Source organism: Bos indicus x Bos taurus, chromosome 21, assembly GCF_003369695.1.
Source record: "Bos indicus x Bos taurus breed Angus x Brahman F1 hybrid chromosome 21, Bos_hybrid_MaternalHap_v2.0, whole genome shotgun sequence".
Classification (NCBI taxonomy): Eukaryota; Metazoa; Chordata; class Mammalia; order Artiodactyla; family Bovidae; genus Bos; species Bos indicus x Bos taurus.
Genome location: NC_040096.1, coordinates 27768401 through 27894650, shown reverse-complemented (window position 1 = coordinate 27894650; position 126250 = coordinate 27768401). Strand labels below are relative to the sequence as shown.

Sequence of the window (126250 nt, the reverse complement as noted above, 5' to 3'; positions counted from 1 at the left end):
GGGTGCCATCAGTTGCTCAGTCGTGTCCAACTCTTTGCGACCCCATGAACTGCAGCATGCCAGGCCTCCCTGTCCATCACCAGCTCCCAGAGTTCACTGAAACTCATGTCCGTCGAATCGGGGATGCCATCCAGCCATCTCATCCTGTCGTCCCCTTCTCCTCCTGCCCCCAATCCCTGCCAGCATCAGAGTCTTTTCCAATGAGTCAACTCTTCGCATGAGGTGGCCAAAGTACTGGAGTTTCAGCTTTAGCATCAGTCCTTCCAAGGAACACCCAGGACTGATCTCCTTTAGAATGGACTGGTTGGATCTCCTTGCAGTCCAAGGGACTCTCAAGAGTCTTCTCCAACACCACAGTTCAAAAGCATCAATTCTTCGGCGTTCAGCTTTCTTCACAGTCCAACTCTCACATCCATACACGACCACTGGAAAAACCACAGCCTTGACTAGACGGACCTTTGTTGGCCAAGTAATGTCTCTGCTTTTGAATATGCTATCTAGGTTGGTCATAACTTTCCTTCCAAGGAGTAAGCGTCTTTTAATTTCATGGTTGCAATTACCATCTGCAGTGATTTTGGAGCCCAAGAAAATAAAGTCTGACACTGTTTCCACTGTTTCCCCATCTATTTCCCATGAAGTGATGGGCCTGCAGGGCTGTAAGTAAAAAACACCTGCCCTCAAGAAATGTCCTAAGGGAGATTATCGGAAAAATTTCCAAACAGGGAAGACATTTTGAATATTCATTCAAGAAACTAACTTGAATAAGTAAGTTTAACTTACACTGCTTAAAAAAAACACATGAAAATATGTCAACATCACTAAATATGAGAGAAATGCAAATCAAAATTTCAATAAGGTATCACGTCACACTGATGAGAATGGCCACAGGCAGAAATTCTACAAACAATAAATGCTGGAGCGAGTGTAGGGCACAGGCAACCCTCCTACACTGATGCTGGGAATGGAAATTGGGAGCAGCCACTGTGGAGGACACGGGGCAGGTTCCTTAGCATGAAAATGAGAATGAAATTAGACTACTCCCTAAAACCATACACAAAATTAACTTCAAATAGATTAAATATCTAAATGAAAGATTTTATGAAAGTACTGAAGAAAAAAACAGAACACGCTTTGACATAAAACGCAGCATTTGTGGTCCACCTCTAATCATGAAAAATAAAACACAAACAAATGGGACCTAATAAGCATTAAAAGCAATTGCACAGAAAAGGAAATCACAAGTGAAAGAAAAAAGACAACCCTCATAATGGAAAAAATTCTTGCAAACGAAGATACAGGGAATTTATCTCCAACACATACAAACAACTTGTACAGCACAATATCAGAAAACAAACCATCCAATAAAAAAATCAAAGGTCTAAATGCACGTTTCTCCAAAGAAGGCATAGACATGGCTATAAAGCACATAAAAATATGCTCAGTCTCACGAGTTCTTCAGTTCAGTCACTCAGTCGTGTCCGACTCTTTACAACCCCATGGACTACAGCATGCCAGTTTCCCTGTCCATCACCAACTCCCAGAGCTTACTCAAACTCACATCCATCAAGTTGGTAATGCCATCCAATCATCTCATCCTCTCTTATCACCTTCTCCTCCCGCCTTCAATCCTTCCCAGTATCAGGGTCTTTTCCAAGGAGTCAGTTCTTCGCATCAGGTGGCCAAAGTATTGGAGTTTCAGCTTCAGCATCAGTCCTTCCAATGACTATTGAGGACTGATCTCCTTGAGGATGGACTGGTTGGATCTCCTTGCAGTCCAAGGGACTCTCAAGAGTCTTCTCCAACACCACAGTTCAAAGGCATCAATTTGGCAGATTCATTTTGATATATGGCAAAACCAATACAATATTGTAAAGTTAAATAAAATAAAATAAAACCATTTAGGAAAAAAAAAAAGCATCAGTTCTTCTGTGCTTAGCTTTCTTTATAGTCCAACTCTCACACCCATACATGACTACTGGAAAAACCGTAGCTTTGACTAGACGGATCTTTGTTTACAAAGTAATGTCTCTGCTTTATAATATGTTGTCTAGGTTGGTCATAACTTTTTTTCCAAGGAGTACACGTCTTTTAATTTCATGGCTGCAATCACCATCTGCAGTGATTTTGGAGCCCCCCAAAATAAAGTCTGACACTGTTTTCCCATCTATTTGCCATGAAGTGATGGGACCAGATGCCATGATCTTAGTTTTCTGAATGTTGAGCTTTAAGCCAACTTTTTCACTCTCCTCTTTCACTTTCATCAAGAGGCTCTTTAGTTCTTCTTCACTTTCTGCCCTAAGGGTGGTGTCATCTACATATCTGAGGTTATTGATATTTCTCCTAGCAAACTTGATTCCAGCTTGTGCTTCTTCCAGCCCCAGCATTTCTCATGATGTACTCTGCATATAAGTTAAATAAGCAGGGTGACAATATACAGCCTTGACGTACTCCTTTTCCTATTTGGAACCAATCTATTGCTCCATGTCCAGTTTAACTGTTGCTTTCTGACCTGCATACAGATTTCTCAAGAGGCAGGTCAGGTGGTCTGGTATTCCCATCTCTTTCAGAATTTTCCACAGTTTATTGTGATTCACACAGTCAAAGGCTTTGGCATAGTCAATAAAACAGAAATGGATGGTTTTTTTGGGAACTCTTGCTTTTTCGATGATCCAGCGAATGTTGGCAATTTGATCTCTGGTTCCTCTGCCTTTTCTAAAACCAGCTTGAACATCTGGAAGTTCACGGTTCACGTACTGCTAAAGCCTGGCTTGGAGAATTTTGAGCATTACTTTACTAGCATGTGAGATGAGTGCAATTGTGCAGTAATTTGAGCATTCTTTGGCATTACCTTTCTTTGTCATTGGAAAGGCAATATGGTTGATCTAAATGACCATATCAAAAAACCTACAACAGTAAATTCTCCAGAGGCGGTGGAGAGAAGGGAACCCTCTTACACTGTTGGTGGGAATGTAAATCGTACACCCACTATGGAGAACATTATGGAGGTTTATAGAAAACTAAAAATAGAAGTACCAAGTGATCCAGCAATACCATACCTAGGTGTAGATCCAGAGAAAACCAAAATATAAAGAGAAACCTGCACCCCAAAGGTCATAGCAGCCCTAGGTACAGTAGCAAAGATACAGAAGCAACTTAAGTGTACCAAGACAGATGAATGGATACAGAAGATGGGGTACATATACACAATGCAATATTACTCAGAAATAAAAAAGGATGAAACAATGACATTTCTAGTTACAGGGAAGAAACCAGAGGTGATTTACAGTAAGTGAAGAAAGTGAAACAGGGAGACAAGCATCATAGGATATCACTTCCGGCAGAATCTAAAAATGGATACAAATGAACTTCATTACAGAAGAGAAACAGATTCACAGACTTAGAAAAGAAGCTTGATGTTTACCAAAAAGAAATGTCAGGGGGCAGGGAGTAATTAGGGGGTTCAGATCAATATATACACATTAAAACAGCTGCTGTTTTGTTTAGTCACTCGTGTCCAGCTCTTTGGAACCCCATGGACTGTAGCCTGCCAGGCTCATCTGTCATGGGATTTCCCAGGCAAGAAGACTGGAGTGGGTTGCCTTTTCCTTCTCCAGGGGATCTTCCCAACCCAGGCATCAAAACTGTGTCTCCTCAAGTCTCTTGCATTGCAGGTGGATTTCTTACCGCTGATCCAACAGGGAAGCCATAAAACACGTGCTGAAGGGCTCTTAATAGTCAAAAGTCCAGCAGGACTTTAAATGACACCTGCACTCAAGGAATGTCCTGAGGTAAATCATCGCAAAAGAATTCCAAACAGGGTCAAGTTTCTAGAAGCCAGTTTCAAGAGGTAAACTGTACTCACAAGGTGTAAAATAATAAAAGCACATGGAAAGATACTCCACATCAATAATTATTAAATCAATGCCAATCAAAACTTCAATAAGGTATTGCCTTAGTCACAGTGGCCATCATCGAAAAGATCTACAAAGAACAAACACTGTAGAGAATGTACAGAAAAAGGAATCCTCCTACAATCCTGGTGGGAATGTAAATGGTGAAGCCACTATGGAAAACATCATGGACGTTCCTTGAAACACTAAACAGAGAGGTATCATATGATCCTGAAATCCCATTCCTGGACTCAGGTCCAGAAAAAAATCATCATTCAAAATGACACGTGCACCTCAACTTTCAGGGCAACACTATTTACAAAAGCCAAGATATAGAATCCACCAAAATGTCCAGTGACAGAAAGGTGAAGGCTATGAGGTACACCTATACACTGGAATACTACTCAGTCGTAAAACAAAATGAAATGATGACATTGGCAGCAGCATGGATGAACCAAGAAATTATATTCTATGTGAGGTAAGTCAGAGACAAATATGTGATACGTACGGGTGGAATCTATACATTCATACCAGTGAACTAATGTACCAGACAGACTCACAGCCTGAGAAAACCAAATTCCAATTATCAAAAGAAAGTTAGAAGAGAGGGATAAATTAATAGTTTGGGATGGAAATATATGCACTAATATATATCAAGTTGATAATATATTAAGTTTTCTGAATAGAACAGGAAACTGTACTGGAAAAAATGTAATAACCTATATGAGTAAAAAAGCAGAAAAAGAATAGATAAACATCTAGGTATAACTGCGGAGAAGGCAATGGCACCCCACTCCAGTACTCTTGCCTGGAAAATCCCATGGATGGAGGAGCCTGGTAGGCTGCAGTCCATGGGGTCGCTAGAGTCGGACACGTCTGAACAACTTAACTTTCACTTTTCACTTTCATGCATTGGAGAAGGAAATGGCAACCCACTCCAGTGTTCTTGCCTGGAGAATCCCAGGGACGGGAAGCCTGGTGGGCTGCTGTTTATGGGGTCGCACAGAGTCGGACATGACTAAAGCGAGGCGGCGGCAGCAGCAGCAGCAGCAGGTATAACTGAATCAAGTTCATATACACCTAAACAAACAAAACAACAGAAATCAACTGTGCTCCAATATAAAATAACAGTTAAATTACAAATTAAATTATCTGAGCTCAGTGTAGGGGACACCAGGCGGTGGTGACCCCTATGATTAGATAAGGGATATGCTATGATATTAATTTGACACCAAAGATTTTCACTCAGCAAAACACAGAGCAGCAATCCACTCAAAGGTGCCTGACCTCATGTGAATGCGACAAGGTGAAGAGAAGAAAAAGGACCACAGGTTAATCAGATCAACACCCTCAATTCAGACGTTGGGAATCTCCAAGGGTACAAAACACACTGCAGGTAAAGAACATATATGGTGTTTCCAGGTACAGGATCCTGACCCATGTGGATGGGGTGAGACCCACACAATCCCCAGACCCTATACCTGGGGTTGCACGACCTTTGGTTAGGACCCATGTCACTGCTGGTTGGGCCCCTAAAGTGAAACGAGTGAGTTTCTGTAAACTTCTGTGGTGGTAGAAAGAAGTGTATAGTCAGTCTTCTCTCCTCACAACTTTCCCAGAGAAGTCCTCCTCTTCTCCCTTTCGTTCTGTGTGACAGTAACTGTTTTTAGAGCCGTCGTGATAATGTTGAACACACTACCTTGGTTCTTGCAGGCTTGGTCCTTTCTTGTTCCACTGAAGTGTTGACAAAACACACACCAGGCGCAGGGCTGGGAGACGAGGGGCAGGTCTGGTCTCTGCTGAGGAGGGACGGTCGACTGGAAGGAGATCACAGCAGCAACTTCACTTGCTGCCCATTGGCTTTTCACCTGATCCGTGTGCCCTGCAATCAATTCACCAGGTGAACCTGCCTCCCTTCCCGCCATGCTCGTGCTGGTGAATTGGAATAATTACCAGGTAGCCACGGGAGGAGTCTCCAGGAGCCCCAGGGAAGGTGAACCTCACGGTGGTAAAGAATAAAACAGGCACAGGCCTGTATAAAGTGAATACCATAAAGCATTAATTCCTAAACACAAGTGAAACTCTCATGTAGTCTCCCCTTTTTCTTAGCTTTGTACGTATGGTCTCCCCACACACATGATCCTGACCCATGGAGATGGGGTGAGACTCACACAATCCCAAACCACCCACCTGGGGTCTGTCCCTGCAGTCAGGACACCATGGCTGTGGTCAGTGGGCCCCCAATGTAAACAAGCCTGGTCTGTGGGGCCTCTGGGACCCTAGAAAGAAGTGTAGGGACCATCTCCTCTCCCCACAATTGTCCCTGAGAAGTCAGGCCCCTCCTATTTTCACTTTGGTTCTGCGTGATTTTTTACTGGTTTGAAAGCTCATGCTAGAGGTGAACACACTACCTTGGTTCTGGCAGGCTCTGTCTTTCTTGTCCTGCTGAAGTGCTGAGAAAACAGGAGAGCTGGGCTGAAAGATGAGGGGAAGCTCTGTTCTCTTTGGAGGCGAGAGTCGACTGGAAGGAGGTCACAGCAGCACCCTCACCTGCTGCCCATTGACTTTTTGCCTGATCCCTGTGCCCTGGAATCAATTCGCCAGGTGAACCTGCCTCCCTATTAAACCTAAATGTGCTGGAACATTGGAATAAATTACTAGTCAGCCCACCTGAGGAGTCTCAAGGAGCCCCAGGGAAGGTGAATCTTGCAGGGAGAAAGACTACAAACCCTACCACAACACTGACCCCTGGGAGGGCCATGGAACCCCACTCAGAGAAGAGCACGGTTACCCAGAGAAGCCCATCTCAGCTCCAGACCCCTGAGCATTGACGTTCAGATGCAGGCATAGAGTTTTCCAGGACAGAGGCCAGGCCAGGTCTCTACGACCTAGTGCAGAGAGTACAAGGTCAGGCCTAAATGTCCTCACTGCAGAAAGCACACGCTCTCGTCTAAACATCAGTGTAGACAAGACTTGGAGAGGTCTAAATCTACCATATAGACAGAACTTGGTCAGGTTCAAACTAGTTTAGGGCTGGTCTCCCAGGAGGCACAGGTCACACACATGCAGGGTCTCTCACCGTTGGTAGGGGGCCCACCCTCCTAGGGGAGCAAGAATGTAGATTTCTTGAAGAAGAAATCATCACTGGGCTCCACACTTCACACACATCAGGAAACTGAAAGAATCCATGTCATTAAACATTTCAACAGGCAAAACAACAATGTTACCAATTTCTCTGGCCACATGATGGTCAGGTCCAGGGGAGATCCAGGAACTTCTCAGAGTGCAGCCCAGTGTCCTGTAAAGACAAACAGGAAGTGGCCTGATTCCAGCATCACAGGCTTCCAGCAGGAGGTGACCACACTGGAAATACTCTGGAAAAATACATTATCAGTATAAAAATATATTGTTGAAATTGCAAGCATATTAACTATTATTTGCAAACCTAAAATATTCTTAAAATCTTGATCTTTGTGCACCCTGATCTTTGCGGTTTCTATTGTTTCCTTTGGCTCATATTTTCTAGGTAGAAGCAAGCCATCATTTCAAACTACTTTCATCTAATTCTGTTATTTGTTATATGAATGAAGAATCACACTTAAAAATAAAATTCCTGCCAAAAATTAGTGACTCAAAGAGCACATGAGCTGCAGGAACTTTTTCTTCTAACAGTTTCATTTTTCTCCATAAAGAAAACAGAAAACATAGGCCCCCTGATTTTTTGCTTCTCTGTTCAAACTGAGCTAGAATGAAATTGATATTCGTATCAACAGGTAACATTTTGGAGGTTTGAAATGTCATATGAGGGTAACAGGGCCTGGAGAAAAGGGAATGCTCCTATGCTGCTGGAGGGAAAGCCTATCATAAAAATAAAGCTAAAACTCAAATTGGACTTAATTATGACAGTATGTGAAAAATATAGAGTATGAACCAAGGGTCTACATATAGCAGGCAATATGTGAAAACAAATCTGATATCTCAGATGTGAGAATAAAGGTTTTTTGTCAGATACGCAGCAAGGTATTCACAAATTCTTTTAGAATACTGCATGTATCTTTTCAAATTATAGCTTTGTCTGGATGTATGGCTAGGAGTGGGATTGTTGGATCATATGGTAACTGCAGTCATGAAATGAAAAGATGCTTGCTATGAAGAAAAGCTATGACCAACCTAGACAGCATACTAAACAGCAGAGACATTACCCTGCTGACAAAGGTCTATCTAGTCAAAGCTATGGTTTTTCCAGTAGTCATGTATGGATGTGAGACTATAAAGCTGAGCACTGAAGAATTGATGCTTTTGAACTGTGGTGTTGGAGAAGACTCTTGAGAGTCCCTTGGACTGCAAGGAGATCCAACCAGTCCATCCTAAAGGAAATCAGTCCTGAATATTCATTGGAAGGACTGATGCTGAAGCTGAAGCTCCAAAACTTTGACCACCTGATACAAAGAACTGACTTTAAAAAAGACCCTGATGATGGGAAAGATTGAGGGCAGGAGGAGAAGGGGTCAACAGAGTATGAGATGGTTGGATGGCATCACCGACTCAATGGACATGAGTTTGAGCAAGCTCTGGGAGTTGATGATGGACAGGGAAACCTGGCATGCTACAGTCCATGTGGTCACAAAGAGTCAGACACGACTGAGCAACTAACACACACACATGTGCATCTTTGAGCAGTTTTAGAGACGTGCATTGCTCCCTATAAAGGTCCCATTGTGTTGGGACCAAGGTCCACTTCCCAATAAAAGCTGTTCCTTGAGCAAATTCAGTCACTGACCAGGTGGCTCATGGTGAGACCACCATGTCAGCTGACATTTCCTACATCTCAGGCCTCAGATTGACCATTCCATTTGAGGTGTAACAGTTTGCCCTGCTGACACAGTTTCACCTCTTTCTGTATGACTAGATGAGTTGTTAATGATGTTGTTAGGATTCTGTAAGATTAACAGCCCTCTGATAGCAAGATATATGTCTTAAAGTTACACCAGGACACGGGGATTACACCATGAGCCTAAGGGAGTTTTTCACCAAAATTAGTTTCTTGATGGAATCTTCTATTTTTAAAAATTTCCCATTTTTATTTATTTATTTATTTATTTTGATTAGTTTGTTTTTGTAGAGAACCATCAACTTTTTTTTTTTTAATTGAAGTACAGTTTATTTCGGAGAAGGCAATGGCACCCCACTCCAGTACTCTTGCCTGGAAAATCCCATGGATGGAGGAGTCTGGTAGGCTATAGTCCATGGGGTCGCTAAGAGTCGGACACAACTGAGCGACTTCACTTTCACTTTTCACTTTCATGCACTGGAGAAGGAAATGGCAACCCACTCCAGCGTTCTTGCCTGGAGAATCCCAGGGACGGGGGAGCCTGGTGGGCTGCCGTCTATGGGGTCGCACAGAGTCGGACACGACTGAAGCGACTTCAGCACAGTTTATTTACAACACTATATTAGTTTGGGGTGTACAACAGAGTGAATCACTATTTTTATGGATTATACTCCATTTAAAGTTACTACAAATAGAGTCTATATTTCCTTGTGCTGTAGAATATATCCCTGTAGCTTATTGCCTGTATACCTAGCAGTTTCTGTCTCTGTCCCGACACCGGTCTTGCCCCTCCCACCTCCCTCTCCCCCCTGGCACCTCTAGTTCTCTGTATCTGTGAGTCTGTTTCTGTTTCATGGATAAGCTCACTGGTGTCATGTTTTAGGTTTCACATAGAAGTGATAACACATGGTATTTCTTTTTGTCTTTCTGACTTACATCACTTACTATGATAATGCCTAGGGTTATATTGCTGAAAACCCGTTATTTTAATCTTTTTTATAGCTGAGTAGTATTCAGTATGTATCTCATATATGAAAACCTAGGTATATATTTCATATATGAAAACTAGGTATATATTTCATATATGAAAATATGAGTATATATATTTGGAGTGTGGAATTTTACTATAACTTATAATGATAATAATTCTTACAACTTGGGCTTGGTAAAATGTGTTTCACTGGGACTTCTACAGCAGTAGTTTTTAAACTTCGGGGTGCTTCAGAATCAGTTTGAGGATTTATGAACCCAAATTGTCAGATTGCAGTTTCAGAGCTTCTGATTTAGTAGATTTGCAAATACCAGTCTGGTGATTATAATGAAAATCACTGTGTCTTTTGAGTAATGCTGTTAGAGACTGAAGATAACCCCTCTAATTCAAGTATACTGTCTTACATCTTAATACATACAAAACTTTTACTTTGAAACTAGCAGATTGCTAAGTGATTTCCATTTATAGGGCATTGCAAACTGAAATCAATATGTAGGTATCAAAAATAATGAAAATAAAATGTGTTTTCAGAGACACTGATAGAGGAACTTAAGTTTTAAAAAAACATATTTATCCTCTAATTAGATTCATTGGCTACACTTGACTGACAAATTCTTTGTAAAGCAAAAATTTTGATTTTTAAAAATTCTCATCAAAATTAGTTTCCTAATGGAATCTCCTATTTTAAAAAAATCTCCCGCTTTTATTTTGCTATTTGCTGAGTAATATCTATATATCTTTCATATATGAAAAGACACATATATTTCATATATAGCAATACAGATATGTATGTCTTATATGAAAATATAGGTATATATCTCTTATATGACAATATAGGAACATATCTCATATATGAAAATAGAGGTATGTATTTTTATATCATAAAATTAAAAACCTTCATAAATTAAAATTTTTCAAACAATTAAAGTCTGTCATTGCATGGTTCCCAACAAACTGTGGAAAATCCTTAAAGAGATGGGAATACTAGACCACCTTACCTGCCTCCTGAGAAACCTGGATGCAAGTCAAGAAGCAACAGTTAGAACCAGACATGGAACAATGGACCGGTTCCAACTGGGAAAGGAGTACGTCAACGCTGTATATTATTACCCTGCTTATTTAACTTATATGCAGTGTTGTTGTTGTTCAGTTGCCCAGTCGTGTCTGACTCTTTGCGACCCCATGGACTGCAGCACACCAGGCCTCCCTGTCCCTCACCATCTGCCAGAGTTTGCGCAAGTTCATTGCATTGGTGATGCCATCCAGCCATCTCATCCTCTGATGCCCTCTTCTCCTTTTACCCTCAGTCTTTCCCAGCATCAGGGGCTTTTCCAATGAGTCATTTGTTTGCATCAGATGACCAAAATCCTGGAGCTTCAGCTTCAGCATCAGTTCTTCCAGTGAATATTTAGGGCTGATCGCCCTTAAGATCAGAGAAGGTGATGGCACCCCACTCCAGTACTCTTGCCTGGAAAATCCCATGGGCGGAGGAGCCTGGTAGGCTGCAGTCCGTGGGGTCATGAAGAGTCGGACACAACTGAGCGACTTCACTTTCACTTTTCACTTTCATGCATTGGAGAAGGAAATGGCAACCTACTTTAGTGTTCTTGCCTGGAGAATCCCAGGGATGGGGGAGCCTAGTGAGCTGCTGTCTATGGGGTCGCACAGAGTTGGACACGACTGAAGGGACTTAGCAGCAGCAGCAGCCCTCAGGAAAGTCCTGTGGCAGGTATTAGAGATAAATTTCAAACACAACTGACTTTCATGAAACCAATGTCAAAGGTCAATTTTCCTCATACCCTTTAAGGAAATAAGAAAAGAGAAAAAAAGAACCCAAACAACCACAGGAAAAAATGCTCAGCATCCTGAATTATTACAGGAATGATGCCCATCAAAACGATAACAAGAAATCAAATCTCATTTGACAGAATGGCCATCCTAACAGTCTGCAAACAGTACATGGAGGAGAGAGCCGGGAGATAATGGAATCCCCCTTCAAGTTCCCTGTGAACATACATTGGCAACAACCCCTTGAAGGGATAGCCTGCATAGGGCAGAACAAAACAGTCGAGAGAGATAAAGCTAGGATTCTAATACCCACACCTGGCCTACATTACAAAACACCATCATTCAAAATGACACAACCACCCCAAACTTCGCTGGAGTTGTACTTCCAATTGCCAAGACAGACCCAAATAAAGGTCCACTGGCAGATAAAGTCTTAAAGAAATGTGGTACATATATACAAGGAGCTATTACTCAGATTTCAATTATCGCCACTGAAATTATGAAATGATGCCAATGGTTCCCACAAGGATGGACCTTAGAGGAAAATACACTAAGTAAAGTCAGCAACAGAAGAAGAAAATAGCAGATGATGTCCTTTGAGGACAAAATTGAAAAAAAAAAAAAAGAGATACAGAGGAAGTAATTTACAACCTAAAAAGAGACTCTAAGATCAAACACAAACAATTCCAAGGAAAAAGAAGGAAAGTGCCAGATACATACTAGGAGGTTGCTACTACCTTATACACAGAAATGTATATCTGTTATAGGTAATCCAGAAGGATTATCTCCTTTCACATATACAAAAATCTGTATCTCTAATAGATATTCCACAAGGACCTGATTTTCAGCACAAGGAATTCTACTCAACCTTGTTCAATAGCTTCTATGTCAAAAGAATTGATAAAAAGAACAGATATGCTGTGTGTGTGTGTGTGTGTATATATATATATATATATATGTCTTAACTGAATCAGCTGACTGTACACTGAGAATCACAAAACTGCAAATTGACTACAACATAGCATTGGTATGAGATTAAAGAAAAGAAAGAAAAGTAATGCCTATTATATCCCCTCTGACCTTGCTGACTTGCACTGCTATCCCATCCCTGGACTCTGAGTAGACTAGAGTTCCAGGACTGCACTGGGGTGGGGTCAAGACAGCCCAGTAGGGTGCCCTTCATAGAGACTCCTCTTAAACCTGTACTGTCTGGTTTGCCCTGGCTGGAACAGACTCCCTAGTGCACCCCAACGATGGTGGGTTGATCCTCTGGCCTCCAGGGCCAGGGTAAAGTTACCAAGTATCCAGGGCCCTGGTGCTGGGGTTCCCAACTGAAGCCTCCTTCCTGAGGGTGCAGCCTCCTGGGCACCTCAGCAGGGAGTGGTGCTCCAGGTAGGCATGAGTCTGGAGGGGAGGGGTAAAGCTTCAGGAGGAAGAAGTAGTGAGACTCAAGCGTTTGGGTGTTTTCTCAGGCACCTTCCACTCTAATTCACAGCCAGGAAGTCGCCATTCCCTAAGACTCTGGGTGTAGGGGGAACCAGAGTTAGGCATGAAGAAGTGCTGCCACCTTGTGGACATTTCTTGGAACTACACTTGTCCACCAGTGCTTACAGCTGCCCCCAGGAAACGTCATGCAGTGGGTATTGCAGAAATTAATTCCTAACACCACCGACTTTCAAGAAGCCAATTGTAACAGGTAAATTTCCTCACACCCTTTAGGGAGAAAAAAGGACCCAATCAGCCCAAGGACATGATACTCCGCATCCCTACTTATTACAGGAGGAATGCCAATCAACACAAGAACTCAATTCCCATCTGACAGAATGGCCATCCTGACTATCGGCAAACAATAAATATGAGAGAGACCATGGAGATGATCGAACCCTCCTTCATATTCCATGGGAATGGACAGTGACAACAGCCCCTAGAAATGACAGCCTCCACAGGCCAGAAAGAAAATTTCAATAGAGCTAAGCCCAGAATTTCAATACCCACACCTGGGCCTATATTACAAAAAACAGTCATTCAAAATGACCCATGCACCCCAACGTTCACTGCAGTGCTATTTACAATAACCAAGACACAGATCCAAGAAAATGTCCCTCAACAGGTTAAATCTTAAAGAAATGTGGTACATATATATACACATATACAATGGGCTTTACTCAGACATGAAAAACCGCCACTTAAATTATGAAATTCTGCCAATAGTCCCCACAAGGATGGACTTTGGAGGAGAGATCCAACCAGTCCATCCTAAAGGAAATCAGTCCTGGGTGTTCATCAGAAGGAATGATGCTGAAACTGAAACTCCAATACTTTGGCCACCTCATGCAAAGAGTTGACTCATTGGAAAAGACTCTGATGCTGGGAGGGACTGGGGGCAGGAGGAGAAGGGAACGACAGAGGATGAAATGGCTGGATGGCATCACCGACTCAATGGACATGAGTTTGGGTAAACTCCGGGAGTTGGTGATGGACAGGGAGGCCTGGCGTGCTGCGGTTCATGGGGTCGCAAAGAGTTGGACACGACTGAGCGACTGAACTGAACTGACTGACTGACACTAAGTGAAGTCAGCAACAGAGGAAGAAACTAGGCAAAATTTTGAAAAGAAATAAGGGGAAGTAATTTACAACACAAAAAGAGAGTCTGAGAATTGAAACACAAAGAATTTCAAAGGGGGGAAAAAAAAAGAAAACCTGGGGATGAATTAGGAGCTCAAGAAGAGAATGGCAACTCACTCCAGTATTCCTGTTAGGAGAATTCCATGGGCAGAAAAACCTGGTGGGCTACCATCCATGGGTTTGCAAAGAATCAGACATAACTGAGCAACTAACACTTAATACTAACATATACCCAAAAAGCTGTATCTGTAATATATAGTCCACAAGGATTATCTCCTTTCTTCATTCCTCCACATTTACACAGAAATCTGTGTATCTAACAGATAGTGCACAGACACCCAATGTTCAGCACAGGGAGTTCAATTCAGTTGCTCAGTCATGTCCGACTCTGCGACCCCATGACTGCAGCACCCCAGACCTCCCTGTCCATCACCAACTCCCGGAGCTTGTTCAAACTCATGTCCACTGAGTCAGTGATGCCATCCAACCATCTCATTCTCTGTCTTCCCCTTCTCCTCCTGCCTTCAATCTTTCCCAGCATCAGGGTCTTTTCAAATGAGTCAGTTCTTCGCATCAGGTGGCCAATGTATTGGAGTTTCAGCTTCAGCATCAGTCCTTCCAATGAATATTCAGGACTGATTTCCTTTAGGATGGACTGGTTTGATCTTCTTGCAGCCCAAGGGACACTCAAGAGTCTTCTCCAGCACCACAGTTCAAAAGCATCAACTCTTTGGCATTCAGCCTTTTTTATGGCATTCTTTATGGTTCAGCACAGGGAACTTTATTTGAAATTCTGCAATAACCTCTAGGGCAAAACAACCCCCAAAAAGAACAGTATGTTAATATGTGCTTAGTCACTTCAGTCATGTCTGACTCTTTGCAACCCCATGGACTGTAGCCCACCAGGCTCCTCTGTCCATGGGATTCTCCAAGCAAGAATACTGGACTGAGTTGCCATTGCCTTCTCCAGCGGATCTTCCTGCTGCTGCTGCTGCTAAGTCGCTTCAGTCGTGTCCGACTCTGTGCGACCCCATAGACGGCAGCCCACCAGGCTCCCCTGTCCCTGGGATTCTCCAGGTAAGAACACTGGAGTGGGTTGCCATTTCCTTCTCCAATGCATGAAAGTGAAAAGTGAAAGTGAAGTCGCTCAGTCGTGCCCGACTCTTAGCGATCCCATGGACTGCAGCCTACCAGGCTCCTCCACCCGTGGGATTTTCCAGGCAAGAGTACTGGAATGGGGTGCCATTGCCTTCTCCATGGATCTTCCTAGAGAATGTTAATATATGTCATTTTGAACCAGGTGCCTGTATACTGTAATACTGACGACAAGCACCAAATGGCAGATCAGCCATATTCCTGTATAGCATTGCCATTAAAGAAAATCAAAGCCTAGTTAATTTCCTCCCACCTCCCTGACTTGGGCTGCTATCCCAAGTCTGAGCAGCCTTGGCTGCTATGACTGGCCTGGAGTGGGACTGAACAGCTGGGCAGGTATCCTTAATTGAGCCCCCGCTTTAACCCATACTGTCTGGTTTGCTCTGGCTGTGACCAGACATCCTAGCTCAACCAACGGATGGTTGCCCGACCCCCTGGCCTTGAGCTTTGAAAAGTAACATAGTCCCCAAATCAATCCTCTTTCCTGAGAGTGCAGCCTCCTAGGCACCTCAGCAGGGTTCTGTGGGCAAGGCAGGGATGAGTTGAGATGTGAAGAGTGAAGTTTTAGGGGGAAGAAGAAGTGGGACACAAGCCCTTGGGTGTTTACTCAGGCACATTCCACTCTAATTCACAGCCCAGGAAGCAGGCATTCACTAAGGCCCTGGTTTCTCAAGAAACCAAAGTTGAGCATGAAGCTACAAGTTAACCAGCAGTGCTTACTCATACCTCCAGTTCACAAGGTCTCTGGAGCTGTTAATGAAAGCTGCCCTCAGGAAAGGATCTGGGGCTGGTACAGCAGAAGTAAATTCCAAACATAAACAGTTTTCAAGAAGTCAACTGCAAAAGGTAAATTTTCCTGACATCTTTAAAGAAAAGAAGAAAGGGAAACAAAAAACTCCCACCATGCAACAGGATAAGATGCTCAAGATTCCTAATCATAACAGGAGGATGCAGATCAAAATAACAATGACAAATCAAATCCCACCACTCAGAATGTCAATTCTTACATCACAAAAAGTAATGCTGGAGTGAGTCAGGAGGAGAGAGAACCCCCCTACACAGTACATGGGAATGGACATCAACAATATCTGCTAGAAAGGACAGCCTCCCCATGACAGAGAAAAACCTTTCTAGACAGCTAAGCCTAGGATCTGACATTCCCACATGTGGGCCTGTATCCCAAGAAAAACCATCATTCCAAAACACACATACACCCCAATGTTCACTGCAGCACTACTTATGGTAGCCAAAACACAGACCCAGGAAAATGTCTACTGACACATTAAAGCTTAAAGAAGGTGTGGTACACATATACAATGGATCATTACTCAGCCTTGAAAAACCACCACTGAAATTATGAAATTATTCCATTGGTCACCACAAGGATGGACCTTGGAGGATCATACACTAAATAAAGTCAGGCAGACAGAGTAAGAAAATAGCATATGCTGTGAATTCCAGGCAAAATTAAAAGAAAAAATAGAGGAACACAAAAAGAGACTCTCAGAATTCAAACACAGAGGATTCTAAAAAAGTTCAAAGACCAAGGATGAATTAGGAGGACGGGACTAACATATACACAGAAATCAGTATCTAAAATAGATAATCCAAAAGGATTCCCTCCTTTCTTCTTTCTTTGCCCCTTCCTCCCACAAATGGGTTTCCCAGTGGCTCAAACAGTGAAGAATATGCCTGCAATGCACGGGACCTGGGTTCAATCCCTGGGTCAGGAAGATACCCAGAGAAGGAAATGTCTACCCACTCCAGTATTCTTGCCTGGAGAATTCCATGGACAGGCAGAGAGTCAAACATGACTGAGTGACTAATACTTTCACCTTTTTTTTAACTTTCCTCCCACAAATACAGAAATATCGGAATCTCTGAAAAATACACAGAAATGTATATCACTAACATATACACAACTCCAATACTTTGGCCACCTCATGTGAAGAGCTGACTCATTGGAAAAGACCCTGATGCTGGGAGGGATTGGGGGCAGGAGGAGAAGGGGACGACAGAGAGGAAATCGCTGGATGGCATCACTAACTCGATGGACATGAGTTTGGGTAAACTCCAGGAGTTGGTGATGGACAGGGAGGCCTGGCATGCTGCGATTCATGGGGTTGCAAAGAGTCGGAGACGACTGAGCAACTGAACATACACACAGAAATCTACATCTGTAATAGATAATCTGCAAGGATTATCTTCTTCCTTGCTTCCTTCCTACACATATTAACAAAAATCTGTATGTCTAACATATATACCAAAATCTGTATCTTTAACATATACACAGAAATCTGTATCTCTAATAGATACTTCACAAAGACCTGATGTTCAGCCCAGCAAACTCTACTAGACCTTTGCCAATTACTCTGTGGTAAAAGAATCAAAAAAAAAAGAGAGATGCTATATGTATATGTCATATTAAATCAGGCAGCAATATACTGAGATAAGCAACAAACTGCATATCAACTATACTCCAACATAGCACTGGCATGAGATTAAAGAAAAAGAAAAAAAATTCAATGACTGATATACTCCCCCTGACGTCCCTGACTTAGGGTGCGGTCCCATTCCTGGAGCCTGAGCAGGCTTGGGTTCAATGACTGGCCTGGAGTTGGGTTGAGAGAGCTAGGCAGGGTGTCTTTCATTGAGTCCCCTCTTAAACCTGTACTGTCTAGTTTGCTCTGGCTGGGACCAGAGTCCCAAATGCACCCAAAGGATGGCGAGTACCTCTAGCCTCGAACCTTGGAAAAGTAACCTAGCCTTCAGGTATTGTGGTACTGGTATTCCCAGTTCAAGCCTCCTCCTTGAGAGTGCAGCCTCCTAGATAGCTCAACAGGGAGCAGGGACCCAGGGTAGGAGTCTGGAGGGCAGGGGTGGAGTTTTAGGGGTAATAAGTAGTGAGACACAAGTCCTTGGGTGTTTGTTCACATTTCACTCTAATCCACAGCCCAGGAAACCATCTTTCCCTAGGCTCTGGTTGCAGGTGGAACCAGAGTTGGGCACGGAGAAGTGCTGCCACCTTGTGGACATTTCCTGGAACTACAACTTGCTCACCAGTGCTTACTGGCACCTCCAATTCAAAAGGCCTGTGGGGCTGTAAATGACAGCTGCCCTCAGGAAAGGTCCTGCGGCAGGTACTGCAGAAATAAATTCCAAGCACAGTCAACTTTCAAGAAGCCAATTTCAAAAATGAATTTGCCTCACACCCTCTTAGGAAAGAAAAAAACAACCCAGACGACCACAGGACAAGATACTCAGCATCCCTAATTATTATAGGAGAAATGTGAATCAAAATGACAACAAGAAATCAAATCCAACCTATCAGAATGGCTGTCGTCACAAGTCTGCAAACATTAAATGTGGGAGCCAGATAGTGATGGAACTTACTGATATAGTCAGTGGGAATGGAGATTGCCAAAGCCCTGGAAAGTACAGCCTCCACATGCTAGAAAAAGATCTTCAAAAAAACTAAGCCTAGAATCTGACATACCCCCATCTAGGCCTACATCCAAGAAAACCATCATTAAAAAAAAACACGTGCACCCAGCGTTCACTGCAGCACTAGTTACAAGAGCTAAGACACAGAACCAGCAAAATGTCTTTTGACACATTAAAGGTTGAAGAAGATGTGGTACATATATACAATGGACTCTCATTCAGCCATGAAAAAAGGCTATTGAAATTATGAAACTAAGCCACTAAAAGTCACAAGGATGGACCTTGAAGTATTACAGACTAAGTGAAGTCAGCCAGGCAGAGAAAGAAAATAGCATATGCTCTCCCTTGTAGACAAAAAAAAAAAAAAGATACAAAGGAACAAATTTACAACACAAAAAGTGACTCTGAGAATTCAAACACAAACAGAAGTCTCCAAGAAAAAGTGAAAGAGCAAGGATGAATTATGAATCAGAGCTATCATAGACACAGAAATCTGGATCTGTAATAGATAATTCATAAGGATTATCTTTCTTTCCTTCCTTCCTTCAAATATACACAGAAATTTGTATCTCTAACATGTACAGAGAAATCTCTATCTGTAATAGATAATCCAAGATCATTATCTCCTTCCTCCCTTCCAGATATGCTCTGAAATCTGTACTTCTAACATACTCACAGAAATCTGTATCTGTATTAGGTAATCCACAAGGATTATCTCTTGCTTCCCTTCCTTTCTTTCAGCACAAGTACACAGAAATACTTATCTCTAACATATACATAGAAATTTGTCACTGTAATAAATAATCCACAAGGACTAAGCCTTAAGTAAACAATGTTTAAGACATAGAGGAAAACAATAGGAAAGATGAGACCTCTGCAAGAAAGTCAGAGATACCAAGGGAACATTTCATGCAAAGATGGGCACAATAAAGGACAGGAATGGTATGGACCTAACAGAGGCAGAAGATATTAAGAAGAAGTGGCAAGAATACACAGAAGAACTATACAAAGATGGTCTTTATGACCCAGATAGCCACGATGGTGTGATCACTCACCTAGAGCCAGACATCGTGGAGTGCAAAGTCAAGTGTGCCTTAGGAAGCATCAATACGAACAAAGCTAGTGGAGGTGACGGAATTCCAGATAAGCTATTTCAAATCCTAAAAAATAATGTGAAAGTGCTTCACTCAATATGCCAGCAAATTTGGAAAACTCAGCAGTGGCCACAGGACTGGAAAAGGTCAGTTTTCATTCCAGTGCAAAGAACGGCAATGCCAAAGAGTGTTCAAACTACCACACAGTTGCACTCATTTCACATGCTAGCAAGGTAATGCTCAAAATCCTCAAGCTAGGCTTCAATGATACGTGAACCAAGAACTTCCTGATGTACATGCTGGATTTAGAAAAGGCAGAGGAACCAGAGATCAAATTGTCAACATCCGATGGATCACAGGATAGGCAAGAGAATCCCAGAAAACCATCTAATTCTGCTTTATTGACTATGGTAAAGCCTTTGACTGTGTAGATCACAACAAACTGTGGAAAATTCTTAAAGTGATGGGAATACCAGACCACCTTACCTGCCTCCAACAGTTAGAGCCGGACATGGAACAACAGACTGACTGGTTCCAAATTGGGAAAGGATTATGTCAGCTGTATATAGTCACCCTGTTTCTTTAACTTATATGCACAGTACATCATGTGAAATGCCAGGCTGGATAAAGCACAAGCTGAAATCAAGATTGCTGGGACAAAAACAGAAATATAGACCAATGGAACAAGATAGAGAGCCCAGAGATAAACCCACTCACATGGGGTACCTTATTTTTGACAAAGGAGGCAAGAATACACAATGGGGCAAAGACAGCCTCTTCAATAGTGGTGCTGGGAGAACTGGACAGCTACGTGCAAAAGAATGAAATTAGAACACTTCCTAACATCATACACAAAGATAAACTCAAAATGGATTAAAGACCTAAATATAAGACCAGAAACTATAAAACTCTTAGAGGAAAACACAGGCAGAACACTGAATGACATAAATCAAAGCAAGATCTTCTATGACCCACCTCCTGGAGTAATGGAAATAAAAATAAGAATAAACAAGTGGGACCTAATTAAACTTAAAAGCTTTTGTACAGCAAAGGAAACCATAAACAAAGGAAAAGACAACTCTCAGAATGGGAGAAAATAATAGCAAATGAAACAACTGACAAAGAATTAAATTCCAAAATTATACAAGCAGCTCATACAATTCAATACCAGAAAAACAAACAACCCAATCAAAAAGTGGGGAAAAGACCTAAAAAGACATTTCTCTGAAGAAGACATACAGATGGCTAATAAACACATGAAACAATGCTCAACATCACTCATTATTTGAGAAATGCAAATCAAAACTTCAATAAGATATCACCTTATACAAGTCAGAAAGGCCATCATCAAAAAGTCTACAAACAATAAATGCTGGAGAGGGTGTGCAGGAAAGGGAACACTCTTGCGCTACTGGTGGGAATGTAAATTGATATAGCCACTATGGAAGACAGTATGGAGATTCTTTAAAAAGCTAGGAATATAACCACCATATGACTTAGCAATCCCACTCCTAGAAATATACCCTGAGGAAACCAAAACTGAAAAAGACACATGTACCCCAATGTTCACTGCACTATTTACAATAGTTAGAACATGGAAGTAACCTACATGTCCATTGACAAATGAATGGATAAAGAAGCTATGGTGTATATATATATAATGGAATACTACTCGGCCATAAAAAGGAATGAATTTGAGTCAGTTCTAATGAGGTGGATGAACGTAGAGCCTATTATGTAAAGTCAGTCAGAAAGAGAAATATAAATATCGTATACTGATGCATATATATGGAATCTAGAAAGATGGCACTGATGAATTTATTTTCAGGGCAGCAATGGAGAAACAGACACAGAGAACAGACCTATGGATATGGGGGGAGGGGAGGAGGGAGAGGGTGAGACGTATGGAGAGAGTAACATGGAAACTTACAATACCATACGTAAAATAGATAGCCAATGGGAATTGCTGTATGACTCAGGGAACTCAAACAGGGGCTCTGTGACAATCTAAAGGGGTGGGATAGAGAGGGAGGTTGAGGAGAGAGGGGACAGGGGTGTACCTATGGCTGATTCTTGTTGATATTTGACAGAAAACCACAAAATTCTGTAAAGCAATTATCCTTCAATTAAAAAAAATAAAGGCCAGGAGAAAATCAACAACCTCAGATATGCTGATGACACCACCCTTATGGCAGAAAGTGAAGAGGAACTAAAGAGCCTCTTGATGAAGGGGAAAGAGGAGAATGCAAAAGCTGGCTTAAAACTCAACACTGAAAAAACTAAGATCATGGCATCCGGTCCCGTCACCTCACGGCAAATAGATGAGGAAACAATGGAAACAGTGACAGACTTTATTTCTTTGGGCTCCAAAATCACTTCAGACAGTGACTGCAGCCATAAATTTCTTGCTCCTTGGAAGAAAATAAGTGACGAACCTACATAGCGTATTAAAAAGCAAAGACATTACTTTGTCAACAAAGGTCCATCTAGTCATAGCTATTGTTTTTCCAGTAGTCATGTATGGATGTGAGAGTTGGACCATGAAGAAGGCTGAGTGCCAAAGAACTGATGCCTTCAAACTGTGGTGCTGAAAAAGACTCTTGAAAGTCCCCAGACAGCAAGGAGATAAAACCACTCAATCCTAAAGGAAATCAACCCTGAAATTTCACTGGAAGGACTGGTATTGAAGCTGAAGCTCCAATACTTTTGTTAGGGGAAGCACACTGACTGAAACCACCTACCCTGGCCAGGCACCATAGTAACTATTCGCATGAGTTGTTTTATGACAGGAGGTCCTGGTAAAAAACATGGAACTAATAAGCCACCACCAACAGGGAGAGCTCAGGAAAGATCAAAAAGTGACATCACATGTTCAACCACCTCCCAGAATCCTTCTCACTGGCATCCATCTTGGCTGAACAAGGTGTGCACCACGAGGAAGGACTCTGAGTCAGAATAATTGGCTAAAGACAACCTGGAAACTAATCCCATCACCATAAAAACCGAGACTGTAAGCCACGTGGCAGAGCAGTTCTCCTGGGTTCCCTTATCCTACAGCTCTCCGCCGGGTGCCCCTTCCCAGTAAAATCTCTTGCTTTGTCATGTGTCTCCTCAGAAAATTCATTTCCGAGTGTTAGACAAGAGCCCATTTTCAGGCCCTGGAAGGGGTCCCCCTTCCTGCAACATTTTGGTCACCTGATGGGAAGACCCTGATGCTGGGAAAGATTGAAGGCAGGAGGAGAAGGGGACAGTAGAAGATGAGATAGTTGGATGACATCACTGACTCAACAGACATGAGTGTGAGCAAACTCCGGGAAACACTGAAGGACAGGCAAGCCTGCATGCTGCAGTCCATGGGGTCGCAGAGAGTCAGACACAACTGAGCGACTGAACAACAACTGTTGATAAAACAAGTGACCAGGACCCACTGTGTAACACAAGGAAACGTACTCCACACTCTGCAATAATCTATAAAGGAAAAAACCCCAACAAATCACATATACACCTACGTAGATGCAAAACAATTTGCAGTAGAAAGAAAAGGAAAAATCAAAACACCCACAAGGTTGTAATTCACTGTGCACTCCAGTTCAAAAGATGGGATGAAAACAGAAAAACCTAAAGGAAATTCTGATTCTATTCCCCTCAGGACCTACTGGTGTAACATCCCTGGAGCCTGACTGGTCTGGTTCCCAAGTGGTGGCTCAGATGGTAAAGTATCTGCCTACAATGCAGGAGACCTGGGTTTGATCCCTTGGTTGGGAAGATCCCTTGGAGAAGGAAATGACAACCCACTCCAGTACTCTTGAATGGAAAATTCCATGGATGGAGGAGCCTGGTAGCCTACAGTCCATGGAGTCACAAAGAGTTGGACACAACTGAGCGACTTCACTTTCTTTCTTTCTGGAGTGTCCTGGGGCTGAGGGAGCTGGGAGCATGCAGCAGGCAGTGTGTCTCCAAAACGGACCTGGAGTGCCTGTTGCCCTCTGGAGAGCCCCCAGCCTCCAGGTACAGGCAGGAGAAATTAAGAGATTGGAATTAACATATACATATTACTATGTATCAAATAGATGATAAAAGTACCTACCGGATAGTTTAGGAAAGTTTACTGAACACACCGTAATCACCTATATGCAAAAAAGAACCCAAAAGGAATAGATAAATGTCTATGTGTAACTGAATCAAGTTCCTGTACACCTGAAACAAACACAACATCAGAAATTCACTCTATTCTAACAGAAAATAACAAAGAATTTACAGGGAAAAAAAAAAAAGTGGCATGAAGTAATGCTGCCGCCTCATGAACATTGTCTGTAATAACACTATAAAGAGCTATGCTGCTGCGAATTTAACATTCACAATTTATTTACACCAGGGGCTGTAAGTAAAAAACACCTGCCTTCCAGAAATGTCCTAAGAGTGGTCATCGAAAAAGAATCCAAAACGAGGCAGGCATTAAAGAAGCCAATTTCAAGATGTAAGTTTAAGTCACACATTAAAAAAAATCACATGAAAAGATGTCAACATCACTAAACAGTAGAGAAATGCAATTCTAAAATACAATGAGGTATCACATCACACTGGTAGGAATGGCCATTGCCAAACACTCAACAAACAATAAATGCTGGAGAGGGTGTGCAGACAAGGGAACCCTCCTCTACTGATGCTTGGGATGTAAATGGGTTAACAGCCACTCTGGAGGAAACCGTGAGGATTCCTTCAACCATGAAAATGAGAATGAAATTAGAAAGCATCCTAACACCAAACACAAAATAAACCCCAGAGGGTATAAATATCTAAATGTAATGATGGATACTATGAAATTCTTGAGAAAATATAAACAGGACACAACTTGACATAAAATACAGCAAGTTCTTTATGGAATCACCTCTTAGAATAATGAGAAACCATAAATCACAAAGTGGGACTGAATTAACCTTAAAAGCATTTGCATGCCTAAAGCAAACCCTCAAGGAAAGACAAGGACAATTGTCAGAATAGGAAAAAATATTTGCCAAGATACCCACAAGGAATTCATCTCCAAAACATACAAACAGCTTGCACAACTTAATATCAACAATACATACAACCAAGAACAAAATGGGCCAAAGACTGAAATGGTTATTTCTCTGAGGAAGGTCTACAGATTCACTTAGGCACATGAAAATGTGATCAGCATCACTAATTATCAGAAAAACACAAATCAAAGTCCAATGCGCTAAGCACTCACATTGGTCAGAATGGTCGTCTTAAAACATTTTAAAGAATAAATGCTAGGACTTCCCTGGTGGTGCAGTGTTAAGAATGCGCCTGCAAATGCAGGAGACACGGGTTGGAACCATGGTCTCAGAAGATTCCACGTAAGTAGGGCCACAAAGCCCATGTGCCACAACTACTGAGCCTGTGCTCTAGAGCCCTTAAGGTACAACTACCGCAACTACTGAAGCCTGGTGCTCTAGAGCCTGCATTCTGCAACCAAAAGCCACCACAATGAGAAGCCTGGACAGTGAAACGAGAGAGTAGCCCCCACTCACTGCAGATAGAGAAAGCTAGATTTCTGCGATCAAGGCCCAGTGCAACCAAAGACAGATGATTAAAATTATTTAGAAAAGAATACATGCTGGAGAGGGTGTATAGACAAGGAAACCCTCCTGCACTGTTGATCACAATGTACATAGGTTCATCCAGTAGGGAGAACAGTATGGAGGGTCATTTGAAAAATAATACACAGAAAAAAAAAAGAAAGAAAAATAGTACACAGAAGTATCTTAGGACCCAACAATCCCACGCCTGGGCATAAATCCAGAGAACATTAAAAACGTAAAAGACACCCCTGCAATCTTGGCCCACAAGGTGCAACAGCCAAGTCTGGGAAGCAAGCTAATTGTATAAATTTCAGATAAAGGTACAGGTACAAATACACAATGCAATATTTCTCAACCATAAGGAAGTAGGAAATAATGCCAAGACCAGTCACAGAAAAGAAAGTTGAGATGATCATTCGAAGTAAAGTAACGGAGACAGAGACAGACAAGCATCATATGATATCACTTCTAGGTGTAATCTAACAATGGATGAAAATGAACTTTTTTCTTAAAGAGACACAGCCTCACAGACTTAGAAAAGTAACATCTGCTCACTGACATAGAAAACTATGGGTGAGGGAGAAACGAGCTGCTTCAGACTATATATACTACTACTCATAAAGTCACCAGGATCTACTGTATAACACAAGAAAACTTATGCAACACTGTAATTACCTGTACAAAAAAACCCACACATACACTCGAGCAATGTCTTAGGAGTGGTCATTGAAAAAGAATTCAAAACAAGACAGGTGTTCAATTTCACCTGTCAAATTGGTGGCCAATTTCAGGTGGTAGGTTTAACTCATACCCTTTAAAAAAATCACATTAAAAGATGTCACCATCGCTAAATATTAGAGAAATGGAAATAAAACTCCAATGAGGTATTTCCTCACATGATTCACAATCACCATTGTCCAAAAGTCAACAAACAGTAAGTGCTAGAAGGAGTGTGGGAAAAAGGAACCCTCCTACATTAGTGAAAAGGTGAATTAGTAACAGCCACTATGGAGAATAGTGTGCCGGTTTTTAAAGAAATGAGAATGAGAATGCAATTGGAATACTCCCTGATGCATACACAAAAATAAACTCCAAATAGATTAAAGACCTAAATAAAAGGATCAGTCAGTTCAGTTCAGTTGCTCAGTTGTATCCAGCTCTTTGCAACCCCATGGACTGAAGCACGCCAGGCCTCCCTGTCCATCACCAACTCCTGGAGTTTACTCAAACTCATGTCCATTGAGTTGGTGATGCCATGCAATCATTTCATCTTCTGTTGTCCCCTTCTCCTCCCACCTTCAATCTTTTCCAGCATGAGGGTCTTTTCAAATGAGTCAGTTCTTTGCATCAGGTGGCCAAAGTACTGGAGTTTCAGCTTCAACATCAGTCCTTCCAATGAATATTCAGGACTGATTTCCTTTAGGATGGACTGGTTGGATCTCCTTGCAGTCCAAGGGACTCTCAAGAGTCTTCTCCAACACCACAGTTCAAAAGCATCAATTCTTCAGCACTCAGCTTTCTTTATAGTCCAACTCTCACATCCATACATGACTACTGGAAAAACCATAGCTTTGACTAGATGGACCTTTGTTGGCAAAGTAATGTCTCTGCTTTTTAATATGCTGTCTAGGTTGGTCATAACTTTTTTTCTAGGAGTACACGTCTTTTAATTTCATGGTTGCAGTCAGCATCTGCAGTGATTTTGGAGCCCCCAAAAATAAAGTCTGTCACTGTTTCCCCTGTTTCCCCATCTATTTGCCATAGAGTGATGGGACCAGATGCTACGATCTTAGTTTTCTGAATCTTAGCTTTCTGAGCTTTAAGCGAACTTTTTCACTCTCCAAGAGGCTCTTTAGTTCTTCACTTTCTGCCGTAAGGACAGAAATCCATAAAAGTATGGATACAATGAAACTCCTGAGGAAAAGAGCAGAACACACTTTGACATAAAATGCAGCAAGCCCTTTTCTGACTCATCTCTTAGAATCATGAAAAATAAAATAAAAATAAATAAATGGGACCTAATTACCCTTAAAAGCATTGTAACAGCAGAGAAAACCATAAACACAACAAAAAGACAACCCTCATAATGAAAGTAATATTTGCAAAAGAAGACACCCTCAGGAATTTATCTCCAAGATGCACAAATAGCTTATGCACCTCAATAACAAAGAAACAAACCAATCAAACAGGGGCACAAGATTTAAATGGACTTTTCTCCAAAGAAGACATGGAGGTGGCCATGAAGGACATGAAAAGATGCTTAGCATCTGTAAGTATTAGAGAACTGTGGATCAGTTGTACAATGTGGTATCGCCTCACACAGGTCAGGATGGTCAGCATCAAAAAATCTACAACAATAAATTCTGGAGAGGGTGTGGAGAAAAAATAACCCTCCTCCCTGTTGGTGGGAATGAAAGTCAGTAAATCACAAAGGAGAACAGGACAAAGGTTCATTAAAAACTAAACAGAGAAGCACCATAGGACCAGCAATTCCATTACTGGGCACAGATCCAGAGAAAACCATAATTTTAAAGACAGGTGCTCCCCAACGTTCATGGCAGCACTATGTACAACAGTCAAGACATGGAAGCAACCTTAGTGGATAAGGACAGATGAATGGGTAAACAAGATGGGGTACACGCACACAGTGCATTATTACTCAGCCATAAAAGGATGACATCATACCACATCCAGCAATAAGGGAGTGGAGACGATCATATAAGTGAAGTGAGACAAAGACAAGTATCATATGATATCACTTAGTGGTGAATTCTAACAATGGATACAAATGAACTTCTTTGCCAAACAGAAATAGCCCCATGCATAGCAAAGCACCTATGGTTACCAAAAGGGAAAGGTGGTGGGCAATAAGAAATGAGCAGGTGTTGATGAACATACACAAACTACTCTTTATAAATAAACAAGGAGGACCCCTAATCAATACTGCGTAATAAACTAAATGGGAAAAGAAACCAAAAAAGGACATGTACACATCTATGCATAAGTGAATCATGTTGCTGTCCACCTAAAATAAAAACAAATAAACATACCCTACAACACCGTAAGTCACCTATACACCAATACAAAATACAAATTACAAAGAGTGAATGTCAACTCTATTCCCCTCAGGCCTTGGTGACCTGGGCTGCTGTCACATCCCTGAAGCCTGGGCAGGCTCGTTTCCCAAGGATGGACTGTCATGGGGCTGATGGGGCTGGGGAGTGTGTGCCAGCCAATGAGCCCTGCCACATGGCCCTGGTGAGCCTGTTCCCCTCTGCTGCAACCCACAACCTCCAGATCCAGGTGGGTTCTCCTGCACTAACACTACGCCTACTGCACCCAAAGGATGTGGAGCCTCTGGGCTGGAAGAGCTTTGAAAAGCCCCATGGGCTCCATGTCTCCTGGTGTTGGGGTTCCCACCTTCAGCCTCCTTCCTTAGGGTCACCCCACCTATGGATGAAAGCACCCTTCCCAGAGTGGTGTTGCAGGAATTGGGATTTGTCCAGGGGACAGGGGTAAGGAAGGAAGAAGGAATGGGACACAAGCATTAAGTGCTTCTTCTGGGACTTTCCACTCTGACAATCCAGGAACAAGACTTTACCCAAGGCTCTGGTTCCTTCGGGAGAAGGCGATGGCAACCCACTCCATTACTGTTGTCTGGAAAATCCCATGGACGGAGGAGCCTGGTAGGCTGCAGTCCACGGGGTCGCGAAGAGTCGAATACGACTGTGCGACTTCACTTTCACTTTTCACTTTCATGCACTGGAGAAGGAAATGGCAACCCACTCCAGTGTTCTTGCCCGGAGAATCCCAGGGACGGCGGAGTCTGGTGGGCTGCCGTCTATGGGGTCGCACAGAGTCTGACACGACTGAAGCGACTTAGCAGCAGCAACAGCTGGTTCCCTCAGCAACCAGAGTTGGGCATAAAGACATGCTGCCACCTTGTGGCCATTTCCCATAACAACAACTTGGAAATCAATGCTCCTGGGCACTTAACATTCACAAGGCCTGAGGGGCTTAAGGAAAAAAACACCTGCCCTTAAGAAATCTCCTAGGGAAGGTCATCGGAAAAATATTAAAACACGGAAGTCACTCAAGAAGCCAATTTGAATAAGTAAGTTTAACTCACACTGTTTTTTAAAAAAAAATTCATATGCAAAGATGTCAACATCACTAAATATGAGAGAAATGCAAATCAAAACTTCAACAAGGAATCACCTTACACCAGTCACAATGGCCATAGGCAGAAACTCTACAAACAATAAATACTTGAGAGGGTATAGAGCAAAGGGAACCCTCCTACAATGATGTTGGGGATGGAAACTGGGAGCAGCTACCGGGGAGGACGCCAGACAGATTCCTTAGCGATGAATATGAGAATGAAATTAGACTACTCACTAACACCATACACAAAAATAAACTGCAAATAGATTAAATGTCTAAATAAAAGAACAGATACAATGGAACTCTTGAGGAAAAAAAGCAGAGCACACTTTGACATAAAATGCAGCGAGATCTTTTTTGACCCACCTCTAAGAATCAGGACATAAAAAACAAAAACAAACAAATGGGACCTAATAGACATTAAAAGCATTTGCAAAACAAAGGACACCATCAGTGGGAAAAAAAGACAACCAAGAATGGAAAAAATTCATGCAAACAAAGCCACAGGGAATTTATCTCCACACATAAAAACAACTTGTAAAACTCAGTATCAAAAAGCAATCCCATAAAAAATTGGCCAAAGATCTAAATGCACTTTACTCCACAGAAGGCATAGAGATGGCCATAAAGTAGAGGAAAAGATTCTAAAATCACTCGTTCTTAGAGGAAGGGAAGTCAATTGTCCAGTGAGATATCACATCAATCAGAATGAGCATCTCAAAAAATCTACAACAATAAATTCTGCAGAAACTGTGGAGAGAAAAAAACCCTCCCACCATGGATGGGAATGTAAATGGGTACATTCACTACGGAGAACATTATGGAGGTTCTTTAAAAAACTAAACACAGAAGTACCAAGTGACCCAGCAATTCCATACCTAGGCACAGATCCAGAGAAGACCAAAATTGTAAAAAATACCTGCATCCCAACAATCATACCAGCACTAGGTACAATAGCAAAGACAGGGAGCAACTTAAATGTACAAGAACAGATGAATGGATACAGAAGATGTGATATATACACACACACACACACACACACACACACACACACACATACACAATGCAATATTACTCAGAAATAAATAGGGATGAGATAATGCCATTTCCAGTTACAGGGAAGAAACTAGAGATGATCATACTAAGTGAAGTGAGACAGGGAAAGACAGGTATCATAGGATATCATTTCTGGTGGAATCTAAAAATGGATACAAATGAACTTTTTACAAGAGAATTAGCCTCAGAGACTTAAAAAAGAAACTTATGGTTACCAAAGAAGAAAGTTGAAGGGGGCAGAGGGCAATTAGCTGGTTCAGATGAAAATAATACCATAATAGCCAGGGCATGGAAGCAACCTAGATGTCCATCAGCAGATGAATGGATAAGAAAGCTGTGGTACATATACACAATGGAGTATTACTCAGCCATTAAAAAGAATACACTTGAATCAGTTCTAATGAGGTGGATGAAACTGGAGCCTATTATACAGAGTGAAGTAAGCCAGAAAGAAAAACACCAATACAGCATACTAACGCATATATATGGAATTTAGAAAGATGGTAACGATAACCCTGTAAGTGAGACAGCAAAAGAGACATAGATGCATAGAACAGTCTTTTGGAGTCTGTGGGAGAGGGAGAGGGTGGGATGATTTGGGAGAATGGCATTGAAACATGTATAATATCATATATGAAACGAATCGCCAGTCCAACCTTCAATGCATGATACTGAATGCTTGGGGCTGGTGCACTGGGATGACCCAGAGGGATGGTACGGGGAGGGAGGAGGGAGGGGGGGTTCAGGATGGGGAACACGTGTACACCTGTGGCGGATTCATGTTGATGTATGGCAAAACCAATACAATATTGTAAAGTAATTAACCTCCAATTAAAATAAATAAATTTATATTAAAAATAAATAAATAAAATAATACCACAAAAAACGTGCTCAATAGCCCAAAGTCTGACAGGGCTGTAAATGATACCTGCCCTCAAGAAATGTCACAGGGTAAATCATCAGGAAAGAATTCCTAACTGGGCCAACTTTCAAGAAAACAGATCAAGTGATAAATTGTACTCACAAAGTGTAAAATAACAAAAGCACATGGGAAGATACTCCACATCAGTAATTATTAAATCAATATGAATCAAAATTACAATGAGGTATCACCTCACACTGGTCACAATGGCCATCATTGAAAAGCTCTACAAAGAATAAATACTGCAGAGAATGTACAGAAAAGGGAATCCTCCCACAATCTTGGTGGGAATGTAACTGGTGAAGCCACTATTGAAAACAGCATGGAGTTTCTTTGAACACTAAACATACAGGTATCATATGATCCTGCAATCCCACTCCCAGGTTTAGATCTGGAGAAATTCATCATTCGAAATGACATGTGCACCCCAATTTTCAGGCTAGCACTATTTACAACAGCCAAGACATAGAATCCACCAAAATGTCCATTGACAGAAAAATGAAGGCTATGTGGTATATCTATATACTGGAATACTACTCAGTCATTAAAGAGAATGAAATGATGATATTGGCAGCCCCATGGATGGACTGAGAAATTTTCATACCAAGTGGGGTAAGTCAGAGAGAAAAATACAAATATCCTAAGGTACCACGTACAGGTGGAATCTATAAATTCATACCACTGAACTAATATACAAAACAGAAACAGCCTGAGAAAACCAAATTCTGATTATCGTGAGAAAGTTAGAAGGGAGGGATAAATTAAGAGTTTGGGATGAAAATATACACACTAATATATATCAAGTTGATAATGAAAAAGGACCTACTGAATACAACAGGGAACTCTCCTGAACAAACTGTAATACCCTGTATGAGGAAAAAAAAAAACAACAACAAAACAGAAAAAGAATAGATGTCTATGTATAACTGAATCAAGTTCAGGTACACCTAAAACAAAACATCGGAAATCAACTCTACTCCAATATAAAATAACAATTCAATTACAAATTAAGTTACCTGAGCTTGGTCTAAGGGAAACCAGACAGCCATGACCCTATGAATTAGACATGTGATATGCTATGATATTAATATGACACCACCAAAGGTTTTCACTCAGCAGAACACAGAGCAGCAACCCACACAAAGGTGCCTGAACTCATGTGAATGCGACAAGCTGAAGAGAACAAAAAGGACCACAGTTTAAACAGGGCAACACCCTCAATTCAGATGTTGGAAATCTCCAAGGGGACAAGACACACGGCAGGCAAAGAATACACTGTCTCTGTGTACACAGGATTCTGACTCAGGCGGATGGGGTGAGACCCACACAATCCCCAGACTCTGCACCTGGGGTCCCATGACCCTTGGTTAGGACACCATGTCTCTGCTGGTTAGGCCCCCAAGGTGGAAATGGGTGCTTCCTGTAACCCCCTGGGATGATAGAAGTGTAGGATCAGTCTCCTCCCCGCTTACTGTCCCATAGAAGTCCTCTCCTCCCTTTGGTTCTGTGTGATAGTAACAGTTTTTACAGCTGTCATGATAATGTTGAACACACTACCTTAGTTCTGGCAGGCTCAGTCCTTTCTTGTTCCACTGAGGTGTTGAGAAAACACGCCAGAGGGCTGGGAGACGAAGGCCAGGTCTGGTCTCTGCTGAGGAGGGAGAGTCGACTGGAAGGAGAGCACAGCAGCAACCTCACCTGCTGCCCATTGGCCATTTGTCTGATCCATGTGCCCTGGAATCAATTCACCAGGTGAACCTGCCTCCCTTGCCGCAATGCTTGTCCTGGAAAATTGGAATAATTACCAGGTAGCCACCTGAGGCGGAAAAGGCAATGGCACCCCACTCCAGTACTCTTGCCTGGAAAATCCCATGGACGGAGGAGCCTGGTGGGCTGCAGTTCATGGGGTCGCTAAGAGTCGGACACGACTGGGCGACTTAACTTTCACTTTTCACTTTCATGCATTGGAGAAGGAAATGGCAACCCAATCCAGTGTTCTTGCCTGGAGAATCCCAGGGATGGGGAGAAGGTCCTGACCCCTTATTAACTAGCGGTCGAGGATGTGCTTGTATTTTTCCACAGGATGCAGATTCTCCAATTTAGATCCAAGACAGGTTGATTCGCCATGTTGCAGACCCCCAGACATCCAGTTCCCCCATTGCTTCTATCACAAAAGAGGAGCCCGCTGGAAGGGGAGGCAAGATAAACATCGAGATCCCGGCAAGACTGACGGGGCTGCTGCAGTGCGAACTCCAACCAGAAAATAATTCTACTTATTCTGTTTTGGCTCGTCTACCCTCTCCTTATGTTTTTCTCTTTACCAATGATTCTGGAAAACTTAATGTACGTGTGACTTTCACTGGTGGACCCAATGCAGTGACTTGTGAACAATGCATGCTCTCATGTTTAAATCCTCAATATAATGTTTGCTCTTTGGTAGTGTTACAATGTCCACCTTATCTTATGATGTAACCACTTATTCATATAACTATAGTCTTGCTGTGTTACAACAACTACAAGATTTAATGTGATCATGACAATTTGTGGGTACTTATTTTAGGAATATCAGCTTTAATAGCAGCAATTACTTTTGTTACTGTGGCAGCAATATCATTGACTCAACAAGTGCATACTGCCCAATATGTTGATGCTATGTCTAAAAATGTCTCTTTAAGTCTAGCAACACTGGAAGTTATAGATAGAAAATTGGAGATGAGAGTAGACGCCTTAGAAGAGGCAATAATGCATATTGGGGCTGAGTTACAGGCTTTAAAAGTGAAAATGGCTCTGTCTTGCCAAGCTGATTACCGGTGGATATGCGTGACATCTTTAAAGGTAAACGAGACAGATTATGAATGGGAAAAAATCAAAAAACATATCTCAGGTGTTTGCAACAGCTCTGACATTGGCCTGGACTTAGGGAAATTTCATAATCAAATACAGACCCTGGAACACTGTCGACTGGATTTTACCACCGCTGGAGCAGCTAATGACTTATTTCACACCTTCTCTAACTTTACTTCTGGAAAAAACATTCTGTCTAATATCTTTAGTTCTAATTTTGCTTCTCATAATCATTCTTCCTTGTATTGTCAGGATTCTTCGGCAGAACATTCAAAAGCTCGCGACTGAGCTGCATCTGGCTGTTTTAAGAAATAAAAAAGGGGGAGATGCGGGGAGCGAGCTCCGCCCCTGGCAAAGGTCATGAGGAAGGAGGCTTGGCATACGCAAAGGTGGGATCAAGCCTCAGGAGTCTCCCTGGAAATTCTCGAGCAATCTACCCCCAAAACCAGTCTGCCTACTTTCTGCTTTGTGCTTTCACCTATACCTCTGACTTTACGGGGGGCTGTCCCCCACTACCTCTCTGAAAAAAGAGTTAGCTTACAGCTCCAGTTAATAATTCCTGGGTGTGACAGTGTTTCAACCTACAAACTCCCTTGGAAGTCCTCTAGCCTGCCTGAATAGGTTTTTCCGGCCACATGTGATTGCTCAGAGCCTCCAAACTGTGAGAGGCATGAGATGTTCTAAACTGTCTAAATACAGATTCCTTTGAGCAGTTAAAAGATTGATTAGAAATTGTATTGGTGAAGGGATTTTCACTTGTTGGGCCAATGTTTGCTGCTAAGTCTCCATATCCCTTACCTGCTGTGTCCCTGGCAGTGTATTGATTAATATAATTGGTGTAAGTAGTAGCTTTAATGTTTGTAACCTGGGACCCTTGAGTTAGTTCTTTTTCTTGTTATAGCCCACCACACCTTTGCTCTGTAGGAATGCAACTTTATCTAATGCTTTTTGGAGGCTGGCGCCTGACTTTAGAATAATCACCTTTAGAGAAAAAGGCCTCTGGGCCAGAAGATGATGCAAATCACCTAAACTTTTGCATATGATAAGTTTGCAGGAAGAAAGCCTGGCTTACTGCATGACTCTACCCCTTCCCCCATTATCCTCTATGCATAACTTAAGGTATAAAAACTACTTTGGAAAATAAAGTGTGGGCCTTGTTCACCGAAACTTGGTCTCACCATGTCGTTCTTTCTCTTACCTTCTGGCTGAATTATTCAGCCTCTTTTCTCCACTGAATTTCCTCACTGAGCTATCCTTATTTCAGCCTCTTTTCTTCACTGAATTTTACAGAGCTATCCTCATTCTATTACTCTTTATATCCTTAATTAACATTTAATTAAGCAATTGTTTCCTGATCTTCACCTACGCCGTCTCTCCTTCGAATACCCTGGATCAGCCGGGGCTGGTCCCCGGCAGATGGGGGAGCCTGGTGGGCTGCCATCTCTGGGGTCGCACAGAGTCGGACACGACTGAAGCGACTTAGCAGCAGCAGCAGCCACCTGAGGAGTCTTTAGGAGCCCCAGGGAAGGTGAACCTCACAGGGATAAAGAAGCAAACAGGCACAGGCCTGTATAAAATGAATACTGTAAAGCATTAATTACTAAACACAAGTGAAGTTCTCATGTATTCATCCCTTTTTCTTAGTTGTGTATATGTGTGTGTGTGGTCTCCCATGATCCTGTCCCATGCAGATGGGGTGAGACTCACACAGTCCCCAGACCACCCACCTGGAGTCACATGTCCCCTTGATCAGGCACCATGGCTGTGGTCAGCAAGCCCCCAATGTGTAAACAAGCCAGGTCCCTGGGACCTGCTGGGACTCTAGAAAGAAATGTAGGGTCCATCTCCTCTCCCCACAATTGTCCCTGAGAAGTCAGGCCCCCTCCTGTTTTCACTCTGGTTCTGTGTGATTTTTTGCTGGTTTGAAAGCTCATGCTAGAGGTGAATACACTACCTTGGTTCTGGCAGGCTCTGTCTTTCTTGTCCTGCTGAGTTGCTGAGAAAACACAGAAGAGCTGGACTGAAAGACGAGGAGCAGCTCTGTTCTCTTCGGAGGAGAGAGTCGACCGGAAGGAGAGCACAGCAGCAACCTCACCTGCTGCCCATTGACTTTTTGCCTGATTCCTGTGCCCTGGAATCAATTCACCAGGTGCACCAGCTTCCCTACTCAACCTGAATGTGCTGGAAAATTGGAATGATTACCAGGTAGCCCACCTGAGGGGTCTCCAGGAGCCCCAGGAAGATGAACCTGGCGGGGGACAGACTAGGAGCACGACCGCAGCACTGACCCCCGGGAGGGACATGGAACCCCACTCAGAGGAGAGCACAGACACCCAGAGAAGCCCACCTCAGCCCCAGACCCCAGACATCTGAGCGCTGACGTTCAGACGCAGGCACGGAGTTTCCCAGACAGAGGCCAGGCCAGGCCTCCACCCGAGTCCCCATGTCCCAATGCACAGAGTACAAGGTCAGGCCTAAATGTCCTCACTGCAGAAAGCGCACAGTCTCAGAAACATAATCAGTGTAGACAGGACTTAGAGAGGTCTAAATCTACCATGTAGACAGAACTTGGTCAGGTTCAGATGAGTTTACGGCTGGTCTCCCAGGAGGCACAGGTCACACACATTCAGGGTCTCTCATCGTTGGACATGGGAACTAGGATGTATATTTCTTGAAGAAGAAATCATCACTGGGATCCACACTTCACCCACATCAGGAAAGTGAAAGGTGTGTGTCATTACATATTTCAAAACAACAATGTTACAAATTTCTCTGGGCACATGATGGTCAGGATCCAGGGGAGATCCAGGAATTTCTTAGTATGCAGGCCAGTGTCCTGTAAAGACAGACAGGAAGCAGCCTGATTTCAGCATCCCAGGCTTCCAGCATGAGACAACCACACTGGAAGCCTTCTGGAAAAGTATATACTTTATCAGAATAAAAATATATTGTTGAAATTGCAAGCATACTAGTTATTATTTGCAAACCTAAAATATTCTTAAAAGCTTGGCACCCTGATTGTTGCAGTTATCATTGGTTCCTTTGTATTCAGATTTTCTGGGTAGAAACAAGCCATCATTTCAAATTAGTTTGTTCTAATTATGTTATTTATTCTTACATGAATGAAAGGTCACAGATGAAAAAAAAGGAAGGATTTTTTTGTATTTTCAATACAAAAAAAGTATTGAATTTGCAAACACTAGTGACTCAAAGAGCCCATAAGCTTCATGTCCTTTGTCTTCTAATAGTCTCATTTTTTCCCTGAAGAAACCTGAACAAATAGGCCTCCTGATTTTTTTGCTTCTCTGTTCAAACTGAGCTAAAATGAAATTGATATTCATATCAAAAAGTAACAGTTTTTGAGTTTTGAGATGTCATACCAGCGTAACAGAGGCTGGAGAAAATGGAACGCTCCTATGCTACTGGTAGGCAAACCACATTTTAAAATAAAGCTTTGGATGTTGGTTCAAGTACGTGCCAGAATATTGTCTGAAGTGTTATTCATCCAGTCGTATCTCTGTGACCCCATGGACTGTAGCCCGCCAGGCTCCTCTGTCCATGGGCTTCTCCAGGCAAGAATACTGGCGTGGGTTGCCATTCCCTTCTCTAGGGGATCTTCCTGACTCAAGGATAGAGCCTGGGTCTCCTGCATTGCCAGCAGATTCTTTACTGTCTGAGCCACCAGAGAAGCCCAGAATATTGTACAGACCCAAATTAAAACTGTCTAAAGCTTTCTTTGGCAGGGTCACCACCTTTGGGCATGATGATGTACTGCAGTTGTCTGACAATTCCCCACAACAGCAACCTTAAAGGTTTCGCTTTTGAGTACTTAATATTCACCAAAATTGCTGGACACTAAATGACACTTGATGTCAAGAAGACTCCAGAGCTAAAGAATAAAAGATGCAAAAAGGGTCAAACTGTCAGAAGAAAATATCAGGAGGTAAATACAATCTATTAGATTTTCTTAAGAAAGCACAGGAAAAGGTTCTCAATTAGGTGAATAATTAGACACAGGACAATCAAAATGACAATGATGTATGGCCATAGAGAAGTCCAAAAGACCACTCTCAAAAAATCTAAGAACGCGAGAGTGGGTGAAAAAAAAAGACCCTTAGATAGTGCTGGTGAATATTTATTGGTAACTGTTGCTATGAGGACATACTTAGATGTGCATTTTAATGGTTGAGATAGACGAACCATATAATCTGGCTGAGAGTGTATGTGGAGAAAATCAGATTTTGGAAAACCCATGCACACAAATATGCACCACAGCAGATTGCAAAATAGCCCAGATGTGGAAGTAGGCAAACATACAGGGACAGATGAATGGATAAAGAAAAAGTAATACATGCAAAGAAATATGGCTCTGACTTTAAAAAATGAGATAATATCAACTGCAGGGACACAGACAAATCTAGAGGTAATATCATTAGGTAAAGTCAGTTAGATGGAGACAGAGTTATATGATATCATGTACAGGCAGGAAAGAGGTACTCATTGCATGCATGCATGCATGCTAAGTTGCTTCAGTACTATGAGCTTACTGATGTGAAATAAATAGTCTTAGGCAACAAAGTTATGGTCACCAAAGGGGAATGGTGGGAATAAGGCATAAATTAGGAGGAAGGAATTAACTCATACCCACAAATACATAAAAAATAAATGATCAGTATGGGCCTACTTGAGAAAGGGTGTTGGACTAAACACACTCTAATAATCTACATGTTAAAAAAAAAACCCAAAAGATGAATAGATATAGAAGTAAGTATAACTGAACAAGATTTTGTACACCTACAACAAACACAACCTGGTAAGTCATTTTTACTCCAATTAAAAAATACGTATTACTAGAAGAAACAAAAGTATTAAAGAGACACAAGCTTTGGGTGGCTTCTTCTCACATACTCCACTCTAGTTTACAACTGTGCTCTAAGGCTACAACCCAAGCCTTGGATATCATAGTAACAAGACTTGGGCATGGAGGCGTTCCTCTGCCTTGTGCCCATTTTTCAAAACAGCAGCCTAAAAATATTGCTCTAAGTTACTTCATATTCACAAGCAGTGCTGGGGTCTAAATGATACATGAACTTAAAAAACTTTCAAGGGAATCCCATCAAAACAAGTTAAACATTGGTAGACTCTCAAGAAAAATACTTTCAACCATAAATTCTCAACATGCTGTTTAAAAAAAAAATAGCCAACGTGCTGAACATCATGATTTATAAGAGGCATGAGAATCAAGAGCACAAAAAAAAAAAAAAAGAATCAAGAGCACAATGAGGGATCATTTTGCACCAGTGTGAAAGGCCATCCTGAACATTTTGCAGAAAGGAAACGGTGAAAATGCACAGAGAATAGGGAACCCATTTATGGTGCTCATAGCATGTAAAAGATAAAAACAGTATAGAGATGAAAATGGAACTGCCTTAAAGAAATAAGGGAGCTTCTCTGGCAGCTTAGACAGTAAAGAATCTACCCGCAGTGCAGGAGACCTGGGTTTGATCCCTGGGTCAGGAAGATCCCCTGGAGAAGAAAATGGCAATCCACTCCAGTATTTTACTGGAGAATTCCATGGACAGAGGAGCCTGGCTGGCTACAATCCATAGGTAGGGTCACAAAGAGTCAGACACAACTGAGTGACTAACACACTTAAAGATATAAGATTTTGCAGAATTACTCCAAGGAATAGTTGAGAAGACAACGTTTTGAAACCTGTGTGCAACCAAACATTCACTGGACGACACTTTGCAATAGCCCCGAAATGGAAATAAACATATTGTTTATGGGGAGATAGATGAATAAAGAAAAAGAGATCCATGAACATAATGGAACATGACTCTACCAGAAGAAAATGAAATAATGTGATTTTCAGGAGCACTGATAAAACTGGGGATGATCAAACAACGTGAAGAAATCCAGAAAAAGATATATATCTTTAGATATCATTTATGCTGGAATTGATAAACACACAACAATTTATTCACTGAGAAACATGAAGACTTGGCAACCTAGAAAACAATCTTCTGATTATTAAGGAGAAAGCAAGTGAAAAGGGATAAAATAAAAGGTTCAGTTCAGTTCACTCACTCAGTCATGTCCAACTCTTTGCGATCTCATGAATCGCAGCACGCCCGGCCTCCCTGAACATCACCAACTCCCGGAGTTCACCCAAACTCATATTAGAGTAAACAAATATAATCATTCCATGTAAAAAAGGTAATCATCAAAGACCTAGGTATAACAAAGGATTTCTGTGAACACATTGTAATGAACTGCACATGAAAAATGCAAATCTGAATACATGTATATATATATATACATATATACATATATGTATATGTAAAACTGAAAACACATTTGGTTCACCTGCCACACACAGCACATTTTGTATCAGTGTTACTACAATATGGAATAAAGATTAATTTTAAAAAGAAAGCTAGGGAAGAACATACAAGTTTTTGGGTGTTTGCTCAGGTACATTCCACATTAAATTACAGTCCTGAATGAAAACTCTTAAAGCTTTCATTTCCAGGGTAACCACAATTGAGCATTAGAAAATCCTGCAGCCTTGTGGCCATTCCCAGCAACAGCAACTGTAAGTTTTCCTTATGAGCACCTTGTTGTTGTTCAGTCGCTAACCTGTGTTCAACTCTTTGCAACCCCATAGCCAGGCATCCCTGTCCTTCACTATCTCCCAAAGTTTGCTCAGATTCATGTCCACTGTGTCAGTGATGCTATCTAACCATCTCTTCCACTGTCTCCCCCTTCTCCTTTTGCCTTCAATTTTTCCCAGCATCAGGGTCTTTTCCAATGAGTCAGCTCTTCACATCAGGTGACCAAAGTAATGGAGCTTCAGCTTCAACAACAGTCCTTTCAGTGAATATTCAGGGTTGATTTCCTTTAGGATTAATTGGTTTGATCTTCTTGCTGTCCAGGGGACTCTCAAGAGTCTTCTCCAGCACCACAGTTCGAAACCATCAATTCTTCAGTGCTCCGCCTTCTTTACTGTCCAGCTCTCACATCCATACATGACTACTGGAAAGACCATAGCTTTGACTATACAGACCTTTGTTGGCAAAGTGGTATCTTTGCTTTCTAACACACAGTCCAGGTTTGGTATAGCTTTCCTGCTAAGAAGCAATTGATTTCTAATTTTATAACTGCAGTCACCATCCACAGTGATTTTAGAGTCCAAGAAGAAATCTCACATCCATGCGTGACTACCGCAAAAAACCATAGCTTTGACTATATGGACCTTTGTCAGCAAAGTAATGTCTCTGCTTTTCAATACGCTGTCTAGGTTTGTCAGAGCTTTTCTTCCAAGGAGCAAGAGTCTTTTCATTTCACGCCTGCAGTCACCATGATCTTAGTATTTTTTAATATTGAGTTCTAAGCCGGCTGTTTCACTTTCCTCCTTCACCCTCATCAAGAGGCTCTTTAATTCCTTTTTGCTTTATGTCATTAGAATGGTATCATCTGCACATCTGTAGCTGTTGATATTTCTCCTGGCAATCTTGATTCCAGCTTGTAACTCATCCAGCCGGGCACTGCTCATGATTTGCTCAGCATATAGGTTAAAATAAACAGGGTGACAGCAGGCATTCCTGTGTACTCCTTTCTCAATTCTGAACCAATCACTTGTTCCATACAGGGTTCTAACTGTTGCTTCTTGACCTGCATACAGGCTTCTCAGGAGACAGGTAAGGTGTCTCATCTCTTTATGAATTTTCCATAGTTTGTTACAATGCACACAGTCAAAGGCTTTAGCGTAGTCAATGAAACAGAAATAGGTGTTTTTTTCTGGAGTTCCCTTGCTTTCTCTATGATCCAGCAAATGTTGGCAATTTGATCTCTTGTTCCTCTGCCTTTCCTAATTCCAGCTTGATTGTCTGGAAGTTCTTGGTTCACATACTGCTGAAGCCTAGCGGAGGATTTTGAACATAATCTTACTAGCATGGTATGTGACTGCAATTGTCCAGTGGATTTGAACATTCCTTAATACTGCCCTTCTTGGGGATTGGGATGAGGATTGATCTTATCCAGTCCTGTAGCCACTGCTGGATTTTCCAAATTTCCTGACATATTGAGTGCTGTACTTTAATAGCATCATCTTTCAGGATTTTAGATAACTGCTGGAATTCCATCCCCTCCACTAGCTTTATTGGCAGCATTGCTTCATAAGGCCCACTTGACTTCACACTCAAGGATGTCTGGCTCTGAATGAGAGACTACACCATCCCATCATGGTTATCCAGGTCACTGAGATATTTTTTTGTACAGTTCTTCAGTGTATTCTTTCTCTTTTCTTGATCTCTTCTGCTTCTATTAGGTCATTACCAATTCCATCCTTTATTGTGCCCATCTTTGGATGAAATGTTCCTTTGATATTTCTAATTTTCTATGTCTACCAACTTAAAAAAAAATCACTTATCTGTGTACTCACTAGATTAGGCACCAACTTTGCCAACTTCCTGTTCATACTCCAGCACTAGCCCCCAACATAAGGAAATCATGAACATGTGCAGAAGAACAGAAATTCTGAGGTCAAGAATCCTTATCCTTAAACAGTTTGCTCTAAAAAAATTCTCCATAACATCCTTAGGAAGCCCTTCATCCCAGATAGGTGGCCCTGAGGCTGTCAGCTGTCCTCTATGCCTTCATCCTACCCCCACTTCCACATAGCAGACACACTGTACTCAACCACCCCATTTCAGAACAGGAGTAATTTATTTCTATGGATACGATTTTAATAATATTCAATAAGTATTCAGTAATCAAAGCTTTCTCTAAATCAGGAAAAAAAGAATCCAAAGTAATCAGCAAATATTTTGTGTGTATATATACACACATATAATTTTTTAAATCTCTTTCCGTAATTTAGTTCTGACTTCTAAGTGACAGAAGCAGTGAAGGACTTGATGTTGAAGCACCCTGTGATAAGGTTTTTTCAGGGTGATCAGGTTCTTGTGGATTATTCATCAGGCTTGCTCCAATTCCACAAGGACTCCACCACAGTCACTGGGATGGAGAAAGATCACTGGTTTTCTGTGTGCTCCTATTTTGGCCTCTTCACTTAGAATACAAAACTTCTTTTCTTTCAAATCCATCACAGCTTCATTTATATTATCCGCCTTCAGAAAAGGAAATAAACAAGAACACTTCTGAGACCACAAAAAAAAAACAAAAAAACACCAAATTATAGTATCATAAGACTTAGAAAAAACTTTGCAAACTCATGTGTCTAACTCCTCTGCTTTGGGGCAGAATAAGTCTTTAACCATCACAAAAATCAGCTTAATACTTCTAGAGACCAAATAAGAGGTTGCTAAATTTTCATAGGTGAGGAACCACAATGTTTGAAAATTTTCTCCATTAGTAACTATTTCTCCTTAGGACCTAAATGATGTCTGCTCCACTCCATAGCATGTTCCTGTGGCAGCTCTATTGATAATTCTTCACAAATTATTCTTCCTAAGAGCCCTGGGTGCCTCATTTACAAGAGGGAGATGAGGCCTGCCATATAAATGGCCAAGAGATCAAAATGAGATAACAGATAACAAGTTCTTAGCATAATTTACAGAAGGTACTCAACAAATATGAGTACTTCCCTAATCTCCAAACCTCCCTTCTGCTCAACTGTCTGATTATTACTTTTATTTTGACTGTGCAGTGCAGCATGTGGGATCCTAGTTCCCTGACTAGGGAATTATGAGCATTTCTAGGGAGTTACTGAGCATGAGGGTGGGTTTGGAAAACCCTAAATTTGCAGATGGTATCGAGGGAAGATGGTCTTCTGAAGGACTGTGTGTCCTCTAAACCTGAATTTTGTTGTTGTTGTTGTTCAATTGCTCAGTTATGTCCAACTCTTTGCAACCCCATGAACTGGAGCATGCCAGACTTCCCTGTCCTTCACTATCTCCCAGAGCTTGCTCAAACTCATGTCCTTTGAGTCAATGATGCCATCCAACCATCTCATCCTCTGTCGCCCCCTTCTCCTCCTGTCCTCAATCTTTCCCAGAATCAGGGTCTTTTCCAATGAGTTGGCTCTCCGCATCAGGTGGCCAAAGTACTGGAGCTTCAGCTTCAGCATGAAGTCCTTCCAATGAATATTCAGGGTTGATTTCCTTTAAGATTGACTGGTATTGATCTCCTTTCAGTCCAATGGACTCTCCAGAGTCTTCTCCAGCACCACAATTTGAAAGCATCAATTCTTTGATGATGGCTGACTTTGCAGCCAGCCATCTGACTGCAGTCTGACTAACAGGCATCATATTAATTAAAGTTTACATACATATGCATCCATGCTAAGTCACTTCAGTCATGTCTGACTCTTTTTGACCCTATGGACTGTAGCCTTCCAGGCTCCTCAGTCCATGGGATTCTCCAGACAAGAGTACTGGAGTAGGTTGCCATGTACACCTGTACATGTGTGTGTGTGTATGTATGTATACATATATACACACACACACATTGTGTGTGTGTACAGGTGCACATGATGTCTATTGTATGCATTATCTGTGTTTCCTTTTTTATTTAAGATGTCTTAGCAATTTTTCCATGTCAGTATATACAGGTCAACAACTTTTAACCTACTACATAGTACCCTAAATAATTATTTTATAGAAATACAAAAGGTGACCTAATCCTTCCCAAACTAATAAACCTTTGGGTTATAAGAAGGGAAATAGGCTCTTCTCAATGGTTAGGTGATAAACTATGCTTCCCTGGTGTTGCCTGTTGAACAAGAGTTTGGTGCAAGTTTGTGGACAACACTCCACTGGCATCTGAGGCCACATGCACACAGCAGGGACTGGCGGAGACAGAAAAAATATACTAGAGTGAAATTAAGAGATCTGGTGTACAGCTTCAGATGTTCTAACAAACCTGAGCTAAAGAAAAAGGGACCAGATGGAGTAACAGTAGAAATATTTGAAGAGATACTTAATAATTCTATATAATCAAAGAGAGATATGAATTCTCAAAGTAAAAATGCACTTGTGAATGAAGCAGAATAAAGACAAATCAATACCAATACACATAGTAGAGAAACTGGATATCATCAGTGATACAAAGAATATCTTAAGAGCTCTGCAAGGCAGGAACAGAGGCACAGACATAGAGAATGGGTTTGTGGACACAGGTGGGGGAGGGGAGGATGGGAAGAATTCAGAAAGTAGCACTGACATATACACACTACAATAGCTAGTGGGAAGCTGCTGTATAACACAAGGAGCTCAGCTCCGCACTCTGTGATGACCTAGAGGGGTGGGATGGGAGTGGAGGGTCACAGGGAGGCTCAAGAGGGAAGGGATATATGTATGCATACAACTGATTCACACTGTTGTACAGTGTTGTATGGCTTTTGACTATGCCAAAGCCTTTGACTGTGTGGATCACAATAAACTGGAAAATTCTGAAAGTGATGGGAATACCAGACCACCTGACCTGCCTCTTGAGAAATCTATATGCAGGTCAGGAAGCAACAGTTAGAACTGGACATGGAACAATAGACTTGTTCCAAATAGGAAAAGGAGTACGTCAAGGCCGTATATTGTCACCCTGCTTATTTAACTTATATGCAGAGTACATCATGAGAAATGCTGGGCTGGAAGAAACACAAGCTGGAATCAAGATTGCCGGGAGAAATATCAATAACCTCAGATATGCAGATGACACCACCCTTATGGCAGAAAGTGAAGAGGAACTAAAAAGCCTCTTGATGAAGGTGAAAGAGGAGAGTGAAAAAGTTGGCTTAAAGCTCAACATTCAGAAAATGAAGATCATGGCATCTGGTCCCATCACTTCATGGGAAATAGATGGGGAAACAGTGGAAACAGTGTCAGACTTTATTTTTCTGGGCTCCAAAATCACTACAGATGGTGACTGCAGCCATGAAATTAAAAGACGCTTACTCCTTGGAAGAAAAGTTATGACCAACCTAGATAGCATATTGAAAAGCAGAGACATTACTTTGCCAACAAAGGTCCGTCTAGTCAAGGCTATGGTTTTTCCAGTGGTCATGCATGAATGTGAGAGTTGGATTGTGAAGAAAGCTGAGCACCAAAGAAGTGATGCTTTTGAACTGTGGTGTTGAAGACTCTTGAGAGTCCCTTGGACTGCAAGGAGATCCAACCAGTCCATTCTGAAGGAGATCAGCCCTGGGATTTCTTTGGAAGGAATGATGCTAAAGCTGAAACTGCAGTACTTTGGCCACCTCATGTGAAGAGTTGACTCATTGGAAAAGACTCTGATGCTGGGAGGGATTAGGGGCAGGAGGAGAAGGGGACAACAGAGGATGAGATGGCTGGATGGCATCACTGACTCAATGGATGTGAGTCTGAGTGAACTCCGGGAGTTGGTGATGGACAGGGAGGCCTGGCGTGCTGTGATTCATGGGGTCACAAAGAGTCGGACACAACTGAGAGACTGAACTGAACTGAACTGAACAGCAGAGATTAACACAGCACTGTAAAGCAATTACATTCCAATTAAAAAACAGAAAAAAACCTGTATTTAAAGCAAACATTTTCCCAATTGCTGATGAAAAAATACAGCTTGAGCTTGTTGTTATTCAGTCACTCAGTTGTGTCCAGTGCTTTGTGACCCCATGGACTGCAGCATGCCCAGCTTCCCTGTTCTTCACTATCTCCCGGAGTTTACTCAGACTCATGTCCCTTGAGTCAGTGATGCCATCCAACCAACTCATCCTTTGTCACCCCCTTCTCCTCCTGCCTTCAGTCTTTCCCAGCATCAGGGTCCTTTCCAATGAGTCAGTTCTTCACATCAGGTGGTCAAATTATTGGAGCTTCAGCTTCAACATCAATCCTTCCAATGAATATTCAGGGTTGATTTCCTTTAGGACTGACTGGTTTGATCTCCTTGCAGTCCAAGGGACTCTCAAGAGTCTTCTCCAGCACCACAGTTTAAAACATCAATTCTTCAGTGCTCAGCCTTCTTTATGGCCCAACACTCTCATCCGTATATGACTATGGGATAGCTTCAGCTGGCCGAACCAAATCTTTGTGTATCCCTTCATGTTGTTCGTATATGTACCTGATCTCAAGGCCATCTTCAATATGCTTACTTGTATGTTCTGCATAACAGTTGTTGTTGTTCATTCACTCAGTAGTGTTCTATTCTTTGCGACCCCATGGACTGGAGCACACCAGACTTCCCTGTCCTTCACCATCTCCTGGAGTTTGCTCAAACTAATGCCTATTGAGTTGGTGATGCCGTCCAACCAACTTGTCCTCTGTCGTCCCCTTCTCCTCCTGCCTTCAATCTTTCCCAGCATCAGGGTCTTTTCCAATGAGTTCGATCTTCGGATTAGGTGGCCAAAGTATTGGAGCTTCAGCTTCAGCATCAGTCTTTCCAAGGAATATTCAGGGTTGATTTCCTTTAGGATTGACTGGTTTGATACCCTTGACGTCCAAGGGACTCTCAAGAGTCTTCTCCACGACCACAATTCGAATGCATCAATTCTTCAGGGCTCAACCTTCTTCATGATCCAACTCTCACATCCATGCATGACCACTGGAAAAACCATAACTTTGATTATATGAGCCTTTGTAGGCAAAGTGATGTTTCTGCTTTTTAATACGCTGTCTAGGTTTGTCACTGCTTTTCTTCCAAGGAGCTAGAAATTTCATGGCTGTGGTCACCGTCCTCAGTGATTTTGGAGCCCAGGAAAATAAAGTCTCTCACTGTTTTCATCGCTTTCCCGTCTATTTTCCATGAAGTGATGGAACGGGATGCCAAGATCTTAGTTTTTTGAATGTTGAGTTTTAAGCCAGCTTTTTCACTCTCCTCTTTCACCTTCATCAAGAGGCTCTTTAATTCCTCTTCACTTTCTGCCAGAAGGGTGGTGTCATCTGCATATGTGATGTTATTGATATTTCTCCCGGCAATCTTGATTCCAGCTTGTGCTTCATCCAGTCTGGCATTTCACATGAAGTACTCTGCATATAAGTTAAATAAGTAGGGTGACAATATATATCCTTGATGTACTCCTTTCCCAATTTGGAACCAGTCCATTGTTGCATGTCCGGTTCTAACTGTTGCTTCTTGACCTGCATACAGGTTTTTCAAGAGGCAGGTAAGGTGTTCCCATCTCTTCAAGAATTTTCCAGCTTGCTGTGATCCACACAGTCAAAGGCTTTAGTGTAGTCAATGGAGCAGAAGTAGATGTTTTTCTGGAACTCTCTTGCTTTTTCTATGATTCAACCAATGTTGGCAATTTGATATCTGGTTCCTCTGATTTTTCTGAATCCAGCTTGTACATCTGGAAGTTCTTGGTTGACATACTGTTGAAGCCTAGCTTGAAGGATTTTGTGCATTACCTTGCTAGTATGTGAAATAAGTGCAATTGTGTGGTAGTTTGAACATCCTTTGGCATTGCCTTTCTTTGGGATTGGAATGAAAATGGACCTTTTCCAGTCCTGTGGCCACTGCTGAGTTTTCCATATTTTCTAGCATACTGAGTGTAGCACTTTAACAGCATCATCTTTAGGATTTGAAATGGCTCAGCTGGAATTCTATCACCTCCACTAGCTTTATTCATAATGATGCTTTCTAAGGCCCACTTGACTTCACACTCTAGATGTGTGGATCTAGGTGAGTGATCACACCATTGTGGCTATCTGGGTCATGAAGATCTTTTGTGTATAATAATTCATCTATGTATTCTTGCCACTTCTCCTTAATATCTTCTACCATTTATGTCTTTTATTGTGCCTATCTTTGCATGAAATGCTCCCTTGGTATCTCTGATTTTCTTGAAGAGATCTCTAGTCTTTCCCATTCTGTTGTTTTCCTCTATTTCTTTGCATTGTTCACTTAAAAAGTCTTTCTTATCTCTCCTTGCTATTCTCTGGGACTCTAAATTCAGATAGGTATATCTTTCCTTTTCTCCTTTGCCTTTTGCTTCTCTTCTCTTCTAAGCTATTTGTAAGACCTCCTTAGACAACCATTTTGCCTTTTTGCATTTCTTTTTCTTGGGGGTGGTTTTGATACCTGCCTCCTGTACAATGTTATGAACCTCTGTCCATAGTTCTTCTGGCACTCTATCAGATCTAATCCCTTGAATCTATTTGTCACTTCCATTGTATAATCATAGGGGATTTGATTTTGGTCATACCTGAATGGCCCAGTGGTTTTCCCTACATTCTTCAATTTAAGCCTGAATTTTGCCATAAGAAAAATTTGAGCCACAGTCAGCTCCCAGTCTTATTTTTGCTGTCTGTTTCGAGTTTCTCTATCTTTGGAAACAAAGAATATAATCAATCTAATTTTGGGACTGATCATCTAGTGATGTCTATGTGTAGAGTCATCTCATGTTGTTGGAAGAAGGTGTTTGTTACATAGGTATACATTATACTTAAACTTACTTATAAATAAATAACGTTATTTTTAAGATATTATTTTTTAAAGGAAGATTGCTGTTAAGGAAAGAGGTTTTCACCAGACACCTAATCTGCTTGCACCTTAACCTTGGACTTAACAGCCTCCAGACCTGAGAGAAATAAATGCATGCTGTTTCTAAGTCCCCTGGTTTATGATACTCTGGTTTAGCAGCCTGAAAGAACTAAGAACTCCTTCCACAAATGTTACTGCTTGGGCTAGATCCTAACTTTTCTGGCAGGAAGAGGACCATCACGTAGGGTAACAGACTCTCATCAAGGTGCCAGATACACAGTGGAGAAACCTCCAGGACTGCCACCTGCCTTGTGTTGGGTGCGTCCAAGAAATGGAAGAGATCCCCCCTCTGGGGGACGCAGTTTGGGCTTGGCCAGGGAACCCAGGCTGGCTGGACATCAGTGCCTCACACCATCCCACCCCCACCCCAACACCTCAGCATGGGGCCACAGCATGCAGTGACCACAGGCGACACAAGGTCTCAGGTCCACGTCAAAGGGCGGCTTCTCCCCAAAGCTTCCACAGCCTGGACCCTTCCCTCTGGAGCAACATTTCCTCTAAATCCCTTGGACCTCTCATCACCATGCAACCGCATCTCATGATAAACAGCTAGGGTTGTTTCCAGAGAGGCAGGGTACGGCTTCTGCTGATTTTCCTTGGGAGAACCCATCTGGTGCTCACGTCTTCATCTCACAGCTGGGGTGGGGGGCTTGACAGCAGGCGACACAGTGTCCAAAATGAGCATGGTTGGAGGCCCATGTGGATGTGGGGTCCTGGCATCTTAGAGGAAGATGCTATTCAACCCTTTGTGCCCTCCCCATGGCACAGCAGCCAGGCACACCTCCAAATAAAATGCCAGCCAGGGTTACCTCTGACTTTCACAGCCAACGCAGATAGCCAGGACACATCTCTCATGAAGTAACTCCGGTGAGGGGGTTTCAGTGCCAACCACTGGAATTCCTACCGTTCACCACTGGGTAGGGAGAGGCGAGTGAAATGTGTGAACTGAAATATGCTAATGTGGCAGGGACCCCCGAACCTGTCCTTCATGGAGCCCTGAGAGTAGAACACTATCTGGTAGCACAGGCTGGACACAAAACACCAGGAGCAGGGGCCGCTGTTGAGGGCAAAGGCAACTTACCTGTGCGAAAAATACACTCATTTGAATAAATTGGTTCTAATAAATGGCCTTCCCAGGTGGTGTTAGAGGTAAAGAACCCACCTACCAAAGCAAGAGACATAAGAGATGAAAGTTCAGTCCTTAGGTGGGGAAGATCCCCTGGAGGAGGGCATGACAATCCACTCCAGTATTCTTACTTAGAGAATCCCATGGACAAAGGAGCCTGGGGGGCTACAGTCCACGGGGTCCATGGTGTCGCAAAGTTGGACACAACTGAGCTGACAGACACACACACAGGAGGAAGAAGTAGATGCAGCAGCCAGAGAACCCCAGAAGCACCAGAGACCTGGCTCTGGTGGGGGTGGTCTGGGTCTGAGCCCTTCTGAGGAAGACACTGGGGTGGGTGAGTCTTCAACAGAGCATAACCATTCACAGTCAGAAACCTGAGGCTCTGGGAGTTAAGGGTGGGGATACAGGCCTCCCAGCTGGCACCAAGGGCTACTTTGAGGGAAGCATGAGACCCAAAGTCTAAGTGGGAGGGGTCAGGGGCAGGGCAGGGCAGGGCTGCACCAGAGGTCAAAATGGGCAATGGAGGCAGAACCTGAGGCCATCTGCAAGCGTTCAGGCTGATGGAGAGGAGGACTGACCAAGGAGGGTAAATAGGCAATGCCCCCAACAGCTGATTGTGAAGTCACTCAGTCATGTTCGACTCTTTGCAACTCTGTGGACTGTAGCCTACCAGGCTCCTCGGTCCATGGGATTTTTCAAGCGAAAGTACTGGAATGGGTTGCCATTTCCTTCTCCAGGGGATTTTCCCAACCCAGGGATCAAACCCAGGTCTTCCACATTGTAGGCAGATGCTTTACCATCTGAGCCACTAGGGGAGCCAACAGCAACATCCCCCCAAGCTGACCTGGTGCCCCAGTACTGTCCTGAGCCATAGCCCCTCATCCAAAGTCTAGATCAGGCTCCCTGACCTATCCAGCCTTGCTGCACCCAGCGCAGTGCAAGTGGCCAGCAGAGGGGCAGACTCTGTGGTGCATCAGCACCAAGGACAGTGCACGGCCAGCTCAGTCACCATTCCTGAAGAGGACCATCTGTTCGCTGCTGGAATGAACTGGAGGGACCCGGCAAGCCCAAATCCAAGCATCTGTTCACTCCAGCAGTCTGGGCCTGGGCTTGGTCTCTGGCGGAGAGACAAGCTTTTCTCCTGGGAAGGCTGACAGTGGTCCTGGCAGGGTCTGGAGTCCACCCTCATCTCCTGGGGCACCCTCCTGTGCCATACCCCCTTCTCAGCCTTTCTAAACTGTCCGTGGCATGCTCTAATGCAGGGCTGGAAGCTATTCTTGGTTAGCTTCCTATCACCACATGGCCGTGCCTTTCTTAGTAACCAATTAGCACTGACCGTGATCTGAGTGCTTTGGGGTGCAAACCCCGTGACTGCCTCTGTCACGCTGTTCCATCTCCCAATCTCATGCTCAGCAATGTGGTCTTTCTCTCTGAACAGAAGCTGTTGCTACATATTCTCCTATGGAACCCAGAACTTCCTGGGGAATGTTATGTGAATAACCGATCCCCTGGGATGTGTCTCAAGTTCCTGGAATATGTAGGGGATGCTGACGGTGTTCAGGGATGGAAGATGCAGGGGGGCAAGCACCGTGCCCCAGTCCCCCACCCACCTCTCTGTTCCCTGTAATCTGCCCTGGAAACACACTGCTGACACATTGTGCTGTTCGAGTCAAAGCAGTGCAATTCCAGCTCCACACACAGCAGGCACCCTCTTCCTTGGCACCTGTTCTCATAGACGCTGCCCACTCACCCCCTGGTGCTCCCACTCAGGAGCCTCTGCCCTGGCCATCCACCTGAGATGCTCAGGGCCTTCCCGATGTCCTGCCCCTCAGCCCTCTCAAGGCTCCCAGCCCCCTGATGGCCCAGCTCTGTCCCTCTCTCGTCACCATCCTCAAGCCAGGTCCTTCACTTCCACCTGTTCTCCTGGCCCTGTCACAACCCCAGATCCCGCTGCACACTGAGGACACCCACGACCTCTATGTTCAGCCCACCTGATTGATGGATTCCCCAAAGCCCCCCTCAAAGTTCCAGGCCTCCCCATTTATCACCCACAAGGGAACCTGTCCCCAGGAAGCCTGCCTGGGACTCATGGGCTGGGCAGGTGCCTCACTAAGCACCCAGCCCCACCCAGATGGATGGAGAGTCTCTCCCTCTAGAACGAGGTTCTCCATGCAAGCTCAAGTCACTTTCATCTCTGCACCCCAGGGCTTAGCACGTGACAAGGGCAACTTTCTTGGGCCACATGGAGGGCTTGCAGATGCAGCCAGGCCAGGAGATCGGGAGTGGTGTTGGTGGGAGAGTGAACTCTGAAGGAAGGCAAGTTAAGTTCAGAAACTCTGGAGCCACCACCCTCATAGGGAGGGGGGTTGCCCCACACCCGCTAATGCAACAGCAGTTTCTTTACAGCTCAAAGCCCCAGTGTACACAGAACTGCCTTGAATCACAGGAACACCCCGAAAGTGAAGTCAACTTATGCTTAACAATCTTTAAAAAAAAACAAAAGACATCAAAGGGAACTTCCATAAATCTAACAGTGAGTCAATAGGACTTGCTGCCCAAACACAAGCTCTCACGATCTAAACTTCTCAAATTTATGAACTCTTCTGGGGAAAAAATAATGTTCATGAAGGCTTTAAAAAAGCACATATATGAAATGGAATATTACTCAGCCATAAAAAGTGATGAAATTGGGTCATTTGTAGAGATGTGGATGGACTTACAGTCTGTCATACAGAGTGAAGTCAGAAAGAGAAATAAATATTATGTATTAATGCATATGTATGGAACCTAGAACAATGGTACAGATGAACCTTTTTGCAGGGCAGGAATAGAGACACAGACGTAGAGAACAGACATGTGGGCACAGTGGGAAAGGGAAGGTGGGACAAATTGAGAGAGTAGCATTAAGGTACATATGCTACCCTGTGTAAAACAGATAGCTAGTGGGAAGGTGCTGTACAGCATAGGAAGCTCAGCTCTGTGCTCTGTGAAGACCTAGAGGGGTGGGCTGGCGGGATGGGAGGTTCAAGATTGAGGGGGATACATGTATACGTATAGCAGATTCACTTTGTTGTTCAGCAGAAACTAAGACAACATTGTAAAGCAACTATACCCCAATAAAAAAAATATTAAAGCAGTTCATTCTCATTTGTCCACAGAATTAGTCAAATAGAAGTTCCTTCATATGCATATAATAATCATATCTTCTTTTTATACACATGTAAGTTTTATTTTGAAAAGCAGCTTTTCAAAAGTGTTTTATTACAATACACACTTACTTTGCTATAATTAAGAAAAAGTAGATTACGCTTAAATCTACTGGCCTTATTAGCATGCATTTCTTCTCCAAGACTGTCAAACTTCCAAATAATTATTTGCAAAATGGTTATTCACAGTGAACTGCCAATCACACCAAGGGCCCCAAGCTTTCAGAGAAGTGTCATCAGATTCAACCGCCCCTGTGAAATGCACTCAGTCACTGCCCCTCGCTGCTGGGCTGCCCCAACCACTGGCTGCTGCTGTCTGCACTTGCCAGCAGTACCAGATGCCTGTGACTGACTGAAACCACCTGGGGAGGGACAACAGTCTCAGGGACCACCCCTACCCGAGCAGATCCAGAGCAAGCAGGGAAAGGACCCAAGCTCTGCTGTGGAGCTGGGTGTCTGCTGGGAGCCCTGGCTGCCAATCAGCCTCAACAAGATTGCCTCAGCATTTACTACAAGCATCCAATGGGTGAACAGGAGTGGTAAGGAAGTCCACATATAACTGAACACGTGGAGAGCTGGCTCGAGTTCTGACCTGCGGGCTGCACAGACACCTTTGCTCTCACCCCCTCCCTCCGCTTCCCCAGGGCCAGCCAGAATCTTACCTCCTCTTGGGGCCACTTAGGCCTCTCTTCCTGGGTCCTGGTCTTGAAGCTCCTCTGGGCATCGGCAGGGTGCTTGGCCTCGAGGGAGGTTCAGCAACTTGGGCCTGCCCTTGTGTCTGCTGGGGCCACGGCCAGACTTGGCAAGTGGGCAGACCTCTGGGGAGTCGCTGGCCCTGGCTCTGTCCACTCCTCCACCACCTCCTGGCACTCATCCATCTCCAGATGGCATCTCTAGGTGGGCCAAGTAGCCCTGCCTGTTGCAGTCCATCCCCTGCAGGTAGCTGTTGTCCTTGGGGCAGTAGCGGATGTAATAGGTGATGCCCTCCTCTTCAGGCAGCCCTCGTCATAGTCCTCCTCCTCCGAGGTGTTGTTTACTCTAGTTGGAGCCAAAGTACCCATCAGGGCCGCCCTTCTGGGCAGGCAACGGCCTCTCAGGCCACAGGGCCACTAGCTCCAGTCCAGTGGGCATGTACTCTTCCAGGGCTAGTTCCTCCACGTCCTTGCTCTTGGGCTCCAGGCCCGGTCTCACCCTGTGGTCCAGCAGGCTGCTCACTGTGCTCTGACGCTTCCAGTGGGCCATGGTGGGGCTCATACGGCCATTGTCACCAGGCGGCAGCCACTGCAGGGAGGAAGGATGACAGGAGAGTCAGAACCTGGCCCGTTCAGATGACAGGACACCCCACCTCAGCTGACTCCGGTGTCAGGACCATTGCATGCCCTGCCAAAGAGACATGAGGGCACCAGGGCTGGAGGAGGAAAAGGGGACCCTGGTGACTCCCCAGGACACATGCTGCTTCCCCTCAACTCCCTGCTCATTCATGACTTCTCTTTTATTTAATTGGCATACAGTTAGCTAACCATGCTGTGTTAGTTTCTGGTATATAGAGAGTGATTCAGTTATATACATATAGGTATATATATATATATATATATTCTTTTTCAGATCCTTTTCCATCATATATTATTACAAGATATTGAATATGTTTCCCCATCCTATACCACAGGTCTTTGTTGATTGTCTAGTTTATATATAGTAGTGTGTATCTGTTAATTCCAAACTCCCTATTTATTCCTCTCCCTACCCTTTCACCTTTGGTAATCATAGTTTATTTTCTATGTCTGTGAACCTGTTTCTGTTTTGTAAATATGTTCATTTATGTCATTTTTAGATATGATGATATTATATGATATTTGTCTTTATTTCATTTCATTTACTTAATATGGTCATCTCTAGGTCCATCCATATTGGTGCAAGTGGCATCCTTTCATTTTTTATGGTGGAGTAATATTCCATAGGATATATGTACCACATCATCTTTATTCATTCATTTGTGGATAAACATTGAGGTCATTTCTACATTTTGGCTACTGTAAATAGTGCTGTACTGAACAACAGGGTACATGTGTCTTTTTTGGATATAAGCCCAGGAATGGGGTTGCTGGATCATATAATAGCTCTATTTTTAGTATTTTAAGGAATCTCCATACTGTTCTCCATAGTGGCTGCTGCTGCTGCTGCTAAGTCACTTCAGTTGTGTCTGGCTCTGTGCGACCCCATAGACGGCAGCCCACCAGGCTCCCCCGTCCCCGGGATTCCCAAGGCAAGAACACTGGAGTGGGTTGCCATTTCCTTCTCCAGTGCATGAAAGTGAAAAGTGAAAGTGAAGTCTCTGAGTCGTGTCCGACTCTTCGAGACCCCATGGACTGCAGCCTACCAGGCTCCTCCATCCATGGGATTTTCCAGGCAAGAGTACTGGAGTGGGGTGCCATTGCCTTCTCCAATAGTGGCTGCACCAATTGACATTCCCAGCATCAGTGTAGGAAGGTTTCCTTTTTGCCACACTCTCTCCAGCATTTATTATTTGTGGACTGTCTAACAATGGGCTCTCTGGCCAGTGTGAGATGGTACCCTACTGTAGTTCTGATTTTCATTTCCCTCATGATCAGTGATGCTGAGCATCTTTTCATGTGCTTGCTGGCCATCTCACTAATGACTTAATGAAGATGGTTCCTAGGTGGAAGAGCCCAGGTGACCGAGGCAATGGTCATAAGATCAGGTTATTTACTCTCAAAAAGAAAAAGAGAAGCCTTCATTCCAAAAACATGAAGCCAGGGAGGAGGTGTCCTGCCCTTCCAAGTCTAATCTGCTGCCCCTGAAGCCCATCTCCAGTCTCCCTACCGCTCCCCTCTGACTCCCAGCACACACAAGCCTCTGCTTCCTCTTTGCTCCAAACAACACCACTGACGGGATTTGCCAGGAACCGTCCAGGCTGAGTGCCACACAGACACTGGATGTGAGCCCCAGCCTCGTAGGCTTGATGTGGCAGGGGTCCAGGATGAGGGGACACCAGAGAGAGGACGGCACTGTGGGCCACCACAAGAGGGAACCCAGGAGGGTGCAAGGGATGTAGCTGCCACTTCAGGGGTACAGGTCATGGTACTGCAGGGCATTGCAAAGATCCCATGGGCCCAAACCAGGGAGGTCCTGAACCCCACCATCCAGAACCCTACATTTCATCCCACAAACCATAGAATCCCTGGGCAATTCTCAGCAGGCACAAGACTTACAGGATTTCTCTTTCAGCCCCTTGGGGAGACAGTGGAGGATGAGTGCCTGGGGGAAGGGAGGTCAGTGGAAACCCTCTTCCCATCCTCTAGAGAATGTGAGCAGCTCATGTGTGGTCTTGTCTCTACAGCATCGCTAGATGCTGGCAGATCCACAGTGCTTCCCCAGAGCAGCTCACACACCAGACGCAGTCCCACAGCAGGAAAACTGTCACTGAGATGGACCCTGCAGGGTCTGAACATCCTCCTCAATCACCCCAGCCCCAAACCTGAAACTGATGGGAACATTTCAGAGACCTGCTCCCAGGGAGAGGCAAGGTGTCCAGTGTTTCCTAGAACACAGGTGACCATGAGGATGCACCAAGAGTACAGAGCATCACTTTACAGCAGACTTCCCATGTTCGCTTTGCCGCGCAGCAGAAACTAACACAACATCGTAAAGCAATTACAGTTCAATAAAGAGATGAGAGAGGAGAAAAATGAAAACGGTTATAATTTTTAAAAGGCGTAACCTTTCTGGAAAGTAATTTGCAAATGGAAATTTAAAGCCTTTCAAAAGATGTATGCCCTCTGGTCTGGCAATTCCAAATCTAGGAATGTACACTAGATAAACAATCGTGTATATGCACAAAGATATAGCCTAAAAAGGATGTCCATCTCACCATTACACTGTTTAAAATAAGGAGAAGCAAAATTATTTAATGTCCAATAACACACAATTTGTACATTACAATAAAATAGTTTGATGAGTATTACAGTCATTAAAAAGATTACAACCATTTCATGAAAAATACAATAAGTAAAATACACAGGTTGTAAAATACTATACTCATTTATGAAAATACATATCTATATTAAATAAATGAATTTGTGTAAAAAACAAAACGAATCAAGGTTACAGATGGTGGCCAGACCTACCCACTCCAAGGGTACATGTCCAGTCCCTCTCATGGGGAGTTTGTATTCCTGGAAACTGGGGCAGTGGCACAGCTCACAGGCCAGGAACTTCCGAGTGAACACTTCCTGCCCACCAAGCGGCGTGCAAACATGTCCCCTGAAACAAAAAGATGTGGCCTAGAACAGCCCACCTCTGTCCACATTTAAAAAATAGAAGCTTTTTCCTTCTTCAGCCTCAACAAAGAAATCCAAGTGGCCAAGTCACTGCAGCTAGTCTGCTGAAAAAATCATCTCACGCCCTACTCCATACTGTCCAACAGTGATGGCATTTTATACACATGACATCAGGTCTTTTCACTCAAGATATGTCTCCCTGTTTATTCAAGCCTTAAATGTCAACAGCACTGTGGATTTCTACATAGCTGTAGACACAGGAAGCTTATTCTAAGACATATGTTTTTGTAGCCATGGGAACAGATTTTTCTCTTATATATCTGTTCAGTTCAGTTCAGTTCAGTCACTAAGTCGTGTCCGACTCTTTGCGACCCCATGAATCGCAGCACACCGGGCCTCCCTGTCCATCACCAACTCCCGGAGTTCACCCAGACTCACATCCATCGAGTCAGTGATGCCATCCAGCCATCTCATCCTCTGTCGTCCCCTTCTCCTCCTGCCCCTAATCCCTCCCAGCATAAGAGTCTTTTCCAATGAGTCAACTCTTCACATGAGGTGGCCAAAGTACTGCAGTTTCAGCTTTAGCATCATTCCTTCCAAAGAACACCCAGGGCTGATCTCCTTTAGTTACTGGTACATTAAAAAAAAAAAAAAAAAAAAAAACAAAGAAAAACTCTGATCTTGTATCAGTCTTTTTATTTATTTATTTTTGACTGTGCTGCATCTTACTGCGAGGGCTTTTCTCTAGTTACAACGAGTAGGGGCTACTCTCTAGTTGCAGTGCATGGGCTTCTCACTGCATCGCAGTGGCTTCATTTGTTGGGGAGCATGTGCTCTAGGGTTCATGGGCTTCACTAGTTGAGGCATGTGGGCTCATTAGTTTTGATTTCCAGGCTCTAGAGCACAGGCTCAATAATTGAAGAACATGGGCTTAGTTCCTCCACAGCATGTAGGATATTCCTCAATCAGGGAACAAACCCATGTCTCCTGCAATAGCAGGCAGATTCTTTACCACTGGATCACCAGGGAAGCCCTAAAAGCCCATTTTGAAATTCTAATACTTATAGTTGACCATTTCTCTTTTCCAGCATTCTGTCTGGCTGCCCTGACCTTTCAGTTACATGATGGAGGTACTGGGGCATCCCTGACTTTTTCCCAGTTTTGGGAAAAACTTTTTCCCAGTAATGAAAATGCCTTTACTTTTTAAAAATTTTCATTGTAGTTGCTTCACAGTGTTGTTAGTATCTGCTGTACAGCAAAGTGAATCAGCTACACGTTTACATATACCCCCTCTTTTTGGATTTCCATTTAGGTCACCACAGAGCACAGGACTGTCATGCAGGCTTCCCAGATGGTGCTAGTGGTAAAGAACTAATCTCCCAGTGCAGGAGACATAAGAGATGGGGGTTCAATTCCTGGGTCAGGAAGATCCCTGGACGAAGGCATAGCAACACACTCCAGTATTCTTGCCTGGATAATCCCATGCACAGAAGAGCCTGGCTGGCTGCAGCCCACAGAGTCAGAGAGTCAGACATGATTGAAATGACTGAGCACTCACACAAAGTGAAGTGAGTCAGAAGGAAAAAACAAATATCTGTTAAGGAAAATGCCCTTATTTTTTAACTAGGGCTGGTCCATGGTAAGGTAGGCATGACCCTCACCTCAGGTGCAAGATTTAACAGGGTGTCAAAGGCTCCAGTCCATGGGGTCGCCAAGGGTCGGACACAACTGAGTGTGTCCGACTTTTCACTTTTCACTTTCATGCATTGGAGAAGGAAATGGCAACCCACTTCAGTGTTCTTGCCTGGAGAATCCCAGGGACGGGGGAGCCTGCTGGGCTGCCATCTACAAGACTGAAGTGACTTAGCAGCAGTAGCAGCAGCAAAAAACTCAGGAATCAAAACAGATACAATTTTAATGCAAGACTTTTTTTAAAAAACTAAAAATTAATGCAAAATCATCCACGATGAACAAGATATTAAAATGTTCAAGACAAGATTGATTATTACTGATTTGTTTCTTTGGGCTTCAGGCTCCAATAGGGCTTGGCTGGCCCCTGTGAATGAACCTTTTTTTTTTTTTCCTAAGCTTTCCCCATTACAGACTTCCCTGGTGGTTCAGTGGTAAAGAATCCACCTGCACAATGCAGGAGACATAGGTTCGACCCCTGATCTGGGAAGATCCCACCTGCTGTGGAACAACTAAGCCCAGGAACTGCAACTACTGAAGCCTGAATGTCCTAGAGCCTGTGCTCCGCAACAGGAGAAGCACTTGCAAGAAGAAGCCCTCACACCATGCTGGAGAGTAGCTCCTGCTCACTACAACTAGAGAAAAGTCCATGCAGCAATGAAGACCCAACGCAGCCATAAATAAATAACTAAATAAATAAAATTATATACAAAAAAGAACCCACTTTCCAATGTAGGGGACTAGGGTTCAATTCCTGGTTGCTGCTGCTAAGTCGCGTCAGTCGTGTCCGACTCTGTGCGACCCCATAGACGGAAGCCCACCAGGCTCCTCTGTCCCTGGGATTCTCCAGGCAAGAACACTGGAGTAGGTTGCCATTTCCTTCTCCAATGCATGAAAGGGAAAAGTGAAAGTGAACTCACTCGGTCGTGCCCGACTCTTAGCGGCCCCATGGACTGTAGCCTAGCAGGCTCCTCTGCCCATGGGATTTTCCAGGCAAGAGTACTGGAGTGGGGTGCCATTGCCTTCTCCAAATTCCTGGTTGGGGAACTATTAATAAGATCCCATATGCCAAGAGGCAATTAAGCCCGTGCCCCACAACTAGAGAAAGCCCACAAGCTGCAACAAAGAACTGTCACGGCCAAAATTAAAAGCAAAGTTTTCCCCCATTAAATACAGTGCTGTTGTCGGCTTTTCCAGTGCTTGATGGTGCAAACCATTCTCTCGTCCGTGAATACAAATGGAAGGACCCAGGCTGGCTGCCCAGGACGGAGGTCTCATTGTTGAAGGTCTGCAGAATTAACCTATGGCACACTTGTGGTGTAAGAGAAAGTCTATTAAAGATGAAGCCAGGAGGTCCTTGTTTCAATTCAGACTTCCATTTACTGTCAGACCCTGAGCATTATATTCAATGAACAGATGGATGGCCTGCCCATCCTGGGAAACTGGAAATGATGGTCCTGACTGCTGGGCTTGAACAGGAGTGAACAGGAGAACAACCCACACTGGCCTCAATCCTATGAACGCTTTTTTTCCCTACTATCTACAAGGAGTGGAGAAACATTTTTTTTTTACTCTCTCAGCCGCACCACACGGTATATGGGATCTTAATTCCTTGACCACAGATTGAACTCAGGCCCCCTGCATTGGCAGCGCTGTCTAAACCGCTGGACTGCCAGGGAAGTCCTGAGAAACATTTTAAGTGAAACATGAAGAGAAGGCAGTAGAAACCCTCTATTAAGTATTATTTAATGGCTATATAATGTTTCCTGTCCCAATAAATGTCGTCTGACTCTTCCCCTATTAAATACACGAACTGTGTCTTATTTTTGTGTAATAAATAGTGTCTTGGTGTTTCCGTAAGGATATGCTCCAGGCCTTTCTCTGCCCTCCAGGACTTTAACCAGGACCCTTAAAACACTTTTTTTTTTTTCCCAATGCAAGGTCCGGTCCTCAGAAAAGGCCTAGGAGGTACGGGGCCAGGAAAGTGTTCACCACCTCTGTGGTGGGGGCTGTAGGCAAACATGTTGAGGGTCTCTGCTTATATATATAATTGAAATATACTTGATTTACAATGTTGTATTAGTTTCTGCTGCACAGTAAAGTGATTTAAGGTCTATATATATTTTTTCCATATTCTTTTCCATCATAGTTTATCACAGGATATTGAATACAGTTCCCTGGCCTACACTGTAGGACCTTGTTGTTTATCCATCCTAGATATCATAGTTTACATCTGCTAACCCCAAACTCCCAACCCTCCTCCCCCCACCCTCCTTGGCCCCACAACTCTGTTCTCTGGATCTGTGAGTCCATTTCTGTATTGTAGATAGGTTCATTTGTATCACATTTAAGATTTCACATATAAGTGATATCATATGGTATTTGTCTTTCTGTCTGACTTACTTCACTTAGTATGATAATCTCTAGGTCCATCCATATTGCTATATGCCCATGGGCCCTGCGTGGGCACATTGAGGCAGCTCTGCCTTCCTTATTGTTGTTTTCAGTCGCTCAGTCACGTCCAACTCTTTGCAACCCTATGGACTGCAGCATGCCAGGCTTCCCTATCCTTCACTATCTCCCAGAGTTTGCTCAGACTCGTGTCCATTGAGTCAGTGATGCCATCCAACCATCTCAGCCTCTGCCTTCCTTGGGATGCAACTGACACCTCCTCCCTCCCCCTCCCTCCCTTCGGACACTCCCCCTCCCCAGTTTCCTTGCAGGGTGCTCCCTCAAAAACATCCACACATATTTAATCCTGTCTTGGGTCTGCTTCTCAGAGGACCTGACCTAACACAGTTCCTTACAGGAAACAAAACAGAATAAAAGTGACATACACAAAAAAACAAACTCCAATACCCTTTAGAAAGCACAGAACCAAAGACACAAGTATATTTATGGGTAAATTTACAATAAAAGTTCTAAGAAAATATGAGAGGCAGTGACTATTGTCGCAGGAAGGTGAGAAGCTTACATCAGCTGACTGCCCAACCTCAAGACTTTCTGAACCTCTTTTTTTTTTTTTTTTTTGTCAAAATAATCCTCAAGCAAAAAAACAACAGCATAAGGCAAATAGTTTAGCCTACTATGCTACATCACTTCAGTTGTGTCCAACTCTTTTGCGACCCCATAGAACATAGCCCACCAGGCTCCTCTGTCCAGGGGATGGAGTGGGTTGCCATGCCCTTCTCCAAGGTATCTTCCCAACCCAAGGATTGAACTCATGTCTCTTTATGTCTCCTGCACTGGCAGGCAGGTTCTTTACCACTAGCACCACCTAGGTCCTGATACATGGCTATTAAACACCCTGGCAACCCCAGCCAGGTAGATAGACCTTGCCAGCCACCCGAGGCCTCCCTAATGCTGCTCAGACACCAAGACCTCACCCTGTGTGCCCTGACCACCTTGCCTGTGTGGTCATCACTGCCTCACTTCTCCTTAATCATTTTCCACTGAGCACCCAGCCCTCAACATTGATTACGTCACCTTCAACCCATCGGCTTCTATTTCTCTATTTACCTTTGCAATCTATTCACTGCAGACACTGAATCATTTGTCAGGAGGGCATTTCCCTTGATTGAGATTTTGATGACTGTCCCTACAGCTGAGAACACCATCCCCTGACCTCTGCACTCCAACAGACTGGTGGTGGGAAATGGAGGCTGAGTCGGGTTCAGATTAGAATCCGGAGGCAAACGACTTTCCTGGCAACGTGGTGCCCTTCCTCAAGAGGCAGGAGCTCTGGACACCACTCTCTGCTACATCTCTGGCATCAGCACCACCACTCAAGGTGTCCATTCATGCATCCACATGCTGGACCCCTTCTGAACACAGAAACCCCCTCACCTGCTGCAGGGCTGCCCGGTGCTGCAGCTCGTACAGGGAAGCAAGACAAACAATTCAGTCTTTTCTGTTATTTACCAAAGTTCAAAAAATCATTCTCCAAAGGTGACCAATTAGGTTTTTTTTTTTCCTCAATATCATTCAGAAGTTACAGAAAACTCTAATTTGAAAAGATACATGCACCCCAGTGCTCACTGTAGCACTAGTTACAAAAGCCAGAACAAAGAAGCAACGTAAATGTCCATCAACAGAGAAATGGGTGAAAAAGATGTAGCACCTATACACAACGGAATATTACTCAGCCATAAAGAGAATGAACTAATGCTACTTGCAGCCACGTGGATGGACTTAGAGATGATCGTACTAAGTGAAGTCAGAGAAAGACAAATACTCTATGATATCACTTATACAGGGCTTCCCAGGTAGCGCTAGTGGTAAATAACCTGCCTGCCAATGTAGGAGACATAAGAGACAAGGGTTTGATCCGAGTCAGGAAGATTCTCTGGACGAGGAAATAGCAGCCCACTCCAATCCATCTGTAATGCGGAAGACCTGGGTTCAATCCCTGGGTTGGGAAGATTCCCTGGAGAAGGGAACGGCTACCCACTCCAGTATTCTGGCCTGGAGAATTCCATGGACAGAGGAGCTTGGCAGGCTACAGTCTATGGGGATGCAAAGAGTCGAACACAACTGAGCAACTTTCACTTTTCACATTTTTCTAATATTCTTGCCTGGAGAATCTCATAAACACAGGAGCCTGGTGGGCAACTGTCCATAGGATTACAGAGAGTCAGACACGACTGAAGCAACGTAGCATGCACGAACACATAACTTATATGTGGAATCTAAAAAAAGTTACAAACTTATTTACAAAACAGAAACAGACTCACATACATAGAAAACAAGCTTATGCTTACTAAAGGAGAAAGGGAAGAGGGATAAATTAGGAGTTTGGAATTACCATATACACACTACTATATATAAAATGGATAATCAGCAAGGGCCTCCTGTATAGCACAGGGAACTCTACTCAATATTGTTAATAACCTACAATGGAAAAGAATCTGAAACAAAATAGATAACATGTATAAGTGAAGCACAGTGCTGTACACCTGAAACTAACACAACATTGTAAATGATCTATACTTCAATTTTTAAAAAAAAATAACTCCAGATTTAAACTTCTTAGATGCATTTCAATCTGCTGCAGTTTTTCCTCTTGCTGATGTCCAAAGTGTCCCATCTTTGGTCTCTTCAAGTCCCAGATCCTTTTAATACCATTCCAGTGGGTCTGAAGGTTCCTCTGCTCTGACAAAATATTCCAGGTATAACTTGTACAGTTCCTATTCTTGACCCAGAATCTGCCATTTTTCCGAGGAGTCCTAGTTTCCTTTAGCAGAAAACTGAATTTCAAACCCACCATCAAGGGGCCTGGGTATCTTTCTGCTGTTGGTGAGGCCACCATTTCCAGGCCTCTCTGGGTAATAGAGCTGATCAGAGGAGATAATATTTAATGGGGAGAAAGTCTCAGTTTCACAAGATTAAAGAGTTCTGAACATGGATGGTGGTGATGGCTGCAAACAACATGAATGTACTTAATGCCACAGAACTGAACACTTAAAAACAGTGAAAAGAGTCAATTTCATGTTGTATTTTACCACAGTTTTTTAAAAAAGCACTGAATACATGTGATTTATACAGTTTTCACACAAACAGTAGGATACAAATTTTATTCCAGTTCTCACAGGCTATAAACTAGGAACACTGGAACAGATCCAGGGACATATGACAAAGTGCAAAAAAAATTATATGTTGAATTGGTTCATAGTGCTTTTCAGGTATATTATATACTTCTGCTCTATATGTTTATTCTATTAATTATTGAGAGTTTGATATTGAAACTCCAGCCAAAAATCTTAATTTAGCTACTTAAAAATTGTAATATACAGTGGAACTATATATAACTTTGTTCTGTATTTTCCAAGTCTCCTGTAAATGTGTTATCATACTTTCAAAATTTTTTAAATAAAAGAGAAATATATAAATACAAAGCATTGAAAATTTTTTCCAATAAGCGAGTCCCACACAAAAGTTAACACTGACCAGGAAATGAGGGTGGTACCCAAACACTTCTAACAAGACTCTCCTTCACTAGTGAGCAACTGTGGGTGAGGATGAACTAAATTTGTTTCAATGTTACTTTGCAATCAGCTTCAAAGTTTTTAGGACAAATACTAAATCATTCAGCCTAACTATTTCATAAGCAGAGCTGTTAGGTATTTCTTTTGTCCTGGAGACTATGTGAAATTAAGGCAAAATGAAGGGTGCTGTGATCTGAGAAAGTTTAGGATCCTAAGGAAGGTTCTGGTTTCACCTTAACTAACTCCATTGCCATATGATCCAGCAACCCCACTCCTGGACATATACCTGGTTATAATAGCACTATTCTCAATAACCAAGACCTGTATAGCACAGGGAACTACATTCAACATCCTATGATAAACCATAATGGAAAAGAACATGAAGAGAATGTATACATGTGTATAATTGAGTTACTCTGCTGTATAGCAGAAATTAACACAGCATTTGTAAGTCAACTACACATCAATAAAATGGAAAAAAAAATCAATTCCATATCCTATGTGGCTTCAGAAGAGCAGCTCAGTTCTACTGAGATTTATGTGCAGGACCCAGGACGGTGTAGCTCCAGGACTTAGTGCAGTGCCCTCTGGGAAGCAGCCCTCCCAGGGCCCCCACACTCCATCCAGCCAGCCAGCAGTGGGCAGAGCCAGGCAACAAACCCACTGTGTGATGTGTGAGTCCAGCCATGGCGGTCACCTGGAGGCGCTGCCATCCTGCGGAGGCCAGTGCACCTGGGCTTGACCCTCTGGACGCAGCCTCAGGCCCCAGCCCACGCAGCTGGGGAAGGAGACAGAATGTGCCAGCAGACAGATCCCAGCCCAGGTCCCCCGCATTGACCACACCACTTCTGACACCCCTGCAGGCAGGACCCAGCTGTCCCCTTGGCTGGGCACACTGGGCACAGGCTCAGATGGCCTCGAGGCCAGTGCCGGGCACACACAGGTGTGTCCTGTGTGCACCGGAGCCTGCTCTCCTGCAGGCACAGCCAGGAAGAGCTGAACAGCACTTGACCATTGATCAACTTCTTCCTCTTTCTGCATAAATATCCCTGTCTGTCAGATGCACACTGCCATCATGCCCATTTCAGACAGGAAGGAGGTGAGACTGAGGCTCAGAAAGGTGGGGGCTCCCAGGGGGCGCCAGAGTGAGTGGGAAGACAAGTCAGGATCCGTCTCTGCCTCGGGCCCCCCTTGTCCTTGCTCTGTCACCAGCCCTCAACCCTTGCTGCTACCTGCCCTTGCTCATCATCACCAGATCCCCAACCTGCCCCCGTCCAGGTCCTTCTCTGCTTCCCTTTCACTCCCCTTGGCATCCACCAGCCCACCTGCCCAAGGGCTCTGTGAACACTGGCCACTCCCACCCTCTCTTTGCGTCCTGACTCTCATCCCCGGGGGCTGAGCTGTGAAGAGGAACTCACGGGCACCTGACGTGCTGGGCCATGGGCATGATTACCTTGTGCCAGGAGCTGCCTGGGACACCAAGGGATGAGGTGGCCTGTGTGCTAACCCGGCCACCCACCACGTCCACAGCCTCAGGACCAGCCAGGGTGCTCTGCTCCATGCATGTGTGCATGCAAAGACACTTCAGTCAGGTACTACTCTTTGTGACCCCATGGACTGTAGCCTACCAGGTCCCTCTGTCTGCAGGTTTCGCCAGGCAAGAATACTGAAGTGGGTTGCCACTCCCTCCTCCAAGAGATCCTCCTGATCCAAGGATCAAACCTGAGTCTCTTGCATCTCCTGCATTGGCAGGCGGATCCTTAACCTAAACAAGTCATCTAGAAACCATTTAAATATGGACGTATATGTGGTTTTTTCAGGTTCTTTTCACATTTAGTTTATTACAGAGGGCTGCACAGGATCCCTTGTGCTGTACAGTGGGTGCTTTTTTATTATGTTTTTATAAATAGTAGAGTGTATATGTTAATCAGAACCAGCTAATTTCTCCCTGCTCCCCCATCGTTTTTCCTGTTAGAAAAGCCTGTTTCTGTTTCTGTGAGCATGTTTCTATTTAGTAAAGTTCATTTATATCTATTTTTAGATTCTGTCTAGAGGTGACATCACGATACTTGCCTCTCCCTCTCTTACTTCAACTTAGTATCATCTCTTTAATACTTTCCTGTGGCTGGAAATGGCATTCTTTCATCTTATTCATGGCTGAGTAATACTGTATCGTGTATAGGTACCCATTTTCTTTATCCACTCATCAGTCCTTCTTCTCTTAGGCTGCTTCCGTATCTTAGCTAGTGTACACAGTGCTGCCATGATCATTGGGGTGCAGGTGTTTTAAAATTTTGGTTTTCTCTGAATCTATGCCCAGATGTGAGATTGCTGGGTCACATGGTACTTCATGTTTAGTTTTTCAAAGAACCTTGGCATTGTTCTCCCTAGTGGATGTAAATTCCCACCAACAGTGTAGGATTCACTTCTCTTCACACCATTTCCAGCATTCATTGCTGTAGATTTTTTGAGATGGCCATTCTGATGGGTGTGAGGTGACACTTCATTGTACTTTGACTTATCTCTCTTAAGAATTAGTATCTTAATCTTAGTATCTGAGTATCTTTTCATGTTTTATGGCCTTTTATGCCTTCTTCGGAGAAATCTGACTCATTTTTTAAACTGGGTTATTTAAAGAAAAAAATATATTGACCTGAACTAGCTGTTCGTGTGTTCTGGAGATGAATTCCCTGTGGGTATCTTTGTTTGCAAATGTTTTTTTCCCATTAGGAGGGTTGTCTTTCTCTTTCATTTATGATCTTTCTGTGCCAACGGTTTTAAGGTTAATTGGGTCCCAAGTTTATTGCATTCAGAATTTGCTATTTTTATCAAAGCATGTTCTGCTTGTTTTCGAGTTTCATGGCATCCATTTTTCCATTTAGATCTTTAATCTATTTGGAGTATATTTTTGTGTATGGTGTTATGAAGTATTCTAATTTTATTCTCATTTTCCTCCTAGAACCTGCACACTATCCTCCACAGTGAGTTGAAAGTCACTCAGTCGTGTCCAGCTCTTTGCAACCCCATGGATTATAGTCCATGGAATTCTCCAGGCAGAATACTAGAGTGTGTAGCCTTTCCCTTTTCCAGAGGATCGTCCCAACCCAGGGATCGAACCCAGGTCTCCCACATTGCAGGCAGATTCTTTACCAACTGAGTTATCAGGTAAGTCCTCCACAGTGGCTGTTCCCAATTTCTATTCCCAGCATCAGTGTAGGAGGGTTCCCTTTTCTTCTTCTCTTCTCCAACATTTGTTTGTAGTTTTTCAGTGGCCATTCTGACCCATGTGAAGTGATACCTTGTTGCAATCTTGAGTTGCATTTCTCTAATATTTAATAACATTGACATCTTTTCATGTGATGTTTTTTAAAATGTGAGCTAAATCTACCGCTTGACATTGACTCCTTGACCATCTGCCTTGTTTTGAACTCTCTTCCACTGACCCCCGCTAGGATATTTCCGGCGCAGGTGTTTTTTTACCACAGCCCCAAAGGCCTTTTAAGTATTAAGTGCCCATCAGCACAGGCTTAAGTTGTTTTGCAAAGTGCCCACAAGGTGGCAGCATTTCTTCATGCCCCTTTTTTCTTCTTGTCATTTGTTATTTTATACTGGAGTCGAGTCGATTTCTGATGTTGTGTCAGTTTTAGGTGTACAGAAACTTGATTCAGTAATCTATAAACATCTATTCTTGTTCGGGTTTTTTCCCCCCATATAGGTGATTACAGTGTGTTCAGTAGAATTCACAGGGCTATTCTTTAGGCCCTTTTTGATCATCTATTTGATATGAATTAGTGTGTATATATGTCAATTTCAAACTCTAAATTGATGCCTCCCCACTAACATTTTCTTATAAATTGGTTTCCTACATTTGAGCCTATTTTGTAAGTTAGTTCATCTGTATGAATATACAGCTTCCACCTGTAAGTAATACAATATTTGTCTTTTTCTGACTGACCTCCTTCCGTTGCTGGCCAACATCTTGGCCTTCTCTGCCCACCGAAGCCGAATGAAAACCAGAGAGGCAGAATTTGGAAGAAACAGAATAGTGGCTTTTATTCTCAGGTAGTGGAGAGGGGAACACAGCATGCTCCTGCCTCAACAACTGTGTCCCTAAGGCAGGTGCTCACAGTCAGGAGGAGTCAGGAGCCGGTGATGAGGAAACAAAGGTGACAGGACCATGATTTCTTCCTCTTGCATCATTTCAAAGGCAGTCATAAACTGGCATCAGTAACCCGTAACTGCATTGGGCAGTCTGGTGGCTCTGAGGCCTTCTTTCTGACATGTAACTACAAGGGGAAGGCTGTTGTAAACATCAGATAGAGGATGTATTTAGCACAGAGTCAAGTGAAGTGTGGCTCCTGCAGAGTTAGGGTGCAGAAAAGCAAACTTAGTTACAGACATTCAGAACCAGGAGCAGTTAAAGTAAAACAAACTAGGAATGTTCAGGCCTGCTCACTGTTCTTTATCTTCTTTGCTCTCAGAGCAGTGAAAAACAAAAACTCATTCCTCTTTTTTCCTTTTCACTGCACAATTCCCCCATCAGTTTATTCCCTCCTAACAATGGAGGAAGGGAAATACGTCATTCTTGTCTGGCTGAGGACAAACTTCAGTTTTGCTCCGTTTGAAAATCACCAGCTGTTCAGCCCAGGAACCATCTATCTCCTACTTCAAATTTTCCTTGAGACGTGAACCCCAAGAAACCTTTATTGGGGTGATAAGGGACAGACGGCAGTCTTCTGTAACTTCTTTAATGCTGACATGGGACTCACAGACCCTACCTAGTTGGGGTCATGGAGCTCTCACCCTGTTCTATTAAGTGGCCCCAAGGTGACTTTTGTGGTTATTCCTGCTGGATCTGTCTGGAGGAGTGGCTGTAATCTCTTTGGGGGCATGGGTTTTCTTTGCACATCATCTTTATCTTGATGTGAATCTGTGTCATCTGGAGAGACAAAATGAAACAGATATTTAGAAAAAAAAAAAAACCAGAGGCATAGATGAGTAAAACTGTTACTGCAGCTAGGGATCAAAGCCAAGAGTAAGAACCAAGTCTTTGATGACAATTTTGATTGTGGTCCAGACATAGTCAGTGCTTGGGTCATCCTGTCCAAAGGGATGGAGCCATTTGGACTCAGAAGTAGTTGGAGGAATGACAATCTCAACATTAACAGACAAAATAGAAAAAATTAAGCTTGAATCCTAATTTAGATTTAACACTTCAAGGAGACTTGTAGCCAGGTAGCCAGTTGTCTAGGTTTATTTAAGTAGGTCTTAACCTTTAAAGTGGCTATTGATCATTACACATGCATTTTTTTTCTGTGCAACATACAGTCCAGAGCAATTTCTCGTTCTACATATGTAAGAGTTATAAGAAGAGACCTTTAAAAAGTGGAGTGCTTTACTGGTGGCTCTGACGGTAAAAGCGTCTGCCTGCAATGCAGGAGACTCGGGTTCAATACCTGGGTCAGGAAGCTCCCCTGGAGAAGGAAATGGCAATCCACTCCAGTACTCTTGCCTGGAAAATTCCGTGGACAGAGGAGCCTGGTGGGCTGCAGCCCATGGGGTCACAAAGAGTCGGACATGACTGAGCGACTTCACTTTCTTTTTCTTTCTTTAAAAAGTAAGGCTGTAGTTATCTGCTGCTTTTATTTTTCGAATGGCTGACAGTATCCTAAGTCTAACACAGGTCAGAAAACTCAAGTTGTTAACAATACAAGGACTTATCTGAAATCACACCATAGTGTCACCTAATCAGTTCTATAGCTACTCTATGTTGATTTTAACCATAATTTTTCCTTAAATAGCCAAAGCGACTGTCACTGTCAATGATGTTAATGTTTCTCTAGGTACAAGAGAAGATGCAAGACTCAGGGCTTACAAAAAATCTCCTCCTGAAAGTGTTTAACTATCTGAAGGCGTCTTCTGCCAATTTTTCCAGAGCACAGAGTGCCTCATTCCTAATTTCCACCCTGAATTCCTTTCAGGGGTTATTGAAGGTCAGCAGCTTCAGTGGCCATGATTTAATTTCTGTAGAGATAGATGGCAAGTGCCAATTGGCTGAGCCCCTTCAGGTTCATGAAGCTGACCATGGTTTGAGGGCATGACATGACCATTTTGTCCCATGGTGCTAAGAATGCTCATTCCCAAGTCTTATGAAGATTTTGTTGATAGGCCACTAAATGTGCTGTCACTGGACAAGGCCATAAAACAGTATTCAAAATTCTCTGGACTACCTGTGCTTCTCAATCTCTTGTGGTCCAGGAAAATATTTATTCCCTTTTGTTCTTTTTTCCCATATCTAGAGTTACACTGTTGCAATTACTGACCTTATATGGGACTGTATACTATCATTTTATCAGTGACTCGGTCAAATAGTTGGTAACGTAAGGGACCACACTATGAAACAGGCAATATACAAAACAATATGAAACAAAATAGCTAGCAGTTAATAGTAAGGCCATAAATAAGAACTTAAGAACTTCCATTAGGTGTAGCCCAGTATATACCAAAGTCATCTGACTTAGCTTGTTCTGTACCAATCCTTATTTCTTAGGGAAACTATATATATTGACATTGTCCATAAGGCACCCAGCCTGTTTTCTAGTATTACTAGACTGATTATCCTTAGTATGATTTAACTGTTCCAAGCATAGAGGAGGCTTTAAAATGTAAATTACCATAGCCTAATGTTAATAGCCTCATGGCTTCATTTAAATGCTTAGTTATGAACCAGGTATTTATATTACAATATGTACTTGCTAGTTTATAAGCAGTTGGTATGCATCAAGGTTTCTTGTTCAGATGACCAAGGCCTGCTATGTGTAAGTCTGGCTGACAAACCTTTACAGCATTTAGATTTAAGAGCCTCATACAGCCTTCTGTGTCCAAGCTAGCTATGCTCGCTGCATGACAGGCCAATGGATCTGAGAGATGAGGTGTTGAGGCAAGGAAGAGAATTAAATTGGGGAGCCAGCTAAGAAGATAACAGGCTAGCACCTCAAAATAACCACCTTCTCAGAGCCTGGTTGCTAGGTTTTTTTATTGGGTGGGGGGAGGTAAGGAAACATAGTAAAGTAAAAAAGACTATTCAATGCTTGCAACTGTCCCCTAGAATGGGAAGGCAGGGGAATGAGTTAAGTTTTACTTCTTTACAGTCCTTCACAGGTGGGTGGCTCAGGCTGCAGGCCATACGTAATGCTTACAATAACAAAAAGGGTTAAAGTCACAGAAGCAGACCCAGTATAAATTTAAAACTAACCCTTCCAGGTTACAACTCCCCCTCTCAATGTCCATCCCACCATCTTGTGAGAGAAGGGGGTCCATTTTGCCTGTCTTCCTGGGAGTGCCTGCCATTAGTGCTGGTGTTTTTAAATGTCAAGACTAGTCTTCCTCTGTTCCTCTTGGAAGAGAAGTTTACCCCTGCAAATTTAGAAATACTGAACTTCAAACATAAAAGGCAGCATCTCAAGCTAAGAAATTTAGCATCTTTCTACGCATGGGAAGATGCAAGATTCTGGGCTCATTAAATCATAGGTAACTGGGGCCTGTAATCCTGCATTCTCAGTTTCATCTAGGTTCACCATAGGGAGTAGTTGGAGTGGCTGTAGTTGAATGAAGGCCAGGGGGCAGGCATTCCCCTTTCTCAGGGCCCGCTGACTCACACTGAAGGGCTGCAATCGCTCATTCCATGTCTCAGGTCTTTCCTTCTTGGTCATGAATAACCATTATCTGGAAAACATTTCATGATTAACTTTAGTCCCAAGGCGCTGGAAAGTTCATCCCAATTCAGTCAAAAAATTTTTGATGTCACACCAGGTGTTAAGTTTTGGACCAGGCCCAATCAATAATTAAAAATTTCTGGATTCTAACTGTAATCCAGGAGACATTATCCCTTGTTGTTTCTTCCCATACCTAGAACCACACTATTACAATTATTTTCTCAAAATGTTTAGTCATATTAGTTTTGTTGGAGGCCTGATTTACACACTGGTTACTGTTAAGAGATAACAATCTAAATTAAACAGGATATAAGTCATACAGACAATGACATAGTACAGCATAGACACACAAAGCACAATCTGAAAACAAAGAGCAAATTCACTAATGATTGGTGTAACTAGTTATAATCCAGTTATAATTGTTGAGTGACCAAAGGAGCCATAACTGATTTAATGAGCTATCTGCAATTTCACTGTACTGGCCATGCACACTTATGCACGACTTAATCTCTGAGACAAGCATATGTTACTAGCACGATCAACCAGGTACAGAGAAAAAGACAGATGTTCCAAAAGGTATAATCTACCAAACTACTGCAAGTCATAATTAATTGAAGGAGTTTTACATACACCTGGAAAACACAGATTTAAATCAATAATTCTTTAAGATAGAAACCATATACAACCGTATTTAGCAGTTTACTCAGTTCTATGTAACCAATCCTTTTTGTTAACAGCTTTAGGAAATCATCAGTTTTCTCAATAGAATTCTTCAATTATTTTTACTCAGTTCATTAGAATGTTCTAAAAGTCAGAAACTTGTAAAGTCCTGTTTATATGAAGAGGAAACATTTTGCAAAGACATTAGAGTAAAACCATAACTGTGTATATTAACAAAAGACTTAAGGAAGCAAGCTTATATCTGATTACTGCTGTGCCATACAACACCTTCATAACAAAAATTATGACTAATAATATTTTATCGGACATATCAGATTCTTAGGAACTCCAAACAATCTCTAGAATATCTGTACCATTTACCATAAAACTTATTTATTGGAAAACACTTCCTTTATAGTTTAACACACCAAATGAACTTGATTAGTTTAGTATCTCCCTTTGGGGTCCCTCAGGGGCCCTTTGAAGCACTCCAAATTTAGTTAGAGGTCAAAGGAACTTTATTATAATTTGATCTTGGAAGCCCTGTCAAAGGAACACCCAAACATTTTAAAATACAGCAGGGGCATAGGTCACTGTGAAACTTAGCCAAAGTGACAATAACAGAGGCAAATACAGATTATTTAAAAGGTAAATAAATTTGAAATCTGTTATGAAAGACAGTTTAGCATCTTCAGAAAACTTGTCTGTTTTAACAGAGAAAAACCGAATTTCCGTTTTACACCAGCTTAAAGGTTCATTTACTGAATTAATAACTTATTTTAGGCTTAGTCAATCCTGACTGATCACCTACAAAACCCTTACTGGGGTCCATTTTCTACAAACCTTTCATCACTTATTTCAGCACAACTTTAAGTTTTAAGTTTTAGAATATCTGGAAGGATCCTAAAATATATTTCTAAGAGTTTTTTTTTACATTTAAATTGGGCCTCCACCCACTTGTGGGTGTATCACTTAGCTTGCTGATGTGTTACAAAGAGTGTATTGAGGCTCAAGGTCTATTGGAAACTGTCTGGTCCACCATCCTGAACCTATTCGATTATATTCAGCCTGTGTAATGCCCTTGGATTATGTCATTCTTTAAAAGATTGTGCCCTGCCCCTTTTCTTCTGTTTCATTTCCCCCCTCAGATTTTATTCTCATATTCTCATGGGAAGCAGAGGGCTGAAGGGCTACCTTCTGTAATTGCTTTAAAGCTGACTGACCCGCAGAACTCTTCTCTAATAGGGGGCCCGCCCTCGTGTCCATGGCGACGGCCTGTAAGACCTGTTGCTGCTGCTGCTGCTGCTGCTAAATCGCTTCAGTCGTGTCCAACTCTGTGCGACCCCATAGACGGCAGCCCACCAGGCTCCCCTGTCCCTGGGATTCTCCAGGCAAGAACACTGGAGTGGGTTGCCATTTCCTTCTCCAATGCAAGAAAGTGAAAAGTGAAAGTGAAGTCGCTCAGTAAGACCTGTTAAGACCAGTGAATCAGAGGAAGAGGATGGTGAAGAGGCTTCCCAGGAGGAATGTATTGAAGGGGAAGGTACCATCCCTTCCAACCCTTCTAAGGAGGCACTCTCAAAGGCTGGCTATAATGCATTTAGGAATGGAGTTCCTTTATCCATCGTACCCAAGAAAATCCCAAAGAAAATCATAACCCCAGCTGAGCCAGATGATTCAGAAGGTGGGAGAAAAAAGAGAGGGCCAAAACACAGGTAAACGTCCCCTTGACCCCCTCACTTGCCCATCTCCAGAGGGTAACCCTCTGCCCTTCTGCAGCTGGGCTGGGATTCGAAGTCTTCCCTTTAGCCGGGGAAAGAGGACAGGAAACAGAGATCGTTTGGGCTGGCTTGGTTTAGTATTTCAGCACATTTATATTATCCTGGTCTTTCCCAGGTGGTGCCAGTGGTAAAGAACCAGCCTGCCAATGCACGAAACACAGGTTAGATCCCTAGGTCAGGAAGATCCAGCGGAGGAGAGCATGGCAACCCACTCTAGTATTCTTGCCTGCAGAATCCCATGGACAGAGATGAGCATGGCAGTCTATAGGGTTGCAAAGAAACAACTGAAGCCACTTAGCACGCAAGGTCTTTCCTTTCAGTGGCTTCCAGAGAACATAAATTGCACTGTTCATCTGTGCATGATCTCTTCATCTGGGTGCCTGGCACCCCAGGGTCCTTTTCTCCCTCTGCCTGATTTCTGCTCTTTCTCCATTCCACATAGCTGGCCATGAACCTGAATAACTGCAAGTATGAAAGTGGTAAGCATCTAGCTCATCACTCACACCACTGGGCATCAGAGGATATTTTGGGCTGCAGCTTTCACTCAGAAGATGTCCCCACAATTTGCACCCAGCCCCTAGATCTCGTTAGGCTGACTTATGACCTGGACTGAGCCTCCTGGCCCAGCTACCAACAGCTGAAACATCACTGTTCCAATTACTCTCAGCACTAGAGTGGGAACCTCCAGTTAGCTGACAAGGAAAAATAACAAAATCACCATCACCCCCACCCCCTTCATAGAATTTATCAGTGATGCCAACGAGACCAGGTTAAAACCGTGTTTTCAAGGCAGGTTTTGTGGGGGCTTCAGCAATTAAAAAAAGAAGAAAAATCACCAGCTAGTTTAGTCATGTCCTCCTCTGTTTATCTCCAATGGCATCTGTGCAAGGAGTCCCCAAAGTACTAGGCTGCCAGTGTGACTCCTTCCAAATGTCAGCTCCCCAGGCCAGAAACCCTCCTACTTGAGAGAACTGACAGAATAGAGAGCCAGGCTCTAGTTTTCAGAACAGATTTTGGAAGGGCCCCAACAGCCTCACGAACTTGGAATTGTCACAGTGGTAACTAAACTGCAGAAATGAGGTAAGAACTGCCTGCCCTGTTCATCCTGCTCTCCAGTCAGGTCTGTTCCTTCCCTAAGCCAGCTACAGTCCCATGGCTTGCGGTCAGGCTGGCTCCACTCTTCATAGTTTGTTGGGCAGTCCAAATGTGCGGTCTCAAGGAGGTGAGGAAGGATGAAGGGTGGCCTGTGTACTAAATAGACTGCTCTGTCTCAGTGGAATGATTCATGGACATGAGGAGGTTTCAGGTACAACCTCCCTAATCAGTACTTTGAATCTGACCTTTTGGAGCAGGAGATGTGAAAGTAGACAGCAAAGGGAACCTACCACAAAGGTCAGGGACAGGACAGAGGCAGAGAGGGCAAGATCCTTGCGGATGACAGGGGACTCATCTGTGGAGATCCGGCATCATCTTTTATGTACCTTGTAGCTGCTACCAGTACACCTGGATCCTATGGAGTTGAAAGAAACTGAGGAAGAAGAGGAGCTGGAGCACAGGAAGGCCCTGCTTCAAAGGGAAACTCTCATCTGAAGTCTGGGGAATGTAGAGCAGCTAGCCTGCATGCTGCACCTCAGGCAACAGGGCCAGAAAAAACCACCGACTGTCAGGTGAGGGTCCCTGCGCAGGGTCTCACAGGACAAGGGAACAAGGGCTGTAGCGGAACATGGTGGTGGCCACAGCCGAGGAAGCTAATGGGATGGTCTGGCTGCGGAGTCCGGGAAAAGCCGTGTATCCTGGACCTTGGGAAAGGGTCTCTTGGCTCTTTTTGCATCTGTTCCAAAGCACGCTTGTTTCTAGTAATGACATCCAGCTACTAAGGGCTGTCTCACTTACAAGACACGAGCTCTCTATATTCCTATCTTGCAACAACCCCAAACTCATAACTGACAACTAGTATGTTCAAACTACCGCACAATTGCACTATTTCACACACTAGCAATGTAATGCTCAAAATTCCACATCACTCCAGGTGCCATCTGCAGAATATCAGCTGGCTAAGAGATCCAGCAGCCATCGACCCCTGCTCACTGTCAGTGAAGACATCTGGACATCTGAAAGCCAAAGTCAGGCTCCTGAGCCTTATATGCCAAACTAGCCTTGGTCACTCTGACCTGGGTTAAGTCCCACTAGTTAACATTACAGCTGGGGTGCTCCCCAAATACTCTATGATACTGCCAACAGCATGGGAACAGGGGAGGGAGTGGAACCATTTATTTACCTCCTTCTATGTACTAGACCTGGAGAAGGCAATGGCACCCCACTCCAGTACTCTTGCCTGGAGAATCCCAGGGACGGGGGAGCCTGGTAGGCTGCCGTCCATGGGGTCACACAGGGTCGACACGACTGAAGTGACTTAGCAGCAGCAGCAGCATGTACTAGACCGGAGAAGGCAATGGCACCCCACTCCAGTACTCTTGCCTGGAAAATCCCAGGGACGGGGGAGCCTGGTAGGCTGCAGTCCATGGGGTTGCTGAGGGTCAGACACGACTGAGTGACTTCACTTTCACTTTTCACTTTTATGCATTGGAGAAGGAAATGGCAACCCACTCCAGTGTTCTTGCCTGGAGAATCCCAGGGACGGCGGAGCCTGGTGGGCTGCCGTCTATGGGGTCGCACAGAGTCGGACACGACTGAAGCGACTTAGCATGCATGCAATGCTGTTTATGTCTTCCCATAATTCCATCTGTTATAATTAGATGTAGAATATTCATGAGCCCTTAATGCTTAAGGTTACTTGGAGAGTCCCACTTCTATCCACTATGTGCTTAGGGAGCCTGTGCAAGAGTTGAAAAGTCCCTGTGGTTATTTTGCAGCATATCTGTGAGCTCTCCTGGGTGTGTCTGGGATGGAGTTTAGAGATGGGTTTGCATCCCTTTCAGCCAGGCCTCTCCTTGATGCTTCTACCTAACTTCCTACCTAAGAGTTCTCTCCCCAGTGCCCTGAAACAACAGAAAAAAGCCATCCAGTTCCAGAAAATTCAGAGACAAATGGAGGTGCCAGGTGCCCTGTGCAGGACCCAGTCGTGGGAAGCCATGGAGCAGCTCCAAGACAGACTAAGTTTTTTGTTTTGAATACATAATACATTACATATGGCTCAAAATTGAAACATATAACAGGGCATATGCTTTGAGAAGTGTTAACCCTCCTCAGATCAGATCAGTTGCTCAGTCGTGTCCGACTCTTTGCGACCCCATGAATCGCAGCACGCCAGGCCTCCCTGTCCATCAACTCCCGGAGTTCACTCAGACTCACATCCATTGAGTCAGTGATGCCATCCAGCCATCTCATCCTCTGTCGTCCCCTTCTCCTCCTGCCCCCCAATCCCTCCCAGCATCAGAGTCTTTTCCAATGAGTCAACTCTTCACATGAGGTGGCCAAAGTACTGCAGTTTCAGCTTTAGCATCATTCCTTCCAAAGAAATCCCAGGGCTGATCTCCTTCAGAATGGACTGGTTGGATATCCTTGCAGTCCAAGGGACTCTCAAGAGTCTTCTCCAACACCACAGTTCAAAAGCATCAATTCTTCGGTGCTCAGCCTTCTTCACAGTCCAACTCTCACATCCATACATGACCACAGGAAAAACCATAGCCTTGACTAGACGAACCTTTGTTGGCAAAGTAATGTCTCTGCTTTTGAATATGCTATCTAGGTTGGTCATAACTTTCCTTCCAAGGAGTAAGCGTCTTTTAATTTCATGGCTGCAGTCACCATCTGTAGTGATTTTGGAGCCCAGAAAAATAAAGTCTGACACTGTTTCCATTGTTAACCCTCCTAGTGTCCTATGGATCCTCTTTTTAATAATTTTTTGTGTGTGTCATTTTCTAGGTTTCCTTCTGCAAATACAAGCAAGCTCATAATATAGAATGTTTCCACTTTCATAGTGAAAACAGAATCTATAAATACTTTTCTATACTGTGCTTTATTCACTCAATACATTCCATTCCACTTCTCAAAAGAGCACTCCTCATTCTCTTTTGTAGATGCTTAACAAACTGTAGTTTATTTTACTGGTCTTTTATGGTGGGCACTTGAATTGTTTCCACTCACTCGCTATAACAAATAGTGCTCTAGTACATAAATTTGTGTGCACATCAATCTACGTATCTGCCAGAAGTATCTGTTATTCACATTCCCAGAAGTAGGGTTGCTGAAGCCAAAGCTAAATGGATTTGCATTTTGATAAATATTGCTAAATAGTCCTCTTTAGGTCATGTTCCACTTTTCATTCTCATCAGAGTAACTTTGGGGTTGAGATTTAGAATGAAGGGTGTTTTATAAGATGATCATAATTTTATGAGCCTATAACACCTCTCTTCTGTCAGCTTCCTCTTGTGTATTGAATACCAGCCTTTTCAACTCTTCCAAATTCTTACCTGTCAACTCCCCTTTGGGGATCAGTAAATAACTTTTTCTTTCAGAGAAAAGTCAGGCCATTAAGTAAAGAGCTATTAAAGCCTCTTGGCCTCCTCCTTACCTTCCACACTCTCAATCTTGTACTCTATTCACATCACTGGGGAAGTGGCCGTCCTTCACTTATCTAGGACCTGTCCTCTGGGTGCTGTAGGTCAAATTACTACCTCACAGACCTCCATCTGTCAACTTAATGTTGTCGGTGTTGTAGGTCGGGCTCAGTCTATCAATAACCAGTGCTGTGGCTGGACCAGCCCTTGTGGGTCTTAAGATTACAAGATTCCCTTCAATAATCATCAACAAACTATGGCAGTGGGAAGGGGAAGTTTAACACTTACAGGACCTGGAAATTACATGGCAAACCTGAGGCCACACCACACGGTCATGGGTAGAGAGAACAAGGGCCTGGATTTCTATTTTTATTGGGGTCAACCGCTGGGGCCTAGAGGTTTTTATTTTCGGGGGTTGCAAAGAGTTGGACACGACTGAGCGACTGACCTGAACTGAACTGAAACACCCAGTATTGGAGAAGGCAATGGCACCCCACTCCAGTACTCTTTCCTGGAAAATCCCATGGATGGAGGAGCCTGGTCGGGTGCAGTCCATGGGGTCGATAAGAGTCGGACATGACTGAGCGACTTCACTTTCATGCACTGAAGAAGGAAATGGCAACCCACTCCAGTGTTCTTGCCTGGAGAATCCCAGGGACGGTGGAGCCTGGTGGGCTGCCATCTATGGGGTGGCACAGGGTTGGACAAGGCTAAAGTGACTTAGCAGCAGCAAACACCCAGTATAAAGCTGATCCTCTTTTAATTGCTGGGGCTCTGAAAAAGATTAGGGTGTGGGGGTCTGTCCAAACACAAAAAATACAGGGCATGCACAGGCTTTACAGGCTCTCCGCATAATCTCCTGCCACTTCCAAAAGCTTAAGCAGAATCTTATTTTACAGTTTTTTATCAGATTTTTACAAGGCTCTTGTGATCTAGGCAGAACAGATAATAGATTACTTTTACAAATTCAGTCTCAAGGGTTTTTGGATATACCCACGGCCATGCAACTGTGAGTACATGACAGCACTGAGACTTGAACCCAGGTCTTACTTTTTTTTAAGGCTTCTAAAATTCCAGGAATCCTGGCATAATTTCTGTTAATTACACTGTTTCTTTTAGAAATATTTAATGAATATAATCACCAGAAAGTGACTTATCAAAATACAAATAGAGACATATTCAGGCAACATAAGAGTCCAATGACAGTTCTCAACAATGTCTCATTTTAACAATTTACCAGCAAAAATGGGATAGTCAGAATTTAATATATATGCATTAAATATATACAAAATGCTTTTCTAGTGAAAACACTGGTATCCCAACCCTGTCATTGATAGTCTGTTCATGTATCTTGCTGCTATTTCAAATGTCATTAATAGCAATTATAGTATCACTGACTGTTGTTAACTGGAGCATTTGCTCAGTATAAGTGGGCAAGGCCCTGTAACATGCCAGTCAAAGGAATTCAGATTCTGGTAACAGAGCAGAGCAGTAGCCACACATGGCCTTTGTTCTCACCACTCTGTCACTTTCATGTAACTTACAATAAAAACAATGGTATTTTTATGATGTTAGAACGTAATCTGCCATTAGAACCTTAGAGCAGCAAGATGCTATTCGACTGCTTAAATAGGTATTTCTAATTCCTGCACATCATTTGACTTGCCCTTTCCTGCTGCTGCTACTGCTGCTAAGTCGCTTCAGTCGTGTCCGACTCTGTGCGACCCCATAGAGGGCAGCCCACCAGGCTTCCCATCCCTGGGATTCTCCAGGCAATAACACTGGAGTGGGTTGCCATTTCTTTCTCCAATGCATGAAAGTGAAAAGTGAAAGTGAAGTCGCTCAGTCGTGTCCGACTCTAGCGACCCCATGGACTGCAGCCTACCAGGCTCCTCCGTCCATGGGATTTTCTAGGCAAAAGTACTGGAGTGGGGTGCCATTGCCTTCTCCGTGCCCTTTCCTAGGGGACTACAAAAAAACAGAAGCATTTACTACTACCTTGGATGTTTTCCATTTACCTCATCCCCTACCATCCTAATGCTCACTAGCTTAAATCTTTTGTTCTCCAGCTTCCCTGGTGGCTTAGAGGGTAAAGCGTCCGCCTGCAATGTGGGAGGATCCAGGTTCAATCCCTGAGTCGGGAAGATCCCCTGGAGAAGGAAATGGCAACCCACTCCAGTACTCTTGCCTGGAAAATCCCATGGACAGAGGAGCCTGGGAGCCTGCAGTCCATGGGGTCACAAAGAGTCGGACACGACTGATCGACTTTGTTATAAATGCTAATCTCAGGCTTTTGCACTTACTAGTTTGTTGTCCCCAAATTTTCACTTGGCTGGGTCCTTACCACTCAGGTCTCAGATCAAATGTTACTTTCATAGGCCTTCCTTAATCACCCTAGTCTAAGCTCCCTTCATGGTCTTAACTATAACCACACCCAGATTAGTTTTTCCCAGTGTTTGAAATATATTAGTAATGCATAATTCATTATCACCTTCCCATTAGAAAGTAGATCCCAAAAGGGCAGGAGACCTGTTTCATTGCTGTAGTTCCAACCCCAACATAGTTGTGTTTGTTTTTTATCCCCCGCATCTTTAAGAAATTTTTTTTTTTTTTTTTTTGGTGAGTGGCAAGTGGGATCTTACTTCCCTGACCAGGGATTGAACCCATGTCCCCTGCAATGGAAGCATGGAGTCCTAACCACTGGACCTCCAGGGAATTCCCCCAACATAGATTTCAATATTGGTTGAGTGAATGAAAAAATGGCTGGGAAACCTGATGTGTGTGCTCAGTCACTTCAGTCGTGTCCTATTCTTTGCGACACTATGGACTGTAGCCCACCAGGCTCCTCTGTCCATGACGATTCTCCAAGCAAGAATACTGGAGTGAGTTGCAATACCCTCCTCCAGCGATCTTTCCAATGCAGGGATCCATCCCATGTCTCTTATGTCTCCTGCACTGGCAGGCGGGTTCTTTTCCACTAACTATACCTGGGAAGACCAACCCACCAGCCAATCCACAATGGCAGAAAGCCCTGCCTTTTACCTTTGCCAGTTAAGGTGGTCTACACTTCCTGCAGGTTGACCCATCCCTACTCTATACGGTCAGAGTCTCAGATCCTAATCTACTGGCACTGAGGTGTTGGGGATACTGTCATTCTCTCCTCCCTGGTCCCCCACTGCCCCAGCCCAAGCTGGGAGGCTGGACAGGGGAATAGAGATTCATTGGGCAGGGGTCAGAGGACTCCATGGTGCCCTATCTCCAGTCAGTCCTAGTTCCTGACACCATGAAGGACTTTCACATCATACTGGATGAGGGTGAGCTGCATTAGAGGGCACAGGTGTGGCATCTGCTGGAGGAGGCAACAGGTGACAAGATCACCGAAGCTGGAGTGAAAGTTACTCTGGACGGAATGGGCAACTCACAGCAACCTTGGGGCCAGACTCAAGAGGCTAGCAAACTTAGGACAGAAGGGACTCAAGTCCCTGTGATTTGGTGGATGTATGTGTCACTCATCTGCAAATCGCAGCTTCTTCCTTTCTGTGCAGCTGAGATTTGATCTAACTAAAGGGGAGGGAGTGAGGGAAAGCTCAGTAAAAAATACTCGGTGAGCAAAGAAGGTTTGTTGTTTTGTTTTTGGTTAACCTATTATAGAAGTTTTCAAACAATCAAAAGCAGACTATTGGAATGCAATGAATCCCTGTGTAGCCATCACCCAGCTTCAATATTTAACAAACGGCCAATCTTTCTTTGTTAACATGAATCCCAATCAACTCCCATATTTCCCAAAGGTGACTCAGGGCTTTCTGGAGACATACCATAGACTCCTTGGCCAGGACCTCACTAAAAAGCAAAAGAGAAGCCAGCTACAGAAGCCACTGTCTCCAGTCTAAAAGCAGTATTTACAGAAACCAAAACTAGTTTCTCAGTGGGGTCAAGCCTAAAGAAATTGGTAACAGCATTCAATTTAACTCATCTTTAACACTCCCCTATCCTTCCCCCTCCAACAAAACAACCCTGGCAAAGCAAAGTATCATGTTATATTGTGGAAATTCAATATTTTGAATAACACTCAGAATCTGGACTTCAGTGATTCTACCTATAGCAGTATAATATGGAATTTCAAATGCTTTTATTAAAGAAAACACTGACAAAAATGTCAGCACCTATAAAACAGCTGGGAGTTTATTATGAATTTGTTATTCATTTTTTTCCCTTCCAGTTTTATTACACTATAATTGATATACAGCACTGTGTAAGTTTAAGGTATACAGCACAATGATTTGATTTACACACATCATGAAGTGTATCACATGTTTAGTAAACATCCATCATCTCATATAGGTAAAAAAATATTAAAGAAATAAAAAATTACTTTTCTTATGAGAACTCACAATCTCTTAACAACTTTCATAAATAACATACAGTCATGCTATGTTTATCATGTTGTATGTTATATTCTTATTACTTATTTATCTTAAAACTAATTAATCTGGACTTCCCTGGTGGTCCAGTGGTTAAGAATCTGACTGCCAATACAGAGGACATGGGGTCAGTCCCTGCTCTGGGAGGACTGCACATGCCATGGGGCAACCAAGTCTGTGCACCACAACTACTGAGCCCATGCACCCCAGAGTCCGTGCTTTGCCAGAGCCCATGCTTTTCAAGAGAAGCCACTGCAGTGAGAAGTCTGTACCCTGCAACTAGAGAGTAGCTCCCGCCCACTGCAACTAGACAAAGCCCACAAAGCAACGAAGACCCAGGGCAGCCAAAAATAAATTAAGAATTAAATTTAAAAACTTTCAAAACTGACTTAAAACCTTTTGACTGCCCTCATCCAATTCTCCTTTCTCCCCACCCCCAGACTCTGGTAAGCTAAAACCCTAATCTGTTTTTCTATGAGTTTGTTTTTGAAATATAATTGACTCATAACACTATGTCAATTCTTGCTAGAGAACATAGTGAATATTAGTGAACATATTTCTATACATTTCAAACTGATCACCAGAATAAGTCTAGCTACAATATGTCACCATACAAAGATATTAAATAATTACTGACATTGTACAGACTGTCCATTTCATACCTGTAACTCATTTATTTTGTAACTGGAAGTTTGTATTTTTCTTTTTAATTTGGCTGCACTGGGTCTTAGCTGCTGTGGGATCTGCAGCATGCAGGATCTTTCAGTTGTGGCATATGGGATCTCAGTTTCCCGACCAGGGATCAAACCCACATCCCCTGAATTTCAAGGCAGATTCTTAACCACTGGAAGACCAGGGAAGTCCTTCATAGTTCTATTTTTAACCCTTCTGAGGGATCCTCAGCTTTTCCATGGTGGTTATTCCAATTTACATCCCCACCAACAATGCACAAGATTTCCCTTTTCCCAGTATCCTCACCAATACCTGTTATCTGTTGTCTTTAACAACAGCCATTCTGACAGTTGTGAGGTGATTATCTCATTGTGGTTTTGATTTTCATTTCCCATTTGATTGTGATGTTAAACAAGCATCTTTTCATGTGCCTGTTGACAATCTGTATGTCTTCCTCGGAAAAGTGTCTATTCAGGTCCTCTGTCCATTTTTCAGTCAGGTTGTTTTCTTAATATTGAGTTTGTGTAAGTTTTTTGTATATTTTGGATATTAACCCCTGATCAGTGTTGGTGATATAGAAAAGCCAGGACCATCATATACTACTGGTTGGAGTGAATTAGTACACCACCTTGAGACTGTTGGCAATATCTGCTAAAGTTAAACTCTGAATGTCTTTTGCTACCAGTCATCCAGGAGGCCTAGAACAAGTTACTGAAGCTCTTTGTGTGCAATAGATGAGGCTAGAGGATCTCACTGGCCCCCTCTCTATTGCAGCATTTTCAGGGGTTCTGAATCACCAGCCTAGATCTACAGGATCATCGGTTTCTGCATAGTTTTAATATATTCATTTCCAAGACATTTTTTCCTAGCTAAGAAATCCCAATGTAAGGGCTGCCTGTCCTAGTTGAAGAAAAGCTTTTACACAAATACTAGTTGCCTATACCAGATGGCAATATCAATGTCCACATAATCAAGAGTGTTTAAAAGAATTTACTGAGACTTCCCTGATGGCTCAGTGGCTAAGAATGTGCCTGCTGACGCAGAGGACATGGGTTCAATCCCTGCTCTGGGAAGATTTCACATACTGTGGGGCAACTAGGCCCGTGCACCATGACCACTGAGCCCATGCTCTAGAGTCTGTGCTCCACAGCAAGAGAAATCATTGCAATGAGAAGCCCATGCACCACAACAAAGAGTAGCCCCCACTCAGCACAAGAGAAAGTCTGTGCGAAGGAATAAGACCCAGTGCAGCCAAAAATAAATAAATAAAGCTGTATGGTTCTCATGATGCCTAAGTGCAATCATTATGCCAGAGAGTTAATTAAGCAAGAGGCATTAACTCTCCCAGACTTCAGACAATACTGCAAAGCTACAGTAATCAAAACAGCATGGTACTGGCACAAAATTAGACATTTGGATAAATGAAACAGAATAGAGGGACCCAAAATAAACCCCTACATCTATGGACAATTAATCTTCAACAAAGGAGGAAAAGTTAGTCTTCTTCAGTAAGTGGTGTTGAGAAACATTTCCTAGATATGTCACTGGACAGTGTGTGTAACCCCACCTGTTCTGCCCCCAACCACACCAAGACGCCCCCATATCTCCAAGGACGCTCAAGCCCCTGACAGTCAGGACCCACCACCTCTGGCTCTGGCCTGCCCAAACCACATTATCCCACCACCAGACATTTGGCCCCCACCCCCATATCAGGTACCACCGCTTCAGCCTGGCCCTCTGCCTGGAGGCTCTTCTGGCCCGAGCTCTAGATGGGCAAATCCACCTGCTCTTCCAAAGGGGTACCAAGTCCCCTGCCCTATGCTAGGTACTCACACCTTCCAGCCTGGGCTCCTCTGGGGCCAGAGTCACACTCAGGGTCTGATTCCCCCCACACTCCCCATCAGCCCCCCTCCACTCCTCTCCTGACTCCACCCAGCTCTAGACAGGGATCAGAATGATGGAACAGAGCAGGCACTTGGGAAATACCTGTTGGATGCACTGCTGGATGGATGGATGGTTGAGTGGATGGACAGGTGCTGGATTGATGGATGGATGGATGGAAGGGTGGATAGATGGTTGGATGGATGTGTGGATGGTTGGATGGATGAGTGGATGGCTGGACGGATGAACGGCTGGATGAGATGGGTGGATTGATGGATGGAAATGGATGGATGGATGGATGGTTGGATGGACAGACAGCTAGATGGATGGATGAATGGATGGGTGGATGGAGAGATGGATGGATGAGAGAATAGGTAGGTAGGTGGATGGATGGATGGATGAGTGGATGGATAGATGAATGGATGGATGGTTGGATGGAGCCCCTGGCAAAGGGGTTCCAAGGTAACTAAAGAGAAGGCACCCACCCCAGCACTAGCACTGCAGAGACCTCACAGATGAGAGGGCTGGGAGGGAATGCTAGGGGCTGCCATTAAAGTGCCTGGCACCTCTTTTTTTATTATCAGACAAGTCATCTCATAATGGATGAAAGAAGCAACACACGCAGAGTTAAGGCAGGGTCCCCAAAGCTGGGAGTGGGGAGAACACTGCCATATGCAGGAGCCCCCAGGGAAGCTCCCTCATTAAGTCAACCCAAGCGAGAGATGTCTGCCTCTGGCGGGTGTGGGGGCAGGAGGGGATGGGTGACACAGCCATTGAAGCTGCACCTTTCTCACTGCTGATTAAGCACTGACCAGCTTGTGATCAAGAAGAAAACTATTCCTTGAGGAAATGCAATTAACTGAAAAGCCAAAAACTGTGAAAGTCCAAAGGAGACACACAATCAAGAGCTCTCAATCTGGAGGGGCTCCTGCTCTGAAGAGTTGCAGCGCAGGAACATTCCCCCAAGAGCAGATGGCACCGTCCACCCTGCCACACACCAGCTCCCTCCTATCTGCCCCATGAAGAGCAAGGAAAGGTCACGAGTAGAATCTTTGCTGCACACGGACACAGAATAAGGCACGTACAGGCGGGGCTGAGGTCAGGTCTGCCTCAGGGACTCACAATCGAGCAGTCAGGCCAGGTGGGCAGCACCAGGACTTGCTCTCTAGCTTGGATCTAGAGATCCAAGGTAGCTCCTGGTGGGTAGGCCTGGCAGGCAAGCTGGGACACACACCAAAAACACACGACTGACACTTAGCAGGCACTCTACTGTAACAGATGTTCATGCACATATTTCTGGTCTTGCTCCATCCTCGCCATAGCGGCTGGCTGGCAAGAAGAAAAGAGCAGGCCTCAATGTGCCCCTCTCAGGAGGAGGCCCTGCCTGGCTGGCAGCTGCTGGGGGCTTCCTGGATCTCCTAATTCCCCACCCCATAGCTGTCACCGGCTCTGGGTGACACGCACAGATATCAGAACACATGGGCCATCATCACACTGGAAGACCCAAGAACACAAACCGCGTTTCACTGGAGCAATGTGCACCCTTGCTGCCCAGTGGGGGTGGGGTGGGTTGAGAAATCCATCACTGCTAAACACAGGCATTGGCTCAGCAAACAGGTCTCCTAGTTTGCAAATAATGGATTTTTCCAAGACTTTGACAGACCAACCCGGGAAAACTACACAACATTTCTTTTTCCAACTTTAAACTTTTCTTTTGTATTGGGGTATAGCCAATTAATAATGCTGTGATAGTTTCAGGTGAACAGCAGAGGACTCAGCCATACATGTACATAAAAATCTCTCATAGTAAATGTTACAGGCTATTCAATCACAAACACCAAAAATGAGTAAATAATCAGATGTGGTATTTGTGGGCCCCAATAAGAAAGACCCATCACGGACAAAGAGCTCCACAAACTGAATATTGTAGAATATGTCCAGTCTACAACCACTGTCGATGCCCAGCAACATCGATACACCACTGCTTTATTTTAAAAATAGCTCTTTGGAGTAGAAAATTAGGTCTGGAATTAAATTTCTGTACCTGTGTTAAACCATATGCTAAGAGTGAACCACGTGAATTCACTTTGTTAGTATTTAATTATGCTTCCAGAGTTCAAAACCTGAGTTGGTCAATGCATCTGTCAAACAAATTAGGCAATTTCTAAATCTTTCCCCCTTTCTTGGTAGAAAAACCCATTGAGGTTTGAGTATAAACTGCCTGAAATACCATTTTTAGTCGGTAAAGTCTGTGTTAAGGCAAAACAACTCAAGGTGTCATAAAATGTATCAAAACCAGAAAATAGCTAGGCTAACGACTTATTAGTCATGAGTTTGAGCAAGCTCCAGGAGTTGGTGATGGACAGGGAAGCCTGGCATGCTGCAGTCCATGGGGTCGCAAAGAGTCGGACACGACTGAGCAACTGAACTGAATAACTATTACATATTATACCAGAACACAAGAAATATGCCAAAGAATGTAAAACAAAACAGGTGTATACCCTAGTTTCTATATTTTCATCATACTACAAATGGTTCAGCTTTGCTCTAATATGTATTTACATTATAACTGTGCAAGAACTAAGAAGCATATGCTTCTATCATTTTATGACACAAAGCCTCCTTGTAAATTATAAATAAAAATTGCTTTAAAAAATCTAGTACTTTTTATTCCAACCACTGAAATGTAAAAAGTATTTCACTTGTTTATCCTTTATGGCAACTTACAAACTGAAATAAAAAAGAAAAAATTAACTTAGAAATACTGAAGGAAAAAAAAAAAAAAAGACTACCTGAGTACAGTTATCTTTCAAAGACAAGCTCTACACGGAAACTCTTTAGTGGCCAAAATGAGCCTAATGAGCCTCTTGAAAAGAACATCATTTAAGCCTTTAGACCACTTAAATATTCAAAGTTATACTGCTGAACAGTCATAAAGTCACTTGTTGGGAGTTAGTCCAACAAATTTGAAAAACCATACGCACAGAAGCTCACCCTAAACCTTAAATCAAGAGGCTAGATAAGCTATCCAAGAATAGCTAACAAAAGTTGTAGTTGTGCTTTCTCAAAGTCTAACTAGTCAAAAAGCTAAAATGCAAAAACAAATTCAGTTAAAGAAAAATACTTACACCACATTATTTTAAAAGTTCATTAGTTTACACAAGTCAATAAGTTATTCTGCTGCAGATTATCAGCAACCAGCAAAGTAACAGATGAAAAAAATCTTGTGTTCTTCTTGTGGGCTAAGTCGTTTCAGTCGTGTCCGACTCTTTGTGACCCCATGGACTGCAGTACACCAGGCTTCCTAGTCCATCTCAAACTCATGTCCATCGAGTCTGTAAGGCCATCCAAGCATCTCATCCTCTGTAGTCCCCTTCTCTTCCTGCCTTCAATCTTTCCCAGCATCAGGGTCTTTTTCAATGAGTCAGTTTTTCGCATCAGGTGGCCAAAGTATTGGCACTTCAGCATCAGTCTTTCCAATGAATATTCAGTACTGATTTCCTTTAGGACTGACTGGTTGGATCTTCTTGCAGTCCAAGGGAGTCTTCTGCAACACCACAGTTTGAAAGCATCAATTATTTGGCGCTCAGTTTTCTTTATAGTCCAACTCTTACATCCATACATGACTACTAGAAAAAACCATAGCTTGGACTAGATGGACCTTTGTTGACAAAGTAATGTCTCTGCTTTTGAACATGCTGTCTAGATTGGTCATAGCTCTTCTTCCAAGGAGCAAGCATCTTTTAATTTCATGGCTGCAGTCACCATCTGCAGTGATTTTTCAGCCCCCCAAAATAAAGTCTGTCACTGTTTCCATTGTTTCCCCATCTATTTGCCATGAAGTGATGGGCCTGGATGCCATGATCTTAGTTTTTTGAATGCTGAGTTTTAAGCCAACTTTTTCACTCTCCTCTTTCACTTTCATCAAGAGGCTCTTCAGTTCTTCGCTTTCTGCCGTAAGGCTGGTGTCATCTGCGTATCTGAGGTTATTGATATTTCTCCCAGCAATCTTGATTCCATGCTTATATATGCTGTACCACTGTTTAACAAGAGAAACTTTCAAGTTTAAAAAAGAATCATGATAAAAGCTTTACCATCATTCATATTTTCACCATTACAGAAGCTCAATTCTTCTTCAGTGTTTTAATAAAGGTGTTAGTTCCAAAAGAATATTCCTTTTTCCTTACAAGAAAGGAACTAACTAACTAACCCATGGGGTCACAGCACTGCCAGGCTTCCCTGTTTTTCACTGTCTCCTAGAATTTGCTCAAATTCATGTCCACTGAAGTCTGTGATGCTATCTAACCATCTCATCCTCTGCAGCCCTCTTCTCTAATTCACTGCTTGCAGCAGCACATGGATACACCTTTACTCTATCTCCTCTCCCACTATCATTCTGCCAGTTTAGAAGTAAAGCACTTCCTCCAGAAAGCCATCCTTAACTATCCCAAATCTGCGTCATTTTCCTTCGATGTCCTACATCGAGGATTAATTTTTTGTGCTATGGATCCTTCACAGTCCGGTTGTCTTTGGGCCAGAATTTTTCTACAAACATGTAAAACAGTACTACAAAAGAAACCAACTGTATTGAAAGAGTTATAAAAACATTTAGAATATCATGTGCTGTGGTATTCTATGAGCTCCTTCATTGCTACAACAAACATTTAGCTGCTGATCCACGAGCTACCACAATTCTGAAATAAGGAACAGCATACATTACACCTGAATGTATCTCCCACAACTTTATGCTGGGATGTGAAAACATACAGCTAATACTACTGTGGGAGGGTTGTTTTGCTTTTTTGTGGGGGAGGAAACCTAGTCATAACTGAACTACAAATTTTAGTTAGAAAATAGAAAAAGCTTTCTCCCGTCAAAGTTCAAGGGGTGTTCTGAATTATAAACACCCTACATCAAGAATCCTTGCTCTAAAACATCTGGTTTAAAAAAAGCAATCCACAGAAGTAGTCACATAGCTTCTCCGAGTGGGAGAAAGCAGGTATTAAGAGTCAGTTATGGGGAAAACAACCTCGGCAACCTCTTAAATATTCCATAGTTACAATACACTTGGGTTTTGTGTATATGACTAAAAGTAATTCTAACACACATCAAAGTTTGAAAATCCCTACAATTTTTTGCAGACATCTTGACATCCATGGTAACTAACACGTACAGCCATAATGCTGCTGCTGCTGCTGCTGCTGCTGCTGCTGCTAAGTCGCTTCAGTCATGTCCGACTCTGTGATAATGAAGGATAATTTTAAAGTTGCTAGCCTTACAAAACTTCACTTCCACTTTAGTTTACTGTTAAGTCTCCAACGTAAATTAATAGATAAAGTAATTGTGAAAATTACAGAGCTGTCTTCCCCTGGAAATCAAGCTCTCTACAATCAGATGGCATCCCACTCCAGTACTCTTGCCTGGAAAATCCCATGGACGGAGGAGCCTGGTGGGCTGCAGTCCATGGGGTCGTGAAGAGTCCTACACGACTGAGCGACTTCCCTTTCATTTTTCACTTTCATGCAATGGAGAAGGAAATGGCAACCCACTCCAGTGTTCTTGCCTGGAGAATCCCAGGGACGGGGGAGCCTGGTGGGCTTCCGTCCATGGGGTCACATAGAGTCGGACACGACTGAAGTGACTTAGCAGCAGCAGCAACAGTCAGCCTACACGTTGATGGGAGACAGTAAAAACTCAACTTTCAAATCACTGTTAATCAAATATTACCTCAATTAGCCAAACCACTGCCGTACTTAAAAGGCTGACATCAAGGTAACGGGACTTCTAAATGAAAACATATTAAGGCAGTTTTCAGTTATTGTTTTACTAATCCACAGCGCGCCGAGAGCGCGCTCACGTTCCCATAGGACCTTGGCACTCGGCTTTTCGGACGGCAAAAGGATACCTTCGGGAGACACAAAGCCGACTCGGATGCTCGCGCTTTTTCTCCTGTCCCCACCCACCTCCACGCCGGCCACTGCAGAAGAACGGGTTCCCGCTCCGAGGCTGGGGAAGAAGGAGACGCTCCTCTGCCCTAAAGCCGCGTGTGCAGCCGCAAGCCGGGAACCTAGGCGCCGGCGCCTGTGATGGGGCGGCCATCTTAACACGCAGTTCTCCCAGCCGGAGGCGCAAAGCTCACGCACTCCGCGAAGTACCCCACCTCCCGGCTCCGGCTGCCCCGGAGCGACAACCCTCGAACGCCCAAGCGGACGGGGGAGCCCGGCACGGCGCCCGAAACAGCCGCCGCCGCCACCCTACAACAGATTACCTTCTCCGCGCCCTCTTCCTCTCAACGACAATCACGGCACCAAGGCTGTGCCACGTGGCAAGGGCTCCCTCTCCCACTCTAACGCCTGCCTAACGCTTCCGCCTCCCAAAATATTTTTAGCCTCACGACGCACAGAAATACCCCGCCGCGATGCGCTTCCCCCGCACAAAGCCGTGCCCACCGGGTCCCCAGGTCGCGACCCCCGCCGTCTCCGGCCCCGTCTCTCTCCGGCGCCGTTAGGGGCCTTTCCCCTGGGGTTCAGACTCACCCTCCTGGAATTTAGTCTCCAGGTCCTGCTTCGGAGTCATTTATAAGTGATTCACCGCCGCCTCCCTCCTTCTCCCACTTGCCGCAACTACCACCCTCTACTCTACCCCACGCAGCTTCGTGTCAGAGGCGCCATCAGGCACCGCCAACTTCACATACTAGGCCGGATTTGCCACCGCCCGCAGAGCCCATCTCCTCAACCCAGGCAACCGCTGGTCCAGCTAACGGCTACCCACCGCGCACGGGCCCCTGCGCCCGCGCCGACCGGGGCACGCCGGGATTGGTAGTTCCCACGCCCTTGAGGCGTCCCGGGGGGCGCGGCAGGGTCCGAGGCCTACCCTCTTCCTCCACCCTTTATGCCCAACCCCCAACCCCGCCCCCGTCGCCTGCGTTTTTCAGTTCAGTTCCCTTCAGTCGCTCAGTCCTGTCCGACTCTTTGTGACCCCCATGGACTGCAGCACACGAGGCTTCCCAGTCCATCACCAACTCCGAGAGCTTGCTCAGACTCATGTCCATGGAGTCAGTAATGCCATCCAATCATCTCATCCTCTGTAGTCCCCTTCTCCGCCTGTCTTCAATGTTTCCCAGCATCAGGGTCTTTTCCAGTGAGTCAGTTCTTTGCATCAGGTGGCCAAAGTATTGGAGTTTCAGCTTCAACTTCAGTCCTTCCATTGAATATTCAGGACTGATTTCCTTTAGGATGGACTGGTTGGATCTCCTTGCAGTCCAAGGGACTCTCAAGAGTCTTCTCCAGCACCACAGTTCAAAAGCATCAGTTCTTTGTTGCTCAGCTTTCTTTATAGTCCAACTCTCACATCCATACATGACTACTGGACAAACCATAGCTTTGACTAGAAGGACCATTGTTGACAAAATAACATCTCTGCTTTTTAATATGCTGTCTGCTGCTGCTGCTGCTAAGTCGCTTCAGTCGTGTCCGACTCTGTGCGACCCCATGGACGGAAGCCCACCAGGCTCCGCCGTCCCTGGGATTCTCCAGGCAAGAACACTGGAGTGGGTTGCCATTTCCTTCTCCAATGCATGAAAGTGAAAAGTGAAAGTGAAGTCGCTCAGTCGTGTCCGACTCCTAGCAACCCCATGGACTACAGCCTACCAGGCTCCTCCGTCCATGGGATTTTCCAGGCAAGAGTACTGGAGTGGGGTGCCATTGCCTTCTCCGAATATGCTATCTAGGTTGGTCATAACTTTTCTTCCAAGGAGCAAGCGTCTTTTAATTTCATCTGCAGTGATTTTGGAGCCCAAGAAAAGAAAGTCTGTCACTGTTTCCATTGTCTCCCCATCTATTTGCCATGAAGTGATGGGACTGAATGCCATGATCTTCCTTTTTTGAATGTTGAGTTTTAAGCCAGCTTTTCCACTCTCCTCTTTCACTTTTATTAGAGGCTCTTTAGTTCCTCTTCACTTTCTGCCAAAAGGGTGGTATCAGCTGTGTATCTGAGGTTATAGATATTTCTCCCAGCAATATCAATAACCTCAGATACGTGCAGATGACACCACCCTTATGGCAGAAAGTGAAGAGGAGCTAAAAAGCCTCTTGATGAAAGTGAAAGAGGAGAATGAAAAAGTTGGCTTAAAGCTCAACATTCATAAAACTAAGATCATGGCATCTTGTCCCATCACTTCATGGCAAATAGATGGGGAAACAGTGTCAGACTTTTTTTTTGGCTCCAAAATCACTGCAGTTTGCAGCCATGAAATTAAAAGATATTTACTCCTTGGAAGGAAAGTTATGACCAACCTAGACAGCATATTCAAAAGCAGAGACATTACTTTGCCAACAAAGCTCTGTCTAGCAAGGCTATGGTTTTTCCAGTGGTCACATATGGATGTGAGAGTTGGACTGTGAAGAACGCTGAGCACCAAAGAATTGATGCTTTTGAACTGTGGTATTGGAGAAGACTCTTGAGAGTCCCTTGGACTGCAAGGAGATCCAACCAGTCCATCCTAAAGGAGACCAGTCCTGGGTGTTCATTGAAAGGACTGATGCTGAGGCTGAAACTCCACCTCATGTGAAGAGTTGACTCATTGGAAAAGACCCTGATGCTGGGAGGGATTGGTGGCAGGAGGAGAAGGGGACAACAGAGGATGAGATGGCTTGATGGCATCACTGACTCAATGGACATGAGTTTGAGTGAACTCCAGGAGTTGGTGATGGACAGGGAGGCCTGGTGTGCTGTGATTCATGGGGTTGCAAAGAGTCGGACACGACTGAGCGACTAAACTGAACTGAATCTTGATTCCAGCTTGTGCTTCATCCAGCCCAGCATTTCACATGATGTATTCTGCATATGAGCCAAATAAGCAGGGTGACAATATACAGCCTTGACATACTCCTTTCCCAATTTGGAACCAGTCCATTGTTGCATGTCTGGTTCTAACTGTTGCTTCTTGACCTGCATACAGATCTCAGGAAGCAGGTAAGGTGGTCTGGTATTCCCATCTCTTTCAGAATTTTCCACAGTATGTTGTGATGTACACAGTCAAAGGCTTTGGCGTAATCAGTAAAGCAGAAGTAGATGTTTTTCTGGAATTATCTTGCTTTTTCGATGATCCAAAGGATGTTGGCAATTTGATCTCTGGTTCCTCTGCCTTTCCTAAATCCAGCTTGAACATCTGGAAATTCACGGTTCATGTACTGTTGAAGCCTAGCTTAGAGAATTTTGAGCATTACTTTGCTAGCTGTGAGATGAGTGCAATTGTGCAGTAGTTTGAACATTCTTTGGCATTGCCCTTCTTTGAGATTGGAATGAAAACTGACCTTTTCCAGTCCTGTGGCCACTGCTGAGTTTTCCAAGTTTGCTGGCATATTGAGTGCAGCATTTTCATAGCGTCATCTTTTAGGATTTGAAATAGCTCAACTGGAATTCCATCACCTCCACTAACTTTGTTCATAATGATGCTTCCTAAGGCCCATTGACTTCACATTCCAGGATATCTGGCTCTAGGTAAGTTATCACACCATTGTGGTTATCTGTGTCATAAAGATCTTTTTTATGTAGTTCTTCTGTGTATTCTTGCCACTTTTTCTTAATATTGTTTGCTTCTGTTAGGTGCATACCATTTCTGTCCTTTATTGTGCCCATCTTTGCATGAAATGTTCCCTTGGTATCTCTAATTACAGCCTAGATTTGATTTTACATTATTGTCAGGGCGAGGGAAAGCGAGGCTTTGCCTAACCCAAACAAAAGAAGGGGAAAGGCCCAGTTGCAGAAGTCTATAGGCAATATAGAACTGCAACGATGTGGGCTTGGGAATGGCCAGAGAGAAATAGCAGCTTCTGAAGCCCCTTGTCAATAGCATTTTGAGCAGCTTCTGCACAGGGAAGCTTCAGGGGCAGCAATCTGGCCAGAAAGGGGATAGGTCATGGAATCTGCCTTTGGATGTTTCATCATTCAGCAAGCTCACTGCCATTTTATTTGATGGGACTGATGGCCATCTGTGGAGTCCTGCACCTCCCCTTTCCACCAGAGTCCTGCGGAAATGGGATGAAGTGGGCGATACTGGGCAGGCTGAGAGGTTGACCTCTGGCTTTTTGAGATGATGGAGCTCTGCCTGCCGCTGAAAGAGGCGACCATGAATAACACTACATGATACCGACGTCGGGGTTATGCACCTGTCTTACTTGTGCAATTTTTTGTCACTTAATTGTTATTAGGTGACAGTTAGGTGCTGTTATTGAATATACATGAGTCCGCCTGCAATGCAGGACAAGCGCGACCCGTAGGTTCACTCCTTGGGTGGGGAATATCCCCTGGAGAAGGAAATGGCAACCCACCCCAGTATCCTTGCCTGGAAAATTCCATGGACAGAGGAGCCTGATGGGCTGCAGACCATGGGGTCACAAAGAGTCGGACACGACTGAGAGACTGAGCACAGTGTTTAAAGGAATTTTCTCCTGTCATTCACCTGTTCAAAAAATCCTTAGTTTGCTTAGCTGCAAAATGGGGAGAATAAGACTACCTTCCCATCGGTTTCCTGTAAGAATTGCACAGACAGGCTGAATGATGAACTGGTGCTCAACGGTTAAGCATTATTAATGTTAATAATAATAAATGTTAAGCACATCCTAAAGTCCTTACCTCGATGTTTGAAGTCCAAACAGCCCCCAACTGTCCCTCCAGGCTTTATTCTTGTCCTCACAGCTTTCTAAACCCTGATGTGAACAGGCTGTGCACCCCATGAATTCCAGACCCCTCTTCATTTATCTGACTACAGTTTCTCCTTCAACTTTCCCTTAATACAACCCCTTCTCTGACCACAGAAACCCACAAAGAACCCTCACTCCCTTTTTCTGTATAGCATCTGCTCTGCACTACTCCTGAGAATATCAAAGAAAGAGACAGGGGCCTCCTTGCGACCCCACCACCACACTAAAACTCTGAGGTACATGTCTTGTTTTAACATTTTGAACACAAAATATTTTAAAATCATTGAAAAAGTGAAAGTTGCTCAGTCATGTCCGGTTCTTTGCAAACCCATGGGTTATACATTCCATGGACTTCTCCAGGCCAGAATATTGGAGTGGGTAGCTGTTCCCTTCTCCAGGCCATCTTCCCAACCCAGGGATTGAACCCAGGTCTCCCACATTTCAGGTGTTCTTAAACATTAAACACCTCCCTATTCCCCCTCTGCCCCTGGTAACCACAATTCTACTTTTTAAATATTTATTTAATATTTATTTATTTGGCTGCACCCAGGGCTTCCCTGGTGGTTCAACAGTAAAGAACCCGCCTGCAATACAGGAGACCTGGATTCAATCCCTGGGTTGGGAAGAGCCCCTGGAGAAGTAAATGGCAACGCACTCCAGGATTCTTGCCTGGAGAATTCCATGGATAGAGGAGTCTGGCAGGCTACAGTCCATAGGGTCACAAAGAGTTGGACATGACTGAGCGACTAAAATCACTCAGTCATGTCCATCACAACCTATCTGGCTGTGCCAGATCTTAGTCGAGGAACTCAAGATCTTCCATCTTTGTTTCAGCATGTCAGATCTAGTTCCCTGACCAGGGGTTGAACCCAGGGCCCCTGCATTGTTAGCATGTAGTCTTAGCCACTGGACCACCAGGGAAGTCCTCCTGCTTCCATCTTTTGACTCCTGTGGATCATGCTACTCTGAATGTGGTGTACAGATATCCAGTCGATTCTCTGCTTTCAGTTCCTTTGGGTATCTATGCAGAAATGGAATTGCTGGATCACATGGTAATTCTATGTGTAATCTTTGGAGGAAGTTCCTTTGGAACTTTACCCTCTATTGTAAGTCACCTCCTAGTGCTGGCCTCTGTTTCTTCTTCTACAAAATATGAGATGGAAGGGAAAGATGAAATGAGAGCGGAGGCTGAGATAAGGCAGGGCTTAAGGAGGTCTACAGAGAAGGCAATGGCACCCCACTCCAGTACTCTTGCCTGGAAGATCCCATGGACAGAGGAGCCTGGTGGGCTGCAGTCCATGGGGTCGCTAAGAGTCGGGCTCGACTGAATGAATTCACTTTCACTTTTCACTTTTATGCATTGGAGAAGGAAATGGCAACCCACTCCAGTGTTCTTGCCTGGAGAATCCCAGGGACAGAGGAGCCTGGTGGGCTGCCGTCTATGGGGTTGCACAGAGTCGGACACGACTGAAGCGACTCAGCAGCAGCAGCAGCAGCAAGGAGGTCTAAGAAGCTCAGGAATTCGTGAACACCTGGGAAAGTGAAGTGAAAGTGCTAGTCGTTCAGTCATGTCCGATTCTTTGTGACTCCATGGATTGTAGCCCACCAGGCTCCTCTGTCCATGGGATTTTCCAGACAAGAATAATGGAATGGGTTGCCATTTCCTACTCCAGTGGATCTTACTGATCCAGGGATTGAATCCAGGTTTCCTGTATTGCAGGCAGATTCTTTACCGTCTGAGCTACCACAAACATGCTGGTTGCCCTTCCTTGAGTCTCACTGAGTGTTAGGAGGAAAGCTTTCCTTATTACAAAAAGGAAACACACAACTTGATTTCCACTGGATATTGGGCCTGGAGACCTCTAGAGTTGGAGGGTGGAGGATGGGTGGCCAAGGTTGCACCAGTTGGCCTGGCGGCATGGCTGGGACCCCTCTGCTTCACTGCATCCCAGTCCAGCATTTCCTCCTCTTCTCCCTCCAGTTCTCAGTTTGCCTGTCTGTATTCAGAAGAAGAAGGTGAAGCCAGGGTTGAAGCATGTCTGCAATCCAAACACTCTTGAAATTGTAATAAGGAAATTGCCTTGAGAGGAACTGTAGCATCTTCCAGTGTCAACCATGGACATGGCTGAGATGAGCACTCTGAAGACCCTGGTACTCCTGTCTTCTCCTCCCTCTGGGTGTACTAGCCGAAGCTAAACCCCACTCCTTAGTGGTCTGGGGAGATCTTTGTAGCCAATACCACCTTTCTGCTATTTCCCTTAAAACTCTCCAAGGTCGTGCACTGCCTCAGAATCAAGCCCCAGGTGCAAACACCTTAACAAGACCTGTCTGATCCTGGCCTGATCTTGCTTCAGTCTACCTCTCTGGTCTTGATTACCCATCCCCTCCTGCACTAGATGCTCCAGCCACATTGGGCTAGAAAGAGCAAAGCCCAGTGGACTTTCAGGCTTCCAGGATGCCACATGTACTTTTTGTTTTTCTTCCTTTTCTCTTGGCCATACTGCTTAGCATGCAGGATCTTAGTTCCCCAACCAGGGATCAAACCCACAGCCCCTGAAGTGGGAGTGCAGAATCTTAACCACTGGACTGCCTGGGAAGTCCCTCACAGTTAACATTTAAAGACACTGTGAGAGATGGGAGGTCCAGAGATGATGGCCCAGCATTGTCCTCAGTCTTGGTTGGCTGAAAAGGAATTAAGTATCATTGGAAGGGCTTGGTGCTCCAGGACCAGGCAGACATGTGAAGGGACCAGGGCTGCCTGAGAGACTAGAGGTCTGACCTCAGGGGAGCCACTGCCAGGCAGGCAGGCCCAGCACCACCAGCTCTTCTGACTTTATGTGAAAAGGAACCAGAAATCTGGATTTCAAGCATAAAGCCCTGATTTACAAATGTTGACAACTCTTTTAAAATGCCAGTATGTGTCGACTGAACAAAACCCACCTGCAGGTCACCTGTAACCTGCAGACTGCCAGTCTTCACTTCTGGAGTGGACTGAGTCAGTCCTTGAACCTTGCAGGATGGGTTCAGTGGGTGGGTACAGGCCTCCATGCCCTCCTGCTGTCTCAGATCTGGTGGGAAGAGTCCTGCCACCAAGGGTGAGAGCAGGTGCCCCGTGCCTATCACCAAAGACACCCCTCCCTGGCAGCCAGCACCTCCCACCCTGAGTCCCCCAGTCCTCAAGGAATTAGCACCTGATCTGGTGGGTCAGACCAGGATGCCAGGCTAGGACATAATGGGGGTGGTGGCTCAGGCAGTGATGGGAGGGGAGCAGGTGGCAATAGTGAGTGCAGAGTCAAGTCTAGAGTCCAGCCTCGTGTCCGTGTCCCTGGGGGTTATTCTGAACCCCTCACCCTTTGTCTCTGTGGCCAATGTTTCTCATAATAGTGTCAATTTGATCTCTTGTGTCTGAAATTTGTAGTGTATGTGTTATTGACACTTTTATCTTTTTGTTTTCTTTTTTACAGTATGAAAGTGAATGTGTTAGTCACTCAGTTGTGTCTGACTCTTTGAGACCCCATGGACCCACCAGGCTCCTCTGTCCATGGGATTCTCCAGGCAAGAACATTGGAGTGAATAGCCATTCCCTTTAGGGGATCTTCCCGACCCAGGAATTGAACCTGGGTCTTCTCATTGTAGGCAGATTCTTTACCATCTGAGCCACTGGGGAAGTATCTTTTACTGTATAGAGCTTCTCATTTAGTTTTCCAAGTGAACATTAAAATCAGCTTGTCTGACTGCAAGAAGGAAAAAAAGTGCTTCTATTTCTTTTGGGATCATATTAAATCTACAAATGAGCTTAGGAATAAACAATGAGTACAAAGTCTTCCACATTTAGGACATAGTGTGTGAGGTTCTACTTGTGTGCCTTTTGACGATAGTATCATTTTCCCATATATGTGTTTCACACATCTCAAGTTCACTTCTCAATACTTTTGCTTTAATTAACATTATAAATTAAATATGCTCTTTCATTATGTCTTCTAACTTCCTTTTGTTTCTTGTCGTTGTTCAGTCATGAAGTCGTGTCCTACTCTTTGTGACCCCGTGAACTGCAGCACGCCCATATCCTTCATGTTCTTCACCATCTCCTAGAGTTTGCAAACCATGTCCATTGAGTTGGTGATGCCATCCAACCATCTCATCCTCTGTCATCCCCTTCTCCTCCTGCCCTCAATCTTTCCCAGCATCAGGGTCTTTTCCAGTGAGTCTACTCTTTGCATCAGGTAGCCATTGGCCAATGAGTTCTTTAGATCAGTCCTTCCAAAGAATATTCAGGGTTGATTTCCTTTAGGATTCACCGGTTTGATCTCCTTGCCAGTTCAAGGGACTCTCAAAAGTGTTCTCCAGCACCACAATTTAAAAACATCCAGCTTTCTGCATGAAGGCTATTTTTCAAGTATGTCAATTTTACATCCTTTTTGTTCATGCTGTTCACAGACTATGCCTGGCCGTCTGCCTCCCCCTTGTGGGGACATGGGTGCATTGCCCATTCTGGCCCCTGTGATTGGATGCACCCTTTGCCTCAACTGCCTTTTACCAAAACTCCATTTGTTCTTGACCCACTGGAACTCGTCTTCTAGTAATCTTCTCATGAAAGATCCATCCATTTGACTAGTATTTCCAGAACTCATACATGTTTTTAAAGGATGTGTCCATAGCCTTTATCCATGAAGAAATAGCCTCAGTTCAGTTCAGTTCAGTCGCTCAGTTGTGTCCAACTCTTTGCGACCCCATGAACTGCAGCACGCCAGGCCTCCCTGTTCATCACCAACTCCCAGAATTCACTCAAATTCGTGTCCATCGAGTCAGTGATGCCATCCAGCCATCTCATCCTCTGTCGTCCCCTTCTCCTCCTGCCCCCAATCCCTCCCAGCATCAGAGTCTTTTCCAGTGAGTCAACTGTTCGCATGAGGTGGCCAAAGTACTGGAGTTTCAGCTTCAGCATCATTCCTTCCAAAGAACACCCAGGACTGATTTCCTTTAGAATGGACTGGTTGGATCTCCTTGCAGTCTAGCCTAGATGGGTGTAAACATTTCTCAGCTCATACCTCTTTATTTCTTTCAGTATCTTGTAAATGTGGCCCCCTGTGTCTTCAGGCATTGAATTTGGCTTCCAAGAAGTATGTTACCAGCCTGACTTTCTTTGTAGCTAACATATTCAAATAATTCTCTTTGCCTTTAAAACTTAATAATATTATGAGGCTATATCGTGGTGTCAATTATGTTAGGACAGTTTCCTTATATACAGTGTGCCCTTTCAGTGTGTAGATTGAGTGTTTACGTCAGAAGTTCTCTCTTTTGAAAGGCTAAATCTGTGAGTGCTGGTCTTAGATTTCTCTTTTAAAACTGCCATCTCCCCACTGCTCTTGATTCTCCTCCACTTTTCCCTAATTGAATATCCAAGATCACTCTATGATGGCTAACCATTTTTGTCTCTTCTTTTCCAACACAGACATCATATATTTTTATTTTATTCTTTTAATTATTTTTAAAAATTTTACTGTTGGAGTATACTTGCTTCACAATATTGTGTTAGCTTCTGCTATACAACAACGTATATCAGCTATCTTTATACATATATCCCTCATTTTGTTTCTTCTTAATTAATGAAAGGATATTAAGGGGATTGTACATTTTAAATTCTTTTAATATTTACATTTGTGTGCAAGCATTTTTTTCTGAAATGATGAGATAAAGCCGAATATATGTGCATGGTGATTGTTGTCGTTGTTTAGTCGTTAAGTTGTGTTCGACTCTTTGCGACCCCATGGACTGTAGCCCACCAGGCTTCTGTGTCCATGGGATTTCCCAGGCAAGAATACTGGAGTGGGTTACCACTTCCTCCTCCAGGGGAACCTCCTGATCCGGGGATTGAACCCATATCTCCGTGTCTCTTGCATCTCCTGCACTCATAGGCAGCCACCTAGGAAGCCCTTCTTTACCTCTAGTCTCTTCTGTGCCATTTGCCTTTAGCCTTTAGTTCATTCCCGTGTGGCTCAGCTGGTAAAGAATCTGCCTGTAATGTGGAAGACCTGGGTTCGATCCCTGGGTTGGGAAGATCCCCTGGAGAAAGGAAAGGCTACCCTCTCCAGTATTCTGGCCTGGAGAACTCCATGGATCTTGTAGTCCATGAGGTCACAAAGAGTCGGACACAACTGAGCGCCTTTCACTTTTACTTTAGTTTATTACTCTTCTATTTTGTTCACTTTACTAATTTTCATTTTTTACAGTCCTTACTATGCTGGCTGTCCCTGTTCTCTCTCTGCTCTCTTGTAACTGGATTTCATCTCTGAAATTATTTTAACCTTTTTTTTGTTTGCTTTTCCCCTGAGTTTAGTCAACTCTTGTTTCACATCTCCCTGTGGGCTCATACATCTCTGCTTCTAGGTTTTCCTTCACGGATGGGATGCTTTAGTGCTAAATTAAAGCATAATATACCCCTTTGAGAGACAAAGCAAAATACCCTGTTTAATTTGAGGTTGAACCCCACTTGATGTTCCTTTAAAGACAATACGAAATAAAATAAAATGAATTAGAAGTTTAAAACACATTATTGGCAAACTGTGCTAGAGGGTGAAACCTGTACCTGGATCACCTGCCATGCATGACAGTCACAAACCCATGTGGAACCCACAGAAACTGCTCCTAACAGACGACTGTTCTAGAACAACGTTTCCCAGATTGGCTTGATTTGAAGGTCCATGGAGGATGCTTATTTAGAGTACTTGGAATGGAACTCTGCTCAATGTTATGTGGCAGGGATGGGAAGGGAGTTTGGAGGAGAATGGATACATGTATATGTAAGGCTGAGTCCCTTCGCTGTTCACCTGAAACTGTCACAACATTGTTAATCAGCTAGACCCCAATACAAAATAAGAAGTTCAAAAGAAAAAAATAGAGTCCTTGGGTCCGTTTCCTAGACACTCTGGTTGGGTTGTCTGCGGCGTGGGGGCCTGCAGTGGGCGCCTTTACCAAGCGCTACAGGGAGCCATGCGCCCCATCTACAGAGGGAGCCTCTACCCCCTGCCCCCACCCACGGGTGGGATGCTGCGCCAACCCTCTCTGTTGTCGTGGTGACTCTTGGAACTTTGGGAGTGGCTCCTGGGAGTGGTCCAAGGGCGGTTGTTTGGGAGCCAGCCCGCAGTCTCCCTGGGTGTTGACTCGCCGTAGTTCAGCCCTGGGAGGGGCGGCCTGTGTGTCACACCACACCAAGGCAGGACCTAGCCAGTCTGCGGCAGAGGCAGGGCAAGCCGCCCTTTATCTCCCAAACCTGAGCACAGTGCCGCCCAGCTCCATCCACCTGGAAAGGAAAATCCGGGGGCAAACCTGTTTTTCCTTTATGGGGGGAAGGGCGTGGGGTGGGGATGAGTTGAAGAGGATTATCTGTGTAACTTTGTCAACACTAGAGGGCAGCACTGAGCCACTGTTTCCGATTTACAGGAAAATCCACTATTCATGGTATTCGATCTTGGATTTTTATGTATTTATTATTTATTGATTTGCCTTTCTTTTTATGCTATGACACCCTTGTCATGAATCTTCGGGAAATGACACCAGACTCAAGGCCAGCACCTGGGGGTGGGGAAGGGGAGGAGAAGTAAGGAAGAGGACGTCAGGTATACCTCAGCAGGAGCCTGGTCCCGCTTCCTGGAGTGGTGCCTGGGGGCTCAGTGTCAGAGATGGGGTTCTTGGTGCCAAAGGAAGAAGCATGCAGGAGACCCCAGGTGCTCAGTCAGGATGGGAGAGAGGTGCTCCAGGGCAGGAACAGGTGAGGGTGAGCCCAAAACAGGGAGGCCCCCCCACCTCACCACCTGTCAGCTCCTCATCCACTTCCCCAATGATGAATGGGCCAGCCACACCTGCTGCCTGAGCCAGTGGGACAGCAGAGGTGAGACCTCCTCGTGGAGGTCCTGGCAGGGCCTGTGTGAGGCTGCAACAAGACCCTGCACCCACGTGTTACCATCCCCAGCAGAATTTCACACCCAGTTCTCCCTCCACTAGCAACTGGCACAGAGCCGGGAAGCCCACCTCCAGCAAACCAAGCAGTGGCCTGGCCAGGCCCTGGGCTGTGCTGCTCTGCTGGGCCTGCCGTGCAGGGGGTCTGCAGGCATCTTAGTACAGCCTCCCCCACACCCCCCAGCAAGGCTGCCACTCTGTTCAAGGGCAGAAATGGGGTGACTCCCACTCTCTCTTCCCATTCTCTCTGCCCCTGACAACAGGGGTTAGCACATCACTAGGGTGCTGATCTCACCAGGCCCAGAAGCGCCCCGCAGATCCCAGACAAACCTGCAAACACAGGCCTCCACCCCAGCCTTTCTGATGTGGGCCCAGGTTCCTACCCCCAGCCTAAATCAATCCATCGGGGCAGAGTGGGGCCCATTTCTCGTCATCACTGCCTTGTCTACCTACACACTCTCTCATGGGAAGGCTTGCTGGCCGGCCTGCCCTAGAAAGGCTTGCCAAAGCTCCCTAGGTCTGCAGTTCACCACCTGACAGCTGAGCAGTGTGCCACCTGTCTATCCTGTCCTGGGTACAGGATATGAGTTCCTCTGGCCAGGGTCCCTGGATCCCTGGGTCCTGCACTGACACACATTTGCTGAATGAATGAATGTAGGAGCAGGTGGGCTTCCAGCCCTCTCTCCCCAGGCCTGGCCACAAGCCCCCTCCTGGGTGACCGTGTGTGGTGCTCCATCTGACCCAGGTCCTTCCTCAGAAACTGCAGCAGCAGTAACAGCTTTTTTGGTCTGCTGCCCAAGGAAGGCACTTGCTTTTCAGCCCATGTCTCAGCCAGGTGATGTCTCCAACTGTTCTTTAGTGTCCACAGTAAAGAGGAAATACTTAAAACGGCTAGTGGTGGTTTTGAAAGCTCCAGCCACAATGCCCATTCGGGTGCAGACGTTCTGTGTACATCTCCATTTGGTTTCCTTCTTATTCTTTTTATTGGCTGTGCTGGGTCTTGTTGTACAGGTGTTTTCTCTAGTTGTGGCGAGCGGGGGCTACTCTCTACTTGGGGTGGAAGGGCCTGTCATTGTGGTCGCTTTTCTTGTTGCGGAATACCGTCTAGAGCACACACTCAGTAGCTGTGGTTTGGGCTTAGTTGCTCCACTGCATGTGGGATTTTCCCAGATCAGGAATCGAACCTGTGTTTCCTGCATTGGCAGACAGATTCTTTACTACTGAGCCAACACGGAGGCCCTTTCTGGGCATTCTTATCTTCTGAAATTAAGCAATCATTCAATTGGAAACCTAGCATCACTTAATGAAATTTCCCTTTAAATCAGTGTGTGTGTGTCGCGCGCGCGTGCGTGTGCTCAGTCATGTCTGACTCTTTAGGAATCCCTGGACTGTGGCCCACCTTACTCCTCTGTCCATGGGATTTCCCAGGCAAGAATACTGGAGTGGGTTGCCATTTCCTCCTCCAGGGGATCTTCCCCACCCAGGGATTGAACCTGTGGCTCCTGCATTGGAGCTTCCTCCGGGAAGCCCTCCATACAGTTTCTTTAATCACGGAGACATCTGGTCTCTGTGGCCCTTTCCTGTCCTCAGTGAGGGTTGCAGGGGCTCTGAGCCTCCGTCTCCTCCTGGGCCACCTGGCACAGGTCTCTCTCTTTTGCGTTCCAGCCGGGATCCCTCTGAGGGACTCTGCACTTTGCAGTGGACACTGGGCTGGACTAGGGGTGGGATAACGCCCGCGGGGCGGGCCTAATAAGATCCTACCCTATGCCGCCTCCCCGAGCGCCATAACAGGGCGGCAGGCTGTCTCTGATTTCTGTGGAGAGGCTGGGGGCGGTGCCTGGGCCTGGCCGGCCTGTGGGCGGGCGGGGAACACGCTGGAGAGCTGGGCTCCGTCTCACTCGGTGTGCCTCTCTACAAACACCGATCCTGATCCTGTCGCTAGAAGCTAAGTTGGACCTTCTTCGCAGCTGCATGAATGTGACGCGGTTATGGATCCCTTCCGAGACCCTGGGAAGCCTGGCGTGCGCCGGGACAGACCGGCGGGCGGGGCGCATCCTTCACGCGGGGCCTCCCAGGCCTGCCCTCGGCCACCGCCGCCCGGGCCCCGTCTGGAACGCGTGCCTGTGCGCCTTTGTGCCTGCGGGTCTGGACGTAGGCGCGCGCTCCGGCTAGGGGAGTTTTTGTCCCCTTAGTTTCTCCAGAAGGAGAGGCATAAACACGCCTATGCAGAAAACAAACCGTAGGCAAGTCACAACCAAAACTCTCTCTGCCGAGATCGGAACACGATATGCTGCCACGGAGGGGAATTAATTATAACACTGTGTGGGTCCTTGGAAAAAGCTGGGAACCGAGGGAGTAATTTTTGGGCACACCTCCTTCTCTTCTCCTCCTCCTGGGCGGGGAGGGCAGTGAGAAAGGTGCCTCCCACCCCCTGCACCTCCACCCCACTACTCTCAGGGAGGACCCATGTTCGATCTGCCTCCGGTTGCTCTAAGTGTGTGTGTGTGTGTGTGTGTGCGCGCGCGCGCGCGGGCGCAATCTCAATAGTAAAGTCCCAGGAAAAGGGATTTGCTTAAAAAAAAAAAAAAAGAAAAAGAAATAGAAGAAGCAGCTTACAAATGGTCTCCTACCCAATGTTTTTAAAAAATATTTATTTATATTTGGCTGCACCGTGTCAAATATAAATGAGACGATGAGATGGTTGGATAGCATCACCGACTCTATGGACATGAGTGTGAGCAAGATCCGGGAGTCTGTGATGGACAGGGAAGCCTGGCGGTGCTTCCGTCCACGGGGTCGCAAAGACACGACTGAGCGACTGAACTGACTGACTGCACCGAATCTTAGTTGCAGCAGGCGAGATCTAGTTCCCTGTCCAGGGATTCAACCTGGGACCCCTGCACTGGAAGCTCGGAGTTTTAGCCACTGGACCACCAGGGAAGTCCCGTAACCAGTACTTTTTAAGTTTCAAGAGGAAAGCAAGTGAGGGGCATGGCTGGCACACATTCAGGACCCAGAACAGGTTGGCACTTCCCCGGGGCCCTTTCCTCCTTCAGCATTTTCGTGTATCTCGTCTTCACAGGCTCCCAAGGCAGGTCCCCGTGTTACTGATGGCACAAGTGTCAGTCGGTGGCAGTGTGGCTCTAGAGTCCAGATCCTGGGCTATATCGTGACGTGGTCGTGGGTGTCCTTAGAGAAGACCGCGTTGTCGCCCACGTACAAGGCGGCAGGCCCCCGGCGACAGCTGGAAGTACAGCATGGACGTGAAGCTGAGCTCAACATCCTGCGCGCCGCCGTGCAGGACGAGCAAAGATTCATCTTCGCGGGCCTGCTGCTCACCAGCCACCGCCACCAATTCCAGGAAGAGGTGATCGGCTACTACCTGATTCGCGCGCAGGAGTGCTTCAGGAGCAGCGGCGCCGCGAAGCCTCCCCCGCTGCCTCCAAGATCAAGCGGCCGCCGGGTAGGCCAGAGGCTGAGGGCTCGCGGGGCCCTTGGGGCCCATGGGGCCGGCTGCCCACCGAGCCGGTGCTCAAGCTCAAGGAGCGCGCGAGCCTCGTACCGGCGGCGGGCATTCAGGCGGCAACGTCCAGGCCTCCATTGCAGCCTCCGGGCGCCGGGGAGACAGAGCGTCCCTCAGGTGCAGGAGGTGGGCGCGCTGTGGCCGTGCGCCATGTATCGGCAGCAGAACCGCTTGCCGCCAGGCACCCGGGCGGGGGCGGCGGAGACGGAAGAACCCAAGTCGCAGAGCTACACCAAGGACTTTGGCCCGGCGCAGGCCGGCCTGGAGTTCACCGATGCCAACGCGCGGGCCGCTCACTTGAACGGTTAGGGCAGCTGGGGTGCGGGGCCGGCGCAGCTGCGCTGCCAGGGCGAGAACTACTGGCGCCCGAGATCCAGCGCTGCTGCTCATACTGCTACCGTGGGGAGCGGCGGCGGCGGCGCGAGGAGCCTGCGGCCTGGATCCTGAGCGCGCGCCGCGGCCCCGCCTGCCCGGCTGTCCTTTCCACGCGGTCAGTGTCTCCTTTGCAATCTGGTCCACCCGGAGGCCGGCGATCCTCCGTCCGTGCTGTGTATGCGTTTGGTCACAGGTTTCTAGTGGTGCCGGAACCTGCATTGATGCCAGCCACCCAGGTAGTAATAAGTACACAGATAGGACACAAGTCATGCTGCGGAAAGTGGTGTGCTAGCTGGCGTCTGCCTCGTGCCTGTGGGAACTCAACAGCCATTGAATGGGGAGAGAAATAAAGACATTTATAGCCCTTTGCTTTTTGATGGGTATGTTTTACATGCTTTTGGGGAGGGGCTTTCCCCCCCCCCCCAACCTTGGCAACTGGCCTCTTCCATGGAGCGGTCATCTGCGTGCCATCGGGCCCACTCAGGGTTTTGAAGTGAACTTGCCTCCCTGGGATGCGGGTGGCGGCTCTGCCCTGGCCTCCCACCTGTGCCCCCATCCCTCTCCCCCCGCCCCTTGAGGAGAGGGCGCTTGGATGTCCACTAGCGCCCTGGTGGTCCCGGTGGCCCTTTTAGGAGCACTGGGTTCCATCTCATAAGCAAAACCTCTTCCCACACCCTTAACTCAACAGCGACATTCACACATCATCAGAACTGCCAGCGACTGCAGAATGGGCACCTCCCGACAGCCTACCTCTCAGGTTGAAGGCCTCTCGAACTGTAAGATGCACACAAGTCCCCTGGAATCTTTAAAGCAGATTCTGACTTAGGTGTGGGGCAGCCTGAGATCTCTGCATTTCTTTCTTTTAAAAAAAGAAAAGAAATTGGCCACCTGGGCTTGTGGAATCTTAGTTCCCTGACCAGGAATGGAGCCTGAGCTCCCTGAACTGTAAGTCTGGAGTCTTAACCACTGGACCACCAGGGAAGTCCCTGAATGAGGTATTTGTAATGAGCATAAACATGGGACATGATATCTCCATACATTAAGAGAGCTGTCTACAGACGTCTTCCTTTGTCACCACATCTCCTGGTCGCAGATCTTTGAATTCTGTTCTTTTCAAGTTCCTGACCATCCAGTAAACTGTTTGCCCCTGCCCATAAATCAGTGTGGATTGGGATTTCTTTTCTCTCTCTCTCTTTTTAAATCTTACTTTTTTTAACACCAAAAACATTTTGTATTGGGGTATAGCCAATTAACAATGTTGAGTCAGTTTTAGGTGAACAGTGAAGGGACTCAGCCATACATATATGTGTTGGATCGGGATTTCTCTACAGTGGCGTTAATCACATTTGGGGTTAGACCATCATTTTCTTTAGGGGAAAGTCCTGTGTGCATTATAAGAAGTGCAGCAATATCCCTGGATGACCTCTACCACCTAGAGGCCAGTAGCTCCCTCCACCTAAATATGACCAACAAAAATGTTGCCAGACACTGTCAAAGGTCCCCAAAGTGGTAGGGGAAGGGGAAGAATCACTGTGTAGGTGAATTCTTCTGGCCATCTTTCAATCCAAAAAAGCAATAATCAGTCATTCTGCTCAAGTGCCATCCATGGGGATGGTTTCCCTTCCCCGCTGTCTTCCAGGGACACTTGACATTAGAGCTGTCATGCCTTCATAGCCCGCTCTCAGCAGAGCCAGTGCATCACGGAGAACAATCTGAAATCAGGCTGCCTTGACCATCCGGTCCCTGGGAACGTCCCAGGAGGTGTCAATGGAGGGAAAGAAGTTCACAAGCAAGAGGACGTGTTGCAGGGTTTGAGCTACCTGTTCACTCAACTGACATGCGCCTTCTGGGTTTTCTCAGGCTCCCACACAACACCTCCATGAGATGACAGAATGCCGCCACGTAGACCCGACTTCATGGAAGGGTGGGCCAGCTCACACTCAGTCCACCATGCACTGGGCTCAGGACTGCATTTCGCTGACATCCCAGCCACCCTTTCAGCCCCCACCAAGACCCAGTAGTAGCCAGGAGCTGTTTCTTGGAAAGAGGAATTGTCATGTGCAGAGAGGAGGGTTTGGCTTTGTCCAGAACCCTGGCTCTCTGCTTTGTCATCTGCCCCCTGGGCTCTCTGCAGCCTTACTATTGGCTTCAAACACTGACTGCCATTGGGTCAGTTAGGAGATGAAGTCAGGGGCCCCCACCCATACCTGGTGGCCTTACAGGTTCTTTGGTAAAGGCTTTGGGAGGGCACAGCCAAATGGCCCACATGCATGTGTATGTGCTAAATTGCTTCAGTTGTGTCCAATTCTTTACAACCTCATGGACTGTAGCTCGCCAGGCTCCTCTGTCCATGGGATTCTCCAAGCAAGAATACTGGAGTGAGTTGCCTTGCCCTCCTTCAGGGGAACTTCCCGACCCAAGGATCGAACCTGCTGCATTGGCAGGCAGATTCTTTACCACTAGCACCACCTGGGAAGCCCAAATGGCTCATAGGCTGCCTTCAAAATCCCCAAAATGGGGACTTCCCTGGTGGTCCAGGAGTTGAGACTTCACCTTCCAGTACAGGAGGTGCAGGTTAGATCCTTGGCCAGGGAGTTAAGATCCCACATGCCTGGGGCCAAAAAAAAAACCAAAAAACAGAAGCAATATTGTAACAAATTCAACTACAGTTGGGCACGTTTTGACAAATGTCTACTCCCTGGACACTACCTGGATAAGCTCTTATCCAGGCTGTTCTAGATTTGCTTTGTCCTTACAAACACACAAAGGGAATCCAAATATGTCCTGTTTGGGGCCAGTTCTCATTTGTTGCACAGGTTTTGGGGATTCACCCAGATTGATGTGGGCCTTGGTCATTTGTAGCTGTTTTATTGCTGGACAATGTGACTGTACCACAATTTGTGTATCCAGTTTTCTGTTAGTGAACAGGTTGCTTCCAGTTTGGGATATTATGAATAAAGCCACCATGAGCCTTTGTGAATGTTTTGTGGACACTAGGTTTCATTTCTTCTGGAAAATACAAAAGAAGCAAAATTCCTGGCCCACAGAATAAGTATATTTTTCACTTTACTAGAAATTTCCAGGGACTTACCTGGTAATCCAGTGATTAAGACACCACACCTCCAACACAGGATGTGTGGGTTCAATCCCTGGTTGGAAAACTAAGATCCCACATCTTGCAAGGCTAAAAAAAGAAAAAAATTCCAAACAGTGTTTCTAAATATGTTTATTGGATTTCCAGTCCCACCAGCAATGGTTTTGGTTACTTGAGACATGAGCATACCCGGTCCATCTTTCTGGATCCCTGTGCAATAGCCCTCTTGACCTTCCAACCAACCCTGTCCCTGGAGCAGCCTGGGTGGACGTGGACTGCTGGCATATACAGACTTTTACACACCTGAGTGGGCATGTGTGTAGAAGCACAGGGCTGGGCAGGCCCCGTGGTGTGTTTGCACAGAGCTGTGCCATCTGTCTTTCCTGCCTCTGCCCTCTCCCCATGGGTCCCTTTCTCCTGGAAGCTGAGCTCCGTCTGTTCTCTTCCCTGGCCACAGTCACACAAGCGCATCTCCTTGCTTGCATGTTTGGCTCTGGGACATCAGGTCGTCTGTCTGATTTCACCCAATGCCCAGGGGGCACAACCCATGGGTGTGATGGTACCTTTCCCCTCCATGTGGAAGAGGAGCTCTCCCCTGTGTGCCAGGTGAGCCCAGCAGGCAGCTGCCCAGGGAATGGGGCTGAGGACCCTCTCTGCATTTCCCAGAGCCCAGCTGGGCTCCAAGCAGGAATCTCTGGATAAGGAGTGGAGAGTTGCATCAGATGGAGAAGGGGTTAAGGGTATTCCGGCAGGTGGAGTGAGCATTCCTTACAGAAACACTGACCTGACCTGACCAGGAGACTGCTCTGTCTGGGCACGCCCACGCTGGGGACCCGCCTGGGAAGAAGACAGATCAGCTTCCTGCCCCTGGGGTCAGGAAAGAGGCAGTGACCGATTACTGTAGAAGCTCCTGGCAAGAGGATGGACAATGACAATTGCCTTATGGCAGTGGCCGCTTCCACCCTGGGTCCCAGGACCAGGGGAGGCTTCAGGGAGCCCCTGCAGGAGGCTTGGGGATGTCCTGGCATGGCCTGGCCACTCTTACACCACCACAGAGGATCATCATGGCAGCTTGTGGACCAAGAAACCGTGGCCCAGTGAGAGTAACAACATCCACCTTGGGCTGCACACAGAGCCATCAACCAGCCCTGAGTTCTACATTTGTCCCAGACATGCCCGCCGGGAGAGGGGAAGCTGGGGGTCTCAGGAAGCCCATGTGTCCAGCAGCTAGCGGTGCTGGCCTGTACTGGAGGTGGGGGGCCAAGAGGAGCATCCTCTCTGGGTTGATGGATCTCCACCTGTTGATGACACACCTGCTTGGGGGCCCCAAAGGCAAGTCCTTGCCCCAGCCCAGGCTGCCCCCAGGAAGACAGCATGGCCCACCCTGCACTGCACTCCGCTGTCTCTGCCCCAAGCCTGTTCGAGCGGAACACACATGACTATGCATAGCGCTGTCTGCACTCTCTACCAAGGGCTGGCACATGATCCCATTCTGGCAGGAGAGGTGTCTTAGAACAAGCCCCAGGGAAGTGGTCAAGGCCCCCTGGCAAAGTAATGGGGATAGTCCTGCCTTCCTAGGGCCCCCTCCGCCCTGGCAGAGCCCTGATATCCAGTAGGTCCAAATGTGTGGTCCGAACGCTTGGACTTGCAGATCTCAGTAAAAGCAGCACAGCTGGTGGAATGACCGCTCAGTGTGGAAACAGGGCCAGGAGTGTGTGGGACTCAGGAATGTACGGGATTTGTGTGTGTCCTTTGCCTCTAGAAGCCTGGCCACCTGAGGAGGGGGGTTGGGAGGAGAGGACGGAGAGCCCAAAGGACAAGCAAGCGACTCAGAGAAGGTGATGGGTCCTATGTGTGCTGTGCTAAATCACTTCAGTTGTATCAGACTCTTCACGACCCCATGGACTGTAGCCCATGAGGCTCCTCTGTCCATGGGATTCTCCAGGCAAGAATAGTGGAGTAGGTTGCCATTTCCTCTCCTCCAGGGGATCTTCCTGACCCAGGGATTGAACCTTCATCTCTTATGTCTCCTGAATTGGCAAGCAGATTCTTTATCACCAGTGCCACCTGGAAAGAGTCCTGGGAAGTGTAAATGACACTGCCCCAACAGGAGGCTAAGGTGTCCTTTGGATTGGTGACTAATTCTAAATCTGTTGATTAATCATTTTAAACATCTACAGTAGTAAACGTATTCATTCTGCCCTTCACAGGTGACCCAGCTGGAGATTACATGTGAGTTTTGTATTTGCTTCTAGAAAAGAGAAAAGGTAACCTGCCAGCCTCCCTGGAGACAGACTAGGTGGCCACGTAGGCACCACAGCGTGCCCAGTTCTGCCCCCTGGTGGTCAGGACCTGAGGCTCCCAGGAGGCTGTGAAGGAGGGTCCCTCAGGCAAAGTCCCCTTTCCTGAGACATCAGGCCGGCCAGAAGATCCACAGCAGGGTTTTCATCCTTTTGTTTCCTATACACAGAGGGGGACAAAAACCTCTGCAAGGTGTCTTTAGCAAACCAACCATGCACATCTTTCAAACCTAATATTCTGGCTGGTTAATTCTGTAGGTCTAGATTCTGCTGCTGTTTGTGCTCTGTGATCTGAAATATGTAACGGATTGTGGTGCACCCAACAGTAATTAAATCAGAAGTTTGGACTCAACACACAATTTTTTTAAAGATTTTTTTTTTGATGTGGATTGTTTTTAAAGTCTTTATCAAATTTGTTACAATTGTTGTTCAGTCTGTAAGTCACGCCAGACTCTGCGACCCCAGGGACTATTGCGTGCCAGGGTTCCCTGTCCTCCACTATCTCCCCGAGTGAGCTATCTCCTGGAATGGTCAAATTCAGGTCCATTGAGTCAGTGATGCTATCTAGCTATCTCATCCTCTGCCATCCCCTTCTCCTCCTGCCTTCAGTCTTTCCCAGCATCAGGGTCTTTTCCAATGAGTTGTCTCTTTTTGCTTCTGTTTTATGTTTTGGTTTTTTAGTTGCAAAACATATGAGATCTTAGCTGCCTGACCAGGGATCAAACCCCTACTCTTTGCAATAGAAGGTGAAGTCTTAACCACTGGACCACCAGGGAAGTCCTCAACGCTTTGTTTATGATAAAAAAAGACCAATCTCTTTGCCACCAACAAGAGGGTTGGGGATATGTCAGATCCATTCATTTCCCTGCTGAGAAACAAAATGAATAATCAAGCAAGCAATCCACTTCAAAAACAAGTTTTTATTTAAAAATGATCAATGACATCAGTTAGATTTTTTGATACCATGTGTTAAAAAGTTCTTCTCTGGGTGCCTGAAAGAGATATGCAATAGATATAATCACAAATCACTGCCTCTAAAGGAAAAATGTTTTAAAAGTAGCTTTAACCTTTGAATATTTTTTGAAGGCTCCTCTCCACCATGTCCACCCTCCAAAAAAACCCCTAGGGCCCTTTCCTACTTGGTCAATGTTTGTGCTTATTTCCTGCTTCAGGTATTGTGATTCTGGCAGCCATATGGCAGGTGCTTTGTGACCATGGATGAAACCCATTGGGTTTCATCTCCTGTGGATGCTCTGGACTCCCAGATGCCCAAGGGTGGATGGTGAAAATCGTGCCTCAGGAGAGGGCAGCGAGTCCCTGGGGAGAATCTGGCTGTGAAGAACGCTTGCTGGGGATCCCTGTCTGCTGAAAGTGGTAGGGTAATAGTTGCGATGCTCCTTTGTCTTTGCTTTCTGTTACAGATGGTGATGAACAGAATATTTGGGTGCCCATCAAAATTCATATATGGAAATTCTATGCCCCAATATGATGGGATTTGGAGGTGGGACCTCTGGGGTGATTAGGTCATGGGGTTGGGGAGCTTGTGATGGGATTAATGTCCTTATAAGACGAGGCCAGAGCTGCTTCTCTCTCTCTCTCCTTCCACCTCCCTCCACCTCCCCACTCCCCCCATGTGAGAACACAGCAAGGAGAAGGCCCTCTGCAAACCCTGTAGATGGTCTGGGCCCTGGAGTCCTGCTTCCCCCCACTGCTCCCCGCTCCACCTGGCCTGGAGCTGAGAAAGTACTCGGTGAACCTCTGCTGGAGGAGAGGCCCAGAGAGGGTGGAGGAGCTGGAGGCAAGGCCAGGGGACAGTGGGGACAGAGGGACGGCTAGGGTGCACACCTTTCAGGAGCACTGGAGGCCAGTCCCCGGAGGCTCAGGGCCAGATGGGGTGGGAAGGGCCAACTGGGCAGAATGAAGAACAGCAGGGCTGGGAGGACTGACGAAGGGGAAGGACCCACCAGGAGCGACCCCTGGCAGGGTAGAGGGCCTGTGGGAAGAGGACCATACGCATCCCCCAGTCAGCTGCTTCTTGGAGGAGAAACGAGCCTCAGACAGAAGGTATGGGTAGGGTGGCCAGATTAGAAAGAAAAAATAAAATGTAGGATACCCAGTTGAATCTGAATTTCTGATCAATGATGAAGACAATATTTAGAACATACTTATACTAACAACAGCTTTCCGTTGACTTTCCACTCAAATTTAACTGGTGTAGTAATCTGTTGGGGCTGCTAGAACAGAATTCCAGAGCCTGAGCAGCTTATAAACAGCAGAGATTTGTTTCTCATGATTCTGGAGACTGGGAAGTCCCACAATCAAGGTGCTAGCAGGTTCATGTGTGGTGAGAGCCCACTTCCTAGTATTTTATTTATTTATTTATTCTTGGCCACACCGCACGACATGTGTCATGTTGGATCAAACCCACAGTCTCTGCACTGGGAGCCAGACTCTTAGCCACTGGACCACCAAGGAAGTTCCTCTGGGCTGTCCTTAAAGGACACCAATCCCATTCTTGAAGACCCCACCCTCATGACCTCCCAAAGGCCCCCTCTTCATCCCATAACCTAGAAGATTAGGGCTTAAGGTAGGAATTGTGGATGCAGGGTTGTCACATAGAAACTGAGTCCACAGCACGTAGGCATCAGGATTTTCTCTGGCAAGCCCAGCTTAGTGACCTGAGGGACAGGTGTCCCCTTCAACTACCCACACACAGAGGTGGGAGAAGGACCATCTCCACTTATGTTGAAGTTAAACCATCATGAAAACTCCGTTCCTAGAATTCATCTCTCTTCCTGTCTGAATCCTCTGAATCTTGGGACTTCTCTTGAGATGGAAATCAACCTGGGAGAAAGGAAAGAATTGAAGAGAACCTGCCACTGCTGATCACCCGTCACTGGACTGCTCCGCCAGCCACAGGCCTGTGGGCGGGGTGAGCTTGGTGGGGCTGGGGGCATGGGGGACCCAGGACACGCTGGCTGAGGGCCCTGTGGCTTCCTGCTCCGAGGGACCATCTACCTCCTGGCCTCCGCAGCCCTGGACCATGGAGGCTGCTCCCTCCTGACTGTGGAATTACCTACTGAAGTCTGAGAAATAGTAGAGCAGAGCAGCAGGGGCTCAAAATGGGCTCGGAGGCCATAGGCAACGGGAGGGGCAGCAGCGGGGAAGGGACCAACCCTCCCTGCAACCCTCTCCCTGCCCCCAGAGTGGATTCAGGGGTGAGGCTGGCCTGTCTGATGGTCTTGCCTGCAAGCCTCCGAGAGAAAAGACTCCCAGTGTCAGGCCTGGCAGGGCAGCCACAAGCCTGGCTGTGATGTGGCCTTCACGGAAGGAAGAGGAAGTGAGTATACAGGAGGCCTTGGCTGAGGGGAATGAGTGCCTCTGTGTGTGTGCGTGCGTGCGCATGTGCGTGCGCATGTCCATGCCTGGTAGCATGTCTGCCCAGGGAGGTGTCTCTGGTCTCTCTGGGGATCTCCTGTGTACACATTATGCCCGTCTCAGGGGCACGTTTCTCTTTTTTTTCTTCTTTTTTAAATTATGAAAGTATGACAACATTTACAGGAAACTTGGAAAATACAGAACAAAGTCACTACATATTACAATTATTTTTTAAGTAAATAAATAAAGATTTTTAACTGGAGTTTCAATATCAGACTCACAAAAAATTAATAGAAAGACTAGACAGAGAAGTAGAAGTATATAGTTAGATCTGAAAAGCACCATGAACCAATTCAATATAATAAAGATCTATACAATTTTCACACAACAGCAGGATACAAATTCTATTCAAGTTCCCATAGACTATAAATCAGGAGACACTGGAACATATCCAGGGGCGTAAAACAAGGTGCAAAAATGTCCTGGTCTAAAGGTGATGAAATCATACAGAGTCTGTTCTCTTATCACAGTGGAATTATATTAGAAATTAATATCAAAAGATATTTGAAAATAACCCACATATTTTCAAGTGCAATGTGACTGTTACCAAGAGAGACCTCTGACTTAGCCATTGAAAGGGGGGCACAGTCCTTCCTCCACAGCCACCCCCAATTCTGCTGCAGGGAGAATAGAGGGGCGACAGGCCTGCTCTGTTACAGGCTGAGATCTGGTTGTCTCCTCTCTCTTGCTGGAAGGTGTCCTGTGGGGGTTTCCCTCTGGTCCCAGGTGCCCGGAGCCTCCATCTGCTGCAGCCCACGGTGGGCAGGGGCCGCTGGGGTGGGAAGGTTTGAGGTGAGTCACTCTTAGCTCCCCAGCCGGGCCAGACGTCTCCTTGTGCCAAGTTGACTGCCGTGGGGGGAGGCGGGGCCGGAGTCCCGGTTTGTCTGGAAGCCCGGGTAAATAAACAGGAAATTCCCAAGCAGCTCGTGAAAATGACTCTGCTTCCAGTGGGGGTGCAGATGGAGAGTCTTTTGGAAAAACAGGACTCAACGTTCACACTTTCTTCCCAAGCTCACTTTTTCCCAAAGAGATGTTTTGATAAAGTTGTGAATAGATTTTACACATGCATGACAGAAGGACGTGGAAAGCAATCTGAAAAGGGCTGGAAATCAGATTTAGGTAAAGGGAACAGTGAGGCAGGGAACTGGGGTCTGGTCACCCACACTCCAAGGCAGCATCCGCCCGCCTGCAGAGTGTGTGTGTTGTTTGGGTGTCCTGGCTGGTGTGAGCCTGGATGAAGATGCCCAGTGAGAACTTCTGCACCCATGCGAGCGGACTGTGTGCATATCAAATACAACATCAAAAGCGGAATTCTGGGAACTCCCTGGGGGTTCATTGGTTAAGACTGCCTTCTGGGTGTCCCTGGTGGCTCAGTGGTAAAGAATTAGCCTGCCATTTGGGGAATATGGGTTGAATCCCTGGTACAGGAAGATCCCATATGCAGCAGAGCAACTAAACCTGTGTGCCACAACTACTGAGCCTGTGCTCTAGAGCCTGTGCTCCGCAACAAGAGAAGCCCAGGCACCACAACTAGAGAGTAGCCCCTCCTTGCTGCAACTAGAGAAAAGCCCGAATGGCAATGAAGACTGACCGCAGCCAAAAACAAATAATAAATAAATAAAATTTAAAAAGACTTCACCTTTCAATGCATGCAGTGCAGGTTCGATCCCTGATCAGGGAACTAAAGTCCCACATGCAGAAGCAATATTGCAACAAGTTCAACAAAAACTTCTAAAATGGTCCACATCAAAAAAAATATCATTAAGAAAATGAAGCAGAATCCTGCTTTCCAGCAGCAGCACTGCCCACTGTGGGAGTGGACAGCCCTAGCCTGAAATTGTGCTTCTTGATGAGCAGTAGGTGTTTCTTTGGTCACAAGCCCTCCTTCTTCACTTGCCTTCACTGTTTTGAGTCCCTTTGCAGGATCACATGGAGAAGGCAATGGCAACCCACTCCAGTACTCTTGCCTGGAAAATCCTATGGATAGAGGAGCCTGGTGGGCTGCAGTCCATGGGGTTGCTAGGAGTCGGACACATCACTTTTACTTTTCACTTTCATGCATTGGAGAAGGAAATGGCAACCCACTCCAGTGTTCTTTCCTGGAGAATCCCAGGGATGGGGGAGCCTGGTGGGCTGTCGTCTCTGGGGTCACACAGAGTTGGACAAGACTGAAGTGACTTAGCAGCAGCAGCAGCAGTAGCAGCAGGATCACATCCTCAGAAAAGAAGCATTGCATCAGGTGTGCGCAAACAGCTGTTGAGTGATGCTGCTGGTGCCACAGGACGTGGAGGTGGGCAGAGCCAAGAGTGGCTGGACACCAGGCACACAGCCGCTAACCTCAAACGCATGCCCCAGTGGGGACCAGAGGAGAAGGGCCAGTGTGCCCTGAGAAGTGACAAGTGTCCCCATACCTCCGGAGGCCAAGGGGTGGGGGCTGGAGAGGCACTCGGCATCTGGATGAGGTCATGTTGATGCCCACTGGGCTCTGCTCAGCTGGGACTAGGCTAAGAGGACTGGAAACGACCTGGGTCTCATCTCCCTGCTGACCCCCCGGCCCGAGGAGGATGCAGCTGCTTAGCTGCTAAGAGCAGCGTTTCCCTGCACTTAGAAGCTGATCAGAGTCAACGTGGGGCCCAGTTCAAGTGTGATTCTTTAGCCTCTTATCTTTTCTCCCCTTGAGCTCTGCTTCATATCTCCCAAAGTGGGCCCCAAACCGACCCTGTCTCATGTTCCATACCTCTGCCTGGGCCAAGACACCCAGGACAGGGGTGGCCATGAGTGGGGGTCCTAGGCCATCAGGGTGTGGGACCCACCTGCAGACCTAGAAGGTTGTGGAGGCCTCCAGCCAGGACCAGAGTGCCTTCTGCTGCCTCGGGGCCTATGGGTGGGCTCCTCCCAACTACCGACCAGGGTTCTTGGCCTCCTTAATCAATAGAAATTGATCAGAGGCCAGACAAGAGATTTAGGCAAGGCTTTATTGGGGTGGGGTGGGTCTCTGCTACAGCAGCGGGGAAGGCGGGGCAGTGAGAATAAACAATAGGTTCCCTTACTTGCTCCCTGAGGTGTGGGTGGTGGCGAGCTGGTTTCTTATATGGGGTGAGGGTCAGGGTGGGTCCAGGGGTGGGGCCGGAGTGGGGCTTAGGTGATTTGTGTTGAGTGGTGCTGTGTGTGCAGGGGGCATGTGCTTTGCTCCAGGCTCTTCAGAAGTGGCAGTTGGGCTTTTTTGTTTTTTATATCTTATCTGTTGTCCATAATTTGCCCCAACTACTCAGGCACACAGTATATGTATATATGTATGTGTGTGTATATATATATATATATATATATACACACATATATATATATTGGAGAAGGCAATGGCACCCCACTCCAGTAATCTTGCTTGGAAAATCCCATGGATGGAGGAGCCTAATAGGCTGCAGTCCACGGGGTCGCTAAGAGTCGGACACGACTGAATGACTTCACTTTGTCTTTTCACTTTCATGTATTGGAGAAGGAAATGGCAACCCACTCCAGAATTCTTGCCTAGAGAATCCCAGGGATGGGGGACCCTGGTAGGCTGCTGTCTATGAGGTTGCACAGAGTCGGACACTACTGAAGCGACTTAGCAGCAGCAATGGGTAAAGAATCTACCTGCAATCCAACAGACACAGCAGACACGATTCGATCCCTGGGTTGTGAAGATCCCCTGGAGAAGGGCATGGCAACTCATTCCAGTATTCTTGCCTGGAGAATCCCATGGATAGAGGAGCCCAGCAGGCTACAGTCGAAAGGGTCACAAAGAGTTGGACACGACTGAGCGACTAAGCACACACATACACACATATGTATATATGGATATATATGTGAATATATTGTTTAGATGTGATTAACATATGAATCAGTACACTTTGAGTAAAGTAGATTATCCTCTGGAAAACAGGTGGGCCTCACCCAATCAGTTGAAGGCCCTTTGGTTGTGAAAGGTTGTTGTTGAACCACTCAAAGACGCCGGGATTCTTGGCCTCCAGAGGAGAAGAATTCAATCTGGGGCCAGAGACGAGGCTTGATCACTCAGAGTTTTTGTGTAATAAAGTTTTGTTAAAGTATAAAGGAGATAGAGAAAGCTTCTGACATAGACATCAGAAGAGGTAGGTTAGCAATGGAGTTATATACTATCCAATGAATCCAAAGAATGTCTGGAGGTTGTAAAGACCTCACCAGACCTACTCCCATAATTTACATTTTAACATAACAGAATTAGCCAGAAGGTTTAATCCAGAGACTGTCCTCAGGCAGGATACATTATTGTTATATAATCCTAAAGAATGTAGAGGAAAAAAAGTTTGTCCTTTCTTCCTCCTTGAGAATTCCAGACCCCTCTTTCCTTGGGGACCCCTAGACTTCTTATCAACCTGCCTAGGAAATGACTCTCTCAGTTGTTGAGGTGTCACATGGTATACAAAAATTAACTCCAAATGAAACATAAATCCAAATGAAATACCTAAGACTATAAAACTTTTAGAAGGAAACAGAAATAAATCTTCATTACCTTGGGTTAGACTAGATACAGCACCGAAAGCAAAGGCAACAAAAGTAAGACAACCCACAGAATGGGAGGGAAAAAACTGCAAATCGTGTATCTGATAAGGAACTTGCATTCAGAATATACAAAGAACCGTGACATCTCAATAACTAAAACTCAAATAACCCAATTAAAAATGGGCAAAGGATCTGAATAGATATTTCAACAAAGAGGTCATAAGATGTTCAACATCATTAACTGAGAGGGAAGTAAAAATCAAATCCACAATTGATACTAGTTCACACTCACTAGACTAGATCCAACTAGAATAAAAATCAAATTACAACAAGTGTTGGCAAGGAGGTATGCCTGACTGCATGGAGTGCAGGTGCCAGGGCATGGGGTGCGGGACTATGAGGCCCACCAACACAACCACTTCCCTTTCAGTGCTTGCCAACCATTGACACATCAACTATGATCACTAATGTATGGACACAGTTCAGTAGGAGACAGCTGGCAGAAAATGGGGTAGATCACACATCAAGTGTATCATATATGGGGCGAGTTGATGTTTCCTAAATGTTGCATCAGTTACAGATTCACATGTTTGTGTGTGTGCAACTATACAGAAAATGTGCATGTATCACAGAGAGGCTGAGTGCGGGGCACATACAGCCAGTGTTTCTTGTGAAAATTATCTCCGTTATAGATAAACATTTGTCTACACATGTACACATGTTTATACACATATGCATATATACATGTGTACAATTGTGTGTGTGTGTGTGTGTATGGGGTTGCCACATGAATTGTGTCATCTCCTGTGAGTCACAGCCAAGGATGTTGGAGAAACCCCTTTGTATTCTGTTTACCTAAAGAGAAAGGAACACTGGCAAGCCAAAGTTCCCTTGATCTCAGGAAACCATTAGCAGACACATTTAGCAGAACGGAGACAAGGGGTGGGGGAAGACTGGGTGCCCGCTGGCACAGACACTGGAGGGAATGTTGACATGGCCCATGGATGTCCAGGAACAACTTGGACTTAAGATGCAGCAAACAGTGGCTCCAAGATGCAACCACAGTTTCCCTGGTCCTCACATTCTTTATCTGTCTTACCTGCATCTTGAGGCTGATTTGAGACTAAGCATGATGTCACCTGTGAAGGTCCTTACCTGTGGCCCTAAGGAGACCCTTCTTCCTTTTCATTCTCACAAGTAGAGGTTTTTCACTTGCAGAGAAAACCCAAGTCATCTCCGACATCCGCTTCAGTGACAAAGGCCTCTTAGGACGAACCCCACCCCTCTCTCGTGCAACTTGAAAAGGAACAAGACAGTAGACATAAACTTAAAAACAAGCAACAACAACACACCCTGAACCCGCCCGGTCCCCCAGCCAGTGTGCGTAAGACACACACAGGAAGGAAGTGGCCAAGTGATTCAAAGAGGCTGAGCTTCTATGTCTCAGGAAAGGAATATTTTCCGACCAACCCGCCCCGTCTGTGGTTGGGAACAAGGTCTCAGATGTAGCCTTGGCCAGCGTCCCTTCCCCCACCCCCTGCAGCACTGTAGACAAAACAGTGAGGCCAGGTCCCGCAGGAAGGCACCCTGCGGCCCAGCAAACCTGCTCCCGCTGGTCCTTGGGTCACTGTGGTCCTGGCCGTCCAGCAAGCAGGCGTGGGCAGCCACCCGATCTGCAGGAGCTGAGGGAAGACCTCCAAGAGGCCTATTTTTTTGTGCACTCCCAGCTACTGACTCACCCACAAACCTGTTTTAGATTTCTCTTCATAACCAGCTTCAGGCCCCAGCAGGTCTAGCCCTATGGAAGGAGTCACTACCTAGCAGAATACCTTCCACACCCCTGCGACCTGGGGTGGCGGGGGGTACCCAGACCTGAGCCCATCCTGCCCCTGCCACACACCCCAGGGCCAGGCTCAGTGGATAGCCAGCACCCTGATTCGTCTATGCCTTTTGTTCTCCGCCCTTCCTCTCTGTTCTCTGTCTGCAAGCCCATCCCCGGAGCCTAGGTCAAAGCCACCTCCTCTGTGTACCCTCCCTGCCTGTCTCTTGCTGGGACTGATCTGGCATTTTACCGTGTTGGCCAGCGCCTGTCTGGCTGTGTGAGTCTGAGCAAGCAGACAAACCCTCTGAGCCTCCTTCTCCATCTGCAGAATAGGGATGATCAAGATGCCACCTGGGACAAGATCATGGCTGCAAGGCACTGAGCCGATGTGTGTTACCCCAGGCTCCAGTACCAGCTGTCAGGAGGATACTGGCCTTCCATCCTCCGACAGGCATAATCTCCTGCAGTAGGACTCATTGGGCCTCATTCTATCTTCCCTTAGTGCCTATAGCATCTTCCCTGCATGCAGCAGGTGCTCAAAAGAGAAAGGTGAGGAGCTGTGTCTCCTAGCTGTCTGGGGCCTGGGAACCCTGCAGGGTGGAGGGCAGCTGAGAGACAGATCGTGGTGAACATCACCCCCCATGGAATGGGCAGGAGCAGCTGCGGTGGCTGCATCCCTGAGGGACTGGCTTGGGG

The 126250-nt window shown here is 45.1% G+C and overlaps 1 protein-coding gene and 1 long non-coding RNA gene across 20 annotated transcripts; both read right to left on the bottom strand.

Annotated features, from left to right (window-relative positions):
* Window positions 1-4928: 4928 nt before the first annotated feature.
* Window positions 4929-94689, bottom strand: LOC113879511. Of its 19 annotated transcripts, XR_003507358.1 has the most exons (9): window positions 94359-94587; window positions 54864-55482; window positions 36344-37225; window positions 33103-33329; window positions 7118-7188; window positions 6302-6343; window positions 5844-5922; window positions 5590-5707; window positions 4929-4970 (listed from the first exon to the last, which is right to left on the bottom strand). XR_003507358.1 is itself a non-coding variant. In XM_027521061.1 (6 exons), the coding sequence occupies exons 2-6, from the start codon at window positions 55073-55075 to the stop codon at window positions 4961-4963; spliced, it is 453 nt and encodes a 150-aa protein (XP_027376862.1). In that variant the 5' UTR covers window positions 55076-55482; window positions 94359-94587; the 3' UTR covers window positions 4929-4960. The 19 variants fall into 19 exon arrangements, 3 of the variants coding, with proteins under 3 accessions (XP_027376862.1, XP_027376860.1, XP_027376861.1); XR_003507354.1 differs by lacking the exon at window positions 5844-5922 and having other exon boundaries at window positions 6302-6365; XR_003507359.1 differs by lacking the exons at window positions 5844-5922; window positions 6302-6343.
* Window positions 94690-116673: 21984 nt separating this feature from the next.
* On the bottom strand, window positions 116674-126041 carry LOC113879905. The gene is made up of 2 exons (XR_003507513.1): window positions 124888-126041; window positions 116674-118617 (listed from the first exon to the last, which is right to left on the bottom strand). It is a non-coding gene; the product is annotated as an uncharacterized LOC113879905 (long non-coding RNA).
* Between the last annotated feature and the right edge of the window lie 209 nt (window positions 126042-126250).

Bases quoted from the DNA above. Each gene is read 5' to 3' on its own strand.
- LOC113879511 (XM_027521059.1), bottom strand. From the start codon at position 55,075: ATGAGTGCCAGGAGGTGGTGGAGGAGTGGACAGAGCCAGGGCCAGCGA. The intron at 7,189-54,863 runs GTAAGATTCTGG...TTGTCTTTACAG, and splicing joins CTAAGTGGCCCCAAGAGGAG to GACACTGGGCTGCACTCTGA. The intron at 5,708-5,843 runs GTAATTATTCCA...ATCTCCTTCCAG, and splicing joins ACTCCTCCCGTGGCTACCTG to TCGACCGTCCCTCCTCAGCA.